The sequence below is a fragment of the Gymnodraco acuticeps genome, unplaced genomic scaffold (assembly GCF_902827175.1).
Source record: "Gymnodraco acuticeps unplaced genomic scaffold, fGymAcu1.1, whole genome shotgun sequence".
In the NCBI taxonomy this organism is placed as follows: domain Eukaryota; kingdom Metazoa; phylum Chordata; class Actinopteri; order Perciformes; family Bathydraconidae; genus Gymnodraco; species Gymnodraco acuticeps.
Window position 1 is genome coordinate 1,653,470 of NW_022992059.1, and position 128,873 is coordinate 1,782,342.

Here is a 128,873-nt window from a genome sequence, read left to right on the forward strand (position 1 = left end):
TCGATGACTCAAGGGGAATCCCAAATGGCCACACCCCGAAATAGAAAGAGGGATTTGTCAGAGCTACAGCGGGAACTGACGGAGAAAGAAATCGTTCGTGTGGAGGTGGAGACCGTCAAATTGAGAGCGTAACACGAAACAATTGAGCTGGAGAAGGAGAAATTGAGACTCTTCTTAATGCCCTTTCATTGTTAAACATGTAAACAAGACGCTCTGCCATCGTTAATATCATTCTTGCCTGTTTTACGTTACTATGGATACTAGTCTGTCTTTCCGATTTACACCTGCTCCATACTAGGCGTAAAAGTTACACCCGGGCGCAACGCATACAGGGCTTAAGTCTAAGTGGTGCACTCGTCATAACTTTAGTTTGGTCTTAACCTTCGGTTCTACGTCGGACGTAGAGTTACGCCCAGCTGGTGCACTCCACTCCAGAACCATAGATATATATATATAAACACTAGATGACTCACCCGCGCTGCTGGCCAATGGAGACCGACGTTGCCACATGGCCGCCATCTTGCTACAGGTAGTGCTCTCATTCATAACATTATGGTTTACTATTTAAATAACCATAGCTTGCTCAATTTTCAACCGGTTTGGTTTTTTATAAACATCAAAGATGTAGTTATGATACTGTATACTTATAGTCATGGACTTTCTTATGAAAATAACATTAAGCAGATAAAGCAATAGCTATACACTCGCATAAGGTATTTATATTAAATATTTGCCGGTGTATATATTTCCATTTATTTTTATTATATTGTTAATATTTAAAATAAATTATAAAATTAAAATATATTTATATTTTATATATAAAAATCGGTCTCATGTTACCACTCTGTAAGCCAAGAGTTGTTAATTTAGCAATGCCTTAGCTTGAAGAATAGGGACACAACTAGTGACAATAGCATATGGTGGTATATTATTTAGATATTCACACCTTTATCAGAAGAACCAAACCAACATAAAATGAGCTCACAGACAGGCCAGTTCTGTCTCATTTATCACAATTATACGAATATATAAATAATAGTAATATGGAAATTAATAAGTTACTTTTTTAACAATTCAATGTTCACTTATCAATACTGTGAGCCTGATTTTTTTTACATTCTCCAACAGAAAACACAACTCAGCGTACTTTTAAGAAATTGATCTTAATAGGCTTTTCCCCTTATAAAGGCAAAAATATGTTTTGAGGCTCTGGACAAAAATGGCTATTTTGATTGTAAAGGTTGCCAATCCCTGGGTGTTGTTTCAATGTTTGCACATGTTTATTCAAGTGTATGAGTGACATAGAGCAAGTGAGATGGCCAGTGGTTCTCAAACCTTTTACACAGAGTACCACCTCAAATTATATTGGGCTCTCCTAGTAACACCATCATAGACCTTCCTGGGTACCACAGAGATAAAGGATTTAATATGACAAGCCATATGATGCTCTCATTTGTTAGTGACATTCCACATGCAAATAAAACAAGATAAGATGGTACTTTATTGATCCCAATTTGGGAAAACATTTTTAGTTACAGCAGCATAAGGGACAAGGCATTTTACAATGAATTAGAAATAAGCAAGAAAAATAAAGAAAAGAAAAAAAGAGGAAAATATACATGTTGAGTTTGGCAGGATATTATATATATAATATACATAAATATAAGGCATATGGAATATTAATGTTAAATATTAAATAGATGATATATGTGTAAAATGTACAACGTGGTTATATTCAAGAGAAACTATGGAGCAGAGAGTTATCTTCCAGCCAGAGGTGATTTGTTGAGTTATGGCACTGCGGAGCTGCAGCAGTCTGTTGGAGAAGGAGCTCCGTTGACTGTCCAGCTGCAGGTGGAGAGGATGGGTGGGGTTATCCATGATGGACAACAGCCTGTTCAGTGTCCTCCTCTCCACCACAGCTTCAAAGGGGTCCAGCTTGATGCCGATGACAGACCCAGCTTTCCTAATCAGTTTATTGATCCTGCTGGTGTCACCGGCTCTGATGCTGCCCCCCCAGCAGACCGGAACAAAGAAGAGTGCACTGGCCACAACAGACTAGAAGATCTCCAGCATCTTACTGCACACGTGGAAGTATCTCAGCTTCCTCCGAAAATAGAGTCTGCTCATCCCCTTCTTGTGCACAGCATCAGTGTTGATCCTCCAGTTCAGTCCGTTGTCTAAGTGCACTCCCAGGTATTTGTAGTCCTCCACAACAGCCACATCCTCTCCCAGAATGCACAGGGGTAGAAGAGACGTCCTCACCCTCCTGAAATCAATGACCATCTCTCTGGTCTTGGCCACATTCAGAATACTCACAACATTAGGCTGAGGTTCATCTTCCGCTCTTCTTGAAGTGGTTGTGCTTCTTGTTGCTTCCGGCTAAAATAAACATAATTAAAGACATTTTGAGTGTTTAAAATGTGCTGTAATACACAACACATTATTTATTCCTAAACTTGCAGAAAGAAAAACTAAAGTGTGACATTTAATCACATATTTATCAATCAATCTTATACACCTTGAATTCTTGTTGGCCAATGATACACATACCCTTTGAAGATGAGCTGGGAAATTGAATACTGTTGGCACAACACCATCTTTAAGCCGGACAGTCTGCCCCGTCCCGTCAAAGTCCTCACTCCTGAAGTACTCACTGCAGAGCAGCGTCCTGCCAGAGGAAACAAAACCGTCCCTTCTTAGGGCAACTTCCCACTGCCTCCTCCTCTCTCCGGTTTTGGGAAACCTTAAAAACATGAGAAAGGTAGCCAGATATATAAATTATTGTCAACATTGTCCGCCCTTCTTTCCTTTAACATTAAGGGTAAGGACAAAAATACACACCGAAATTATCATATTTTTGGGGTAATTGTATGTATGTATGTATGTATGTATGTATGTAATGTATGTATGTATACTTTAAGAATAAGACAACCACACTAAGAGTAATAAAAAAGGTGTCCAAAAGAAACATTACATAATTGTGTAAAGAAATGGTAGCAACATATTCTAAAGAGGCTGGGTCAACATCAATCTTGCAATACTATTATCTCACATAGCCCCACTGATCCTGTGTAGCAGGACTTGTAATTAACTTGTAATTAACGATTATCCTAATTTTAGTCATAATATTGTCATATCTTACACGTGATTCCACGGGTTCTTGTTTGCAGACTGCGGTGATTAGAGCAGCCGTAGGCTGCACAAAAGTCAGGCATAGTCAGGTACTTCTGTAAACACAAAGCCAGCAATTTCCTGTATCATAATGTATCTAAAATGTAAGATGTTTTTAACAAGCCCAACCACTTGGAAGAAATCATGTGTAACTTAAATTATGTTGAAAAGAAAGAGAAGTTATGCCTCTCCCACTGGTGTAAAGTTGCTGGGTCAACTTTGTAATACTAGGTCTCACTCACAGCCTCTTGTTATTAGCCAGCTAATAAATACAACCACGTCATACACAAAGAAAAGCTGCAATTTCAACATGTCCAAGCATCCTGTATCATAGCCATGCTAATAATGTTTATAATAAACAAAACCGTTTGTAAATCAGTCAAGATTTCAGCGATTTAAGAGTATTTTTGTGCAGATCACTCACCTCACCTTACAACAGCTACCATAGTGCGTACCAAATCTCCCATGAGCCATCTAGTGTTTATATCAGGGGTGCCCAACCTTTTTTGAACCGAGAGCTACTTTTAAAGTTGCCAGTCTGCTGAGATCTACCAGTCCAAATAGAGAGGCGTAGCCATTACTGACAGCCTCCTACCAGGTAAATACACACTTCTACTTGAATAAAACTGACCTTTGTACGATTATTACTTCATAAAATACTGCAGATCCTTTATCTTACCTCTTTCTAATCTACACACATACAAGTATTTAACTGAAGTTACACAACAGTGTTGTTGATACAGAGTTGGAGTTTATTCACACGTCACATACTACAGTGGGCAATGTTTTCAAGAAACATTGAACAGTGCTGCCACATATGACACAGGAGAAAAAGAAAATACTCTGAATCCTTTCTTTGCCATGATATAAAAATAGTGTTGCTACAAAAGTATAAATTAGGCTTATTAATAAGACAACTCAGATCTGAAGCTACACAGGAATCTGCTGCCAAAGTGCAATAAAAAAGACAAAATTAATAGAATCAAACCTTTTTTTGTTGCATTTTAGTAGAGTATACAAATAAATGCCTTTAAAATAGGATGCAAGCAACACTAGTTTCTTAACCTGAATTGATAATAGACTATAATCAATTTAAGTTTGCATTCTTATACCATTTTGTACAATAATTATAATGAATGAGTTCAAACAAACAAAAACTTACAGCTGATTAATAATGGTATCTATTATATCAAAAACCTGAAATGCTGTTATTTTTACTGTCCCCCAAAAGCACGTCGGCAGCCTCCAGGAAAGCTTCTTTCACAACTTCGCCGTCTTTGAAAGACTTCATGTGTTTCGCAAGAACGTGACTGACACGATAAGATGCTATGGTAGCAGCCTTGCTCTTGTTGTTGGGCCTGATGAAAATGGACTGCTGTGCATTTAGCTGTCCTTTCAGGCCCCTCCCCTTTTGGGAGCGTAGGGCAGAATTAGGAGGGAATTCCGTCTCGTAGGGTTTGTGCACTGTTTTGAAATGCCGCTCCTAAATTACCCTTCTTCGATAAAGCCACGCTCGCATTGCAGATGAGACAGATGGACTTTGAATTGGAACAGATACAAAAATAATCATCCTCCCACTCGGAGTGAAAATTATATATTTTGGGGTTTTTTGCTTCTGCCATAATTGCGGTAGTGTGTGTGCACTGCGGACGGCCCCTACACACGGCGGCGTGCGTTACCGCTTGGCGGTGGGCGGTCTGAAGCTTGGGGATTTTTTACGAACAACGCGACCAACAACCAATCACATGAATGTCCCGCCCCGGACATACAAAGCAAAGCATTCACGCTACATCCATGCTGGCTAAATATACTGTCTATGCTTGCTAGCTGTCCATTCAAACGAAGTACACTGGATATAAACTCCCCAAACAGGCGAACACCTACCAGTTTCACCCACTGTCTCTGCCACCTCCCCCCATGCCTGGCTCCTCCGGTTTGTATCCCTGTATGTAAAGAGGGACTGGTCATATAGTACCGCCACGATCATTTTCTCCTCCATTTTTTGACATATGGGAAATAACTGCGGTCTGGCTCTCCCAACATACACGCGGTTTGATTGGCTAGCGCTTGTAATGTCAGATTTGCATACGCGGGATTTGATTGGCTGACGCCTCCGTCGAGGCGGCAAAAGTAGAACATTGCTCTACTTTTGCAGCGAGCACCGCGAGAGAAGCTACGCTTTGCTCCCACAATGCAGTTCGGCAAATCGTGACGTCACCCCATTCAAAGCGAATGGGCAGAAGCGTTGAAGCGGCAACGCACCCCGCCGTGTGTAGGCTCCGGTACTCCTGTTGACATGGACAACATCAGCGAAATAGTGCCCACTGCCCAACAGCCACGCCCAGACACATTGGGGTCACGCCGGCCAATCACAAAGCTTTGATGCGTTCAAGTACATTATTCTGGCACAGGAAGATTATGTTATAGGACATTAACGATAAAACAGAATATTGTTATTCTATTTTTAGACACATCTCGCGATCGACTGGGAATCTCCCCGCGATCGACCGGTCGATCGCGATCGACTGGTTGGGCACCCCTGGTTTATATATATATCTATGCCCCGAACACATCTGGTACTGACAGCGGCGCAGTTCCTCTCCACGAGCTGCAGAAGCGAAATGCTTGATGGGAAACGACTCGCTGGTATCTCGAGCTGAGCGCTCATTGGTGGTTTTTACCACGTGCTGCTGGTGATGAAACTCTCCCATTGGCTCGGCAAAAGTTTGTTGTTGTTTTGTGTCAGTTTTACGTCGCCACTTCCATTCACATTTTTCATCATTGTTCCACAATATTTATCATCATGAAATTAATATCTATATATTTTATACACTTGCACTGCTTACCGTTTTCATACTTTATATATCTTAGCATATTCATACACACTGTTCATACTGCTCACAGGCTGCTGTGTATATCTAGTGCAGTGGTTCCCAAACGGTGTGCCGCGGCACACTGGTGTGCCGTGAGGCAAGTCCGGGTGTGCCGTGGGATTTTGTGACAACCATACGTTATTATTGCAATATACAACTACACATAAATAATAATTTTTTTATTTACTATATCAGTACTTTGTAGGTTTATATATACGTAATCTGCGCGACTTGCGCGTCCACATCTCCACGTGCAGTGCTGCATAAACATGGCTGAGTCAGCGATAACTCTCGAGGGGTGGAGGTATGCCCATTATTTTGAGTTCGTCCGAAGAATAGACAGGAATGTGACGGTGAGGTGCAAACTGTGTCCAGGCCAGAAGCTGTTATCCACTGCTGGAAACACCACGTGGTCAAACCTCAACAAACACCTGCAAAGAACACATGCTAAGGTGAAGCTACCGCACAGCTATTTGTTGTTTGTTTATATCACGTCGTCTGTTCTTCTTCTCTGTCTTCCGGTTGTTGCCTGTTTTGAATGACAAATACACACTACCGCCGCCTGCTGGTAAGGAAAGTTATTGCCACTCAGGCATGCGCAAGTTCGTACGTGCTCGGCGAGTAAAGTAACGAGTTACTTTATGTAGATAGTAACGAAGTAGTGTAATATATTACTTATATGTAATATGTAATATATTAAAAACATTTAGTAACGACCCCATCTCTGGAGTTGGCGTTCTCTACTCTGATTTACATGAAGAACAACAGGAGGTCACGGGACTCACGGCTCTCTGTTGAACAGGACTTGCGAGTGGCCCTCTCCTCAGTGCCACCAAGGATTCAAAAATTCTGCGCTCCCCGACAGGCACATGTATCTCACTAATTTGTAAGTCGGCAAAAATATTTACAATAGCACATGTTTCAATGCTGATTGCTGACATTTTTATTTTGTGACCTGTCTGGTTTAAATGAGTGTGTTGCTGCTTTGATGAAACCTAATTTGATAAAGTTTCAAATACATTTCTGAAATATTTCGTTAATAAATATGTCATGAGTAATATAGTTGTCTTTGTCACATTTTATTTGGCATTAGTAAATAATTATGCACATTTACAGATATTTTACATGATATGAGTGATAACACGTGTTATAAGGGCTATTTTGCACAATAGGTGTGCCTTGAGATTTTTACTTGTCCTATGGTGTGCCTTGGGCACAACAAGTTTGGGAACCACTGATCTAGTGTATTCATACCCCTCACTGTTTATTCATCATTCAATATTTTATTCTGTAGATTGTGTACATTACTTTTCACTTTACTGCTTGTTGCACCTGGTTAGAAGCTAAACTGCATTTTGTTGTCTCAGTACCTGTAATATGTGCAATAACAATAAAGTTGAATCTAATCTTGAGCAGGAACAAATGTATTTACTTCGTACATATCTGACATTAACGATTAAACACATGTGTGCATGTCAAGTTGAATTGCACCAGCAAGGTTTATGTGAAATAGTTCTTTTTTTGAAATAATGGTGTTAGTGTGCAATTACAGGTTTTAATTTTGTATTAGTGTTAATTAAGCAAATAGTCCCTCCGTTGCCTTCTGCGAGAAACTTAGTGCGAGGTGGTTGCTATGCAACAACACTAACAGCTAGCGAACATATTAGACAGAGAGCGTTGATCCATTATTTGGCTATTTATTTACATTCATTTGTATGTTGCCGTTTATTGTGCACCCACTGAAAACCTGTCCAGCATCAGTAGAATGGTTTACATGCGGTTACTTGTATAGGTTGAGGTTGTTCTAGGCTGTTGCTGGGCGTGGTGAGAATATTGCTCCACTTTCTCCGGTCCCCGAGATTCGGCTTCCAGTAGCTCTAGATCTAGAGCTACTGATAGCAATTACCAGATAGCAATTACCTTTGGGCCGGATCCGCACGAAAGCCTTTAGATCCGTTTGTAGCTCACACACGTTTTTTGACTGTGGGCCAGATCCGCACCAGATAGAGCTTTCAGCCTAAACATTCCATTTGCAAGCAGTGCAGTATTTTTGCTGGTTTACAGATTTGGCCCAGATCCGTAATACGTATTTGAGCCGCAAGCGCCAGAAATCATTGGAATGGAACAAATCAAAAATAATATGGGGGTGTAACGTCTTCATATATTTCTTTGATTATTGAATTGAAACATTAAAATAAAATATAACATTGAAAACTAAAAACTTAACACAAAAATAGTCTCCTACAGTAATGTGGCATTGTACGATTGAATTAAATATTAAACGATAGATTAATATTTTTTCATTACACTAATGCCCACTATCCATAATCCAAGTAGCCTACTCTGAGCTTTCACAGCCAACGTTCGCAGGCGGCAAATTCACTCAAGAATGATCAACTCAAGTACGTATAGCCAACATTTTTGTTCTAATTTTGTATTTGTGGTTGGTATATATATGTATTATATGTGTATGTATGCGTCGATTGATACGCAAGTGACTCAAAATGCTGAAGTTTTTTGTCAAAACTCTGTTAGTTGATCATAGTTTAGATAAGCTAACGTTAGCGTTAGCCAGTGGATAGGATAGCCGAGCAAGTTACAGCCTTGAATAGTTCATATTAATTTAACGGTCAAGTAAAAAGCAGGATTAACGTATAACTTTAATATTGAACTTTTATTCTAATAGTGACGTTAATGTTAGTGGAGGCATTGTGCTTTTAAAGGCGGGCTCAGATGGCAGGAGAGTGGTTTGCTGAAGACTCAATTCGGCATTAAACTTGGTAACACACAAAAATAAGTTTAACTTGTAGTAAACTTAGACGTCGATATAAATGACTTATGCGAGTATGTTTCCATCCCCACATGTGTATTAAATCTTACGTTTCAATTTGTATATTTTATATTTCAAGTATTTGCTTTTTACTGATCTTGTTGGGCATAAGTTAGCCTGAATGATTCACAACATTACGTTAGTAAATCTTACTTCAAATGTATTTAATTAATTATGATAAATGAAATGAAATGTTAAGCCACTTATAGCGCTTCTTGATTCGTGTGTTGCTCGTTCACCAAAGTTAAATCTGTCCTGCCCTGTGAAGCCGCCTTTTCTGTGTCATGGAGTCATCGATTTACTTCAGCTTTAAGATTCGCTGTCATGTGTGTCCTTGTAATGTGCTATATGAATAAAAGACTGAACATTTGGAGGGTGTGCTTGTGCATGTGGGGGTTGGGTAATCGAGAAAGGGCATTTGTTCAACTGTCAATTTGTACGTATCCTATGGATTGGATTCAGCATTTCTTAATATTGTTTGTGCATCAAAACTTGAAAGTGGCACTAAATTTAGCAAACTTTCCAACATTGACCAAAAATGTGTGGCTTTATTTTAATTTTAGTTTAAAAAATGTGCTTAAATGTGTTTTTTTAATTAAACCATCACTTGTATTTATTTTCCAGATGCTGCACACATGATGTCTACTGTTCAAATTAAGGTATAACTTCTTACACACTTAAGATTCAACATTGCAACAATAAATACAAAAATAAATAAAAAATACATACTATATTTAACTACATAAATAAATAGTAATATTAATAAATACAGAGAGAGGGAGAGAGTGCGTGAGTAAGTGAGAGAGAAAGTGTGAAAGAGAGTCAACTTATTTAGTTAGTATAATTAATTGTTGTTAAAAAAAATGAACAGATGCAAAACACCCGTGTCTAATTCTGCACTGAGAAGGAGAGCCAGGGTAGAGCTGGGCAGAAGGCTGAGGGATATTGGTGAGGGTGTGCGTGCAGTCACACTACCTCCCAAAGAAACTGCACGATTGCCACCTGATGATGGTGCTTCTACTTGGTTACAACCTGAAGGTTCAGCAGTTATATTGGACCCCTTAGCAGCTATGGGCCCTGTATCAGAGGACAGGTGTCAAGGTGATTATGATGACACCAACAGTCTGGGAGCAATCTCTGACTGAGGAACCTGAGAACCTCAACAGTCGCCTATCCAACTGGGCCTTAAACTATGGGGTTTCCCATATTGCAATTACTGCTCTCTTGGCCATTTTAACAATTTATCACCCTGAGTTGCCAAGGGATGCAAGAACCCTGTTACGGACCAGAACAGTGTATACTGTGAAGGAGCTATGTAATGGTCTCTATCATTACTTTGGCATTGTGTCAGCCCTTAGTAAGACACTGTGTCAGTGGAAGGACAAATTGGTAGATGGTTGTTGTTTAAGACTTCAGGTTGGTATAGACGGTCTGCCACTCTTCAAGAGTTCAAATGTGCAGCTATGGCCAATTTTGGGTCTTCTAGTTGGTGATAACTGTCATGTTCTTTCATCAAACTAGATGACTTGAAGCAACACAAAAATTAAAGGAGTATTTGAATAATGGCACTGCTTCTCCAGTCTGAAGCGGAGGACCAGCCCCGAAAACGAAAACGGAGGGAAAAAAAGTATGCACACAATAGTTACAGTTATTGGTTATAATAGAACTATTGTTTCTTGTCACTCAAATATTACATGTGTTTTGACTAGATAACCAACCTACGAATCAGACACTGACTCTGAGCCGGTAGCCCAAAAAACGAGGGGTGTTATTCCTCAAAATGCGGCGACGTTACCCTTCATCCCACCACCGTGCTTCAGTAAGTCTAACTATGATGAGTCCACTATTGGTGGCACTCCAGTGTTTTTTTAAATTAGTTTTATTGCACACACACTCACGTTTCGTTTCTATATGTTGATATGTTTCTATATGTTCCATTAGCTGCCAATTCTCAGGACCACCAACGACCACCACCACAACAACCCTGCATCTGTAAGTTTACCTTTCATGGCTCCTTTAATGGTGGCCGCTCATGGCTCCACACACACTCACGTTTCGTTTCTATATGTTGATATGTTTCTATATGTTCCATTAGCTGCCAATTCTCATGACCAACACCACCTAAACGACATCAGCTGGAACACAAGGCGTCTGGGGTCTGTGGGTGAGACATTAACTGGTAAGAAGTTTCAGCCTAATGTAACAGGTTCATAAATGTATGTATAACATATATATAAAGATGTGTGTGTGTATGCACCCACACACACACTTATATGCCAGTTTATTAGGTACATCTAGGGAAAGCTAATGCAGTCTGTTACAACAGTCCTGCAATAAATACCCCTTCCTGATTTTTGTTGAAAGAGTTTAAGAGAGATGGCGATTCAACTGTATGTTATTGCTGTTGATGTATTTATCTTATACACTTATATGTGTTGATTACTTTGTGCTGTGCCACTGCAAGTCCTGTTCCTGCCTATTGCCAACAATGCCTCTCTTTTTCTTGCTTTCCGTTGCTGTCCACCATCTATTAGGCAATGGCATTTTCACAGTTACTCCACCTGAAAGACATCCACCATTTATGAGTCCAGATTTCAGTTACCCTGAATTGTCCACATTAAATGGTGAGTTTTTAGTGCAAATACATATCCTGAAGTGTACATGGAACTATTCTAATACATAATTCTCAATTTTAGGCCCACACACTACCAAAATCAATGGCATCATGAAGTATGTCGACCAGTATACAGTGGGGGAAAAAAGTATTTAATGCATAATTTTGATTCCGTAAACATATTTCCAATGCGGTTATTCATAGGACATTTTGACAAGACATTGGTATTTACTCAGGATTTCTTGAGTTAATACCAAAGTCTGGTCAACATTTTCTGTGAATAGCCATATTGGAAATACGTTTACTGACAAAAATGTTGATGCGTTGAATACTTATTTTCCCCACTGTATGTGCATATGCAAAGCTATACTGTAAGAATATTTTTTTTGTTGAACCTATAAATCCTTTAATTCAATGCTAGACAAATGATGTCGAATACAAAAACATATAAATACTGTATATTTCTTAAACCTGTCTTATAAGTATTAGTCTTTTAGTTTATATGTTTGTGTTGCCAATTTCTTTTCTTATTTATTTATAATCTGCTAATCACTATTGATTTGCCTTTTGCCAAATAGCCAGCGACGGTCGGGACCAAGGAGGCAGGGGTCATTTCACACAATGAATGGGGCCCACAACACCCAGAAATGAGCATGTCTTCAGGCCCACATTTAGGGTTGGGGGTGATAGTGGCCCGATTCCCTGCACAGGTAAGACAAATCGTGATAGTATTGTATCTTGAGTTACTCTGCGAATCCAACCCACACACATTTCCCCTATACTAGTATATTTTGAATGGTTAGGCTAAGTTTTTAATTTAGGAGTGATATCAAAATTCTATTAACTGACTAAGCATTATATGGTCTTGCCCTATCCAATATCTTTATTTTTCCACATTATTTCAGCTGCAAAGCTGCATGGCCTGTTGCTGCTATATTAAGCAGCAGGTCAACCAGTTAGCAGGAACTTTAGACATTTTGATGGCGAAAGTAGGATCAGGCCTGCATGCCCCAACCTACGAGATGCCCGAAGAGTTCCAATTCCCCCTCGACAGCGATGGGGAATTGGAGCGTTTCGAAGAGTGGCTCCGCAACCCTCTAAACGAAAGAATGAAGACAAATCTTATAAGTATTTTTATGGGACATGTTTTCATATGCTCAATACAAAATGTTAGCCTTGCTTGTCTTTGAGTTTGTTGCAGTAATGTTGACATGTATATTCAGTTCAGTTTCCATTCTCCACCTAGGCGACTTCGCTCTCCTCTGTTGGAGGGGTGGACACTAAGCGGGTTGTGTGGAATATTCTGGCGAGAATGATTACCTGCACCGTGGCACGCAGGATCAATTGGAAGGGAGTAAACGGCAAAAGGGCCTTCAATAAAATGGCCATGAAAATCGTTCTTTTCCGTAAGTGTCTTTCCAAATGTTTATTTCATCATAATGGTGTAAAAAGAATTAGATTGGCCTAGTTGAATTAGATTGCATTCACTCAATTTCCATCTTCTCATTTAACAGACACTTCTATCCTACAGGTAAAGTTTAAAGTGCCCATGAAGTGCATGTTTTTGCGCCAAAATGAAATGGCAGTTTCATTCTTACATATCATTGTGCCTGTTCATGGCTAAAATAATTTTTAATTATTAATTAATTAATTATTAATTTTAATAATATCGGCCGTCTAAGCCTACCGGAAGTTGCAGACGATAGCGGCTGTGACGTCACAAGATGGGCCTTGTTGTGATTGTAAACATGGCGGAGACTTTGGAAAGTGATACAAGTGCGAGAGAAATGATTGATTTTGACAGCTTTTCGGACAGGATAGATGAGGAAAGTGGCACAGAAGATGGAAGTGACGATGAGGAAGCGCAGGACATCATTGAACCCTACAGATTTGAGCCGTCAGGGACGTCAAGTGGGGAGGATGATGGCGACGACATGGACGATGGGGAAGACATTGACCGGCTACAGAACACTGAATGGTTAGCAGTGACTGCTGTCACTGTCGATTGGAAAATAGGGGGGGTGGGCGTGAAGACTGAAGGGTCCTTTGCCTTGTTTAAAATCTCTGCTTGGGCTCAGCCTCTGGGAAATAATTAGCTTATGTACATGTCATGTGCTAGAGTATTATTAAACTATTAAATTATTAAACCCACTGAGATAACTTAGGCTACAGTTTACAATCTAATCACTCAGAGTCCTTTACCTCCCTGAGCTGACATTATCTCTCTCAGTCCCACAGGAGAGGACTCTCCCTCTCCTTATTGTTGAAACAGCTAATCTCCGTTAGCTCTGAGCTAGCACCAGATGCTAACAACAACCCTGTAACTCTCTCAGTCTCTCTCTCTCGAATCGACCAGTGGCCTTTATTTGTCATGAACAATCAACGAATCTACGAAACAATGACACCAACCAGGCTCACCTTCATCTTTTGGGAACAGAAACATCGCCACTTCGGCAGACTTGACATTAATACGGCCAGCGGCAATGCATCGCTTCCCGTGTGTTTTTCCTCCCTTTTTCTTCACTGTCGCCTCCATTGTCAGGTTTTCTCGATTGGCAATCACTTCCAGTCGACTCCGACACACTTTCCAGTCAAATACTCGCTCAAAAACTTTGATACATTCGACTTTGAAACAGAGAAACAATAAACTGTGATGAATGTAAACACTTCGGCGGCGACCATCTCGTGACGTCACGCAGTAGATCGCAAGCCACGCCCACGAAGGCGGAGGTCAACTGCGGATTTCCCTGCGGCAAATTCAAAACTCGTCAAATTCGTTGCTATTCCAACATCTTTTGATATGGTTCCAATGGACAATTTTGGTCATTACTATACGTATTAGCATAACAGATCATGCACAGGCACACACTTCACGGGGTCTTTAAGCAACAGTTTGTTCTCTTGGAACTGAATCTATTACCTTAATCTTGTAAGCACTTTGTTTCACAACACTCCCTTAGCCTGTCAATCACTACCTTGTAAGTCTTTCACTTTCCATCTATGTGTTTGCATGTGCTGCAAAGTTTTTCTATTTGTTTTTACACTATGCCCATCATTGGCGGGCCAGGGGTTTTATAGTTAGGCCTTCAATGACGATTTATGTTTTATAGGACTACAAAACAATTGTATCGTTTTAGCATTTAAACGCACACTTTTCAAGCATTTTGACACAACATTTAAAACTCGGTAGCCTTACCAAGTTTAATCAAACACAAACCAAGTTTTACATTTTGCAACATGTTGCACATACAAATGTACGGAAGCCTGTTGCTGCCTAGCCAGAAAGAAACCCTGAACAGGATCACAATATTACATGGAAAGTGTATTGTTATAACAAGATGTTTATCATGTGATAACAATATATTTTTCACGTTATAAAGTTAAAATGTTAAAACGTGAAAAACATCACTTTGTATGTTATAACGTGATACTGATCTTTTTTTCTTCCTGGCATGGCAGCAATAAGCTTTAGTACAAATGCGCTGCTCGACAGAACGCTGCATGTATTCTTGTTTAATTTTGCCGTCGGGTGTTACTCAAATGAGGTGCTAATATGAATAATAATGTTGAATGTTCGTGTCGTAAATTATTTTGTAAGACATATCCTTTACCCATCCTGTAGCCTTCCTCCAGTTACGCTTCGATGCTAACTCTGCCTTGCAGGCCCTGGCCGTATTCTCCATGTGTGCGTGACAGTAAGGTAGCCAAGCCTTTCTGTTGTACAATTCGCGGTTGCTTGTGATTGACTGATTAACTGCTCGTGCCTTTTTGGCATCACATTAGATGATTAATTAATTTGTGCGTGTCATGTGTTGCAACGGTCAGCAATTGGCTGCTCTACTGCACTGACTGGGAAATGTTCTATCGCCCCAGAAGAGAGGGGACGAACAGGAAGCAAGGAAGGAAAACGAGGAAGGAAGGATAATGAGAAGGAAAACAGACATTTACAGTAAACTAACATATTATGTATGAATGCAATATTTTTCTTAATTTTGGCTTAGCAGGCCCCTGACTGTCCGCCACTGATGCCTACTCTGAATGCCACCTCTATGGTCTCTGTGCCCATTGCATGTGCAGCATGTCTTAACGTTACATTCACCCACTGGCTGTCACTGGTCTCTGTTGGCCATTGCTAAATCACCTTTCTTTGTAGATGGCACTACTGTCTAGCAGTATTAGAACAGTGTAAGAACTTATTTTGTGTGTTTGTTTTACAATAGGTGCAGTGCGCAAATGCGCTATAACGAGTGCAGCGATGGATGCAGACATATCCCAGCATACCATTCGCTGGTTTAACCAGGCAAGCGACAGGGAAGGGGGCCGACAGGAGAGGAGACGTCAAAGCCAGGATACACTGCCCGTCCCCGATCGACAATATTAATTATTTTATCGTTTTGTTTTTGTTTTTAAGTTTACAGTTCATGTTTTAATAAAGTTTCATGTTCACGTATACAGCAAACATCTCGACGTGTATATTGTTATTTTATGTTTCTGATACCTTGAGTAAAGTAAGTGTCTGAAGTAAATACCACCACCATGATAGTTAGTTTGTTTGCTATGGTCACAGCACATTACCTAATGCCAAACATAATCTGAGGATTTACTTGGTAAACTGCAGACGTGTTAAACACCATCACATGTTATTCATCATTTACACAGTTCCTCCTTAATTTCGCTTGCCTAGCTCTAAGCTATTGAAAAGTACTTAACGTTTATGAATGTACCTCCTTCTTTTGACTGGTCCAATAACTTTAGATGAAAAGTGAAATGGCGACACTTCCATGAAGACTTAAATATAGCCAATATTAGCAAGGTTTAATGTGTTTAAATGCCGAAGATAAGGCAAAAATTGAAGTTGGCAGTAGTCTGGTAAGCGGATCCGTATCGCATCTGGAACGCGGAGTACCATATTGAAACGGAGCTGGACCAGTGCTGGCCCATATCTGCCGTAGATCCGTTTTGCGGATCTGATCCAGTTTCGGGCCGATGTGCGTTTGGACAACGGACCGAGTCTGTTTGGCGGATCCGGGCCAGATCGTCTGCTAGGTGCGGCCCAGATCCGGCCCAGTGTCTCTTTGTTATCTGGGTAGAGAGCTTTCGCACCTGTGGCCACTAACGGTCATCATTTCTCTGCTTTGTTTCAAGACCCGCATCAGAAAGCTTTTGAATGGTGCTACTTTTCCAGTTGGTCTACTATGGGATTAGTTTTGTATCATAAAGATAAAGCAACACTTTCTCAGAATAAAGCAAAACTATGAGTTTAAAAGAAAAAAAAACGAAGTCAAGCAAAATAAAATAAATTTCAAAAATAAAACTATAAGTTGCAAACAAATCATTTGTGTAATCATGTAAACTATGAGTATTTTTTCTTTGTTTTAACATAGGTTTTTGTTTGCAGTTCTTGTTTCTTCTTTCTCAATGATCAGACTGTTGCTCTCGCTGCTGCTTTCTCTTTTGCGCTCCCTCATTTTTTGTTTGAGATTTTGACACAAACGTCCCAGGTGGGCGGGACTTTCAGGGGTGTGTCCATTGGCTACTCAGCTTTTGAGTGCACCACACCACAGATCATACAGTGCAACTCATGCAGCAAACTCCGGAGTCCACTCGGCCACGTTAGTGTCGGTGTCTCCAGGGGGGTTTTCATGAACATATCGGACTTAGCTTATGGATTGCTGTGCATTAGACTTGTGTTGTGTAGTTCATACTTTATTCCAACTTTAAATATTTTAATACCTGAACACACTGCTGCTGTTAAATAATTTCCCAATTTGGGATTGATAAAGTGTCCGTCTGTCTATTTATTTATTTTATAGATTAAAAAAACACATCTATGTATTTTCAAGCTAAAGGTGACGCACAATATAAACTGTATACTATTATTTTTCAGACATGTTACATTTCAAAAGCATATATTGCTATGTTTAGGACAAACAATTAAAGACTGCTTTAATTGAACAAATTCTGCAATTTAAAAGTGGCAGATTTGCTTTATTAAACAGACCAGACCTAGGCTGCATACCAACACAATTAGGAACATGCTCACATCTCACTATGTTGGTCTGAAGAGCTGAAGCATTCATACACAATGGATAACAACAGTGTTGTTTCATTCTATATCCTGTGAGAAAATGATATACATTTAGCATTAAAAATTCGACATACTATTCCTGAGGAAGATCTGAATAATCAACAGATTTGAATGGAATCTCTAACATTTTCATGTAGAATAAAGACAAGAGTGATTATACAAATTACATTACAAAACGGGATTGATTGATTGATTGATTGATTGATTGAAAAGTTTATTAACAGCTTGTATATTGGGTACAGTACAGTACAGCTCAAAACATACAATTGGTAAGGGGATGCAGACCAGAGAAAGACTTTCGTCTTGTTTACATCAGGGTCCCCCATTTCCAATTCATCATATCATTTAAGACATATAAGACATATAAGACATACAGATGGCTTATTTACAATTTACATACAGGTGGTTTTTTACATACAGATTGCTTATTTACAATTTTCATTTTAGATGTTGTTCTAATACATCCTAACCGGACATTTAAGACATACCAAGTCTACAGATATACAGTTAGTAACAGAGTCTAAAATGCGAGTATATACATAGATGGGGGGGGGGGGAAGCTGTCCATTGTACGACAGGTTGAGATTTGTACCATTACCGGGGCCAGTTTTGCAATGCTCTCCCCCGAAGGTGCTCTTTAAGAGAGGTTTTGAAGGTAAGTATAGTTTTACTTTCCTTTACAGTTGTGGGAAGAGCGTTCCACCTTGATGTGGCATAATTGCGAAACGTGTATTCCCCCTTTTTTGTGCCAAATCTGGGTTTCACATGAATTGTGGAGCTCCCTCTGGTGTTATGATCATGGTATTCCTTGACCTTTGGGAAGAATTTTGACATGTACATGGGTACCATAGAGGTGTAGTGGATCTTGTAGACCAGGCCCATTGCAAGTAGCTGTACTCTGTCGTCTACTCTAAGCCATCCTAGGTTGTCAAAGTGGGCAGAGGTGAGGTGGGTTCTAGATGAAAGGTCAAGCAGTAGTCTGACCAGTTTACTTTGCGATGTTTGAAGTTTTATTTTTAGCGCCTTGGAGGTGCTATGGTACCATGACGTGCAAGCATAGTCATAGTACCCTTGAATGAGTGCTCCTGCCAGAGTTTTCAGGGGGTTTTTGTTTACCAGAGAGGAGATCCGGTATAGGAATCTAGTTCTTTGATTGACTTCTTTTATTACATTGGATGCCATTTTGTCACAGGAGAGGTTTGCCTCAAGAATAGATCCTAGGTATGTAATTTCCTTCTTACTTGTGACAATAATGTCGCCCACTGCAACTGAGAAGTCGTCGGATTTGCTGAGATTATGTTTCGAACCGAAGAGAATGGACTCTGTTTTACCCAGGTGTAATGATAATTTATTATCGGCGAGCCAGGTGCAGATTCTGCCGAGCTCGGAGCTGAGGGTTTTTTCAACCTGCAACCTGTTCCTGTCAGAGACCAGCAGGGCTGAGTCGTCCGCAAACAGGAACAAGTTGCAGTCACATGCTGATGACATGTCATTTACATAAATTAGGAACAGTAACGGACCTAATATGCTTCCTTGTGGAACACCACAGCTCACTGGGAGGGGGGGGGACAGAGTACCGTTTACCTCCACCATCTGTTCTCTCCCCTCCAGGTAGGATTGCATCCAGCTCACCGATAGTTTATCAAAACCAATTGCTTTTAGCTTGTCAATCAGAATGGGGTGATTGACAGTGTCGAAAGCCTTTTGTAGGTCCAGCATCACCATGCCGCAGTACTTGCCCTGGTCCACCTGTTGTTTGATGTGGTCGCTCAAATAAAGCATGTGTCAGTGGAGTGGGATGTTCTAAAGCCAGATTGAAATTCATAGATTAGTTTCTTTTCCGCGAGGTACTTTTCGACCTGTTCATATACTATTTTTTCCATGACTTTCGAGATGGAGGTATGTATAGAAACAGGGCGGTAGATGCTTGGGTCCAATTTGCTGCCCTTTTTGTGCAGGGGGGTTACTCTTGCAATTTTGAAGTCTTTGGGTACTTTTCCCTGTTTTATAGAGAGGTTAATTATGTGAGCTATGACTGGTGAGATGGCGGTTGCTGAGTCTCTGAGGAATTTGGAGGGGATATTGTCGTGGCCAGTGGCCTTGTTAGGTTGGAGGGCGCTCAGTTTAATGAGTACCTCTGCTGTTGTTACCCTTGCTAGACTGAAATCATCTTTGCGTACCCCTAGGTTTTTGTAGTAGGTCATGATGTGATCTACTCCAAAAAGCCCTGAGTGGGAGGGTAATTTATTTACAAGAGTTGTGGCTATGTTTGTGAAAAAAATGTTCAAGTACTTGGCCACATCCAGTTTGTCTGTGATGAGCCTGTTATCTGTCTTTATGTTTAAGTTAGAAAATCTCGTTTTGAGTTTTTTACTGCAGCCAAGCTGGTTATTGAGTAATTTCCAAAGTTCACGGGGTTTATTTTTGTTTTCCTCAGTTTTGACATTGATGAAATTCTTTTTGGCAGTTTTGATCATGGAGCTTATGTCATTTCTTAGTCTGTTTCTTTGCAGTTTGAGTTCAGTCACGTGGGCCTGGAGTTCACTGCTCGTACTTTTGGAAAGCATTGACTGACTTTTATGAAACTCAGAGCATTTTTTGTCTCTGGTTTTCATGGCGGTCAGTATGCCGGAGTGCATCCACGGCTCAGCGCGATTTTTTACCCTGGTTGTTCTTAGGGGGGCCAAATCATTGAGTATTGCAGAGAATTTGTTTTTGAAACCAAGCCATGTTTCTTCAACTTGTGTACCACTGAGCTCATCCGACCAGTCCAGGCTCTCCAGTTCTAGGTTAAAGGCCTCGCTAGAGTAGTTTTTGAGGTCTCTAGATAGGACTGTTTTGTGACAGCTGGCCCTTTTTGCGGGTACAGAATATCATATAATGATCCCTTAACCCGCATGCTATAACCCCTTTACTGGAGATCCTGGACTTGTCAGAGGTCAGAATGAGATCAATGGTAGTTTGTGTTGTTTCACATACCCGGGTGGGTTGGGTGATTAGCTGTCCTACTGAAGGACTTGAAGACGGACGTGTCTTTACGTTGCATATCCGTGTTCCAGTCTCCAATAATAATTGTCTCTACATCTCCCACATCAGCCAAACACCCATCTAATGTATCATAAAAGTCACTCTGTTCCGGTGGTCGATAGATTGTCCCGACTATTACAGATTTAGCATTGTCAAAAATAATTTCAACCCACACAGATTCAATATTTTCATGATGCAGGTCAGTACGGTTTTTGAAATTGGTGTCTTTATGTATGTACATGCAGACACCACCTCCATTCACGTTCCTGTCCCTTCTCACTACAAGATAATCTTCAATTTCAATCTCTGAATCTGTAATGGAATTGTCCAATTTGGTCTCAGAAAAGCATAATATGCTTGCCTTACCGTTCATGAATAGCTGTCTGAGTTCAGCCAGTTTGTGTCTCAGGCTGTTAGTGTTCAGATGAAAAATATGTAATAATAATAATAATAATACATGGGACTTTTATAGCGCTTTTTATGAAACTCAAAGACGCTTTGACAGAGAGTTAAGAAAAATAAAGACAAGAGAAAAAAATAAAAAAAATAAAATAGATAACAAAGAAATACACAAAGAGATAAACAAAACAGAATATAGGGGGGAGGGGGGTGGTCAGTGGTTGAATGCAGTGTTGAACAGGTGGGTTTTGAGTGATGTTTTGAATGCTGTGAGGGAGAAAGAATCTCTGATGGATTGGGGTAGTGAGTTCCAGAGGGTAGTCAATTTTTGTTGCTTAAATGCACAATGTCGTCAGCTTGCAGATATTTGTCTTTGTCCGTTAAGATAAGACCTATGGACGCCACGCTGTCTCAATGATCCACACTGTTAATATGAGAGGAAAATAAATGTTTTAGGAAATGAAAAATATGAAGTTAACAAATAAAACACAGCTCAGGGCCATCATGGACGGTAGGTTTTCCTACAAAGGGCCCATTGCATGCTTTTCCGGTTATTACCCGTCTCCTTGTGTGTTATGAAGGTGTCCATGCATGTAAACAGTCTGCAAAGTCAAAACCCCTCAAAGTACACCCTGTAGGGAGTAAAACTCGAACACAGAAAAGACCTCCCCCAAAAGCCTCGTTGGAGATTTCTCAGTTTCCATTGTTTACTTCCTGCCCCGCGTGACGTAGCGGCACCGCGTGACGTAGCGGCACCGCGTGACGTCACTTCCTCTGCCAGCCGACCATATTAAGTGTCGTAAAACCTGCTTCTTTTCAAAGCTCTATCCAGTCATGTCGCGGAGGGTCTGTTGCGGAGAAATCCACAATGTTTGCAGTACTGAAGGCAGAACCACGACGAAGTCAGTGGTTGACATTCCTTTTTAACACTGTTCCAGCTGATTTACCAGCCGGTACTGTTGTGTGTGCGCGGCATTTCACGGACCAAAGCTTTAAAAACATAACAATGTTTAGCTTCGGACTTGCAAAGCTGATATTGGAGGACGATGCTGTTCCTACTTTGTTTGGACCAGCGGGAGATTCGGGTACACAACCTGTAAGTATTCATTGTGGTTTGTGTATTTATTCTGTTTAAAACAAACAATGTAACTACCACGACTGTGTAAATGCTATGCTATGCTAATGCTACCGAGGTAAACACGAGGGCTAACGAACATTCCCAGACCTCAACACCGATGTTAGCACATGGCCTTACATGTATCTCATAGCAGGAGATTGTCTGCAAACACACACGAAATACTCATATACCTCATTCATACCAACGGTGTTTCAGGGCCGGTTCGGAGCTGGAGCTTGAAAAGCACCGGGTTTTCCTCTTCACACTGCAGCGGAGCAGCCTCTTAGCTCCGGAATCCGGTTCGTTTCAAGCACCAAAAAATAGTCCGGCTGGAGCAAAAGCACTGCATACGTCACGCTTACGTCGAGGCGGGGGCAGAGACAGATCAACTCCTGAACAACAACAAAAAGCCCGCGTTTTAACCAGTTTGTACACAACGATGGAGAAACTTAACAAGAGTTTCAGTGTTTCTGCCATAGACTGTATAAGGTTTCTGCTCATGGTGAAGCAACGTGTCTGCGTGTTAAGGTGGAACCTGAGCATTCACGTTGATCACCTCTCATTATAACTCATTATAAATCTATAAAACTATAAATATTAAATGTGTTCATTTGAGAACAGCTGTTACATACCTGGGTGAAGGTTACAGTTCATTTAAATGAAAGATACAACGTTACTCCACACTCATGGTTCAGTCCACATTAAGAAATAAGACCGACCTCGGAAGCAGTTGTGTTTTAAAAAAACCTTTAGTTACACGAGTACACTTTTTTATAAGAATATAACTAAACCACAGAAATGACTCCGGAAAAGCTGCAGATAGAGCCATAAGAAATGAATGCAACTGATTTAATCCGCGCGGTTTGGCTTTATGAAGCAGGCACGCAAACGGTTACGTCATGACGCAAACGTTGACGCAACGACGCATTACCAGTCGGACTCTGGGCGGTGTGAAAAGAGCCAGAGCTAAACCGAAGAACTGGTTCTGAACCTGAAAAGCTCTAGCACGGAGCTTGAACCGGAGTTGCGTTGGTGTGAATGAGGTAATAGACAGTATACTCCGGGTGATTTAACCGTACGGTCAGTAATTACAGTTGCCGTTGTTCCGGATTAACTTGTTTCCCGATCAACTTGTTTCCCAATCAACTCGTTTCCGTGGGGTGCGTGGCTTTCGACTGAAATACACATTTCGATCGCTTTCTTCTGTCGTTTACATACATCTTTTGGTATATTTGGCTTCTTAGGAACACGTTGATGCACATCCAGTACCAGTGTGTGAGGTTGTGATTACGATGGCGATATCCGGATGCGAACAGCGAGGACTACAACAAGACAAACGAGTTGCTCGAATAAATCATTTAAACCAGCTATTGTTTCCAGACTTATTACGGAATATCGTTGTTAATGTCCAAGTCCATCTGTGTATACCTTCAGACAGCCTCCAAGTGAAGCACACAGTGTTTACTCACAGTTTGAAAGCAGCGTGGAGAAGTCTTCATCTGTGTTAAACTGTGATCCTCCCACGGAACTGGGACCCGCCCACGTTAAAATGTGACCCGCCCAGATTAAATTGTGTTACGATTTCTGTGGCTATCTACCAGCTATCATGTTTAATATGAAAGACTACCCACACATGTATCCCTTGTAAAAACGGTATTGTGCAGCACTCATCCAGATAAGATGTGACTGTTACTTCGTTTTGCAAAGATAGCAGCATAAATGTCATTGGGGATATTTAGACTTTAAAATGCTGCTTGGTCGTGAATGTTGGTGTCGGCAAACAATATTACGAATCCTCTATTCAAACATAATATTCAATGTGCATCGACATGAAAATAACAAAAAAGTTCATGCTGGACTCAAACCCGAGTCCCAACAGTAAAAATCAATCATGCCCTGCGCGTTATGAGTGCGCCACAAATCTTCACGTCCTAACAGACCACCACAGCTAATTTTATTACATTAATATTGTCAACAAGTTCTAGAAAAATGCAATCCGACGTCAGTCTGACAGGAGAGGACTCTCCTCCACCTTGGTGTAGAAACAGCTCTTTATATCCGTTAGCATAGCTAGCTAACCAGATGCTAACAACAACATTCCACGTTACCACTCGCGCACTCACAAAATGCGCTCGTGCCACACACACACAGAGCCGAGCTTGAATGAAACACAGAGACCCAGAAGTAGGCTACTTGTACTGTAGGCCTACTATATCATATTATTTCCGATGGCTTACTGTATAATCAGTGTAACAGATGAACAGATCGCCACTGGGCTTTCATCTAAACACACAGCCACGTAATGATAACAAAACAAAGGTCGGGGGTCATTGGTCAAGCAACACACCAATCAGAGAGCAGCAGTGAGCACACCTCAGGCTGTGTTTTATATTTGTATTCTTTATTTCTGATGTATTTCACACAAAAAACCTTTAGTGGAAACGTTTTCACTGATATGATTACAAAAAAAACCCCCGGCAAAGTGGCAAGGCTTGCCCACCCTGCTTTGGGGGGGCACAGTGACTCATTTGGGGGGGCATGGCCCGCGAATGACCCCCCATGACGCCGACCCTGTATATGTGTGATACTGTTGGTGTTTTCAGCTAGCTGCCGACATAATGTAACTAAGCTAGGCTACCTTTCTTATGCTATTGCAGCACACGTTTTCTCCGTCACTTGGCATCAAAGCGCAGTTTCCACAACGGCACCTAAATAACAACAGTTGTAGGTACATCTGATGACATCTGAAATGTAAGACATATACTAGATAAAAACGTACCACAATGACACTGTTTGGTCTGCTCTAGTGAACGGCGAGGCAAGACTCGCGATTTGGTCTATTCTAGGATCGAACGGAGGTTCGAAATTGTATGCTCCATACGCCATTGTATGCTATATGTAAGCTATCTATTTATCTATATAACTCTCTATCTATCTATCGATTCTGAAATCTAGTATTGCTATGTTGCTAAGTACCCGCTAAACCACTTTACGGCAGATGTCAACAGGGGCAGAGCCTCTCTGGTGGTTGACTAATCAGAACAGAGTGGCAGAGCTGACCAATCGGAGCACACTGGACGCACAGGAGGGTGGGGGCAGGAACTCCATCGAGCCGTTTAGCACAGGGAGTGAAAACTCATACTATACAGAGATAATGTATGAGAAACCAATCTGAGTTTGAAAAATTGCACAGTATTTTTCTATTGTAATATCCCTCAACAATGGTATTATGATCAGTAGAAAGGACCATGCAATGGGCCCTTTAAATCAGCCTCCATTGATTTTCATATCAAATTAGCGTGTTAATAAAATAAGCTATCATGGCTTATACTTGCATATCTAAACAGAATCATGAAAGCCTGTTGGTAGAGTCAGGCACACGAGTCCGTTTGAGTGTCTGAACCATGTCTGAACGCTCACTCACTGCTAGCTATGTAGCTAACTGTTAGGCTACTTAGCTGCATTGTTATGGATCTAAAGCAGGGGTGGGGAACCTCCGGCCCCCCGGGCCGCATACGGCCCGCGAGACCATTTGGTACGGCCCTCGAGGTAATTTATAAATACACGCAAAAAAGAAAAAAATGAAAGAAATCTAGACCGCAAAAAAATTAAACAAGCGAGTGCCTGTTTTTCCTGGCCAAGGTCAGGGTCCTTGAACACAACACGAGCCTAACGTGTCATCACGTGGTATGTCTCGTCTGACAGGTGTGTAGTGCTGACGGAGAGCACCAGAACACCGCTCCGGCACTTCCACAAATTGCATTAGCCTACCCATAAGGAGCCGTACACATGCCGCCGTTTTTGCGTGTCTGTGTCTTTAGTTGAAAGCCCAGTGGCGATCTGTTCATGACTGTCATACTGATCATACAGTCAATAACTTTGTTGTTATTAGCATCTGGTTAGCTAGCTATGCTAACGAATATAAGAAGCTTTTTCTCGAACCAGTGAGGTAAAGGCACATCTTTATATGATCATTATTATAAAAAAACAAGATAATAAAGTAAACGGGTATAAAATACTATATGACAGTAAAAAAAAGTTGTTATTAATAAACAAGAATACAGTTTGAAAGGGGAGTGATTTGTAAAATGTCCATAAAGAAAAAGTAAATCTGTTTACAGTTTTGTTTCATATGGGTGTTGAGAGATGTTTCCATAGATCTCTTCATGTTGCTCTCAAAGTGCACCAGATTGATGCTTTTAACTTCAACATTAAGAAAAAATAATGTTCCCGGGGGAGCATGCCTAGAGGATGTTAGGTCCCCCCCCCCCTCCACTTAAATCATGTTCAAATGGATAGGACACTAAATACATTTGCACACATCTTGTGTCCATATCTTTCTGTGTTGGTGGTCATGCCACAACCGTGCACGTGCATGCATGTGCGAGTCATAGTGAGTGTCTGCATTTTGGGGGGGGGGCGCCAGCTACAATCTTGCCTAGGGCAGTAAATGGGTCAGGGCCGGCCCTGTGTGTGTGTGTGTGTGTGGATGTGTGTGTGTGTGTGTGTGTGTGTGTGTAAGTGTACATTTACATGATCTGAAAGCAATGTATGTTTAGTTAACACAACGTGTGTGTGCCGGTATTTCTCAGCTTTATCTAATGTGAGTGCATGAGCAGCTGCATTGTGCTTCAGTTAAAACCAGGAAGTTGCATCCTATTCAAGCAGCCAGCCAATAGCAATAGTGTGCGTGGGGGGACGGCGTCAGATCCGTGTTATCAGGGCGGAGTGCAGCTGCTCAGTGTGAGTGTGAATAGGAGCGGCCTTTCACCCTGCCCTCTAGTTCAAATATTGATGCTGTGCTGGGACACAGTGACGGGGAGACGCAGTGAAAGCCAACACAGATGGAGCGGGGGGTTAGGACACCTCAGCACTAACTGCTCCCACATCCTGGTTACAGCTTACACCACAAGACTGTTATTTATTCAGGGCTCCGGGACGTTGGGTTTGTCAAACAATGCAATGAGTGTCAAACAAGAAAATGCTTGATACTTGAAAATGCTTTAAGAAACACAACAGCCTACATCACAGCTCTCCATAGGGTTTCATTTATTTTGTTAGCAGCTCATTCCTTAAAACAGAAGCCTCAGATTGCTTATAAGAAGAGGGAATATAAACGGTACAATTCAAGCTTGTTATGTAATTAAGTTATTGGGCTTTTTTTTATCAACTAAGATTTGTTTGAAAATGTTTCCAACTTTAATTGACTCAATTTATTTGAAAAGTGGGCTTATTAACACATGAATACTGTGTAATATATTTTAACATATATATTTCAGAAGTAGGATATATGACAAGCACAAGTTTCATTTGTGCACCATATTTTATTTTACTTTTTTAATTAGCTGGGGGCTGTTTCAAAATGGGCCGCGGACCGTGTTTTGCCCCTGGGCCGTAGTTTGGACACCCCTGATCTAGGCAATGACCAGTGTTGTGCTAATTACTGAAAACCAGTAACTAGTTACCATTACTAGTTACTGCATTTCAAAAGTAACTCAGTTACTTTACTAGTTACTTACACCCAAAAGTAATGCGTTACTGTGAAAAGTAACGTTTTAGTTACTTTGAAAAAGGCCTCCCATTAATGCCCTTATAGCCAGGGCTGCACATAACTGGTGCGCAGGTGCGCATGCGCACCTCCGCCAAAAAAAGAGCACCGGGTCATTTGAAAAAAGGCGCATTTGCGTACCAACATTGAGAGAGAGAGAGAGAGAGAGAGAGAGAGAGAGAGAGAGAGAGAGAGAGAGAGAGAGAGAGAGAGAGAGAGAGAGAGAGAGAGAGAGAAATAGAGAGAAGAGAGAGAAGGGAGAAGAGAGAAGAGAGGAGAGGAGAGAGAGAAAGATATTTGCGAGTTGCATATGAACTCAGGGCCGGCCCGTAGCACTGGCGTTATAGATGTTTGCCTCGGGCGCCAGATCTGTGGAGGCGCTGCGATGGCAGCTCTGGGAGGGAAAAAAACATTTTTGACCGTTGGTGCTCATCCTAATTTTCGGCCTTGATGTAACAATATTCATAATTAAGTAAATGTAACACCCTTTTCATCCCGGTTACACTTTTTATTTGCCCTGTACGATGGGCGCTGTAAGTGATGAAAATGGGGGATGTTGGCTTATCTGGCGCCCGCAGCTCACAGCCAAAGTGCGAGTGAGCGTGGGAGCGAGGGAGGGTGCACCGGTACCGGCGCAGTTGTTATTAGCATCTGGTGCTAGCTGCTCTAACGGATATAAGAAGAAGATGTGTCTACAATAATGTGGAGGGAGAGTCCTCTCCAGTCAGACTGAGGCTGATATCTACAGCTCAGTGAGGTAAAGGACTCTGAGTGTTTAGATAGTTCACTTTAGTCTAAGTTATCTCAGTGGGTCTCAAACGGTTTGATCACAATTTAGGTAAACACATATTTTTAAGGCACTCCTTTATAATTATTGGGATAAACAGGTTTTAAATCATTCCAATGTATACTATAGGACAGTAACCAAAAATATCCTTTAAAACTGGAGAGATAAAAAAAAATGCATAAATAAATGTTAAGGTAAAATAAGATATGAACAACAACAATAAAATAAGTTACATTCATTTGTTATTGGCTATGGTAGGTTATTGGTTATGTTCACATACTTATTTGAGTACATCCACTTGTCTAAGATGACAACAGAGACTTTCGACCCAAAACCAGCTGTTGACTTGTGGATGCAAGCAGCTAATCACAGACTCAACCAGAGAGGAAGAAGTAGGCCTACATCATCAGCTACCATGTCTGACAGAGAGGAAGACAGTGAGGAGAACAGTCAGGAGGGTAGTGATGACAGCTTGTAGGATTACTGGTCGTGCTAATGTTGTCTTGTGTTCACCTCTGCATGTGTGTTCTGTGTTCACCTCTGCATATGTGTGTTCAGTGCCGTGTGTCTGGCAAATAAAGTCAAGACCCCCTCAAAAGTTACGGTTTATTTCATTTTAAGGATGAGCACCAAGCAACATCTCCAGGTGCTCCTTTGAGAACCAGGGCAAAAAAGTTATGTGCACCCCTGCTTATAGCCTTCATTTAAGTACTGTTATTGCATTGGAGAATAATACAATCTGTTGATCAACTTCACATGCATTATATGCAATCTGGATTGCATCGATATTAGCTGGCTTTCCATTTTTGTATATTCTTTCTCCAGGTAGTTGGAAAAAGTTTTCCGTCCCATATGCCGCGTGCCGCCCGGACATGCTATCATGCTAACTAGCTCCCTGAAAGCGGGTGACTCCACTGTAGCAATAGCCTGCATGTGTTCTACAACATACCGTGCAATGGCTTTATCGACTTTTCCCTGGCTAGCAGTCCCTTGGTTAAAATCCAGCCGCTGTTGCTTAGGTGGAGGTGGAGTGGCGTCGGCTGAGTCTCTGTGGTCTTAGCTACTAGCTTCGTCCCAGCATGTTGTTTTTGCAGATGTTTTAAGAGATTTGAATGACTGGTTTGGGCAGTAGATAGGATATTTGACCCGCCAAGACACAACTTACATTTAACTAAAACGTTCTTTTCTTTGTGCTCGACAAAAGTGAAATAGTGAGAATATCTCCAGGTGGAGAAACTAGACTTGAGCTCCGCCGCCGCCATGATAGTCTTGTTAGTAAACAACACAAACACGCCCACAGCCCGTCTCCGCATGTGACACAGGAAGTATCTAAGTACATTTACTCAAGTACTGTACTTAAGTACAGTTCTCATCTCTGTTCGCCTGGCTGTTGAGTATATAACAAAAACTAACGCAGTAACGGAGTAACGCACCATGATAACTGATAACTGAGTTACTGAATTAAAAAAGTAATGCGTTAGAGTACTAGTTACTACCAAAAATAACGGCGTTACAGTAACGTGTTACTTTGTAACGTGTTAGTCCCAACACTGGCAATGACATAACACCATACTTTGTACAAAAGCAGGACACAGAGCAAATGTACAGTCGGCAGCATTTACATTTGACTGAATGGTGTATCCATAAGCAATATTTCCTATAGATTCATGAATATTGTTTCAGCCATATCTCGCAGTCAGTGGATGTAGTTTGAACATTTGTCATGCAGATGGTTCAGCTTGTCAACATGTTACCTAATTAGAGAACTTCAGTCATATGATAGGTGATTCTTTATGGGGGAGATGGTAACTTTACTTGGAAAATGTACCAATCGAACAAATAAAATATAAGTACGCTTCAAAACTTGACTATTGACTATATTGACTCATTGTCGTTGATATGTTACTATATGTTAAAACATTTGAATGATGTCAGCAGCATTTTAATGTTTTACCTGGTAAGGGAAAACTGTTATACTGTATACTCTTGGGTAGTTTATGTACAACATATAATATGATGATAGTAAAGATGTGTGTTTTAAGTGTTTATTTATTGATATTCTTGGCGACAGTAGCTGAGTTTGTAGGGACCTGGCCTTGGAACCGAACAGGCTTCGGTTCTAGTCCCGATCAGACCAAAACTAATATGGAGTGTGGGCTGGTAGCTGGAGAGGGGCCAGTTCACTTCCTGGGCCCTGCTGAGCAAGTAAGGAGTAACGTTTTTATACTGTAGATATGTACATAGACCTGCTCCTGTTTATTGTTTTAATTGTTATTTTAGTTCATTTAATTTGATTATGTTTATACTTTCTTCCACCTTTAAAGATTGCCTGTACACTTACTGCTGCAACAAAATAATTTCCCAATTTGGGAGGAAAAGATAAAGTGCCTATCTATCTTTCTATCTATCTACCTTTCTTTCTATCTATCTACCTATATTTCTATCTATCTATCTAACCTTGGTCAAAGTCAACATTTGTTTTATATATCATAATATCTCAAAATAAAAATGTGCCTCAGGGGTCTTTACAGTCTTAAAGTTTACAGCATAAGTCAACCTCTGTCCTTAGACCTTCCCAGTGAAGGAAACAATCCCAAATTAACAGCACATTTAATGGAAGGCAAAACTGTTAGAGCTATGGAGAGCAACAGAGGTGGCATGAACGGGTAGATGTCAACATTGAAATAAACAACATCAGATCAACAGATGCTCTCCGATTGATTTGACTGATTGTCAATGACCTTTGGAGTTCAGTTAGCGCCTCCACGTAACTGTAAAAAAGAAAATACATGTCCTTCGGAATCCACGGCCACTAACGAGTCGTGTCTGTATGGTTGTTTCCGCAAAATAGCAGGCCTGTCCCTGCTATCATGTTACAGCTGATAGACTAGTGTAAGTGATGACGTATTTTTGTAGGACGACCCGGAAGTTAGCATGGCAAGACTTCCTCAACATAAAGCAATTTGATTTTTCCATTGTATTTCGGTATATTGCAGCAAATAAGCTCTGTGTCGAACACACGTTATGGTACATTACATGTTTGTTCAGTAGGATAATCTCCACATAAATAACACAACTTTTAGATCAATCATCATATATAAAAAGCTAAACTAACTAACTTGAGGTCGCATGGATGCACATCACCCCCGCTAAGCGAAAGGCGGATTTGTGATGCTGTGATGATGTTTAGTAGTTTAGTTTAGCAACTGGCTTTTTTAAGCAGAGAAGCTTCAGACATTCACCAGTGGGGTATTTATTGATGTATTTAATGTCTTAGACAAAAAGAGAAAATCTTGTAAGCTTATGGTAACCACAGATCTTATTATGCTTCTAACCAAAAGCATGCTCCAAAAACCATTGACTTCAAGAAAAGGGAACCGAAAGTGGTAAAATGCCTAGTCTTTTCTGGTTTAAGGAATCATTCCTGCACCACTCTATAGAATTGTTAATGAAAACCATCAATCCATCCATACATTCATCCATATATACATTTACATTATAGCTGTATATTTTATTATAGCTTATTACAGGGCTTAGTTGAATACTCGATTCTGATTGGTCAATCTGGACATTTCAGAGGTTGTTAATACTCCATAACACACCGCTGCTAAGCAATATAATGACGGTTTCTAAGGAAGATCAAGGGAGAGAAGGAAAGAGGTAAAAAGACAGAGCGTTGGACTTCAGAGAAATCAACAGAAGAACAGACAGGAAGTAAACACTAAAGGGAACAACAGTGTCACTACCCGATCTGCCGCCTGCCCGTACTGCAGTGCGCATGTGCGAGATGGTCCGCCATATTGGACAACCCTGTACGGCAACCCAAGTAGGACACTTGATACAGTGGCTTTTGGCAAAGCTCAAAAAGAAAACTCGAGAGAGATGAGTTATTGTTATTACAACGTGACTTCACTATTATTTAACAACTATTTTTATTAGGTTCTTTTATTTGGGGTTAAGTACATTGTCAGAATAAGTGAGCAATGAATTTTACTTCTGTTAGACAGCCATCATACTGAATAAATATTTACTGAAAAATGTATGGCATATAGCTGTCTAACAGAATTTAAATCCATGTCTCACTTATTCTGACAATGTACTTAACCCCAAATAAAAGAACCCAATAAAAAGAGTTGTTAAATAATAGTGAAGTCACGTTGTAATAACAATAACTCATCTCTCTCGAGTTTTCTTTTTGAGCTTTGCCAAAAGCCACTGTGTCAAATGTCCTTCTTGGGTTGCCGTACGGAGTTCTCCAATATGGCGGACCATCTCGCACATGCGCACTGCAGATCGGGCAGGGGGACGGATCGGGTAGTGACAAACACTAAAGGGAACAACAGAAGAAGACAGACAGGAAGTAAACACTAACAGGAACACGGCATTGGCCCTGGCAGTGTTTAAAGACTGGTTAATGGAAAAGAAAATGTGAACAGATTTGGACAGTTACAGAAAACCTTGTTCAGTCCTGCCGTCATTTTAAATCACGTCGCAGTTCAAGCCGGTGGAACAGAGTCTTTTTCTTAGCGGATTAAATATGATCATTTTTAAGTCAATAAAATCATGTATAGACTTTTATACTAACTTGAAGCACATCTCTTACATAACCTCGTGGCCAAATGCCAACACATTTCTTTGAACAACAAAAACCCTTAAAGTAACTTCTTTTGTCTAGAGATGTTCTTTACCAAACTTTGTGCATATTTCTCAAAATTGATAAGATGAGTAACCAATTAAATAGATTTTGTTAAGTTTCCTGGGCCAACGATATTTGACAGTGCACGTCCCTGCTAATATGTTTGCTGAGTGTCAAGACAATCAGATGAACAAAGAGCAAAGAACCATTCTTGAGGTATGGGAAGAATATTCCTACAATCAGACATATAATTAGTTGGATACTTGAACTATCAGCTCTGACAAAACTCTTTTAATGAATTCAACTTTTTCACCAGCCAAAATGCTTAAAAATGCTTATTAATTGTTACACTCAATGAACGCATGCCAAAAAGTGTTGGTGAGCTTTACCAATATTACCAATATGTGTTCATCACTTTGTTATTTTTGTTGATAGTTGCCAAGGGTATGCAGTCCTTACCATTATTAATGATTAACAAAAATAAAAGTACGTTTCAAGCCTGCCGTGAGGGTTTCATGTCATCTGTTTTTCGTTATACCACCACAATGAACACACATAGTAAACTCATTAACATCAATAACAGAGATAAATAAAGTTCATTTACCGTCATTATTATTGTTGATAAATCAATATTCAACATCCCTGCACTTGTAAATATGAATCAGTGCTTGAACCCTCCATTCAAGGGGGTTTCCTGATGGATTAATAAACAACTAAAAAGCAGGTGGATGATTTTCTCACAACTGGCAACCCTAACGATTTTATATTAATGATTAATAAATAAAGGATTTAATAATAATTGTTAAAAGTCCAAAATAACATTATAAAAACAAAACAAAACATCTTAATTTCAACATAAAGGCAAGGCAAGGCAAGTTTATTTATATAGCACTTTTCAACACAAGGCAATTCAAAGTGCTTTACAAAAAATGAAAGACATTAAGAAAATGGCATTTAAAATCAGTCATTAAAAAGAAAAGCTAATAAAATAAACATTAAAAGAAAAAGTACATGGATAAAAGTTACAGTGCAGTCTAAGATGTGAATAGTTCAATTAAAAGCAGCGACAAAAAGAAAAGTCTTCAGCCTGGATTTAAAAGTAGTCAGAGTTGCAGCTGACCTGCAGGTCTCTGGGAGTTTGTTCCAGATGTTTGGAGCATAATAACTGAACGCTGCTTTACCATGTTTAGTTCTGACTCTGGGGACAGAAAGCTGACCAGTCCCTGAAGACCTGAGAGATCTGGATGGTTCATCATTTAGCAGGAGGTCAGAAATGTATTTTGGGCCTAAACCATTCAGTGCTTTATAAACCAGCAGCAGTATTTTGAAATCTATTCTTTGACACACAGGAAGCCAGTGTAAAGACTTCAGAACTGGAGTGATGTGATCCACTTTCTTAGTGTTAGTGAGGACTCGAGCAGCGGCGTTCTGAATCAGCTGCAGCTTCCTAATAGATTTTTTAGTGAGACCTGTGAAGACACCATTGCAGTAGTCGAGTCTACTGAAGATAAAAGCATGGACAAGTTTTTCCAAATCCTGCTGTGACATTAGTCTTTTAATCCTAGATATATTCTTTAGGTGATAGTAGGCTGATTTAGTAACTGTTTTAATGTGACTGTTGAAACTCAGGTCAGAGTCCATGACTACACCTAGATTTCTGGCTTTATCTGTTGTTTTGAACATTGCACACTGAAGCTCAGTGCTAACTTTTATACGTTCTGACTTGGCTCCAAAAACCATTACCTCAGTTTTATCTTTGTTTAATTGGAGAAAGTTCTGACACATCCAGTCATTGATTTGTTCAATGCACTTACTCAGTGTTAGAATTGGAGAATAGTCTCCTGGTGAAATTGTTACGTAAATGTGTGTGTCATCCGCATAGCTATGGTAACTTATTTTGTTGTTTTTCATTATCTGAGCCAGTGGTAGCATGTAGATGTTAAAGAGAAGAAGCCCCAAGATCGAGCCTTGAGGAACCCCACATGTCATATTTGTCAACTCAGATGTGTATTTACCAATAGAAACAAAGTTGTTTCTGTCCTTTAAGTAGGATTCAAACCAATTTAGAACTGTTTCCGAAAGTCCCACCCAGTTTTCCAGTCGGTCTAGTAATATGCTGTGGTCAACAGTGTCAAACGCAGCACTGAGATCTAATAATACTAACACTGAAGTTCTGCCACTGTCTGTGTTTAAGTGGATGTCATTGAAGACCTTTACAAGAGCACTCTCAGTGCTGTGGTTTGGACGAAAGCCTGACTGGAACACATCGAAACAGTTATTTAAATGCAAGAAGTTACTCAACTGTTGAAAAACAACTTTTTCAATGATTTTACCTAGAAATGGCAGGTTTGATATGGGCCTGTAATTGTTCATTACTGAAGCATCTAGATTATTCTTTTTTAAGAGCGGTTTAATGACTGCAGTTTTCAGGGCCTTTGGAAAAATACCTGAGTGAAGAGAAAAATTCTGTTGGAATAATATCAAGGCAGCAGGAGGAGGATTTCAGAAGTTGAATAATGTCCTCTAGGTTTTTATCATTAATCTGATGGAATTGTGTCATGGTGTTTGAATTGATATTAGGTGGACACAGGGACAAAACATTTGCTGTACCTGATACAGAGGCACTGACTGCTTGTCAGATCTTCTGAATTTTGTCAGTGAAGAAGGCAAAATCATTGCATGCCTTGGTGGATAGAAATTCAGAGGCTACTGACACTGGGGGGTTAGTTAGTCTGTCGACGGTCTGTTTTTGGTAATGAAAGACTGTCGGGCAAATTTCAATTCCAAATTATAAAGGCCAAGTCTCTCTTTATAGATTTCAAAGTGAACCTGGAGATTTGTTTTTCGCCACCTGCGTTCAGCTTTTCGACATTCTCTTTTTTCTGTTTTCAGGGTCATGGCCTTTCTCCATGGAGATATTTTCTTCCCAGTCACTTCCTTTACCTTAGTTGGAGCAATGGCATCTATAACATTTTTAAGTTTTGAATTAAAATGATCTACTAGCTCATTTACTGAGATGTTGGCAGGGGCAAGTGTGGAAGAGAAATTCTGAGTAAACATTTCCCTAGTGTTTTCAGTTAAATATCGCTTTGTGGTTACCTCTTTTTGAACAGTTTTGTGAACAGAAATAGAGCTCTCAAAGAAAACACAGGAATGGTCAGAGAGTGCAACATCAGTCACCACAACCTTAGAGATATTCAGACCCTTTGAGATAATTAAGTCCAGAGTGTGCCCCTTATTGTGCGTGGGCTCCGTCACATGCTGAGTCAATAGTTATCAAGAACACAAAACAGTTCTTTAGCCCCTCTGTCCTGGGGGTTGTCAACATGGATGTTAAAATCACCAACAATGACTAGACGGTCAAAGTCAATACACACTATAGACAGCAGTTCAGTAAAGTCATCACAAAAGCTTGCACAGTATTTGGGTGGTCTATAGATATTTAGGAACAGAGCTCGAGAGGAGCATTTCAGCCGGAGGGCCACATATTCAAAAGAATCAAAGTTTCCATACGATGTCTTCCTGCATTGAAGGGAATCATTGAACAGAATAGCAACTCCACCCCCTTTCTTATGCATTCTTTCCTGACTCATAAAACTAAAGTTGGGAGGGGTTGATTCGATAAGAACAGCTGCACTGTTATTTTGTTCAATCCATGTTTCCGTTAAAAACATACAATCGAGATTGTGCTCAGTGATAAAATCATTGATTAAAAATGTTTTTCCTGCCAAAGACCTGGCATTTAATAAAGCTAGTTTAAGTTTGTTAAACACACTATCAGTCAGGTTTTTTGTAACAAGCTGTGGCTGACATGGAATCACTTCTAAATTTGATAAACTCACACAAACGTTTGAGCGCTTCCTGTATCTAAGATGATTCACCGCTCTTAATCTATTACCTATCAACACAGATATCGGCAAAGCTAGAGGCAGGCAGGACCCCGGCATGTCCTTGAAAGAGTTGAGAGTGCCATACGCCCTTGAGCCTGGACCCAGCAGATATCAGTTTGCAGCGTTTTGTACACACACATCCCTATCAGGCTTTGAAGGGGAGGGAGGACCCACCACCCTGCTCCTCTCATCATAGGAGGGCAGGGTGAGGGCTACACTGTAGAAAGGGGGGTTTGGAAATCTGCTTCCATCTTCCTTGTATTGTTTTGGTTTGGATGATTGTGGTAGGCATGGTGATGAAGCCGGGGGAGATGGTGCGCGTCTCTGCTTCGGTGATTTTGGTGGGCGTCGTTGAGGGGCGGGGGTAAAGGACATGCTGCCAACCCTGCGTTTCGCCTTCATGCGGTCATCGAACTCCAGGGGGGTGGGCGAGGGTGAGGGTGAAAGGGTGAGCGGAGAGTAGAGAGTAGAGAGAGCTGGGGGATGAATGAAGAGTATCCTCAAAGGTGTTGACAGGGGGGGTGACGGGCAGTGGAGACTCCTCCATTTGTGTCATAGGTCTCCCATAATCAGAACATTCCTCAGGAGGGTGCAGTGATACTTCTTCAGGGTTTTCTGAGCGATGTGTTGTGTCTTTCTCCTGTTTTGATTCCTCTTGTTGCTTGTCCTTGGCAGAGGGAACAGATTGATGACGCAGGCAGTTGAATATGTTAGAGATAAACAATTTCACTCCTGACTTGTTCAGGCAAACTCCATTTGCCTTAAAAAGATGTCTGCGATCCCAGAAAAAGTTAAAGTTGTCAATAAAATGGACAGAATGGTCAGTACAGGCAGTTGAAAGCCAGGTGTTCAGTGCAAACAATCTGCTGAATCTCTCCACTCCTCTTCTGACTGGCGGTAGAGGGCCACTGATGAACACCTCTGCATTTAGAGAGCTGACAGTTTCCAACAGACATTTAAAGTCTTTTTTCAGCACTTCTGACTGTTGATTCACAACATCATTTGTTCCAATATGTAGTACCACATGTTTTACATTCTGATGTTCAGCCCCAATATGCAGGATCTTCTCAGCCAAGTCAGAGACCACATCCTTGGGAAAACAGAGTACTTTGGTGTTGTTCTTATTACACAGACCTTTTACATCTCTTACAGCAGAGTCACCCACAATCAGAGTTTCAGGCCCAGTCGTTAGCTTTCCCTCTAGCCTTTTACTTTTGGAGTAGCTATTGGTCCTTACCCTGCTGCGTGAAGAGGACAGGTTATCCAGGTCATCAGAAAGAGATCTCCGGTTCTCGGTCAGCGGAGCATATCTGTTCTGGATTGGCACACTTGGTGGTTTAGGAGGATTGTTTGTAGTTCTCCCTTTAGCAGCTGTCCTCGGCTGTTTCCTAGTAGGAACAGGGGTTGAAGAGGCGCTCTTCCTGGGTGATAACAATGCAGGCCAGCCGGTCGTATCACAGATTTCAGAGCGCTGGGCTCTGCCTGTTATTCGTCCTCCCAAATCCCATGGAAATGATTTACTCTTAGGCTTTGCACCCAGAGAGTTCCAGGGAGGACTACCACTTGTAGATTTATTACCCAGTACACAGCCCTCCTGTTCCTTGGAATCCTTGTACCTGCTAACTAGCTTTGAGTTAGCATACCCTTTTCCATTATTTTGCAACACTGGTAAAGTGGTGTCATTCTAACCTAGTCCATTCACTTCCACGTTAACTTCCAACCGTTGCATTTTCATTTCCAACACGGCTATCTTCTGTAGAAGTTTGTGGAAGTCATCTGTAGAGAACGAAGGCATTTTGCTACCAACTAGCTTAAGCTAAATAGCATGCAGTACCAGGCTTTAGCTGTTGCTAGGCCACGCTACTGTAAGACTGAGGTCGTCGTAAAAATATTGAAATATGGCTGAAACCCTCCGTCTATTTACGAAGAATAACTGTCCCAGTGATAAGTTAATGTTCAGGAGCCGCTGCTCGAAGTTTTCAGGGAATAAGAATAGGAAAATCAGCATAAAAAGTAAGCAGAGGCAAGAGCAAGCGGAAAGCGTCTGCACTGTAAACCCTTTTTACAGATGGCTTTACACAAGCAATACCATGTCTGAACACTTTCATCTTGAATTTGTTAACAATATTCATATATTAAAATCATCCACCTGCTTTTTCTTTAGTTGTTATGCAGGGGGTTATGAAACTTGGATGTCAAACTTTTTCATCCTTATGACTGAACCACTGTGTTGACTTTGCATTCAGTTGCACCTTTGTGTCTGAGCCAATCCCATGCAGCCTAATCATCACTAATGTGCTGACTGGTCCTTGGACCAAAGCCAAGCGTCCCTTCGCTCCAAAAGCTATCCCACAAAGATGAATTCAACTGATTATTAATTATCCAGCACAGTTTCCAAATTGCCTCAAAATGTATATAAAGCTGTATAAACCCAGACTGAGCCGCTCATTCATGTTTGCAGAAAACTGACTATTTGTTTCTGACAATTCCATTTAGAAATCTGATAATTTAAGAGTGTGCTGCAGATGTGAAAACATACATTAATGGTAGAACGGACAAAATGCAGGTTATAACTTGCTATACTGTTCTGATACATTCAACCACTTCAGAAACATTTCAATTTTAGTTAAAAATGTGTTTATAACTTGCATTTGGAGGAAGACAGACAACATAAAATGCCTTAAAGCTAAAGCTTATATTATGTACAATATGCCCTGCCTGTAATTAGGACTCATGCGGATTTCTTTATGTATTCTAACTTCAATATTTAATAGTGTGATCTTACACCAAGATGTAATGGCATGGAAACTTCAAATCACACATTTTCTCAATGGAGTTTGGTTGGCAAACAGAAATACAATTTAAATCAACGTAGTATTCCGGTTAGGGGATGGTAAGAGGGCGGGACCACAGGGGAGCAGGTGTTTAAATACCAGGCAGGTGAGAGTGGAGGAACAGCAGATCCTGGAGCTGTGGCTGACACACACAGACACACAAACACACACACCTGAGCCGTTGGAAACAGGTAAGAGGCAAACTCACTCTGCATATTGTTTTCACTTTCACGGCTGTGTAACTACAGCCAAGTCATTTGAATGTGTGTATATATCCAAGTCTGTGACTGTTACTCAAACCATAGGCTGTAACTACTTTGTGATGACTTTTAATAACTTTATTTGGATGAATAGGCAAAGTGCAGGTTGGCATACTGCATCAGTGAATGCAGATGGAAAATAGCTAATAGCAAATTCTGGCATAAATCATCTCTTCCCTTTTGATGTATTTTCATGCATGGTCTCAGGTCAATCAAAACTAGTTTTGGGACAACTTCCACGGTTAGAGTCTGATAGTCATACTTTTTTCGATGTTTCCTGTCCGTTACATATTTCAACAAAATCATCTTTTATAATAGTGATTTTTCTTTCTCACCACTTTTTATATCAAGGGAAGGAAGATAAAGTTTATGCCTTTCCTGACAAAATGTCTCTTTATACTGTTCCTTAACACAGTTTGACCTTTTACTCTTTCCATTTTCTTCCAGTAAGTCTATAAAGATGATCAAAGCTTTGTTGTCAGCACTCTTGGTCCTGGTGGCCGTGTCCTCCGCCTTTGGGAAATACATCCCCAAAACTGGGAAGAGGATCCCTCAGACTCTCTCCAGAGGTGCGTAGCATCATCTGAGCAAGTGAGACTGAAAGAGAGTTTTATAAATGTTGAGTCGGTCACTTATCCATAATGTATCCATGTTGCCAGGTTGGGGTGATCAGCTGATCTGGGCGCAGACTTACGAAGAGGGTCTCTACTGGTCGAGGTCACAGTAAGAAAATAACAGTTATTAAAATGCTTTTCCTTTGAATCTTTGAATCTGATGATTAATGGTGTGACATGTTTCAGGAACAAGCCTCTGATGATCATCTTTCACCTGGCGGACTGCCCACACAGCGCGGGTAAGTCTGACCCCGGATGTAGCACTTATTAATCTTATTAATCACAGAAAGAGAGCCCAACCTGTTTGAACAGCCAGCCGTCATGTGTTTGCTCAAGTGTGACGTCACATCCTGGTTGTACTTCAGGGTTGTGGAGTTGTAACTGTAACACAATGTGTTCCTCCTGCAGCACTGAAGAAGGTCATCACTGAAGACAACGACATCCAGAAAAGGCTGGATGAGGACTTCATCATCCTCAATCTCATGGTAGGTTACATCAGACATCACTGCTTTAAAGGCGCATTCCACTGAATGTGCAAGTTTCCAAATCTTTTTCAAAAAACAATGTCAGACTCTGAGAACTTATAGGTTTTTATTCACTTTACTGTAAACTTGGTGTTTATCTAGTATATTTGATATGCATCACTAAACTAGCTACAATTAGCTTGAAACTTTTGTTTAGTTATTGTTTGTTCAATAATTATCCAAAGTGAACAACCAACCTTTCATCACTTTGAAATGTAAATGTGTCTACATTTGGATTGTTGCACATATGTTAATGTGACGTGAACTTTTTTAAACAGCCAGTGAGAATAACTCAGACGGAAATACAGAAATATCACATAATAACTAACACTTCTCAACCATTGTTCCTGTGGCTCATAGTCATTTGTTGACACCTCTGTTTGATGATGTGTTTCTTTTTCTCTCCGACAGTATGAAACCACAGACAAACATCTCTCTCCTGATGGACAGTATGTTCCCAGAATCATGTTTGTCGGTAAGAGCTGTCTTCCTATTAGCCTGTTAGCCTGTTATCCCGTTAGCATGTTAAGGTTGTGGATGAGGTTACTCAGCTTTTTCTGGTATAACTAAATCATTAAAGTCAAGGCAGTAAGTCATTCGGTTCTGACACGAAGCTGCTTTTGACCAACTTTGTCAGTTTAGTTAACTGTAAGTAGGTTTTTAGTATGCTAATAATGTTTGATTTATTAAAGCTAAGATTGCTTTGTACAGTAATAGCATCCAGCAGCGAAAGACATATTCTGATCCGTTACTCAAGAAAAGTTAGCAATGTATGACTTAAAGACTTAATTCAAATGAAAGTCCAATAATGTCTTTACAGACCCTTCAATGACGGTGAGGGCGGACATCAACGGACGCTACAGGAACCGCCTGTATGCCTACGAACCAGCTGACCTCACACTCCGTAAGTGCTAAGCTAACACACTGAGCTTCGTCTGTGTCCATGAATCATAAATATAATGTTTCCCGCCTCTCCCACAGTGAAGACCAACATGGATGCAGCTAAGAAGCTCCTGAAGTCTGAGCTGTGAGCCCGAGGAGTCATACGCGGTCCCTTCAGTTTACACGTGGAAAACTATGCACTGCAAAATTCCTTCTCTTCAACTTCACTTGTTTCCGCCTTAAATTCCCTTTCTGATCCTTCCCTTTATTAATATTATTGCTGTACATCCAGAATGTCTTTTAAATAAATAAGGAACTGTTCATACATACAATATGTGTAATTATTTTTCATTTGCCAACACATTGCAGGGAATTATAACACTCAAGAGTAAATATGAATAATTAACTAAAGAATAATGCTAACTTAATGTGCTAATGCTGCTACTACTACTAGTTAACCGGATATAGATATATAATATAATATGAAATATAGTTATAGATATATAATTCATGCACTGTTGTGCTAATACATCAATGAAATGTAATACTACAGATACTTATGCAGCAACTAAAATCCTGGTTATGTTTATAACTTATTTGCCATATCATTGAATCCAGGCTATGATATAAGGGAAATATGAATGTAAAAGTCCCATCCTATATGGTGGTGCAGGGATCAGTCCTAAACTGGAAAATTAGTTTATTTCAGCACTTCCGAACTCCCTTGTTGCGAAATCAATGTTTTTTTTAACGTGGTTCGGTTTGATGCCTGAGATTTTCACGCTTTGTTCTACAACATAAAAAACGACAGTAAACCCTAACTGATGAGTTTCTGAAATGTATATGTGCCTGACACTGTGTTAGCTAACAAGTGGCTAAATGACACTTATACTGTAAACGTCATCACTTCAAACATTAGCCGCCTTTAGCTTAGCGGTGTTGTCGCCGGAGCTTATTTTCTGCAGTATTCCTAAATCAAATGAAAAAAATCCCATTGGCCTTGTCTTGGGAGGCTAACTTCCAGATTGACCTACAAAAAAAAGTCATCACTGCACACTATGAAATATTTGTTAAGCCTCAAAGCTAGTTTGCAGTAAGTGGTGGAGAGTTTAAGGATCTATATTCCATCAGTAAGGCCTGCAGGGAACATTAGTGTCTACAAGGTTACCTGAGGGCAGTGGACACGATATTTCCAGCAGATTCAGAGCATCCTTCATTTGGGGTCGAGTGGAGTGAGCTGCTGAACCCTCCACAATGTTTCCCAGTGAGTCTCTAACAGTGGGTGTTTAGACTATATACACCTGATTAATAAATCCATTGCTAATATACAGCTATATAAACACATCGATTAGTACAGCTTTAAAGGAATCTTTAAATGTTCAGACTAAAAAAGAAACATAAGAAAAGTTCAATTTTTCATTGGCCCAGGAGTTCCCAATGGTACAGTAAGCCCACCAATTTCTGCAGGACGTATTCCAGACATGGCTTGAGCAAAAGCAAAGCAATCTGGGAAGTATGCCAAATAATTAACAATATAGTTGTTGTTCATTTGTTAAGCAGTATTATCAGTATAGTGAACTCCAACAACAATCCACAGCTCATGGTTATCATTTTAACTTTGATATGACCAACATAGTATATATTTAAGTGAGTTAAGCAGTGAAAATGCTTTGGCAAGGAATTTGTTCATAGAGCACATTGTGTTCAGTGTGTGTGTGTGTGTGTGTGTGTGTTCCACATCCTGGATGGGCGGGTTTACACTGTCAGCACTGAAGGCTTGTTCCTGTTGCTAGGTTACTGAGGCTCCACGCAGACTGTTATTCTGTGTCCTGAGCTGCTTAGAGCAGGAGAACGTGGCACGAGGTGGTTGATCAGGACTTCAACTAACATCCTCTGAACCTGAACATAGGACAGAGATTCAGGAAAGGAAAACCAATGTCAAGTCAGCTTTTCTGTGTAGATATATCTGTAACATACTTATCCTTTCACGTTTTCACAGAGCTGATATCGTTTGAATGACAGTAAGTGAATGCATCAATATTCATGGCCCTACTCCTCATATTCAGTTTAAAGCCACTTTATTTTTTTTAGTTATTTGATTATGTTTCTGTGGTTTTGACTTCAAATTAACTATATGTTAGATTTTGCTTGACATTCCACCCAAAAACTAGATCGCAATCCCAAAACTATGAAGTGTAACAATTATTAAATCTAATGTAGCTCTCAGTCTTCTTTTATGTATGTTAAGATACTGACTGTTAAGATACTGAATACTGACTTGGTATTTAAAACAACGAAAAATGAACTTATTGTGCTGAGCAACTTGTGCTTTGTATTTACAGAAAATCTGACCTTTAAGATTGAATAATACACAATAATGTTCCCTATTGTTTTGAATTGAAACCATTTTACAGAGTAGAAACAGAAGACAAGAAGCCAGAGAAATCAGTGTTTTATTCAGATTTACAGTAAAAACGCCCAGACAGGTGCAGCTCTCATACAGGAGCTAATATCTGCAGAAGAATCATGAGAAGACACACAACCACACACACACAACCACACATACAACCACACACACACACACACACACACACACACACACACACACACACACACACACACACACACCACACACACACACACACACACACACACACACACACACACACACACACACACACACACACACACACACACACACAACCACACACACACACACACACACACACACACACACACTCAAAATAATGTCATCATACCAATGTGAAGAGCAGCATTGCGTTCAGTGGGGCAGACAAACAATGAACAACAAAGGAGATGAACAGTGTTATATGAGGCAGGGTGCATAAATACTTTATAATACACAGCAGACTGCTGTACACAATAGGGTCAGTGAACCAACTGTAAATGTTTCTGATGCAGAGCTGTCACACTGGAGGCAACGTGTGTGCTGTTCCTTCACACACAAACACTTCAGAACACACTCCACTCCAAACATAATAACAGCATGTTGCAGCCCTCAGTGGAAACACAACGATCAGTGTTTTATTTACAAAGTCCATAAAAGGAGGGCAGAGGTGGAGGTGACGGAGCAGCCGGAGCTCACTCACAGGAAAGCACTGGGGTTAGCTCGAGGGTCTTTCTGGTTCCTGTAGTGGTACGTCAGCCACACTCCCAGAATCTGAAACAGGACGAAGAAACAGTGAGACTGAGAGCAAAACAATAGCCTCTGTGAGATAGAGAATAACACTCAGTGTTTTCTTTTGATCATGAGGAGACCCACACCCACAGTGAATGTATCTGCTAAGTAAGCTTTTTACATGGACACACATTATATAAACCACCGACTCGACATTGATATCAAGGAATTTTTTGGATTAGAGAAATTATCGTATTGCTTCTGTTAAGAAAACATTTTCCTTTCTATGGCGTTTTCCATTAACCAGTCTTCAAACACTGACAGAGCCCGTTAGTGTTTACTTCCTGTCTGTCTTCTTCTGCTGTTCCCTTTAGTGTTTACTTCCTTTCTTCTTCTGCTGTTCCCGTTAGTGTTGACTTCCTTTCTTCTTCTGCTGTTCCCGTTAGTGTTTACTTCCTGTCTTCTTCTGCTGTTCCCTTTAGTGTTTACTTCCTGTCTGTCTTCTTCTGCTGTTCCCTTTAGTGTTTACTTCATGTCTGTCTTCTTCTGCTGTTCCCTTTAGTGTTTACTTCCTGTCTGTCTTCTTCTGCTGTTCCCTTTAGTGTTTACTTCCTGTCTGTCTTCTTCTACTGTTCCCTTTAGTGTTTACTTCCTGTCTGTCTTCTTCTGCTGTTCCCTTTAGTGTTTACTTCCTTTCTTCTTCTGCTGTTCCCTTTAGTGTTTACTTCCTGTCTGTCTTCTTCTGCTGTTCCCTTTAGTGTTTACTTCCTGTCTTCTTCTGCTGTTCCCTTTAGTGTTTACTTCCTGTCTGTCTTCTTCTGCTGTTCCCTTTAGTGTTTACTTCCTGTCTGTCTTCTTCTGCTGTTCCCTTTAGTGTTTACTTCCTTTCTTCTTCTGCTGTTCCCTTTAGTGTTTACTTCCTGTCTTCTTCTGCTGTTCCCTTTAGTGTTTACTTCCTGTCTGTCTTCTTCTGCTGTTCCCTTTAGTGTTCAGTTCCTGTCTGTCTGTCTTCTTCTGCTGTTCCCTTTAGTGTTTACTTCCTGTCTGTCTTCTTCTGCTGTTCCCTTTAGTGTTTACTTCCTGTCTGTCTGTCTTCTTCTGCTGTTCCCTTTAGTGTTTACTTCCTGTCTGTCTTCTTCTGCTGTTCCCTTTAGTGTTTTACTTCCTGTCTGTCTTCTTCTACTGTTCCCTTTAGTGTTTACTTCCTGTCTGTCTTCTTCTGCTGTTCCCTTTAGTGTTTACTTCCTTTCTTCTTCTGCAGTTCCCTTTAGTGTTTACTTCCTGTCTGTCTTCTTCTGCTGTTCCCTTTAGTGTTTACTTCCTTTCTTCTTCTGCTGTTCCCTTTAGTGTTTACTTCCTTTCTTCTTCTGCAGTTCCCTTTAGTGTTTACTTCCTGTCTGTCTTCTTCTGCTGTTCCCTTTAGTGTTTACTTCCTTTCTTCTTCTGCTGTTCCCTTTAGTGTTTACTTCCTGTCTGTCTTCTTCTGCTGTTCCCTTTATTGTTGACTTCCTTTCTTCTTCTGCTGTTCCCTTTAGTGTTTACTTCCTTTCTTCTTCTGCTGTTCCCTTTAGTGTTTACTTCCTGTCTGTCTTCTTCTGCTGTTCCCTTTATTGTTGACTTCCTTTCTTCTTCTGCTGTTCCCTTTAGTGTTTACTTCCTTTCTTCTTCTGCTGTTCCCTTTAGTGTTTACTTTCCTGTCTTCTTCTGCTGTTCCCTTTAGTGTTTACTTCCTGTCTGTCTTCTTCTACTGTTCCCTTTAGTGTTTACTTCCTGTCTGTCTTCTTCTGCTGTTCCCTTTAGTGTTCACTTCCTGTCTGTCTGTCTTCTTCTGCTGTTCCCTTTAGTGTTTACTTCCTTTCTTCTTCTGCTGTTCCCGTTAGTGTTTACTTCCTTTCTTCTTCTGCTGTTCCCGTTAGTGTTTACTTCCTGTCTTCTTCTGCTGTTCCCTTTAGTGTTTACTTCCTGTCTGTCTTCTTCTGCTGTTCCCTTTAGTGTTTACTTCATGTCTGTCTTCTTCTGCTGTTCCCTTTAGTGTTTACTTCCTGTCTGTCTTCTTCTGCTGTTCCCTTTAGTGTTTACTTCCTGTCCTGTCTTCTTCTACTGTTCCCTTAGTGTTTACTTCCTGTCTGTCTTCTTCTGCTGTTCCCTTTAGTGTTTACTTCCTGTCTTCTTCTTCTTCTGCTGTTCCCTTTAGTGTTTACTTCCTGTCTTCTTCTGCTGTTCCCTTTAGTGTTTACTTCCTGTCTGTCTTCTTCTGCTGTTCCCTTTAGTGTTTACTTCCTGTCTGTCTTCTTCTGCTGTTCCCTTTAGTGTTTACTTCCTTTCTTCTTCTGCTGTTCCCTTTAGTGTTTACTTCCTTTCTTCTTCTGCTGTTCCCTTTAGTGTTTACTTCCTGTCTTCTTCTGCTGTTCCCTTTAGTGTTTACTTCCTGTCTGTCTTCTTCTGCTGTTCCCTTTAGTGTTTACTTCCTGTCTGTCTTCTTCTGCTGTTCCCTTTAGTGTTCACTTCCTGTCTGTCTTCTTCTGCTGTTCCCTTTAGTGTTCTTCCTGTCTGTCTTCTTCTTCTGCTGTTCCCTTTAGTGTTTACTTCCTGTCTGTCTTCTTCTTCTGCTGTTCCCTTTAGTGTTTACTTCCTTCTTCTTCTCTTCTTCTTCTGCTGTTCCCTTTAGTGTTTACTTCTGTCTTCTTCTGCTGTTCCCTTTAGTGTTTACTTCCTGTCTGTCTTCTTCTGCTGTTCCCTTTAGTGTTTACTTCCTGTCTGTCTTCTTCTGCTGTTCCCTTTAGTGTTCACTTCCTTTCTGTCTGTCTTCTTCTGCTGTTCCCTTTAGTGTTTACTTCCTGTCTGTCTTCTTCTGCTGTTCCCTTTAGTGTTTACTTCCTATCTGTCTTCTTCTGCTGTTCCCTTTAGTGTTTACTTCCTATCTGTCTTCTTCTGCTGTTCCCTTTAGTGTTTTACTTCATGTCTTGTTCTCTTCTACTAGTCTTCTCTTCTCTGTCCCTTAGTGTTTACTTCCTGTCTGTCTTCTTCTGCTGTTCCCTTTAGTGTTTACTTCCTTTCTTCTTCTGCTGTTCCCTTTAGTGTTTACTTCCTTTCTTCTTCTGCTGTTCCCTTTAGTGTTTACTTCCTGTCTGTCTTCTTCTGCTGTTCCCTTTAGTGTTTACTTCCTGTCTGTCTTCTTCTGCTGTTCCCTTTAGTGTTTACTTCCTGTCTGTCTTCTTCTGCTGTTCCCTTTAGTGTTTACTTCCTTTCTTCTTCTGCTGTTCCCTTTAGTGTTTACTTCCTTTCTTCTTCTGCTGTTCCCTTTAGTGTTTACTTCCTGTCTGTCTTCTTCTGCTGTTCCCTTTAGTGTTTACTTCCTGTCTGTCTTCTTCTGCTGTTCCCTTTAGTGTTTACTTCCTGTCTTCTTCTGTTGATTTCTCTAACGTCCAGCGCTCCGTCTTTTAACCTCTGTCCTGCTCTTGTTTTTTTTGCTCTCCATTGAAGCATTTCGATAAATATAGATGGATAAATAAATAAAGCTACTAGGACAAAGTAGTTCAAACTATTTTGAAAGTAGTTGTAATGGGATTACGGTATCAGGATAAAAAAAAAGAACATCTTTTTGATATTTATTTTCTTGTGTATTTATTTGCATTTCATTTGATATTGAGGTCATCCAAAAGTAACAGAAAGTAATTAGGTTAAATTACTTTGATATTTGATACTCAGATTCGGTTACCGATTAGGTTTTTTGAACATGAAACTAGTAATTGTAACGGAAAACATTCTTAAAGTTACCCTCCCAACCCTGCCAGTATGCTTTCCTACCTACTCTAACTACTGCTTCTTCTTACATCTGCCTTTTCTACTACGGTTCCAAATGCTTCTAATAGCACCGCTGCTAATGCTCATTTAGTTTGACTGAGCACAGCATGGAGTAACTCCTTAGTGTTGTAGTTGTGATGGCTCACCTCAGTAAAGCTGAAAAAGAGTCCGATGCCTCCCACGAAGCGGAGCACCTCTCCTGCATGCTCCTGGATCTTCTCTGCACAGGGCATACACGAGTGGTTGGGGAAACACGCCTGCAGGACGACAACACACACAGCGAAGCAATGACTCAGGCTGCAGGGAGAGGGGATATTATGATCTTATATCAGTTTAACCCTCTGAACCGGTCCAGGATCAGACTCACAGCATCACAGGTGCGGTTGGGCTCCAGCTGTCTGAAGCCACAGCAGTTGAGGCTCTTCTCCACGTCCCTCTGAGTGCTGCGGGAGTTATTCCAGCCCACCTCCAGCAGCTGGTCCTGCAGCACGCACGCACGCACGCACACACACAGCACTCTTCATAAAGCACTGAATCCAGTATTATGCAAAAGTGGATGCATACTCAGATATTAGTGAAACTAGTACACTGTAATACCACAGTGTAGAAACATTCATTTAAGTACTTAAAAAAACAAACATAAAGTACCAAAACTAAAAGTATACTTTATGGAGAATGGCCATTTTTGTAGTTTTCATATTATTACATAAGAATACATTTGTTCATTTATACTATGTTCTAATAATATAAGATTTAAAATGAACTAGTAACCAATGTTGTAGCATAAAGTGGAAATGCTCCAGTATTGAAAAAAAATGTCTTAAGCAGGGTACTGAAGAAAATTAAAAGCAATATGTGTGTGTGTGTGCGCGTGTGTGTTTGTGTAATGCAAATTCATAGATTCTGGACTTTTCAAAAATGGCTGAAACGTGTAGATAATGTGAATTCCAGATTCTTTTTAAAGAGGCTTTTTTGGGGGGGGGAAATATGTCATACATTAATTAATAATCAAAGCAGAAGCTTTTTCATATGTCCCAAACATATTTGGATCAATACAAGATATGGGCTGTGAGTAGTTTTGAATGTAAATGGCAGAATAAGTATGTGTGATCCTCTCAGTCTCACAGCAGTTGAGGTCCTTATTGTAGAGCCTTCTGTCTAATAGCTGCTGGCTGCACACGGACCTTTAAATAAGGATCAACTATCCGTCTGATCTAATGGTTTAGATGTTAGCAGCATCAGAAAAGGCTTTAAACAGTGACCACAAATCACTTCCACTTCATTACTGACACCACAGATACAAGGAGAGCCACTTCTTGTGAAGGGAAGATGATCTTCACCACTGCCAGCAATCTGTGCTGATGGTAGTGATGGATGATATCAACATGTTTTCCTGCTGACCGCTGCAGCTCTGTTCCTCTGAGACAGGAAGCCCGTATTAAAGAGCATCCGTGTTTAATCACTTCTGGAATGAACCCCCTTCCTGTCGATCTGCCTTGTCCTCTTCTACTTCTCTTAGTCATTTCCTACATGACACACAATGCCTTTCAACAACTACAGGAAAACAGTTCAATAATCATGCTGCTAACAATCACAAGTTACATTAGGGCCTCAGCAGACTTCGAGAGTAACACATTACTTGCAACTGGATTATGTAACCTAGATTTAAAAAAAAGTAACTGTATTACACTAACGTAAAAAATATTTAATCAGATTACCTTAAAATTGGAGATTAGCAGGAAAACAATGTTAGAAAAACTAAACAGAGCATATATAAATTAAGCTGTACTGTTCTGTAGGCTAACACTTTAAGAGTGAGTCTATACTTCTACTGCCTGAATCTGCTTCATGGTTTTCACTTTCTTTGCTTCATTTGTTCTGTTTTTAATTCAGCAGGTGAACCTGTATGTTCATAAAATAGTGTGTGTGAGCTTAACTGTGTGTATTAAACTAAAACGGAGCATTTCCTGTCAGCTCAGGTTTGATTCCTGCTTTTTGAAACTGTAGGATGTGCTCATGTGTTTCATTGTTGGTGTACAGGCTGCTGTCTGAATCTGAATCTGAGTGAAAGGCAGGTCTTCCTATCAATAAGATCATTTCTGATCCTAAATATCCTGGCTTCTTCTTTCCTAAGGTCACATTGTTCTGTTGTCTTACATAATACAAGAGTAAAGAAGTATCAATACGATGTTTAACTTCAGTTAAACATCGTATTGATTCTTCTTTACTCTTGTAATTGTTACACACTAAAATGAAGTTGAATTGAACATTATTAGCCACTATTAGTATTGTCACTTGAGGTCATTGCACGTCATCATTCACACACATTCATACAGAGCAGGGCTGCCATGCAAGGTAACATCAGCCACAGTCGCTCTGTGGGACCACCATCCATACCATACTATCCATTTCAAAGAAAGGGTATCATAAATACAACACGAAACGATGAGCCAGAGCCATAACCCTGCAAACAGTGGAACACCAATAATAAACCATCATAATGAAATAGTCCAATTACTTTTAAAGAATTGTATGTACTTGTTTTAAACCAGGGAAATAATTGTCAAAAAGATAAGAAGGAATCATTTACACAATATAATCAATAAAACAAATTAAAACATTTAACAGTGATGTCAGAATCACTTTTTTTCACTATAGATCATTTCAGGGGAAGCGCTGAACAAATGGAAGGAATGAAGAACACATTTCAGGTGACAGGGTTCAAATGTTTCCTCCTTCCCGTGGCTTTATGAGTTGAGACACACATTAAGCTGCTGCAGGGGTACACGATTTGATTTCTAGTACAGTGCACCCAGCTGAATGGGATTTCTCTACATGAAGCTGCTGCCTATCGTACCTGTTGCTCTCTGTTGATGGCCAAGCAGGCGCTGGAAACAGAGAACTGCACGATGAACACCATGAACAGGACGATCATGTACTGAGCTTCACTGTCAAGGAGCAACACACACACATGTTCAGCAGAAACAACAACCCTGCTCACACACACTGTAACTCCAGGCCTGATTTAAAGCTGAGCGTCAGTTAGAGCCTGGCTGTGCACGGTGTGTAACACGAGGCCGTCTGGGTCTTATTGCACTGCATACATGAATAGATTTTCCAAATCACTGAGGGGAAGAGAGGGCACTGTCCAACATTACAAAACATTCACAGATCCATAACATACGTACAGTGCTCATATACATATCTACATATTTTGTAAGGGAAGTGGTAAGTCATGTTTGGTATAAAAACAGGAAACAGCTGGTCTGGCTCTGTCACCTAGCAACACCTGTGGCGCTCACCAATGATATACTGTATATATCACATAACATTACAATACTGTATTCTATTCTGTTTGATCCAAAAACACAAAGCTCTGAAATAGTCATGTTATGATGATGTGCATTTTGCATACATATGTGATATTTAATATTTATATATACATATGACATTATAAGAGTAGCATTTTACTGTACACAATAAAAGATCTGATTCACAGCTTTTTTCTTCAACAGAAAATGGTTCCTGTGAGTATTGTCCACAGTACTGATGTATTACATGTCTAATATATGTCATATATTGTAATGTAAAGCGCTTTGAGCCCTTGGAAAAGTGCTGAAATCAATTATCATCATTATTATTATTATCTCAAACTGTTATTCCACTGGTTTAATCTTTAGAGATCCATCGTGTTAAACCAATGTTTAATCTTCATCTGAAGAGCAACTAAAGATTTAAAATAAAATATAGTAGAGTTACATCCATTATATCCCTATTAAATGTAGTGGAGTAGAAGTATAAAGTAGCATTACATGGAAATATGAATTTAAAGGGGACCTATCATGCAAAATGCACTTTTGTACGTCTTTTATACATGAATATGTGTCCCCGGTGTTCCAGGGAACTCACCAAGTGTCAGCAAACACAACCCTCTCTATTTTCCTCCATACCCAAATCTCTAAAAACGGGCTACAACGGATCTGATACATATTTTAATTTTTCTGACGTCAGGAACGAGGAACTCCGCCTCTATGGGCAACTCTCCACCTATCAGGGGAATGGGGGGTTGGGCCACGGCCATTGCTGCTCGAAAAAGCTGGAGACGCTGTAGCACATATGCCAGGCCTGTAGGTGGCGCTGTGTCTGCCACAAAAGCAGCGAAGAAGACTTCTCACAGAATCAGCCCTTGCAAAAACAGGGCTGGAAAAGAGCAAATAGAGCGAAATGAGGCATGGCTAAAATGCATGATCTGTTTGGTATTTTGAATAAAACTTCACAGACATGTTTTGTATAGGTATGGCCCTACAATATATGTTTCAAATATAGCATGATAGGTCCACTTTAAAGTAACTTAAAATGTTACTTAAGTACAGTACTTTAGTAAGTGTAGGTAGTTACTGTCCACCACTGGTCTTTATGCTAAGCTAGGCTAACCCTGTCCTGACTGCAGCTCTGTAATGAACTCTGTAAAAGCTGACATTTTGAAAAAATAACTTGTAATTCATTTGACTGATATTGCAATGTGATTTACGATATCGGAGGAGTTGATCATTTGTGTGTAATTTTCTAAAAAGGTACCAAACTATGAAGGTAGATATGGTGCAAAATGGGAGAGCGTGTAAAACCTGATGTGAGCACTTGCAGAAAAAAAATCTGAGCTTGTGTGCATACATTTACACTTGTATAAAATATCCACGTAACTGTGAACCAAATTTGAAGTCACAGAAGAAAAAAAAAAGTTTTGTCGCTTTGTAGAAAAAAAATGAACTTAGTGATGAAATGTTCACTTGCAGAAAAATACATATTTTTAAAATATATTTTCCATTACAACTGCAACTTGGTTATTACAACCTCTCAAATCAGTCATTACAATTTGACGAATCTGCTCTGTAGCAGTATAAATCGACGAATCTGCGGTCTTGACTTTTGCAACACAACATTTTCACCTATAGATGTGGGGGGAGGGAGGGGGGTTGGAGCGAAGGGGCGGAGCTATCAGAACGACGCAGCCCCTTTCAAACCAACGCAGCTCCCGTTCTAGCTCCGTGCTTCGCACACAACAACAACAATGGGGGACTGCGCGGGTCGATTTTAATCATACGAAGCCAGATTAAATTAAATAACTACTTCTCCAATCTTGTACTTTTCCGTGCCGTGGTTCATTGTTTATTAATGTGTTACAGCGGCATTTACCGACCGCTCCAACCCCCCTCCCTCCCCCCACATCTACAGGTGAAAATTACTTTTGCGACACATTTATCGCAAGAAGTGTAGCAAAAGTCAAGACCGCAGATTCGTCGATTTATACTGCCACAGAGCAGATTCGTCAAGTTGTAATGACTGATTTGAGAGGTTGTAATAACCAAGTTGCAGTTGTAATGGAAAATATATTTTAAAAATATGTATTTTTCTGCAAGTGAACATTTCATCACTAAGCTACAACACTTTTTTTTTCTTCTGTGATTTCAAATTTGGTTCACAGTTACGTGGATATTTTATACAAGTGTACATTTGGTTCACAGTTACGTGGATATTTTATACAAGTGTAAATGTATGCACACAAGCTCAGATTTTTTTTCTGCAAGTACTCAGATCAGGTTTTACACGCTCTCGTATTTTGCACCATATCTACCTTCATACAAACAAAGACATTGTGTTTAGTCCGTAGAATATGACTCTCCAGAGGGAACACTATGAAGCACAACAATCCCTAATTCGGAATAATATTCAAACATATTTTTCCGGTACAAATATTGCGTTTCTGATAAATTGTGTAGCCCTTGAAAAAGAAAGTAGTGAAAAAGAAAGTAGTCATTGTGCAGATTGTTCCATTTCAGAATAATATATATGATATGTTTTATAATGATTGATCATGAAAGTGTTCTCAAAGCTGGTGAAGGTGCAGCTAGTTTGAATGACTTTGTATACTGCAGGGCAGCTGGTGGATTTACTCCAGGTGGAACTAAAGTCTGATTTAACACTTGATTATATTTCACATCATTCATCCAGATCTGTAAAGTAACTAAAGGGATTAAATACATGTAGTGGAGTCAACGTACACCATTTACCTCTGAACTGCTGTGGAGTAGAAGTACAAAGTAGGACAACATTGAAATACTCCAGTAAAGTACAATTTCCTGTTAATTGTACATAAGAACATTACTTGATTAAATGTACTTAGTTACTTGTTTACACCACTATCGGTGAGCAGTAGTCTGAGCGGTGAGAAGGATACGAAGAAGAGCAGGACCTGGTGATGCTTCATGGCTCCGATCAGGCCGGCCCCGGCCACGAAGAAGAGGAAGACCCCCACGGCGATGATGCCCCCCACCACCTGGAAACTGGAGACCAGGCCGAACCACTTCCCCCACGCCGCGATGCCGATCATCAGCAGGCTCACCATCTGCACCGCACACATGTCAAAAATGTCACATATGATTGGTACAGTATTTTATCCCTACATTTAAAGTGAATTCCAATATTAAATACAAATATTAAGTGCATCTTCAATCAGAAGAGGAATAAAAACATCTGGATTATGTTCATGTAACCTTTGTCCCGGTTTATTCAAAACCAGAATCAGAAATCAAAAATAATATAGTAGTATACCAACATATTACACGTCAATAGTAAAACAAAAAGTAAGCTAAGTACACATACTGTATAATATTCTGGAAGACATATCTGCTATCTGCTACCGTTGCAGTGCAGTAGGGAAATGTATTCAGATTCAGTTGACCTAATACAAGTACTATATTTAAAGGGAAAATCACAATAACCAGTAAAGGTTGTGCATTTAACAGAACAGCAGGGAGATATGCTGACATTTTAAAAGCAAACATGCTAATTGTTTATTATTTTCTACTGTCTGAGTGATAGCTTTCTGATAGATTCAGTGGAGTAATAGTATATAAGTATATTATATATCATAGCAGTATGGATAAAAACCCTTTTATAAATGTACAGGTTGAAATGTTCAGTGATTATGTCCAGCATACTAACACATTAGGACCCACAGTGCCCTGTGAACCAGAGAGCTGTGAAGGTTGTAGAAGAGACAGTAATAATAACTAGAGAGGAAATTGAGCAAACTTAATCGGTCAAAAATTATAATTTAGTTGCTGCAAATAAAGTCCAACAGTGCCAGGGTCCCAAGCAAGCTTAAACGCTAGGGATGTAACGATAGACTCAACTCACGATTCGTTATGATTCACGATTTTAAGTTCACAAAACTATTTTAATTTTTTCTGCGGACAAATTATGACTGAAAAATATTTCTGTATTTATATAAACTGTACAAAACAACGTACATGTTCTCATCAAAAGTGAACTGAAACTGTAAACTGTGCAGCTGTATTTTATCTTAAATAACAAAAATATACATAATTGGATTTTGAAAACAATCCCTTCAAATAAATAAAAAAACAACTCTGTTTTCTTTTCCATATTTTACTGCACTCAGTGTATATTATATTTTGTGTATTATTATTTTGAATAGCTTTTATAATTATACTATTTTCTATTTTTGGTTATGTATTCTCCTTTCTGTGTCTCTGTATGCACCAGAAAAGCTAATTCTCAGTATGTGTAAACCTACTTGGTAAATAAAACTAATTCTGATACGATACCTCTATATTCATATTAAGTGAGTTGAATAACACATGCACAGGAGTTTACTATTTATTTAGTATTAAACTTCCAAGAAGATGGTACAGATATATAAATTCAGAATGGTCAATGATATCAGTTAATTTACTCTCAAATCCCCAATCTCACACCCAGTGGCGTTTTTACAAATGTGTACAAAAGTGGTGGGGCACAAAAAACTTAGATGTCTATATATAAGCTTCTGCAGTGAGGTTCATGGCTGGTGAGGCACTGGCACTGACTCTTCAGGTTTACAAATATTATATTTTGACTAGGGCCGGGACTCGATTAAAAAAATTAATCTAATTAATTAGAGGCTTTGTAATTAATTAATCGAAATTAATCGCATTTTTAATCACATATAAATATTTGACCTGAGAACAGTGAGAAGCAATTTTTTTCACATGGATTTTAGTATACCATTAGGCGCATTCCCACCGCAGTACTTTTCCCACAAAGGTTCATGAGAACTTAGTTCATGAGAACTCTTTGAACCTGGGGGTGGATTAGGCAAATGAAGCCGCTGACGTCACTTCTTCTTCTTCTGCTTTGGGTTTACTGGCAGGCCGCAAACCACTTCACGGCGTATACTGCCGCCCAAAGTCCCCGGCCGGAAGTCCCCGGAGTTGGGGACTGGCTTCAGTAGAAGCTGCTGGGAGTCCCAGCAGCTTCTACTGAAGCCTTCCGAGTAAATCGCCAGAACGCCGACACCTCCTCATCTCCACCTCTCCCATGTTTTATTTTGTGTTGCCATAAGTTAGTCTCTCTGCGTTTCTGCGCTGGGCTAATGCTAATAATGCTAATGCGAGGATATGGCGACAATGGCGGCTTCACAAAACTTTTTGGGAGTTTTACGGGGCGTGGTTTGCAATCCGCCCAGCCAATCAGACATATAGCTCTCTTCTCACAATAGAGCCGTACGAAAGTCCCTGCTCTCTAGCAGGGACTTTCGTGGGGTGAACTAATTTTAGTACCGGCTCTTTTTGGTGTGAACGCGATAAAAGAGGCTAACGTCCACGCTAGCTTCCACGCTAGCTGCTATATGTTTTGCATTGAGGTGATACTTGAGGCTTGATGTGCTGCGGTGATATGCGAATTCCTTTTTGCATAATTTGCACACAACCGTGCTCTTATCAACGCTTCCATCCGTCCGTTTTTTAAAACAACATTTCCCACTGTTGTTCACTGTGGTTTGTTGTTGTCTGAAGTCATGAACGTTAGTTGGTGCTCCAGTATAATCGGTACGCCTGAAACTCATCCAGTGAGAAACGTTCCGCGGTGCAAAAATAAGTGCGATTAAAATGCGTTAATTTTTTTAACGCGTTAATTTTTGTGTAATTAATTAATCTTAATTAACGCGTTAAAGTCCCGGCCCTAATTTTGACCTAAATCAAAATATAATATTATTTTCAAAAGCTTTTTTTGTCTGATGCTTCGATTAATTTTAAACAACAGAAAGATACCCAAAAAATGTAATTTTATCATTTAAATATTGAATTGTTCTCTCTTAGTAAGATCCCATTTTCAATAAAATGGTGGTCTTACCTTGACTTGAAGATGAAGTCCATTTGCCTATCCTTCTGGACAAAAATCTCTATTACTTTTTTGTAAAAGTCCTCCTTATCTTCTTGTAGTTTCAAAAGTCTATCATGAAACTAATCGATAGATTTATGATTCGAAAATGATAAAAGTAGGGTAGACATGTGGATATTATCCGGCTGAACAAAACGTGCATTTATCTAATCGCTACGTTTCCCACAGATCTTATTTTGAGCTATTTTCTAAAATTCTATGGAGAAATCTCATTGCTTTTTTGTGGAGGGAAGCCATGCGCAGCTTACTTCCGGGTTTTAGGACATCTCTCTCCTCCTCTTCACCTGCTCTTCACAAACCACACTTTTCGCGGCACACGTACTTACAGCCAATCAGCTCTGAATGATGTGAGATGACGTATGGTGGGGATGGCAGCTCTTTGTCCCTATGGTCATTATTTTTTGCCACACACATTAAATAGGACAATACTCTGAGCATGCGCAGTGTAGTTTTTACAGTCACCGTTCACTTAGACAGAGAGAGGGAGGGGCAGGATCGGGTTTTGTCCCACATGGCTCTAAACAGCTCAATAGGCACACACTGTAGACACTAATTAAAAGAACACAGACTAAAACAGCAATGTACAGACGAATCAGATGATTAAACATGATTTTATATATATTTTATATATATTTTAATTTATTTTTGCATTTTGTTGTAATTATTATTTGTAATACTTTCTGCTGACACTAGGTGGGGCTGTGCCCCTAATGACCAGTCGCCACTGCTCACACCAACATAAACCACATAGCTGTTTCCTAATGTTTAAAATGGGTGGGGTGGCCCTTTAAAATGATTGAACATCAGACCTTTTGGACCTTCAGGTGACACACACGCACGCACGCGCGCACACACACACACACACACACACACACACACACACACACACACACACACACACACACACACACACACACACACACACACACACACACACACACTGTGATAAGAGCTATCAGAGGTTGCAAGCAGAGACTCTGTAATTCCATAACATGTGATGGCAGGATTCAAAGCCTTCAGAGCTGGGCTTATTAATAATGCATTAAAAGAAAGCTACGAGGCTATTTTTTGAAGATGTATTTTCTCATGCACTGATCCCACAGTGAATATCTGATTAAGTCTGCCCTCATCACTGGGATGATGGTGAATAATGGCAGCAGGCTGATGATCCATATCTCAGCCTTCTCATATACTCACAACATAGAGGATGTTGAGCGCACACAGGCAGTGTTTGGAACAGGTGAATCCCGAGCAGCCCATCTTGATCAAAACATAAATAAATAAGCAAATATAATTAATCCTCAAAGGGTTTCAAAAGGTATTCCGGCTCCAGGGGAAATGCAGAACAAAGGCCCGCAGGAATAAACGGTCGCTCGGCAGCAGGTCCAACCTGGAAAGAACGGGGCTTTATGCGTCAAAAAAAAAAAACACACCCGGTGCAGACCGGAAGTTATGTAACACGCCTTCAAAATAAAAGCAAGTCATTTGTCGTTGAATTGCAATTCCTATGTTACCTTCAATTTAGGTAAGCTAACAATGCAGACAGTGACTAACACTGAGCATACTTTGTCAATACCCTGGGCTTAAATCATTCAGCAGCCTGGCCGTACACATTAATACTCGATAACTCTAGATTTGAGTAGGCTACTTTGTTGACAAAGATATGCCCAAATGAATTCATTAATTAATCAGTTTTGGTCTACAATAATTGTAATAATGGAGGCAAAGACTTTTCAAACAGCTGACCCTCAGTGTGGGGAAATAAAAAGCGGCTTATGCTTTATTTTTCCAGTTGTAAGATCATTTTTTGGTCCTTTTCCTGATAAGAACCGTTTCAGCTAGTGCTGATTATTTAAATTCACACAGAGCTTGTCGTATTACAGTAGGCTACATCTCTTTATAAAAAACAAGAGGGTATGTTGTTGTGACAAGAAACCTTGATGTTGTAACTGCAGGTGAAGGACGAAGTTACAGCCTTCAGAACAGATGTTGTCGCCTGAAACCATCAGCTTGTGTTTCATTTCCTGCTGAAGATGAGCCATGATGGCTGCAGGCCTACAGATACATGAATCCTCTCACCCTAGCATCATGCTATCACCTCAGCTAGGGTCAGCTGAAAATCTCATAATAATATTGTAAAGTATTGATAACAATTATTTACAACAGAGAGTTTATGACACATTATCACCTCAGTAGCGTTACATATGATTCACCTCAGCTGAAATGCAGTTCTTTATCTTAAGTTAATCATACTGCGATACATCTGTGTGTGTGTGTGTGTGTGTGTGTGTGTGTGTGTGTGTGTGTGTGTGTGTGTGTGTGTGTATACAGTATATCTGAGTTTATCTCGGCAACCCTTGGACTTAATTTCCTTAAGCCTGCCGTGTGTGTTACTGAGGAGCAACCCAGTCTCACGGCATTTTGTGTTACATTTAATCTATTGATTCGTGTTCACCAACACGATTTTCCCCTTTTTTTCGTGTAAAACAGAACGATTTTAAAAGCAATGTATTTCTATTGGTAGTATGTTTCGTACCTGCAACACGTCTTTCTGTCCGTTCGGTCTTGGAAGACCGGAAGCTGTGGGGTTCATAAAAACATGTTCTTACTCAATATCAAGCCACGATCATTGTTTTTATTTTAAATCGTATAATGCCAGTCTCTACTGAACGTTTTCGTTTGTCCCACAATTAGAAGTTGCCAGTATTAAACACATTGGTGTTATCAAATGTAAAACATATAATTAATAAATGGGTGAAAATTGCTTGTGTCCATAATGCGCAGCATTAATATATACCCACATGACAGCTCATTGTTACTTTGTAATTCTACTCCACTACAATTCAGAGGTTAACCTGGTATTTTTACTCCACTGCATTTATTTGAGTTACTTTGCAGATTCTGATTAATGATGTGAAATATAAACAACCCTTAAATCAGACTTTAGTTACACCTGAGTAAAATTCAGGGAAGGTGATTGTCAAGTGCCAACAATCAGGAGAGATATTTGATAGTTGGTGCTTGAGAAGACTACACATTTATCTGCAGATCTCTATAAAGTATATTCATTACTCGTTATTCTCTACTAATAGTTCATTAAAGACTGTATATAATGACTATTTTGCACATCCCTTTCAAGATTTCAAGATTTTCAAAGGTGTATTGACATATCATATACACAACTACGGTGTAGTTATGCAATGAATGAAACACTTGGGTCACAGGTTCCTCAACAGTGCATTACAAGACATCTATCAATATGTGTGCATACCTCCACCATTAAACTGTCATACTCTGCACATTTCTTATACTATCTACATACATAAGAGTATAATTAATGTGTATAATATCAGTTAAAATAAGTGCTTCAACATAGTTAACATTGCAGGAAAGCAATATATTAGACGTTAAGTACTTTGTCAGGCTTAATATTTATCTGTAGATAGATACCCCCAAAGCTTTTTTCTTATTTGAAAGAAGACCTTAACCCACTAAACTGTTTTATTGTAGAGATCACTTACAGTATCTTCTTGATTTTTCATATTCTATATTTCTATCATTGACCTTCTACTTTCCCCCTATTTTGTATTTTTTATTTTGTTAGACCTATATCATGTCTCGGGTCTGGGGCCTCATTTATAAAGGGATATATATATATTATCAAAAAATGGCGTACGCCAGTTTCTACGCAATGTTTGCGATTTATAAAATACTAACTTGACGGGAAAACGTGCGGTCCTCCACGCAAACTCTAACCCATGCGTACGCACTAAGCACAAACACGGAAGAGACGAGAAACTGCGACACCGTTGGCAGAAGGAAGAATGGAGAGAAATATGTGGAAATAATACCATAAATAAAATTGTACCTCTCATTTATCATATGAAGAATTCATTTTCAAACATTGATTAAAGCCAATCTTAAAATGATTAAACAAACGCCTGTTTGAGACTCCTCAGTGCACACAAAAACATAACTTGGAGAAATGGGGGGGGGGGGGGGGGTGTCTCCTGTCCCCGGTACAAACACACTGCCTGAGGAAGGCTATGTGTATTTATTTTGTCATTAACCTTTTTCGGACCACTTATTTATTTATTTTGGTGACGATCCGACCTCCATGCTGCTACTCTGGTTCAAACTGCATCCACCAAACAATATGATTTATCTCCACCTCCCCAAAATAACCAGAATCTGACACGGTGTGAGATGTCTTTTTTAGCTGTTCTGTCGTCATTTCCTGCGATCTTCTTCATAAAGTCAGTCAGAATGAATGAATGAATGAATGGGCGTTTCTTTGACTATTTATAGGCAAATATGGGCGTTACGTGAAGCCCGCAAAAGCTGCACCGCATTTCGAGTCGGTTGTGATTTATAAAGGGAAACCGGCGTAGGAAGTGCCATACGCACTTTCCTCGCCGGTACGCAATGTTTGGTGAATCGGAAAATGTCGGAAAATGTGTGTACCTATTTTTTGGATTTCTACTACGTAAGCAACCTTCCCACGTGAATCCTACGCACGGCGTTATAAATGAGGCCCCTGATCTTGACCAAAACAGTACCAAATGGGTGCAAATTGTGAACATAATACAAGGGTTAAAGTTTGATTTCTGCTGTGTCACTTCTTCACTGTGCCGCTCCATGTTATTGGCTCCTTCCAGGGTCAAATCTGAGTCCAGCTGGTTCAGCTTGTTCGCCAGTCAAACAACAAGCTTGTCTCAAAAGAGTATGCCATGTAGCACAGTGTAGCTGCAATGCTTGGCTGGGACTAGGGCTGTGACATCAACACATTCTCACTCCCAACTCGTACTATCGTGACGTTATGTCAGGATCCCTTGGCGTCACTATCAAATGCAGTGGGCCCTATAGCGTCGATTTTCAACTATCAGGGGGTCCCATTGACTTGCATAGAGCTCCCTGAACGTTGGTAATAGACGAGTTGGGATCGCGGGGAAATGCTCTCCGCAGATCCATTCTCACAGCGTTTATCTACCACACTTATTGTTTTTACTTCTTTATTTTAATTGTATAATGTCAGACTTTTGTTGTGGTCAGTTATGGGGAGAGTAGGGGCTCAGAATACTGAAATCTGTATTGTTTCATCGTTTTTTTCCTTCTAATTTTGTATTCTTTTCTAAAACACACACTGTTATTACTCAACAATAAGACACAATTATCCTTGTGTTTATTTATTTGTTTTATTATATAATATCGGACTTTTGGAGTCCGTCAGGACCGAGGGTCAGAGCAGCTCATAGTAGTTGCTTTAGAGAATTTTACACCCGGAAGTAAGTGTTCTCTCCACTTTGCTTGACAAACCTCGTGATTAGTCCTCAAGCTCTGTGATTGGTACCCACATGATAGCTAAGGTCAGAAGAGTTTTAACAGCTGGTCTTATGTTTGTGACCCCTCCTGTTGTTCATTGATAAGCCTGAAACAAGCACTTGTCAAGGTTCAGAGGCACATTTTGCAAATATGGCAGTAGCCATCGATCAGCTTAAGATAAGATATACTTTATTGATCCCAAGTTGGAAACATTTGCGTTACATCAGCATGTGTAACAGTTGTAAATATGCAGTGGTGTTTATTTGTAAATCATTTAGTATAATCACACAAATTCTGTGTTTTATATTTAACAATTCTGTGTTCTTTATTTATTGATTGTTCAATACCTGACAAGGCCGGAGATTAAAAAGTTCGGAGATTAAAAACTTTAATTTCGTTCTCTTTAATGTGTTAAAGCCTAGTTAGTTTGTCTGTTTTGCACATCCTCCTATTAATATATTTGGACATCTAAAGAGATCACTTACAGTATCTTCTTGATATTTTCTATTCTATATTTCTATAATTGACCTTCTACTTTCCCCCTATTTTATATGTAGGCCTACTCTTAATATTTGTATGTTTTCATCAAATATAACATATTCAACCAAAACATTCAATAACGTGCTTTAACCACTAGGTAGTGCAGGTTAAAAAACGGTCAAGTGTACAGTGTTAACACAATACAATATACTGCTGTTTCCAGTTTAGTTTATGATTGATGTATTTTCTTATCCACACATATATTGTTTTGATATTTGTAACACCAACCCGACAGAAAAGATGGTCTTGACATGACCCAGTGGTCTAGTTAAATATATTATCAAACATAATAAAAAAACTCTTATTTTGAAAATACAGCTTCCTTTGTTCGAATGAGCTGCTCTGACCCTCGGTCCTGACGGACTCCAAAAGTCCGACATTATACAATCAAACAAATAAATAAACACAAGTAAAATTGTGTCTCATTGTTGAGTAAATAACAGTGTGTGTTTTAGAAATGAATACAAAATTAGAAGGAAAAAACGATGAAACAATACAGATTTCAGTATTCTGAGCCCTATACTCTCCCCAGGCCCGGTTCTACGGGGTGCATAAGGTGCATTGCACCCTCAGTTGAGTCGCTATGCACCCTCATTTGAAAAATGTAAAGTGAAAAAATAAATTAAATTAAAAGTAACACTAATAATAATAAGAAGAAGAAGAAGAAGAAGAAGAAGAAGAAGAAGAAGAAGAAGAAGAAGAAGAAGAAGAAGAAGAAGAAGAAGAAGAAGAAGAAGAAGAAGAAGAAGAAGAAGAAGAAGAAGAAGAAGAAGAAGAAGAAGAAGAAGAAGAAGAAGAAGAAGAAGAAGAAGAAGAAGAAGAATATATTTGAAATAAAATATATTGTAATCGTGGTTAAATAACATTGTCTGCTGCATTCATACTTGTCAACCCTCCCGATTTTCGCGGGAGACTCCCGATTTCATAGCCCTCTCCTGGTTTCCTCCCGAGGTCATATTTCTCCCGCATTTCTCCCGATTTCTGACAAAATCAGATTTACTCAGGACTGTTTCCACTCTGACTTTAATACAGCTACACCATTGTTTGGTTTCCATGGTAGCGCGTCTCTTTAGTAGCGTGCAACTGAAAGTCTGAGAGGGTGAGGAAGATAGTCACAGAAAACAGAACAAGAATCAACAACTCTACCATCTGCTCACTCCTTTCCATATGCTCCATCAAGGATGGTGCTACAGGCCGTAAGGCAGTGCACTTACAACTACAATAAGCATGTTAATGTTAATCTTACAGTATTGGCGATTCACTAGCACCCCCCCGCCCCCACGGTGGTTTTGAAATGCTCCCGATTTCTGAGGTCTCAAGGTTGGCAAGTATGGCTGCATTTATTAGGTCAATTTAAACGGTAAGTAACGTTATTAAGTCAGGTGCGCGTGACCTGTGCCTGTCAATGATGGACATCAGAAAATGGTTGAAACAACCAGCCCTAATCGCCAGCAGTAACACTGCATACTGCAGGTAATAACAGTTCAGATCATGGGGACATTACGTTACCCGCGGCCACTGTCGTGGACACTAGCGTCCTCCCGCCCGACTCTCCGGCTTTGCCCGCCTCGCCCACGGAGGCGGAGCAGCCGTCTTCATTGCCCCAAACACCGCCACCCCTCAGCGGCCCGCAAGTGCCAGAGGACCTCGGCAAAACAGAGCCTGCCCAGGTATATTTAAAAAAGTACCCAACTCGCCTGTACAGTGGGGTGAGGTGCTCATTTTGCAGCTCATGGTTTCAAAACAGAGATTGGCTGGAATATTCATGTGAAAAAGATGCTATCTTCTGCTATGCATGTAGACATTTCGGTTCAAGTAAGTCTGATGCCTTCAACACAACTGGCTACAACAACTGGCGCCATGCTCTTGTACGTGATAAGGGACTGGGAAGGCATGAATCAAGCAAAGAGCACATGAAGTCAGTAGCTTTGTGGAAGGAGAGGTTCTGAAACAGTTCTGTTTCATATGGGTGTTGAGATGTATCCATAGATCTCTTAATTTTGCTGTCAAAGTGCACCAGATTGATGCTTTTAATTTAAATATTTAAAAAATAGTTGAAAATGTACGCTAAAGGCCCCCCACTGCCTTTGATAGTGACGCCAAGGGATCCTGACATAACGTCTCTATAGTACGAATTGGGAGTGAGAATGTGTTGGTGACATCGAGTCCTAAACACAGTTTAACCTCTGTCTGAGCAGTGTGCATGGTATACTTTAACCACTTGTCCTAACAAAGAAGAAACCTTGAAACCATCAGATTATGCTTTTGGGGGGTTTCCCTCTATTGTAGTGTATTATATAGGTTTTAATGCATATAAATGGTATGCAAAGGCTAAAAACCCTGTGTTCCCTCCAGAGGGAGTTTCTCCCCCCCCCCCCCCCCCCCCCCGCCTGAAACACCTCCAATGAACTCCTTTGTTTGCCGCAATAACAAAATGACATCACTATGTAACACTCGCTCTTCTATTGGCTAGTGCTCCACCACATTCTAAGTGATAAGGCTTGGGACATCTCTAAAATCCGCGAACCAATCAGAGCAGACTGGGCTCTGGTTTCAGACAGAGGGCGAAAAGAGGTGCTGCAGCTCCGACAGTATGAGACAAATACAGAGCTTTTTGAACATTAAAGCATGGAGACATGTCACAGTAGAGACACTACATACTAATATGAACCTGAACATTAATTTAATAGCGCTTGAAAAAGTGTAAGGACTCCTTATTGGTTATCAGTGGCAGCGCCAGGATATGGCTGGGGTAGGCTACAGCCATGCCAAGAAATGGCTTAGCCCCACCTTAGCCCCACCGTGAAAAATGATGTTAAAGTAAGCAAAATAAAGTCCGCCAACTCGCGCGGAGTAAATTGCACAGACAGCAGTTAGTAAGATTGATTTCAGTAGCCACTTGTCTGGAAATACTGAAACGGTTTTGAAAACGTTTGTCACGTAGTGATCGTCTTCTCAATAGAACATCTTTGATAATGTATTCTGGCCAATCAGAATCAGGATAACGGTGTGGTGTTGTTGCAGGAAGTCCCGACGGAGAATACTTTTGCTTTAGTACCTCTCTATATACATCGATACAACATTACAGGTTGATAGAAATCAATCACATAATGAAATAAGACCCCACGGTTTGATGATTGATAGTTGTGTGGGCTGTCTTTCATTTTGACACACAGAACAATGGGAGCTATTCACCCTTATCCACAATGTAAAGTAATTCACAGCCTCTTCCCTCTTCTCTCTGTGAGGAGCAGCAGGTTCAGCTTTCAGAACAAAGTAACAAAAAACTAAAATGGCATTCATTTTTTTAAATATGTCGTGTAGTAATAGATTTATTTATTTTTCTTCTCAAGAGAGTACCAGAATGTGTATTTTATGTTAGTATTTCAAAAAATCTTCTGGGGGAGAATCCCCCCAGACCCCCCTGCAGGGGTTGGGTATTCAGCATGTCAACTCTTTCACCTGTGGGGAAATTGCAGAATTGGCTCCAGGTCGCCCTTTTTATTTACTACAAGACAAATGTGCCTTTTTATTTCATACAGTTCAATTTGGATTGAGACGCGTGGCGTTTCACTGTCAAGGGGAGCGTGTATGTAATTACATTGCAAATACTGACTTGAACCCCACCACTGTATGGGTTAGCCCTACCATAGTTTACCCAACAAAAATACTCTGGCGCCGCCACTGTTGGTTACCTTACAGTAATACACAACACATGACAGTACAGTAACATATATAGAATCAGAATCAGAAACGGGTTTATTGCAAGCGGCAAACTCTGGGGAAGAGCCGGGACGCTAATACGGAAGTGCCTCAAACTGCAGTTCATCTAGTGGCCAGTAGGAGCAGTCTGCAGAAGGGAGCAATTTCCATAGACCCCCATGTTAAAATGCCCAACTTTACAGCAGAAATAAACATGTTTACATCGTGGTTCAAAAAACCATATTCTCTGTATAGTTAGATCCCCCCTTCATGAATATGGATTGGGGGGGTGCATTTTTTCTCAACTCATCTGTTTAATTAATATTAAGCCTTAAAGTTATGCATATATTAGGGCGTGGTCACATTGAGTGACAGCTCTGTCAAGTGACTGCTGCTGTTAGATTCTTGTCTCTCTGCTAGCTGCTCCGTGAAGCTACTGGGACTTTGCCTGCTCAGTTCATCCAGGGAACACAACTTGACCCCGGCCGTGTTTGTTTGTTCTTCATGATTATATATCGGACTATTGTGACTCGCTCTGCGGTTGAAACAGACGGTGCATGAATGCGGTTTTGCGGTAAGTGAAATTGGAGTACTTATTTATGTGTTAATGATTTTAATCAGCTACGTAATGAATGTTAAGGCTTGGGTTAGCGTGTAAGCGAGTGGTAGCTACATCGGTACTAACGATGCTAATAGTAGCCTCCAAGTTAAAATCATAGACTGTATATATAAAGGTTAAAACGAAATAGACAAGTGTTATATATATATATATATATATATATATATATTAGGGCTGTCAAGTTAACGCGTTAATAACGCGTTAACGCAAAAAAAAATTAACGCCACTAATTATTTTAACGCGATTAACGCATGTGTATTTTTTTTTCCCGGCCGCCCTGTAGTTTCAGAGCGCATCGAGTTTAAAATAACATCTACAAGCTGATGCTGACAGCCCCGCTCCTGCCGCCCACTTGCAGCAGACCACACTTCCACGCTCACCGGCAGGCACCGACTGGCTATTGGGAGGACCGGGAGGGTGTGTGTATGTGTGGCCCGAGCGAGCGAGAGAGAGACCTTACGTGTATTGTTGTTGTTAGCATCTGGTGTTAGCTAGCTGCGCTAACAGATATAAGGAGCTGTTTAAATAAAAACCGAGGAGCGACATTTCGTCACAACTGCGCCGAGCACTTGACTTTATGCAGGAAGCCAGACAGTGGGACATTGCACGAGAAGTCAGCACACTCAGGATAGTGCGCGCAACATGATTGCAGCGTCCAGGCAGCTCCGGTTCGAGCATATGAGTTGCACATAGCTCCAACGATCACACACACACACACACACACACACACGCACACGCACACGCACACGCACACACACACACACACACACACACACACACACACACACACACACACACACACACACACACACACACACACACACACACACACACACACACACACACACACACACACACACACACACGCTGTATTGTATTATTGTATGAGAGAGGTTCCAGGTTGAATTGAGGCGAATATTTGTAATGTTCAGAGGTTGTTCTGTTTAATATTCATGAGAATATTTGTCATTGTTCAAATGATAATAAACATTAGCATAAAGCATATTTGTCCACTCATATGCTGATAAGAGTATCAAAAACTTGAAAAATATTCCTCTAAGGTACATTTAGAACAGATCAAAAATGTGCGATTAATTTGTGATTATTCGCGATTAACTATTTTAATCGACTGACAGCCCTAATATATATATATATATGGTTGTGGCACCCAAGGCGCTGCTCCAGAAGGTTGGTGACTTCATCCTCGAGGTTGACGGCTGCTCCATCTCCCCATCTCCTGAAGCCCGCAACCTGGGTGTCATCCTCGACTCCACCCTCTCCTTCCACTCCCACGTCAAGTCTGTGACCAAATTGGCCTTTTTCCATCTAAGGAACATTGCAAGACTCGGTTGCCGAAACCCTAGTCCATGCTTTCGTCACCTCCCACTTGGACTACTGCAATGGTGTCCTGTTTGGGGTTCCCAACAAAACCCTGGACAGGCTCCAGTATGTTCAAAACTGTCCTGCTAGGGTACTCACACATACAAAGTCGTGGCAGCACATCACTCCCACCTCCACTGGTTGCCGGTCAGGTCCCATGAAAGGCGCTATATAAATCTAAGCTATTATTATTATTATTATTAAGCGTTAAGCGGTATAATACTGTAGAACAAACGGCTTCTGTTTGAGGTTATAAAATAAGGTCATCCTTGTAACTTAGAGAGATATTTTATTATGTAGGTAGGAACTGTATGCATCGCTAAGGTTCATTTAAATTGGCTATGCTCAAGTATGTAGACAAGCTAACGTCGAAGTAGTGTATGTGAAATCAACCTCACAATAAGATGTGTGTATATTACAAATAATAATGTCATATTTCAAGATGATTACTTAGATATTACAATATGGTTGGTTGAGCTGGAGTTCATTATTGAGCTTACACGTTAACGTCACAGTCATCTGAAGAATGAACCCAAACCTTGTTGTTTTTATTAATTGCATTACCAAATGGGTATCAAATAAACAGTAAGCATTGGTAACACAACTTCCAAAGTTACAGTAAAATAAAAAGGACCCTGACTCGGACAATACACAATGCAACATGTTCAACAGAAGAGAATCAGTTATATTGTTTGTACACATGGTACTTTACATATATATGTTTGTTTAAGGTGTCCAGGTGATGCAGACAGGCTGGACCAGAGAGTGAGAGACAGAACTGGACTCCTCACAGCAGTGAACTTTTTTACAACGAATTTTTTCATACTGTACAACGAATCAAGAAAGATATTGGTTTAAATAAGACATACGCTGTAGTACATATGCCAGGCCTGTAATATGCCAGCCCTGGTCCTCCTCGCAAAGGAAAGATCCCTCAGTCCTCTCCAAACCAACAGACAGGACGTCCATCACACAGAGGTTTCTCCCTGAAGTCTCTGCAGCTCTCTGGACGCCACACTGTCTCAATCCGTCCACACTAGGGGTGTAATGGTGCACAGAAGTCACGGTTCGGTTCGTACCTCGGTTTGGAGGTCACGGTTCGGTACGGTACGGTACAACAAGAAAAAGCAAAAAAAAGTCCCAAATGCATAATTCCAGGTTTGTTGTTATTTATGTTTGAACAGTAGTGCAAGTTTCAGATTAAAAATAAAGAACTCTGACATTTTGAATAATTAACTGTATTAAACAGTTAAAAACAAACCACAAACAGTACCACACACACTCAGATGGCCAGATTATCTATAATGGCTGAATGTCAAACAAAAAGGTTTCATCAAGCTGTAAAACTAAAAAGAATGTCTTGAAAATATTACATCATAAATAATAAGAAAGTGTTTCAAGAGCGCATAGTCGTTGAAAAACATTATGCCAAAAGCTTCCGTTATTTATTTTGGTCTCTCGGCTCTCATTTCTATTGGTTTCTTAAAAACAGCGGGGATCAGCTGCTGAACTGCTGCTGTCTTTTGCCGGGCTCCGGCAAATCTGGGTGATACCTTCTGATGTGATTTAGCATGTTTGGCGTGTGTTTCTATTAGCATACCGCACCACTGTAGAACAACGGCGACACACCGTCCTCGTCCGATCCACCACTCGCACTCCACCGTTATTGTAGTCCACAGGGAACCCGAAATGTTCCCACACAGCTGATTTAAAAGAAGCAGGTGGGTTCTAGCTCCTGTGTGTTATCTGAAATCGCCATACTAACTTTTCTTCTTGTATTTTGTTCGTTTTGTTGTTGTGTTTTTCTTGTTCTTCATTTGTTGTTTAAGGGCGGCTGGCAAACAGCTTTTAGGCGCAATACCGCCCCCTGGATTATATATAGTGTAATGGATACTGCCCTGAATGACAGACTTTTTCCCCACCCGTAAAAAAAAGCGTATTCGTCGTGTGACTGCGTGTGCCGAACCGTGACGTCTGAACCGTGACGGTACGGGACGAATACGGATACCGTTACACCCCTAGTCCACACTGAATATGAGAGGGGGAAAATGGAAATAATAAATTCTTTAGACAATAAGAAATATAAAGTTAACTGTTGAGTTGCTCAGTTTTTTTTAGATTGTCAATACTATTACTGTATAACTAATATCTCAGGTTAAGAGGCACCTTCAAATAAAGATTGGTCTTTAAATACATTTTGTCTTTTGAATTGTTTGTCTAAAGTCAAGGATCTAGAACTGGTACTTAGTTTTAATGATACAGTCTGGTTATTATGCTGTTTGGAGGAGGCCTCACATGTAAGAGCACTAACTAGCTACCATCACATGTACCTTAGCTTGACTTAAATGTATTAAACGTAGGGTTGGATATCGTTTGAATTTCCACGATTCTGATTCCGTTTCCGATTCTACTTTTCGATTCCGGGTCTTAACGGTTCTCAATTCCGATTCTTTGAGGGGCAGGGTAAAAAAATGATACATGCTTCTTCCACCAAAACAATTACATTTATTCGAGAAACTTTTACACAGGTTAGTTTACAGTAATATTCACATGAATCAGTCTGTTTATATTCACTGCTATGTAACTGTAACCTGAGAACCACTGAAGCTACAACAGTACAACAGCCCAACTTTTAAAGAACAGTTCTTGTTGAGAAAAACAAGCATATCTGCCTTCTCAGGCATACCGGGAAGAAATGTTTGAACATTTAAAAGTAAAATGCTTCAATCTGGTGCACTTTAAGCAGAATTACTAGAGACTAGATCTAGGGGGTACAACTCTAAACACCCATATGAAAAAGATTGGTTTACATTTGAATAATTAAATAAGTATGTGAACATAACCAATAACCTACCATAGCCAATAACAAATACATGTAACGTATTTTATTTTTGTTGTTCATTCATATCTTATTTTACTATTTTATTTATGCATATTTTTTTATCTCTCCAGTTTAAAACGATATGTCTGGTTTACTGTCCTATAGTATACATTGGAATGATTTCAAACCTGTTTTATCCCAATAATTATAAAGGAGTGCCTTGGAAATATGTGTTTACATAAATTGTGATCAAAACGTTTGAGACCCACTGAGATAACTTAGACTAAAGTGAACTATCTAAACACTCAGAGTCCTTTACCTCACTGAGCTGTAGTTCTCAGCCTCTCAGTCTGACTGGAGAGGACTCTCCCTCCACATCATTGTAGAAACATCTTCTTCTAATATCCGTTAGAGCAGCTAGCACCAGATGCTAATAACAACAGCGCGTACCGGTCCCTCTCTCCCTCGCTCGCTCGCGCAGCGCCTCCACAGATCTGGCGCCCTAGGCGAACATCTATAACGCCAGTGCGACGGGCCGGCCCTGGTCTCAGGTTACGCTGTAGGAAGTGTAGGTACAACCATAGGGTACAACCATAGATATATATAAACCTATGATATAAACACGTGTTTATATCATGGTTTATATATATATCTATGGGTACAACGCTATATTTCCCACCCCGCCGCAGTCATAGAGTAGGCTACGGAGAGCGGCGAGAAACATTTCCTCAGGCATCAAAAAGCGGAACTGAAATTCACATGTCTAAATGATGCAGTTGGAATCGAAATGTTCTCGGTACCCTACCCTAATTAAACGTATAGTTAAGTGATATCAAAATATAAATAACTAATGTCATGCAAACAGGGGCGGACTGGCACTACAAATCAGCCCGGGACTCTCGACCGGCCCACTTCGGTCCCGCCGCCCCACCTCGGTACCGCAAGTAATTACCGCTAGTAAATTGTCAACGGGGGGGTGGAGTGCTAGTGACTTCTCCGACCGGCCCACTTCAGTACCGGCCCATCGGGATTCGTCCCGATGGCCAGTCCGCCCCTGCATGCAAACATATTAATATTTGCTTGATTCCATTTCCAGTGTTGAATTTAGCACAATTGCATACAAACGTTAAGGGATTTTAAGATTCTGAAGTATTATGCTAAAAACTCAATAACTTAGATTATTATTTATAGTTTTGCTGAATAGTTTCTTGTCCGCTTACCTTAGAAACGTAAAATGCGACGGCAGTGTGCAGATGGGGAGCATGTTAGCTTAGCTTGGTAGCTTCAGCTAGCTCTGGAACTTCCAGCTCGGTGGCAGCAGGTCCCGCTTCGGCTCCGCCTCTTTGCCCTTATTTGGAGCAGGCTAGAGCAGGCGGGAGTTGAACTCTGACTTCACTGTCGAGCCGTTAGTGTCCGACTCCTCCTAGGGCTTCTCGGCAACTCTGCAGAATCCTATGGGTGACGTCACGGACCCTACGTCCATTTATATGGGTACCAAGTACGTCATTTCCGGAATGCCATCAAACGCCATCTTTGTGACCGACTCTCACAGTTTGTTTACACTCGTCATGGCAGCAAACACAGCGTATTTAAATACAATCTATGATTTAAACGGGAAAGAGAGAGAGAGATATTTGGTAAAGACGGCGATTATTGGATGCGATCCCTATTTGTTACCCCCAACTGTATTTTGTTTATTGAATTCGGCTAAGTGTCTTCCCCAACTAACTTTTCCCGACATATATATTTAAACTTGTCTTGTTCACAATCCATCTCCATTCACCGGAGAGAGCCTGAAGGCTTTTAAGAGCACAGATGCATATCAATACGCCGTTGCCGGGTGGGTGAACAACACCAAGATATGGCATGTGGAGAAGACACACCTACATATGATCACAGCGAAGGTAAGTCATTTGACAACAATCATAAAACGTGTTATTATATTTATATATACATATATTTATTTTACATATATTTATGTCTAAAGTGATGATGTTAGCTTGCTAGCCAGTTGCTAGCATATGGTATTTCTAGCTAACATCATAACTCCAGCTGGCAGCTAGCTATATATATTGTTTTAAAGCAACATACTCTTCTTTCAATGACAAATTAATTCTTATTTTTTTCTACATAAGCAAGAGGTCCATGTTTATTTCACGAATCTCTGTCACTTGCACTATTGCAGGGTTGCCAACTCTCACGCATCTGGCGTGTGACACACGCTTCCACTCTCAATCTCACGCTCTCACGCTGCCCAAACTATTCTCAAGCCAAAACAAGAATACCGAAGACGAGAAACGGTTTTGAAAACTTTTGTCACGTAGTGATCATCTTCTCAATAGAACATCTTTGATAATGTCTTCTGGCCAATCAGAATCAAGATAACGGCGTGGTGTTGTTGCAGGAAGTCCCGACGGAGAATACTTTTGCTGTAGTACATCTCTATACATCGATACAACATTACGTCGTGTTGATAGAACACGACGGTTTGATGATTGATAGGTGTGTGGGCTGTCTTTCATTTTGACACACAGAACAATGGGGGCTATCCACCCTTACCCACAATGTAAAGTAATTCACACAGCCTCTTCCCTCTTCTCTCTGTGAGGAGCAGCAGGTTCAGCTTTCAGAACAAAGTAACAAAAAACTAAAATGGCATTCATTTTTTTTTTTAAATATGTCGTGTAGTAATAGATGTATTAATTTTTCTTCTCAAGAGAGTACTAGAATGTGTATTTTATGTTAGTATTTAAAAAAATCTCCCCCAGACCCCCCTGCAGGGGTTGGGTTTTCAGCATGTCAACTCTTTCACTTGTGGGGAAATTGCAGGATTGGCTCCAGGTCGCCCTTTTTATTTACTACAAGACAAATGTGCCTTTTTATTTCATACAGTTCAATTTGGATTGACTGTCAAGGGGAGCGTGTATGTAATTACATTGCAAATACTGACTTGAGCCCCACCACTGTACGGGTTAGCCCTACCATAGATTACCCAACAAAAATACTCCGGAGCCGCCACTGCCGACCCGTATTGCGCATGCGCAGATCTAAGATCCAGTAGAAATTATCAAAAGTAAAAGTCTGCTGCTTATTGTTCTACTAGGCCAAAATAGAGTCAAAGAGTATATGAGAGTGAGAGTGTGTTAATTAATATATTTGACAGTTTGGAGTGAGTCTGTAGATTTGTTTGTGTGTGTGTTTCATGTATAGGCCTCTCACGATAATTAATTTTGTTGGATACATTTTCCCGGAAATTATTGCGATAAACGATAATATTGTCGGCACCGTTGTATGACCATTTTAGACATGATGATAATATATAATAAGTAGGCTACATCCTTTCAAACTGCTAGTCACATCCTCATGTAAATGGCAATTTATCGAGTCCATTTTTATTTATCATACGATGATTGAATTAATTGCTTATCGCAACAGGCACACAATAAAACAGTGGAAATAAACATGTGTTTGACTTTCATTAGTGAATGAAACTGTGTGCCCTTTATAGTCTGTGTCCAATATTGTGTATTTGTATATATTGTATATATATCCTATATATATGCTATGGTCCCGCTGCTGACACGATAGCAGTCATTTCGTGCGCATATGTGTAATCAAACCCATGATATCAAAATTTCACTCCAGCCAGGTGCCCAAAGTTGGCAACCCTGACTATTGTTATATTTCGCGTTGCTCTATCTTGACTTGTTTTTTTATGTCTTCAGGATATTGTATGTTGTAGCCTACTTTTGGAGCAGCCTGGGACTTCAGATATTAAATGCCAATCTGCGCTGTAGCTATTGTATTTGACAATAAACCTTTGAATCTTACATTTGTACAAGCTCACGAGAGTTTAGCTTTTGTATGACAAAATTAATGTACTGCATTTTTCACTTAACAGGTCAATCATTCACAGGCTTTGAACAGCAAACCAACATCTCCATGGATTGTGGTGCAGGAGGACGGGACAGTGGTGATGGCGCATTGTACATGCATGGCAGGGTTAGGAGAGGTTTGTTCCCACGCAGCAGCACTTATGTTTACAGTTTTGGCTGCTGTTGAGAAGAGAGAAAACCAGACATGCAGAGAGAAGCCATACACATGGACACAGCCTAGCACTAAAATGGTGAAGTACGATGAGGTGTCTAACATCTTCGCCATCAAAGAACAAGTTTAAACCGAAGACCTGTTTCAGCATATGCTGATGATTTCAAGTTATTCTGTGAACAACTCCACCAAAGTGAAGAACAAGAGACAAAGCCCAAGAAAAGTGCTATCCTGTCGGTCATTGAAGGCTATTCCCACAGATATCTCAATCTCAATCTTTATTTATTTATATAGCACATTTAAAACAACCTTCAGTTGACCAAAGTGCTGTACAGGCAGTAACTACAATATTAAATAACACAATGGGAGTACAATAATAAAACAATAATTAAAAACATAATAAAAAGCACAATAACTAGAAACATATACAAAATAAATAAATAAAAAACACATACAAATATAAAAATGTAATGTTCAACTAGTATTAAAAGCCAGTGCAAAGAGGTGAGTTTTTAGCTGAGATTTAAAAAGTTCAATAGACTCAGCAGTCCGGATATGTGCTGGGAGGCTGTTCCACAGTCTGGGAGCTGCAGCACTGAAGGCCCTGTCACCTCTGGTTTTTTTCCTGCTCCGAGGAACCACCAACATATTCTGCTGAGCTGAGCGCAATGCTCTAGCTGGAGCATGGCGGTGCAACAACTCAGACAGGTAATGTGGTGCCAGTCCATGCAATGATTTAAAAACAACAAGTAAGTACTTGAACTGGATCCTGTAACTGACAGGAAGCCAATGAAGGTCTGCCAAAACGGGTGTGATGTGGTCATAACGTCTCTTCCCAGTAAGAAGGCGTGCAGCCGCATTTTGGACCAGCTGCAGGCGACGGATCAAACACTTGTCAACACCAATATAGAGGGAGTTACAATAGTCTAAACGAGACGTTATAAATAAGTGGATTAGCTGTTCAAATTCCTTACTAGGAAGATAGGCTTTTACCTTCCCCAGAAGCCGCAGCTGGAAGAAGCTTGTCTTGACAACTGAGCTTATCTGTTTATCAAATTTAAAACAGTTGTCAAAGATGACTCCAAGATTTCTGACAGAGGGACGGCTGTAGGAGGCTAAGGGGCCGAGTACACTATTAAAGCCATCCAGGAGTTCAGACTGTCCAAATATTATAATCTCTGTCTTGTTTTCGTTGAGAGTCAAGAAGTTGATTTCCATCCATGATTTAATGTCTTTCAGACAGCTAAGCAAGGCAATCCTAGATTCCTTATTTGCTTTTATAGGCAGGTATACCTGCAGATCATCTGCAAAGCAATGGTAAGAAATGTTATGTTTTTTAAAAATTGACCCCAGAGGTAGTCAATACAGACTGAACAACATGGGGCCTAGGATAGAGCCTTGTGGGACCCCATATGCTAGTGGGGCTGCAGCTGAAGAATACTGGCCAAGATGCACAGAAAAGGTCCTTTCTGACAGATAGGATTGAAACCATTTTAGGACGTTACCTTTAATACCAACACACAGTTCAAGGCGTGATAAAATAATTTGGTGGTCAATGGTGTCAAAAGCAGCAGACAAATCTAAATCATTCTTCATCACCATAACCCTGACCTAAATACGGTGCTTTTCTACAGATTACTTTATTACTGCACTGGTAAGGTAAAATTAGGCCGATTAATAAGATGTGAAGTACATTGTAACTTCGACCCGCTTGACTGAATACACAACAAACAATGAAGAAAGAGTTTTATTTGGGCTGTTTCGCTGCCAGCTGCTCTCCCGGGACCCGAAAGTGGCGTATAGCCTGCACTTCAACATCAACGAAAGTGCTCGATATATGCTATATTGAACCAATAACACAAACTAACTGTATCACTATAACATGATGATGATGGTGATGGTGATGAAGAATGCATCCAACGTTCCGCTGTTCATTATAATACAAAAACAGAGCATTAAACAAACCATCATGCTCTTACTTTGAAATCATGCTGAAATGTCGTCATCAGCAGGCCATCACGTGGTTTCCGAAAATAACCGAGTGACACGAGTAGATTTTAGCCGAGACCGGCGGAAAATATGTCTCAAAATTCCGTGTGTGTAAAAAGACAATCCGCGAACAGAGATTTGAGATCCGTGAGCAGAGATTTGAGATCCGCAAGCGCATTTTTGGTCCACAAATACAAAATGGATTCACAAATGCCTGATCGAAAGGTGTAAATGTTAAAGAGATATTCACAGATCTTTTTTTAATTTGTGAACATATTTAGCGTATTTGCAGATCCGTTTTACACTTGCAAATGTATTTGTGAGTTTGCAAATCTTTTAAATGCATTTGTGGATGTTGTTTTACATTTACAAATCACATATTTACACACAAATTATTTTTATGTTCACACAAATAATTATGAGACATATCTATGCCCATACACAAGCACACTTTTATTTCCATGCAACTCTCTGATTGGTCTGGTGTCTTGCCTCTGTTGCATTCACTGAACACAGGAAATTACAGTCCTGCCGTCCTCTCGAGTGTCATGATGAGGTTCACGTAAAGCACGGTTAATGTATTATATTATTGAGGTAGAATTGTCCGGTGCTACAGAAAAAACATTCGGGGCAGGCCAAAATATTATTTTACCAACAATGTGGAATTTATTGGCCACATATTACACAGATTATGCACAGCGGGAGCAGCAATAACCGTCAAATAATAATTCAGACAGGGGAGCTCCGCACCCCCTGCCTGCCGCTAGGGGGTGCTGCAGCGCCCTTAGCACCCCCCTTCCCGCGCCCATGCACGTCTCCGTCAGAAACATAAAGTCCAAATCCCGGAATTTAAAAAAGTCATTAAGCAGGAAAGCAGATACACGCCAAAGACTGTACAACTGGATCTGCCAACACCCCTTACCAGTCTGTATCAAAGCAGCAGACTTGTACTGGATTTGCCTGCACTGCTAGAGGAGGGTGCCAAAGTCTTTGAGGAGCTGAATCTCACACCAGAGCAGGTAAGAAATAGAAATGGCTTACGGTAAAATAAAAGCGTGTCACAATGCTAAATCCTAAACATCACTAAATTCATTAAGAATAACTTCACTGCTTTCTGATAATTACAGCTCTTTTGATAGTCCAATTCTTTTTGAGTGTTTGTTAGTTGAGGAGAAGACCAGGAAACAGAGTAGGTCGAGGGTCTGGTTTGAGCAGAGAGCAGGGAGAGTTACTGCGTCATCCTTCCATGAGGCAGCCAAGACAGAGAGCTCTTCGTCTTTGATTAAAAGAGTTTGCTATCCTCGCTCCTCTCAGTTTTCCACTGAAGCGACCAGGTATATATATATTTAGGCAGCAAGACTAAATCATACATTCTTTCCACTACTTCATGATGAATAAATACAATAATTGAGTAACTAGATATTATGAGGGTAAAACAAGATATTAACATTCTAATAACAGTATTTTAGGAATTTTTTTAAGTGATGAGTTTTTTTCCAAAATGTTCAAAATAACATGTTCTTTTCCTCAGATGGGGTTTACAAAACGAGGACACTGCCAAAAAGTCTTACCTGGTGGCTATGCAAGATCACCATGAAGACATCAATGTTGCAGCATCAGGGCTCATCCTCAACCCAGAGCTGCCATGGATTGGTGCATCCCCAGATGGTGTCGTGACCTGTGCTTGCCATGAGCCTGGCATTTTAGAAATTAAGTGTCCTTTCAGCGCTAAAGACTGCAGTCTACTTGAATGCACCAAAGACTTGCGGTTCTGCCTGACCGTCCCTGAGGGAGGTGTGATGAGCCTAAAGCTGAATCACAGCTATATGTGCAAGTGCAGGCACAAATGCGTGTCGCAGAGGTAATGTTCTGTGATTTTGTTGTGTGGACACCTCAAGAACGTTTTAAACAGCGCATCATGTTTGATGGCGCATTTTTGATGTTGCACATTCAAAGGTGGTAAACTTCATTAGAACGGGGATACTACCAGAGTTGTTGGGTAAATGGTTTACCGTGCCACGCTTCTCCCCCACTGCAACCTCTGACAAAACATCTGAGGGACATTAAGAAGCTGACAATAAATAAGCTCACTGGTCTTTTTCTTTTGTCTTCATGGTCAGGTTTTTGTTTACCCATTAAGCTTACATATTCATATACTGTAGATTGTGCAATAAATAACTGTATCTAATACTTGCAGATGCATTGTAGTATAAGTAGAAGTATTTAAAAAACCTCAAAGAACAAATACTTGGAAAAAGAGATGTTTATTAGTTCAAAACTGGACATTTTAATGTATTAATTGTAAAGATAATAGAGAGAAGATCCATCATACATAGAAAAGGGAATACACAATAAGCATTTTGTTTCATTTAGCTGACGCTTTTATCAAAAGCGACTTACAAATAGTATCTATCTATTCTGTGGGTACCACAGATGGGCAGACATTATAAAGAGCACAGCAAACTGCTACCATCTTGTCAAGGGAAGTAGGTTGTCCTTGAGTGGCTGCTTGGCAAAGAGACAGCGGGATGGTGCTCTGAAGGATGGTGGATTTGTTCCTGACCAGGCCAATGACTCTTTCCACATGGATCCTGACGGCAGCGAGTCCCCTTGTGGATTCAAGTTCCAGTGGATGCAGCTGCTGCTTGCCTTTGGTGAATGCTGGTATTTTCAACTGTGCATTATACAGTCCCACCGTGTCTTTCACATTGAAGCCTCTATCAGCAAGAACAACATCTCCTGGTGATCATTTCTCAAGATATGAGCAGTTTTCTGTAATGTACTTGTCGCTTGTGCGTCAAGCCCTTTGACACCCTGTGGTGTTATAGAAATGAGATATTTGACAGTGTTGTGGTGCTTGTAACAGGAGTATGTTTGTGCACGTGCCCTTACATTCTTTGGCTTCTCTACACACATTTCAAAACAGTCAATGCTGGAAGTGCAGTTGCTAAAATTATCCCTGAAACACATGGGCAGACTAACCTGAATTTGATCTTTTGAGGGCCAAAATATAAGTGGTGACAGTCTGACATACATGACATCTAAAGTATTGTTGAACATTCTGACAACACTGCTCTTAGACATATGAAAAAGATAAACAAAAAAATATAAAGGTAAGTTAAGCCTCATTCTCATCAATGTTAATATAAAGCTATGAAAGGGAGTCAGTCTTGGACCGGCTTTCACAAACCCAGACAGGAAGCCAAAAACAACCATCATTTTAGCATAGCTTGGTAGGCCTGTTAGTTCATTATTTCCTTTGAAGGCTTCTTCATTGAAAGACAGCACATTAACTTTGTCCTTAAGGCAATTAACCTCAGCTCTTAATAGTGCACACTCGTTTGTCAATGCCTTGACTGTAGCTTGGCAGGCTGCATTTGAGCATGGCTCCACAATACCTGAGCTAAGAATGGCTTGAGAGTAACTGTGGTCATCTTTCACACATTCTACCTGTTCAACTAAGGTGATGTCAAGCCCAGTGGCATCACTGGTGCTGGAAGGTGCCACAGTCTCATGGTCACTATCAGGAACCAAAGTCTCAGTCCGTTTCCTTTTCATCTGCTGAGTATGCTCAAATCTGCTGGTGGCATAGATGCTTCTCTGCAGCTGTCCAGCTGACGTGTGCGCAAACAGGCTGGGGATGTAGTCAGGGCTCATGGGGTTGTCATTTTTTCTTCCTAAGCAGACAGAGGCAAACATGGTAGAATATTAATGTGTGTATAGGCCTCCTAATAAGATAATGACAAGAAGTATTACGATCCTTAACTTAAGTAAAAGTAGCAATAATACATGTAATATAAATACACAAGTAATTTAAGGCATGCATTCAATAATATTGAGAACGGCAATTTCTTTCTCAGTTTTCTCCCAGAAATGTGTCTTTTATTCAAATGCAGTCGGTTTCAAGCGTAAAGGAACACAGAGCAAAACTAATGCAGTCCTTTCAAAACTGGGAATATTTTACTCGTGCTATGTTACCAACATTACCGTTATGTTGCTAACGGTAATTATTATTCGGCAACTAAATTATCTATGTTGAAGTATTTTGAAAACGTATTTCTGACAAAAAGATAACAATAAGTGAAGAGCTTACCGGAAACCAAGTGTTGACTGCACAATCTGGAGTTAGATGTCGGCTGCCAGTGGTCCCTTCTGGTGGCAGCCATCTATTTATTACGACGGTCTAACCCCCAAAACACACCAGGAGCGTCTGCGTCGTGTTACGGCCGCGGCGGTCGTAAGGATCGCGGCCACTCTAGTCAATGGGTGCTATTACACCACACGCGCCGCGGTACGGCTCAGACGCGTCCCAGAAGCGGCTCGGCGCAGCGCTTCTCTAAAATTAGGATGAATCCTATTTTTGCCGCGGCGCAGCCGTAAGGTAAAGTTGGGCAGGCAGCCCCCCCCTCGCAGGAAGTGGAAAGGTGAGCATCCGGGCCAGGCCCATCCCCCACATATACTAATTTAGCAGACCCCACAACACCTCCACTACGAAACGCACCATGGACGACGAGGTGTTCATAATGGAAGTGGAGAAACACACAATTTTATATGATGTAACCAATGCTTTTTACAAGGACAACATCAGAAAGGACAAGCCCTGGTTTTTAGTCGCTGCAGTTTGTGGAGTGGAAGGTAACAACTACATATTAAAGTTAAAGTTTTCAAGTAGGAGAATACATGCCAGCGTTCTCCTCCGGTTTACAGGCACTGTAAATGATATATATATATATATAGAATAATTATGATGATGAATGCATATTTTTTTACCACTAAAATACAGCAACACATCTTTGATTCATGTCGTTTATAACTGGAATATTACAATTATATATATATATAGCCATTTGGCGTTGTGTACAGGACGGTCCTGTATATAGCCACTCCCGTCTACAACACAACAAAATAGGAAATAACAACAATAATCACGATTTAAACAGACACAAACTAAACCATTTAACTACGTATAGCCTACTTACTTGTAGAAGTACAAATGTCCAGGAAATATTCTAAAATCAACAACAACTGCGAGGCTGCACACACGACGCTCCGCTTCCGCAACGTTTTGAAACGCGTCTGGTGTGTGTTGTCGCAGGAGGAGGTCGCAGCGTGGCGCAGCCGCAACGTAACACGGCGCAGACGCTCCTGGTGTGTTTTGGGGGTAAGTCTTTGGGGATCGATACAAATTGTAGTCCGGGGTTTCTCTGGCGACTATTGTCACAGCCCACATCACAACAAATCCCAGGCATATCCACAAACTTTATTATTCACGATGTGTCTTTCTCTGTTGCTTCCTCCGTGTTCTCTGTTGTTGTAATGACTTGCTGTGACCGGACACCAAAATGGCGGCGCTAGAATACAGTGACGTCACGTGGTACCCAAGATTATCTTTCGATCCCGTTTGAATTGTGCCACGAATTACCAGTGGTGAACCGTCAGGGCCTTCAAGGTATTCAGAGAATACCCTGGAACACTCAGATAAAACAAACAAAAATGAATAAATGAGAATCATATCTGTGTTGTTGATCTGTAATATCACAGTGTTACGTTGATTTGTTTGTCCTTCTCAGACCATGCACTACGCATTTCAGTGGTTTTGTGTTAGAAAAGAAAGCAACCAGTGGCGAAGTCCCTCCCCTTCCGGTGGACCTCCATGGGACCTTATTTCGGAAAAGATCATTTAAAAGATAATTTTGCAAGTCAAAAAAAAAAAAGTGTCGTAAAACTGTGAAGTAACACATTTGTTTGTGTGAAACTCTCAATGAACTACATCTCCGGTCTAGCACAACAACACACGTCACCAAGATGGCCGCCACTACTGTCTTGTCAACAGAAGGATTGACTACCCTCACTATCACTACAATGAAACACGTCCAGAAGAATGTCATGCAAAGCTGCCTGCTTGCCTTCCTTTGATTCTCTCTAAACTGCCTGGTCTTTTTCATGTTTAATGTCAACCATTTGTGCAGATAGCATGAAGTAGAAAAGATCGCAGATGCTAATGTAGCGTTAGCATTTCTCCCCCGGGCTTAAATTGTGTATTATAGAATGATCACACCGGTGTGACAGTACTCTTCAAAGGGTTCACGAAATATGACTACCACTCTTACTGTTTAACATGTTGGGTTACTTGATGTTACTTGATGTTAAGGCTAATAAAAATGACAAGGCTGTAATGCTAACTAACGTGCTAGCTACTAGCTAGGTAGCTAACTTGATCCAGCCACTCCTGGTCCTTTCATCAGACGGGAAGCGAAAGAACGAGCAAGACCCATTGCTGGTATGATAACAACCTGGTACTAAGCACACAGGCATCTTGTTAAAGTTATCTTATCTTAGCCAGCGCCATATAGATAGATTCTATCTATATGGCGCTGATCTTAGCTATCTCTTAGTGGAGGAAAACAATTGTGACATCACTTAGGCGACTGGGATTTGTAGTCTTTCTAGTTGCGTATTTTTCATAGTCTTATATTTCAACAGTTTTACGACAAACTGTGACTTTTTTGACATGGAAATTATTTTTTAAGATTGACAAACATCATATGTGTAATTCATGGCACAATTCAAACGGGATCGAAAGATACGTTTTCTCTCTTCATTGACTTCAATGCATCATTTTTCCGAAATAAGGTCAATCTTAAAAAATCATTTCCATGTAAAAAAAGTCACAGTTTGTCTTAAAGGCATGGAGGCATGGAGGTCGTGGAGGGATGGCAGATTGCAGCCGATCACCCTCTCTGCAGAGCGGATGACACGCTGCAGCCTGCCCTTATCCTTGGCTGTGGCTGCAGCGTACCAGATGGTGATGGAGGAGTTGAGGATGGACTCCATGATGGAGGTGTAGAAGTTCACCATCATCGTCTTTGGCAGGTTGAATTTCTTCAGCTGCCTCAGGAAGAACATCCTCTGCTGGGCTTTTTTGGTGAGGGAGCCGATGTTCTGCTCCCATTTGAGGTCCTGGGCGATGATGGTGCCCAGGAAGCACACAGAGTGGTGGGGGTGGGTGGGGCTGCGTTCTTCCTAATGTCCACGACCATCTCCACTGTCTTGAGAGCGTTGAGCTCCAGGTGGTTTTCCCCACACCAGGTCACCAGATGGTCCATCTCCCACCTGTAGGCAGACTCGTCCCCACCAGAGATGAGTCCGATGAGCATGGTGTCGTCTGCACTTCAGGAGCTTGACAGACTGGTGACTGGAGGTGCAGCTGTTGGTGTACAGGGAGAAGAGCAGAGGGGAAAGAACGCAGCCTTGAGGGGAACCGGTGCTGATGGTCCGGGGGTCAGAGACGTGTTTCCCCAGCCTCACGTGCTGCTTCCTGTCAGACAGGAAGTCTGTGATCCACCTGCAGGTGGAGTCGGGCACGTAGGGGGTATAGGGGGTACATATTAGCGGCAATAGCGTGAAAGCTTAAAGGTCCAAACGCTTTAGGGCTTTCAAAGCAGGCGTGTTAAAATGGTACTTCCACATATTAATGTGAACACCGAACTACACATTTTGGTGCAATCTGTGTTTCACATCAGGGGGTCATTAAATATAGCCAAAAATATTTTGTTCCTTCTTAGTTGTTCTATATAAATAAAACATTATTTAAACTACAGTCAGACCTGGACAGCAAAACCTTTATCTTTTAAGTTATAAATTATCTAAATTGAATCATCAGAAACTTACAATATCTTTACTACTATGCATTTTGTATCCAGCAGACCACAGTGGTCTCCCCCTTTGCTTGGTACAGTGGTATGTTCCAGGGATGTTGGTTGAGTCCATGCAGTGACTCAGCCTACATGCAGACTGTGACTGTCAGCAGGACAGAGACACAGATCACTCAGAGATCACAGCTGATCACAGAGGATGGCGGCCCAGCAGAAAGGAGATCTATCATCAGCAGAGAGGAAGATCCTGCAGGTCATCGCTGCAGGTGAGTACTGGTTGCTTTTATTACACTTTAAGCTTCATTCACTGTGTTTCACACAAGCTTATATAACTTCCAATTAATTTGGTTAGGACCAAGTTGTTCATGACAAACCCACTCACTTAAAGTATTTTTGTAGCAAGAAATTGTCCAAACTTTTACGTCATTTTTGAATATTTAAAAAAAGTTTTCTGGATACAGTTTGTTTAATATACAAACAGCTAACGTATTACAATATGACTTATAAAGTGTTCAGTGTACATATGAAAAATCGAATCTATAATAATAAATAAAAAAAGAATTAATATTCAATTTACCTATTTTTATAGAAAGATATTGATTTCCGTGTATTGGTACCGGATTATATATATATTTCCAGGAAACATAAAAGGGTTATTACTCAGAAATGTCAAAGCCATAAAATAAACGCTTAACCAAAATTCTTTATAACAACATTATATATTTGGTGTAGGAATTGTGTTGATGGCGCTGGTGCAATCTCCCTGCAGTTCTGAGTTTTCTCACTTAATGTCCACAGGTTCATGTTTACTATAGAAACTTCTGTTGTACAGGTGACGTACAGGAAGCTGCCCAGCTGCTGGCCAGTGAAGAAGTACGAGTCAACTGTTTGGATGAGGTATGAAAGCAATTTTTATACGTTTTTAGTTGAAGTATTTTACAAACAGTATTTATTTTGTTGCCAAATGTTCTTAAGCTTTCAAAGCTAAGAAAACAGCTAGTGTTTAACATCAAACAACCCGGTCAAAGTCAAAAAATAACTTTCAGGTTCCACTAAATAATATATTGAAGTAAATAAAGTATATACCTAGAAATGTTTCCATAAGGACCAGTCCACCGAAAGCATCAAAAGTGCAGATTTTTCATAACCTTTCCTAACTGTGACTTTAGACACTAAAAAGTCCTTCCTGCTAGCACGTGTTGTCTTGTACCACTGTGATATGTATTTTGATGAAGTACATTTTTTCAATCAATTGACCCAAGGTTGAGAAACTCTTCCACAACCTTTAAAAAAAAACAATATATACTTAATATATCCTTCCTCCATCCACAATGCAACAGTTATGTCACTGTAACATATGTTATCCATTGTGATTGGGACATATGGAGGTGACTATTGAGAGGCAGACCCTTGAAGGTGTTTGATAAAGCTTCACGCCACTACAAGTAGCTCACAGACCCTTTGTACTGCCTGTCTGTCAGAAGCAGGTGTTCACACACTCCCCCACACACACTCCCCTCACACACAAACACAGGCACCAAAGTGTTCCTGGGTGTGATGTAAGGCATATGTTTTTGATTAAATCTTAAAATGTGCACTTCTGCCTGCAGGATTATCTTATCAAGGACCTGTTGCATATCAGGGTCCTGCATTCTGACAAGTCAAATTAAATAATTAAATTCAACATTTTGTGGTTGTAAAATAAAAATAATCATTATTTGTATCTTAAATAATAGACAATTGAATATGTTGGGGTTTTGCAGGGCCTGGTATTTAATTCATATTTATTTGTAACCTTATACTATCCATTTTTTATTTCAAATATTTCCATCATTGGTATGTTTAACAAACTTAAAGGGGACCTATCATGCAAAATGCACTTTTGTACGTCTTTTATACATGAATATGTGTCCCCGGTGTTCCAGAGAACTCACCAAGTGTCAGAAAACACAACCCTTCTCTATTTTCCTCCTTACCCAAATCACTAAAAACGGATCTGATAAAAACTGATCCAGATTTGAACACGGTCCTGACGTCAGGACGGTGGCGCTACGGCTATTGGGCCAACTCTCCACCTATCAGGGAAATGTGGGGTTAGGCCACGGCCGGCCATTGCCGCTCGAAAGCGCTGGAGACGCTGTAGTACATATGCCAGGCCTGTAAGTGGCGCTGTAGTCTGCCACAAAAGTAGCGAAGAAGACTTCCCGCGCATGGTTGCCATGGTTGCCCTTCTGTTTATTCTCCGCTGTGGCTCTTTTTCTCCCTCCCAGAGGCAAGCGTTTGCTCCCGCTGCTGTGCAATCCCTCCCCGTCGAGGCAAGCACTGTAATTCTCTCCGGTTAGTCCACCAGCAGATGACAAACACCCACCTCTCCGCCTCTTCCAAGGAACGAGGGACCGTACGGCAGAGTTTCAGTTTCTTTCGCCGGTCAAGATGTCCGTTAAAGTTTAAATCTTCCGAATTTAGAAAAGTGCCGGTCAAAGGTCTTTTTTGTTATTTATTGAGCTTTAAAACAAATGAATAATGACTCTATATAATAATATTATAAAATACGGAGGACGGAGATCTATTTTTCTCCCCGTCTTCTGACTTCAGAGTTACGCTCCCCTCTCCTGCAGGGGGGCGTGGTCAGCTGCAGCTCACAGAATCAGCCTCCTGCAAAAAACAGGGCTGGAGAACAGCAATAGAGCGAAAAGAGGCATGGCTAAAATGCATGATCTGTTTGGTATTTTGAAAACAGAAACGTATAAATATACCTTATATAGGTATGGCCCTACAATATATCATTTTTAGATTAGATTAGATTAGATTAGATTACTTTATTGTCATTACAAAAATGCAAGCACAGTGTAACGACATTTAAGGAAGGTCTAACCAGAGTGCAAAACAGTCAGGTACATACACAATTATCAGAAGTATGTACAAAATAAATGATACAAAAATAAAGGTAAATAGATGGGAAATGTATAAATAGGAATAAATACACAGATAATAATAAATACAGTGAATACAAAATTGCGCTTCAGCACAGCACACGACAACAACTATGGCAGTATGGGACAGCGTGGGATTCATTGTCAGCAGTCTGACTGCTGAAGGGAAGAAGCTGTGCGTGGTCCTGTTTGTTCTACCCGAGAGGCTGCGGTAGCGTGTCCCAGAGCGGGTGCCACGTAGGGGGATAAACAGTGGTTGGGGTGGGAAGAGTCTCTGATGATGTTTCGTGCCTTTTGCAGGCACCGCTTTTCATAGACTGAGGCTATGGAGGGGAGTGGCATCTTGATGATGCGTTGTGCGATCTTCACCACCCTCTGCAGTGATTTATTGTCCTTGACCGTGCAGTTACCGTACCATACTGATATGCAGGTGGAGAGGATGCTCTCGATGGTGCAACGGTAGAAGTTCATTAGCACCTGGGAGGATAGGCGGAGTTTTGCCAATTTCCTCAGGATTGAAATATAGCATGATAGGTGTCCTTTAAGATAAATAAAGTAGATGCTTAAAGTGTCTGGAATAAAACATGTGGGAGTGATATTTATTGTGTTGTATTAACAAACCACACTTAAACTTGGTGTATTAAGTCTATTATAATACTCTATAATATTAGGGTTTTCTTAAATCTGGCTACGTCCATTACTTTATACTGGGGGATTCTGCAAAGAGGGGGTCACCAGCTGCATTATACTGAATCAGATAATAATGAATAAATTACAATAATTACATTTTTCAAAAAATTAAATTCAAACATGACCATCTGCCTAGCTAACAATAAAATACTCCTTACATGTTAATGCATCCGTTATCAGTTAATTAATAATAATAATAATAATAATAATGATGTTAATAGAATTCTTATAATTTTTTATTAACTAACTGATAACTGAATTTAGCAGCCATATCTTTCAGACGGTGGAGACCAAATCAAAGCTAAAAGACAAAGATATTTATCATGTGGACACAAACACAAAGACTCCAAATGAATTATGTTGTTCTGTGAAGGCTGAATGTGTAAGTCAACAAATGCTTCTGAACATGTTAACCATATGAACTTTATATATATGTAATCAGTGGCGTAACAAGGTTGTGATTGGCCCCGGTGCAAATATTGTTTTTGGCCAAACATTTAGGGTTTTTCCTTAATCTACCAGGCGCTACAGTGGAATTTTCTACTGCAACACTCCCCACACGCACATACACAATACATATGTGATCCGCTCTATCGAAATCAGTCGGAAGTCGCAATGGCTCATTTCAAAATAAACGAGGATTTGTGTAAACAAATAGTTTTTCGGGGTTCGGGTGTTTTGTTTGATTTTAAATAAACAAAGTCTTGGCTTTCACAATATGAAACTTTTATTTATAAAATCACACGATAAATACTGTACATGTTTGAAGCTTGTAAAGGGAAGATGACAGCTCGCCACTCTGCTGTTCCGCAGCGCTGCTTCCCCTCCCTCCGGCTGAAATTATGAATGTAAGGCGTATAGTAATCATAGCAGCGGCGCCGGATTCATTTCAGAAGTGGGGGGGGCAAAAAGTGTATGTGACATACTTGCCAACCCTCCCGATTTTCGCGGGAGACTCCCGTTTTCCTCCCGGGGTCATATTTATCCCGCATTTCTCCCGATTTCTGACTAAATCTGATTTGTTTCATTCTAACATAACGCACCAAATGTTACTGTTTCCACTCGGACTTCAATACAGCTACACCATTGTTTGGTTTCCATGGTAACGCGTCTCTTTAGTAGCGCACGCAACTGAGAGTCTGAGAGGGTCTTCAGGAGGAAGATAGTCAGAGAAAACAGAACAAGAATGGACAACTCAACCCTCTGCTCACTCCTTTCCTGTACATTCAACTATACAGACCAGCCCACACATATGACAGCGCAGTTGCTCATGCCATCTCTTCTTTTTTCCTGCTACGCTCTTGTTTGACAAGCTGAATGTTGACTGGTGTTTGACTGAAGTAAGCTCTGTGAAAAGTTCCAGTTATTAACTCGGTATTTACAAAGCTGTCATCTCCACATTTGGAGAAAGTTACAAGCCGTTTGACAGCAGCACATCTGCATATTTCACAGAAGGCTCGTTTAGTGGTTTTGCAAATAAATAACCACTCTCTGTTTTTGTACCATTCTGCATTGAAGTACCTTCTCTTTGCCCAAATAAGCTTTTATTTGCCCGTCACAATGTCCCGACAACAAACCTCCATGCAGTCGGAACCAGCCTGTTTCGGTTCAACGATGCCGGCGGCGGCGGTTTTGACAGCCTCTGCGGCCGCAGAGCTGCTGCTGGGGTTCATCTGGCTGCGCTGGTTCTATGGTTGAAGGACCAGGCTCCGGAGTTGTGGATGTCAGGGATGTGACATTCAAGTTGTTGAATTTCAGCTTAGTTTGACTGTATTTTGTTTTCTTATGCGCCGGTTCTTCTGACATGTTTGCAAGTTTATCTATCTAGGTTAACGGCTGACACACACTGAACAACGTAACACATAACGTAATAAATAACGTAAACAACGTAACAAATAAACAAATAAACAAATCTAAGCTTTTTTTATTGGTTGTAATTTACATGGATACATTTGAATGGTGTGACTATGTGATTGGATTACAATGTACATATTCTTCCTGTTATGTCTGCCTGCTGTATTTTACCTAATGCAAAGTGACCTTTTTTCGGGGCGGTCACACTTTCTTCAGAATTATTATCCTGAGATGTTTGCATTGTCGTGTACATTTTACGCTGGACATGTTTTGGAAAACTGGTGCCGTACGGCGAACCTGTGTAATCTTGTAAAAGGAGTGGCGGAGTGCGAGGAGTGGGGGTCAATAGCGGACTGCCATGTGAAACATTCCCCTCCTCCGCTGCTGCACTCTGCTCGGCGTGTGCCGATTCTAATTTTCTATATTGTTCTGTCTGATATCTCAACCCATTTTTATTCATGATAGCTGCAGCTGTCATTAACAGATCATCATCGGAGTTTCTCGCAACGGGATTTGAGAGTTCTGTCGCGGGAATTATTTTCGTACAGAGAGATACAGCCTGCTTTCCGTCCAACAGCCCTGCGTCTGTCAAAATACAAATGAGCTGAGATGGGGTTGGAGTTTTACCTTGTCGTTTAATCCAATCATAAAATACTGATTTTGCAATGTCTGGAACATTCTCACCGTGTCTTTCCCTGAATCTGGACATGTTTTCTGATCTTACATCAAAAGCAGCCTCTAGGCTAAGCAAATGACAACTTTTTGCACATTGAGAAACTTTATCAAAAAGCGCCTTGAGCTCAATGGAGCCTCGCTCGCTGCCAACAGATTTAGCATTCTTCCGCTCCTCATAACCTCTTTTTTCTGCCATAGTCATCCAGGCTTTCACACATTCTGTCATGTATTTCTGATCCCATGAACAATTTGAATTATCTTCCACCAGTTTAAATGCTTGCCACAACACGGCCATATCAAAACTACCTGTCAGAGGCCAATCAAATTGAATCAATCCTTTCTGATTAATCTGTTGTGAGTGTTCGCAAAGTAACGATGTAAACGGCATAACTTTAGACCAATCCAAAGTTCTTCCGACAATTCCAGACGGCATGTTTGGAGAAAACAAATGCGTGTAGTGGTTTCCTGCAATTGGGTTTTTTTTAAGTGTCTTTGTGCGTGAAATGGTTTTCCTCTTACCAACTGAATCGTTTGTGGAGGCAGTATTACCCATGTTTAACGGTTAGTACAATAAAACAAACACTGCAATTAGACAAACAAACATGTACTCGCAACAAAATCAGCGCCCTGGCCAAAAAATCATCCAGTTTAATTTAGTCCGAAATTACGGAAACGTCAACGGGAGCACTGAAATATCTGTTTAATATGGGCTCTTCTCAGCCATATTCAATCTGTTGATGAGCAATAAACTACCTTATTCTCAATCAAAACCACTATGCAAATGTAGTGGTAAAATTGCTCAACCGACCGAGAGCAGAGATTTTTAAATTAATTCAGTACTTATTTTTTTTAATTAATTTTTTTTTTAAACAACATCCAATTCAATAATCCGTTAGTTTATTAAACACAGTGTGAATGTAATATTCTGCCACCACCCTTCCCATTTAATAGCTCAATTTAGTTCTTGAGCTTATGGTGTGATTAACAGAAAATACAAGTCTGTGTTCTTAAACATTCCTCGTGTGCCGTTCACCACAGGGGGGAGGGGAATTCGCCCTCCCTCGTGCAGGTTTGAGCAGACACCCGAAAACGGATTGGTCTGATTTAAACCCGTTGAAATCTCCAGAATTCGGCAATTTGTTTCAATTACAAATCCTCACATTGCTTTTTGAAACAGAGGTTCCACCCTGCTGATGCTTTCCTTAAGGTCTCTCCGAATATTTGCAGTGTGTGATTGTCCAGTAATTTAATTCTAGAAAACACACACAGCGGAAATCGTTAAAAGTCGATGTTCCGAGGTTATTTATTAGCCCCAAATATTCTTATTGTTTTATACATGAGCTGTGCTTGCTTTTGTTGGCACTTGCCCCAGCAGCAATCACAGGAAAAACCGGCCAGGATAGAATCCCCCTCAGACACCGATTCCTCAGGTTATGATTAAGCCTTCAAATGTACAGTGGAGAGACCAAAACAAATTGCACTCGCGCAGTTTCACAAGTAATTTTGATACCGTCAATCACAGAGTCTGGTAAGGCAGTTGTTCAAATAGATTTGAAAAAAAGCACTTACCAGTCTTCTGAAGAAATCTCGGTATCCTGTTCAGTGACGCCAAATTGTGAAGGTAAACTTCTGTTGTTGCAATGTTGAGGTAGAATGAAGGAGTCTGGAACGTCGATTAGCCAAAGCACTGAGAGTTTATTGATCACAGTACATTAATTACATACGGCCGGGAGATCATCTTAGTTTCCCACCGTCCCGTGGTCCACCTTGCTTATCTCTGCCCCCAAAGCCACAAACATCGCTGCTACACGAGGAGAGGCCGGCTCACAGAAAGCCCGGGTTTACCTAATCAATAGCCGATGGAAGACAATGAACTACTTGTCTCAAAGAGATCCAGACAAGCCTCAACCCTCCCCACGGATATAGGAGAAGCGTTTGACCTGTGACCTCAACTTACAGAGGAGTCCTTGAGTGACTACAAGCAGATGTTTGCAGTATCACAGATTCTAAGAAACAATAAGAAGCTCTATAAACAGATCAGATTAAAATATTCTCTTACACTTAGCAAACTTGACCCCAACAAACCTGCAGGTCTTGATGGGCTAGACCCCTTCTTTTTTAAAGTTGCAGCCCCGATTATTGCAGAAGCTATCTCCCACCTTTGTAATCTGTCCATACAGACATCAGTGATACCTTCTGCCTGGAAGGCAGCCTTAGTGCAACCTTTGTTTAAAGGGGGAAACCATGCTGACCCCAACTGCTATCGTCCAATATCCATTCTACCCTGTATAGCGAAAGTGTTCGAAAAGTTAGTTTGCAAACAGCTAACATGGTTTCTGAAGACTTACAACATACTATCTGACATGCAGTCTGGGTTCCGTGCAGGACATGGGTGTGAGACGGCGACTCTCAAAGTCCTAAATGATATCATCAATGCCCTTGACTCCAGACAGTACTGTGCTACCCTTTTCATCGATCTTGCCAAAGCCTTCGACACTGTAGATCACCAACTGCTTCTGGGAAAGCTTAGATGCATTGGTGTCACTAACCAATCGATAGCCTGGTTTGAAAACTACCTGTCCATGCGCACCAGTGTGTAAAATTGGAAAATCTGATGACACAGCCCCTATCCATCTCTAAGGGAGTACCACAAGGCTCTATTCTAGCACCCATCCTATTCTCAATATATATAAATGGCATGGAGAAATCAGTGGGCAACTCCTCTATCCACCTATATGCTGATGACACGATTCTGTACACTGCTGGCCCTTCCCCGGATACTGTCCTGAAAACTCTTCAGGATAGTTTTCAGAGAATCCAGTCCCATCTCTCTGCCCTTGGCCTGGTCCTGAACACTACTAAAACCAAGATCATGTGGTTTGGCCGCAGTGGTGCCTCCCAAACTGGCACTATTGTGACCGCCGATGGCCGGGACCTCGAAATAGTTCTACCTTATAAAAACTTGGATTTTGGATTGACAGTAATCTGTCATTCTCAGAACATCTCTCCAAAATTCAGACCAAGGTTAAAGCTAGACTCAGCTTTCTGTATAGGAATCGCTCCTCATTCACTTCATCTGCTAAACTCTCTCTGGACCAGATGACTGTCCTTCCTCTGTTCGACTACGGTGATACCATCTACCGCTCGGCGTGTAAAGGAGCTCTCGATCATTTAGACGTTCTGTATCACTCCGCCATCTGCTTCGCCACCAATGCCCCCTACAGGACACACCATTGTGACCTGTACTCTCTGGCTAACTGGCCCTCTCTTGAGACCAGACGCAACATCCACTGGCTGATGTTTGTTTACAAAACACTCCTAGGCCTCACCCCCTTCTACCTCACACAATTACTGCAAATCCGCCCACCCCTGACGCACAACACCCGGTCAGCTACAAGCATCCTGTTAAAGATCCCCAAAGCCCATACATCCTTTGGCCGCTCCGCCTTTCAATTTGCAGCAGCAGATAGCTGGAATGTCTTTCAAAAAACGTTGAAAATGAAAACCTTTGTCTTCCCCCGCACCTTCAATGTCACTATTATTGACACCCTGGTACACACATGTAGCTGCTTTGCCTGATGCTGATTTTAATGACTGATTGAACCACAGCAATATTGTTTTAGAGTTTTTATATGTTTAACTGCTATGCCTGTCATCTTTGCTCTATGTGTTTGTGTTGTCTCCTGGGTTCTGTAGTGCCCGGAGTCTGTCTTTTTATTTTTTTCCTCCCAAACCCCATCCCCTCAGGAAGCCTTTGCCTCCTGTCAGTTCATCATTGTAAATAAGAATTTGTTCTTAATTGATTTTCCTGGATAAATAAAGGTTCTACTACTACTAGAGGGGAATTATTGAAACGGGATGTGTACAGTGTTCCGCGGCATCTGCTGCTGCGAAAATGTGGAGCAGGGCTGTAAAGTGGGGGGGCCAATGCTTCCGGCGCCCTTGAATCATAGATAACACGGCAGGGTCCGTTACAGTTTGTTTTCATCTGATTTCAATTAAACAAATGGTTAGGGTTAGTTAGTTACTATGGGCCCCGGTGCGTTGCACCGGCTGCACCATCGATAGTTACGCCACTGTATGTAATTCAATCAGGAGAGACAAGTTTTCTTTTGATACAACGATATAAATGTATTGCCGGGAATACACAGATGCATACAGGTGTTTGGCGATTAGACCCCGCTGGAATATCATTCGGGAGGGGGAAAATCGAACCGATGAAACCCCCCCTGGGGTCTAGACACTTGTGGTGGTGGAGGCATGAAGGGATTGATGGAGGTTGGTCTGAAGAGGAGTAGTTTAAGCTTGACCCTGGATTTGGAAGAAAGGAAGGTGGAAGTGGGGGAGGAGGGCTGCATTGAGTCAGCTGAAATGACAACTGTGAGGAAGGGAATAGAGGCGAAGTGGTTTAGCTGTTGATCACTGATTGAGAGGAGAGAGAGTAGTAAACTGGGAATATGTGAATGAATGAGTAAAGATGGTCTTCCTGGTTGAACTTGCGCTAAGCTTCATATGTTGTTTTTTCAGCTTGTGGCCATCAAATCAATTCATGCTGCTTTAAGTTAATACCTGACATGTTTGGTTTTCCATTATACATAAAAACATCTCCTCATGTAATGTTGTGTCTCTGCTTGGTTTCCTAAGTATGGCATGACTCCCCTGATGCATGCAGCCTATAAGGGCAAGGCGGACATGTGTCGTCTGCTGCTGCAGCATGGGGCCAACGTCAACTGCAACCAGCACGAATACGGATACACTGCTCTCATGTTTGCTGGCCTGTCAGGTAAAACTGTGAAGTCAGGTTTTCAGCTTACATTGGATGTTCTTTTGTAGGCCTATTATTACATCTGATTTAACTAGGAAAGCAGTAGGCAACCCACGGCCCTTGAGCTACATGTGGCCCTTCATCCGCTCTGCCTTGGCTCAATGTGGCTTTCACAAAGTAGTACATAGTAATGAATAAAAGCTAAAGCTCCTCTTTTTTTTGCACAGTGGACAAACTTTACTTGATGGCAGGGGAAAATGGCTCTTTTGATTGTAAAGGTTGCTGACCCCTGAACTAGACTGTCATTAACGTTTCAGGGAGGACAGATATCACCTCCATGATGCTGGATGCAGGCGCAGAGACAAACCAAGTGAACTCTGTGGGTCGCACTGCGGCTCAGATGGCAGCGTTTGTTGGTGAGACTAGCTGAGATTGTCTGTCAGGTGACTGTGGGGGGGTTCATGTTAACCTGTGCTCTCTCCTCACAGGCCAGCACGACTGTGTCACAGTGATCAATAACTTCTTCTCGCTCGCAAAGCTGGAGTTCTACACCAGGCCACATGGGCTGGAGAGGGAGCCCAGGCTGCCCCCCACACTGGCGGGCCCCCTGCACAGGATCATCATGACCACCAACCTCAACCCGGTCAAGGTGAGGCTTCCTCACAGGTCTACTGAGGATGGCAGCACTAATGGGGAAGTTAAGTGCAAAGTCATTAGGTTTCAAGCTCTGGAAATGCTGAACATGCATCCCACATGAAATGGCTATCCATCCAAACGATGGGAGCAGCACTACATCACTGCACCTCAAAAGACGGCCCCGCCTACTTTTCGGTGAAAACAAAGAATTGGCGCGAAGCGTTAAAATGTAGTTTCATAATGTCATTACAACAAAAATGATCCAAAACGTAGGTTTTTGGGAAACACTTCCTCACGGCTACATAATGATGCTAATGAGGCTAATGTCAATCACCACAGTTAACATTGGTGTTTAAAGTCAAGGTAATGAACCACTGACAATCAAAGGAAAATGCCAGATTAAGAGTTATCCACTGTTAGATAGAAATGTAAAATATCAATCCACTATAGCTTTAATTTCACCATATTATATTGATTGCCTGACTGACCATCATATTTGGGCTTCGTGTAGATACAACATTTATGGTTAATTTTTTGATAAAAAATAATTAATTAATTAATTGATATTTCAATTTTTTTTATTTGATTGGCAAAGACCTTCAAATCTATATTTAGAGCCGGTAAAAAGACACCAGATATTTTTCACCCAAAAAGATGTGAGGCCATGACAAAGAGGGAAAGCACCCAGATGGGTTGCTCTCATACCTTGGCTGTACCTGCCAAGAAATTAAGAAAATACATTATTATTGAGTATAAAGAGTTTTTTTTAACGCTTATTACATTTTTCCAAAATACTTAAAGCTGCTCTGCACTCAGCTTCAATGTAACATAACATCATTCATAATTATGGTGTTCAGTTGCATTTCTATCCTATTGAATAATTCACATATTATTGGTGCCCAGAGGATGAACCATATCTTTAGTGATCTGCTGACCTACTACACTTTCCCCTCCGCCTGTCCCAGATAGTGTTGCTGGTGAAGGAGAACCCTGTGCTGGTGAACGTGGCAGCTCTGGAGAAGTGTCACCAGGTGATGGACTTGCTGTGTGAGCAGTGTGTGAAGCAGCAGGACATGAATGAGGTCCTGGCGATGAAGATGCACTACATCAGCTGTGTGCTCCAGAAATGCCTGGCCTTCCTGCAGAAACGAGATGACAAGCTGGACGCACTTGTCAAGAGGTGAGGCTTCTGAGTGGAATGAGTCTATAGAGGCAGCAGCACTCCCATTATTTCCCCAACCCTTTGCCTTAGGATCATTTGTTAACAACGTTCTAAAATGTTGTGCACAAAGAATTGTACACTTTGAGAAAGCTTTATTTGCACAAGCAAGAGAACATGTCGAATCTGGAGGATTGTTCTCACTTGTTGGGTGTATTTCTGGTAACACAAGTGGTGTAGTTTGGACCTGCGACACGCCTAATATTATATATAATTGAATGGAGAATAGAAAAGCAATTGTTGCTCCTGCTTTGCTGCAGTGTAGCTTACTGCACTAGTTGTCAAAAAAAGTATTGTAAGTATGTATTGTTTGCGAGGGGTGTTTAAAGGTCCCATGTCATGCTTTTCCGGTTATAGAGAACCGCAGTGACACATCCTGTTAGAGCCATTTTACCTTTTGTTATTATTGTCTGAATGTTGGGCTTAATAATAATATAAATTAGATTATACTGTAAATTATCGGCTATTTTTGTGAGTCACATTATGGTTTAAAATGCATTAATTTAAGGCTCACTTATTATTTGTTATATGTGCGTCAGTATCACGTGCATGGCTATGCCTATATATGGTAGGTTGATAGGACACAGCTGAGGGTGATAGACGGGGAAATGGAAAAGTCTTTTGACCGTGTTCTTTTTGTTACTTTGGAAAATGATACACTTTTGAGTTACTATGAAGCGAAGAAATGTGTCCTCCTGTATGCACCGTGTGGATCAGTGAATAAAGCTCATCTGATTCAACTACGATCTCCGCTGAATTGTTTGGAAACAAAGAGAGGCGCGTCAAAACCCACAACCCCGATAGAGGTGGCTATTAAATGGTAGACAAGGATTAAAACGCCACCACAATAGTCAAAAGACTCCGTAAACTGTGGATAAAGACTTCGAAGGACAAGCACAGGATTCGTGTGGATTTCAGCTCTGCTTTGGAAACAGCGAACGGACGTTCTAAAGTGCCGAGGAGGAGGCCGTGAGTAAACCACGCCGGCCCGGAATTTATGAAAGAGACGCTGTTTACAACGGGATCGCTTCGTCAAACAATGCAAGTACTGATGTGTGCATAGTTACGGATGTTTGACAAAACGAAACGGGAAATCCATCCAGTGATATCCTGATGCTTACTGAAGATAATCCGCAATTGCTGTTGGAATGCTTAAACAATGAAATGCATTAACGAACTATCACGCAGCCAGGAAGCGGACGTTAAAGGAATATTTGGCACAAAAACAGGATTCGCGAAGAGCTGTTCTTGGAAATATTAATGACTTTATTTCATGTGGATTAAGTGAAGAAAAACTCAAATAAACAATGGATCCTGATATACCTCCAGCTGATGTTGCCGCGGCAGAGGAGAGATATAAAACTCTCAGCCAATCGCGAAGAGGAAAACTTGGAGCATGCACCCGCAGAATGGATGAAATTAACCCATTACTGGTGCGAGGTGGAAATATGGGAAAGGTGGATGAAGCTGTTGCAACGTTCAAGATGTTACTCAATGAATTTATGGAATGTCATGGAATTGTTCAAATGCTTTTATCTGAGGAAATAAGGGAAACTGAGAGAATAGATTGGTATGAACCAAAAATGTTCCTTAAGGATGTGGAAACGTGGAAAAGCTCTCAAATGGATCCTCAGATACTGATTGAACCCCATGACAGTGTTTCCAATGCATCAACCAGGAGGAGCTCAAAAGCAGGATCAGCAACTTCTTCTGCTTCTTCAATCCACCTCAAAATGGCCACAGAAAGAGCTGCCCTCCTTGCCCGTGCAGCAGGATTAAAGGAAAAGCATGCACTTGAAATGGAAAAGGCTCAACTGCAAGCTAGATCCGAACGGATAGAAATGGAAGTCAGCCTAGCTGAATCTGATGCAAAAATGAAAGTCCTGGAGCACTTTGAGACTGGTTCACAAAATCCAACACAAGGAAGATATGATGGCATGAATGACTATTTAAAGGACTACAGATTAAATGACATTGTTAATTTACTTGTACTTCAACAAAAACAAGCATCACTGCCCACTAGGGAAATCCCAGTCTTTGATGGCAATCCCCTGAATTATCAAATATTTGTGAGGGCATTTCAACATAGCATTGAGGAGAAAACCACCAGTAACCAGGATCGATTATATTACCTGGAACAATATACTTCGGGATCCTGCAGGGAACTGGTGAGAAGCTGCCTTCACATGGATGCTAATAGTGGCTTTGCTGAAGCTAAGAGACTGCTAAAAGTGCATTTTGGAGATGAGCTCAAGATAGCAAGCGCATATATGGGAAAAGCTCTCAACTGGAACACTATAAAGGCAGAGGATGGAAAGTCACTGCACTGTTATGCACTTTTTCTGAGAGGCTGCTGTAATGCAATGAGGGATCTGCAGAACATGGAGGAGCTGGACCTGCCATCCAACCTACGGCTCATTCTTTCAAAGCTACCTTACAAACTAAGGGAGAAGTGGAGAACAGCAGCTTGTGATATTCTGGAGCGGAGCCATGAAAGAGCAAGATTACCTGACCTTGTTGTATTTATTGAAAGACAAGCTAGAATACTTCAAGACCCTCTCTTTGGTGACATTCCCGATCAACTTAACAGTACAAAGGCGGCTTTCAAGACCAAGACTTTGATGGACTTGATCCATATCGAAATAAGAGCAAAGGGAGCAGTTTTGCAACCACAGTGGCTATAGTGTCAGACAGGCGTGCAGAGAAACTCAAAGAAGACAAATATCCTGTTAAAAGCTACATTTCCTCCACTAACAATGACACCTCATGTACTTTTTGTACAAGTAAACATCCTTTAGCTGAATGCCATAAAATACATTCAGTATCTCATGAAGCTAAAATTGAGTTTCTGAAAGAGAAGGGACTATGCTTTGGCTGCCTGAAGGTGGGGCACTTGAGCAGGAACTGTAACAGGAGAATGACCTGTCAAATCTGTCATGCTAAGCACCCAACTATTCTGCACATTAAAAGATCTTCAAAGCCTGAAACTGAGAACTTTAAACATGGTAAGGCAGAGCAGCAGAGTGGGGGAGCAAGGCCTGATGAGACATCCATCAGCAGTGCTCTTGTTTCAGTAGGAGAAGGTGAAGGAATCGGGGCTGGTAAAGACAGCATACTTGCCATAGTGCCAGTGAAGGTGAAACTCTGCCATGGAAATAAAAGCATACTGACCTATGCATTCCTGGACCCTGGTAGTACCGACACATTTTGCACAGAAGGGCTCATGAGGCGGCTTGGTGCTAGAGGACGGAGAACTGAAGTCCTTCTTCAAACGATGGGAACAGAGAAAACAGTCAGGAGTTTTGAGGTAACGGGTCTAGAAGTGGGACATATGGAAGATGGCACATATATAAACTTGCCCAAGGTTTACACTCAGAACAAAATCCCTGTTACCAAAAGAAACATTCTCACCCAGGCGGACCTCAAGAAATGGCCTTATCTGCAGGACATCCAAATAAAAGAAATAGATGCTGACGTGGGACTTCTTATTGGAGTAAATACTCCAAAGGCTATGGAACCATGGAGAGTTATAAATAGCCAAGGAAATGGCCCATATGCAGTGAAAACACTGTTAGGATGGGTCGTTAATGGTCCACTTAATGCTTCCACAGATCTGGATGATGAAACCCCCGTGGCATTAGTGAACAGGATCTCAATTGTTCACCTTGAGAAGCTAATTGAAAGACAATATATTAACGACTTTCCAGAGAAAGAGTATGAAGAGGAAAGACAAATGTCAGCTGATGACCGAAAGTTCATGCAGATTGTATCAAGCTCGGTTTCTCTTAAAGATGGCCACTACAATTTACCTCTTCCTCTAGATAATCCAAACATTATCATGCCAAACAACCGCCAAATGGCAGAGCAACGAGCAATGACACTAAAAAGGAAATTCCAGAAGGATCAGACCTATGCAGCTGAGTATCAAGGCTTTATGAGTGACATTATCAAAAAAGGATATGCAGAGAAAGTACCATCGGACGATCTACATGTGGAAAACGGCAAAGTGTGGTATATACCCCATCATGGTGTCTATCATAAACGTAAAAAAACGATCCGTGTGGTCTTTTATTGTGCATCATCCTATAAAGGCAAATCCCTCAACAGTGTACTCCTTCAGGGCCCTGACTTGGCAAACTCATCGATTGGTGTTCTACTCAGGTTCCGTCAAGAGCCCATCGCCATTATGGCAGATATTGAGGGGATGTTTCACCAAGTGCGTGTAAACGAGGAGAACATAAACTTGCTGAGATTCCTGTGGTGGCCTGAAGGAGAAACCAGCACAAATCTGGAGGAATACCGGATGAGGGTCCATCTCTTCGGAGCTGTTTCCTCTCCAAGCTGCGCAAACTTTGCATTGCGAAGAACAGCTGAGGACAACTGTGGCAAATTTGATGGAGAAGTGGCAGAAACAATCAAATCAAATTTCTATGTGGATGATTGCCTCAAGTCGCTAGCAAGAGAAAATCAAGCTATAAGCCTTATTAGGTCTCTCAGAGAAATGTGTTCCCTTGGTGGATTCAAACTGACGAAATGGATAAGTAATAGTCGAGTGGTGCTAGCATCCATCCCTGATGAAGACAAGGCTAAACAGGTGAAAAACTTGGATCTGGATAAGCTGCCACATGAAAGAGCACTAGGGATGTACTGGGACATTGAAAATGATATATTCAGTTTCCGTGTGACTGTGAACAACAAAACCCTTACAAGAAGGAGTATACTTTCCACTGTCAGCTCTGTGTACGATCCTCTTGGTCTTCTCGCCCCTTTCATATTGAAGGCAAAGCAAATACTTCGATTACTCTGTAAAGCCCAATATGGATGGGATGAAGAAATTCAGGTGGAACTCTCAAAACCATGGCAGAAATGGCTCAAGGATTTAGACCAGCTGGCAAGATTCCAAATTGACAGGTGTGTAAAACCCAAGAACTTTGGAAGAGTGAAAACTGCACAGCTACACACCTTTTGTGATGCAAGTGAAGAAGGATACGGTACCGCAAGTTACCTGAGATTCACCAATGACATGGAGGAGGTACACGTAGCCTTTGTGATGGGAAAATCAAGAGTTACCCCACTAAAAGTCATGACAATTCCAAGGTTGGAACTCACTGCTGCTACATTGGCTGCACGGATGGACAAAATGCTCCGATCAGAGCTACAAGGAGAGCTTTTGGAATCAGTATTGTGGACTGACAGCCAGTCAGTACTGAAATATATTCGAAACAGGACTAAGAGGTTCCACACTTTCGTGGCAAACCGGATTGCTGTTATTCATAACCTCACAAAAGTGAACCAGTGGCGGTTTGTAGACACCAAAAACAACCCCGCTGATGACGCTTCAAGAGGACTGAGCATTGAATCCTTTTACAGTTCAAAAGGATGGCTTCAGGGTCCAGAATTCTTGAAGAAATCTGAAGCACAGTGGCCAAGTATTCCAAAAGAACTTGGTTCTCTCCTTCCAGATGACCCTGAAGTACGCAAAGAAGCGATTGTCACCAGCATTGTCGCATGTAAGATGGAAAAAACTCCAACAAGTAAGCTCTTGGACTATTATTCTTCATGGAATGACCTAAAAAGAGCTGTTGCATGGATAATGAAATTTAAGACAATCCTCCTGCAGATGAGAGAAAAAAGAAAATATGACTCCACTGATCTTGGAGCAAGGCAGGATAAAGGAAAGAGACTGAAGGATCAGATGCTTCTGCTCAATATGCCTACAGCTAATGCACTAAGACTTTCAGTAGAGGACACAGAAAATGCTGAAAAAGCCATTATTTTCCACGAGCAGAGACAGCATTTCAAAGAGGAAATTGCCTTGCTGGAAAAAGGAAAACAGTGCAATAGAGGAAGCTCCCTATACAAGCTGGACCCTATCATTGATGCCGGGCTTCTGAGAGTTGGAGGAAGAACTAGAAAGATGGCTATGCCAACTGAGGTCAAACATCCAATGATTCTACCGAAACATTCTAATATCTCCAAGTTGATATTAAGCCACATCCATAATCAAGTTGGTCACTCAGGAAGAGGTCACATGCTCTCCAAACTCCATCAACGTTACTGGCTATCCGCTGCTAACTCTTCAGCAAGGAGGATCATAAAGAACTGTGTGTTTTGCAGACGCCTACAGGCTAGAGCTGGAGAGCAGAAAATGGCCGATCTCCCACTTGATCGAATAACACCTGATCTTCCACCTTTCACTCATGTAGGCATAGACTATTTTGGACCCATCGAGGTGAAACGTGGCCGAGCTCATGTCAAAAGATGGGGAGTAATCTTTACCTGCCTGGTAAGCCGTGCTGTCCACCTGGAAGTTGCCAGTCATTTGGATACAGCTGCATGCATAAACGCTCTTCGTCGATTCATCTGTCGTCGTGGCACAATAAAGAGCATCAGAACAGATCGAGGCACCAACTTCATCGGCACACAAAAGGAACTGGAGGAGTCTGTAAAACAACTGGATAACAACAAAATCAAGCAAACACTACTCAAAGAAGGAATTGATTGGACATTCAATCCCCCCTCCGGAGCTCACCATGGCGGAGTGTGGGAAAGGCTAATACGACTGGTTAAAAAGATCCTCCATTCTGTCCTGAAGGAACAAACATTGGATGATGATGCTCTGCACACAGCCTTGTGTGAGGTTGAGGCAATAATGAACGATAGGCCAATCACAACAGTGACAAACGACCCAAACGACCTTGAACCCCTCACACCTAATCACCTACTTCAGTTAAGAACAAATCCAATCTTGCCCCCAGGACTCTTTCAGAGAGAGGATCTGTACTCACAGAGAAGATGGAAACAGGTGCAGTACCTTGCTGACCTGTTTTGGAAGCGCTGGACCAGGGAATATCTTCCTTTGATGCAAGAACGGCACAAATGGAATACTATCAAAAGAAACTTCACACCCGGAGACCTGGTCGTCATCATTGATGAGAACGCACCGAGGAACACTTGGCTCCTGGGACGCGTAGTTAAGACCCTTCTTGGTTCAAAAGGACTTGTTAGGAGTGTCCTGGTTAAAACCAAGACAAGTATGATCGAAAGACCCATAACTAAGTTATGTCTGCTCCTGGAGGCGACAGACTGAGCCTACTAAGCCTTAGCCTTTCAGTCACGTGCACCTCTGACTGTTAGACCAAAGGACTAGACTCTTGGTCTCCTACCCCCCTCCCCATCAAAGGCTGCCTTTTGAACGCAGACCATTACAGACAATTAGTACTAGACCTACACACTCCAGTACTAGTCTTACATGGACTTGAAAGTATACAATATACATGGACTTGAAAGTATACAATATACATGGACTTGAAAGTATACAATATACTATGGACTTAAGTATACAAATATGCTACGGATGGACGTTATGTTTTGTTAAAATGACTCTGTTGATGTATTATTATTGGTAATTGCTATGTAATAAGCAATTAGGGGCTGGTATGTTAGAGCCATTTTACCTTTTGTTATTATTGTCTGAATGTTGGGCTTAATAATAATATAAATTAGATTATACTGTAAATTATCGGCTATTTTTGTGAGTCACATTATGGTTTAAAATGCATTAATTTAAGGCTCACTTATTATTTGTTATATGTGCGTCAGTATCACGTGCATGGCTATGCCTATATATGGTAGGTTGATAGGACACAGCTGAGGGTGATAGACGGGGAAATGGAAAAGTCTTTTGACCGTGTTCTTTTTGTTACTTTGGAAAATGATACACTTTTGAGTTACTATGAAGCGAAGAAATGTGTCCTCCTGTATGCACCGTGTGGATCAGTGAATAAAGCTCATCTGATTCAACTACGATCTCCGCTGAATTGTTTGGAAACAAAGAGAGGCGCGTCAAAACCCACAACCCCGATAGAGGTGGCTATTAAATGGTAGACAAGGATTAAAACGCCACCACACATCCTAAAACCCGGATGTAAACTCCTTCCGATTCCTTGGTCAAAAAGCAATGCAAATTCTCCATAGGATTTTGGAAAATAGCTCGAAATAAGGTCTGTGGTTGACACATTTAAGAGAGGGGTCACGTTTTGTTCAAGCCGGATAATATCCACATGTCAACACTACTTTTATAATTTTTGAATCATAAATCTAGTCGCCAGAAGCAAAATGCTAACGTTATGCTATAAAGGAACTACAAGCTAGTACAGCAGCATGGTCGCACGACTTCAACGTCACGCCAACTTAAGATCGTTTCAACTGACTTGCACTGAAACTGCACTTTGAACACTTTAAATATATTTTAAATAATAAAACAATCCCACCACCACAGGTATCTACAGGAGAAGAGGGAATTCTCTCCACAAAATGTGAATGCCCACGTGGAGAATGGAAATGCAGTCATGCGGCTGCATTAGCCATCTTTGCCATCCACAATTTCAGCTGCACTGACACCCCCTGTCAGTGGAAGAAGCCAAAGGCAGCTAAACGTACGCATTCAGTGGAGGAGCTATTTCCTCCAACCAATAACTCATTCAACCCGCTGACAAGAGAGCCCACCTCCGAAGATCGTGACTGGCTGAGGGACAGACTCGGGGGCAGGTTCTCAGGAATGTCTTGGCTTCCCTCCCCCGAGCCAGAAGAGGAACACTACAGCTTGGAAACACTTACTGTTCCTGAAATTATCAAATCTGTTGGGCATCAGGGACCTGAGGCAATTGTGGCAAGCATGGCATTGTCTGAGGAGCAACAGAGGGCAATTCAGGTGGCTACCACTGGTCAGCGAACCAACCTAAACTGGCATTTGTTCAGGAAAGGAAGGTTGACTGCCAGCAACTTTGGAGCTGTCCTGAGGTCAAAGCGTGTGACTGCTTCCCTTATTGCCAGGGTGCTAGGGCAACAACAGGCCCTTGATGGTGTTTTGTCTGTACAGTGGGGGACTATGAATGAATGTGAGGGCGTCAGGGCATTCACCACTGCAAACCAGATGCAGGTCCATGAGTCAGGTTTGTGGCTCTCCCAATCAGGAGTGTTGGGAGCATCTCCAGATGGTCTGGTAGGGTCTTCCGCTGTACTGGAGGTAAAGTGTCCCTACGGAGCCAGGGAAATGACAATTAGTGAAGCATTGCAAATCAAAGGCTTCTGTGTCAGTAAAGAGGGAGAAACATTCAGCCTGCGTGAGGAGCATCCTTACTGGCACCAAGTGCAAGGTCAGCTTCACCTCACTGCAAGAAAGAAGAAGAAATTAAGAAATTGTGAATCGTTATTAATTTACATTTACTCGCCTTTGCAATGTTGTGGTTGTTAGAGTGTTAGGCTTCCTGTCAGCTCGTCTGTTGGGAAGATATACAATATTAGTTTCATGGAAGTCACACCGTCACATATAAGAGCATTAAGACATACAGTACATAGGCTAAAACAAAACATCTAAAGATATAACCTTGCACTTTGTCTCGTGAACATTTTCACTATTTTGACATTTTTATAGATGAAAATTGAACTAAAGAAATAAATGGTAGATTAATCCATATTGAAAATAGGTGTCAGCTGCTACACTAATTATAATAGTTATATTTCTTAATTAATTAAGGTAAGATATTACTGTATTGATCCCAATTTGGGAAATGTTTGTGTTGCAGCAGCATAACAAGAAAAACAACATATAAGTTATTATATATACAAAAGTATGTGAGGGATGGAATATTAAATTGAATATAAATGTAAAATGTACATGTGATGTTACGTCCAAGAGAAGCTATGGAGCAGAGAGTTCTCTGCCAGCCAGAGGTGATTTGTTATTAGTTCAATATGTCAAACTGATTTCCCTGACTACAATCTTTAGTTACATGGTGCAACGTTATGCTGCTTGTACTAATTAGACTTATCATATAAGTAGGGTTGGGAACCGAAACTCGGTTCCAGATGAGAACCGATAAGAAAATGCCGGGTACCGGGTACCCATACAAAATACACAATTTTGGTTCTGCTTAACGGTTCCTAAACGCGGTAGACCCTGTATTCCAGCGGGTCCGTCTGCACCGCGGTGCTGCGGTGACCCGGTGGAATACAGGGCGGACCTGGAGAATCACAGAACGGCCGGTCGTCAGCGGGCCGTTGACGGCCGGCTCGGTACGCTGACGGCCGGCACCGCCCTTCATTTTTTTAAACGGCATCATATAAATTGCGCTGACAGGCGACAGAGGTCCACAGTTGCCCCGCAGCGATGCTCCCCCGCCCTCCCGTAGACAGTTCACGAGCTCAGTCACTTCATAACACCAAAGATAGGTCGCGGTAAACACTCTGAAGTGAGGCTCCACTACACTAAAAAAGAAAAAGAAAAGGCAAAGTGTAATGCCTGTTAATAGCTTTCCACAGGCATAGCTCAGTTAAAATAAAGCACAGCTATTGTGCAATACATTTGTATTGCATGTATATTTTTTAGTAACAATTTCAGTTAAAGCTTTTAAGAATAAATATATTTTTGTTATCTAAACGTTTGACCTCTTTATTTTACAATTTTGGAATCGAAACGGGGAATCGATAAGAACCGGAATCGATAAGCAGAACCGGAATCGAAATCGGAATCGATAAATTTCAAACGATACCCATCCCTACATATAAGCCACACCAGTAGCGTGGGGTGGGGAAAAATGTAGGGGAAGCCAATGTTTTTGGGTCGGGGGGGGGGGGGGTCAATAACGTAACCAGATGAGTGATTACAGCGCCCGGTAACATTTTACACACATTTGTATCATACAGATGCAGGACTTGTACACGCCTGTTATCTAAGCGACAGGTCCGCATGCACTCTCCAGCTGAAACTCTCTCGTCTTATTAATTTAAGCATTTTCTTATTAATTTAAGCATTTTCTTATTAATTTATGCCAACCTCCCCCCACCTATGCAATACCAGCCGCTCAATGCGCAGTGCAGATTCGGTAATTAATAAATAAGAAGCATTCATTCACAAACTAAATCAGGAGACCTTTAAAGTTTTACGTTCACATCAAAGTATCAGTATGCGTTGTGTTGATAATGGACGAGACCCGCCGAGTTAGCGTAAAGTTGAGACGATCTCTGTTTAATGTCTGAATCTGATAACAGATAAAATGATCAGTTTTACATACATTTCCCTCAGTGACTCCTCTCATTGCTTGGAACGTTTACAAAAAGGGAAGAGGAAACGTGAGGGACACAATATATACAAAAAGTAAAATCACAAAGAAAGGAAATTAAAGTCCTCACAACAATAAACTCCTGAGCACAGCTCTCCGACCTTGCCAGGTATTTAACATTCAATAAAATGAAGAACACAGAATACAATAATATAAAACACAGAATGTGTGTGATTATACAAAATTAAATTAAATAAACCCCACTGCATATTTACATCTGTTACACTAACACACACTGCAAGTGCAGCAACAGTCCTCGTCTCTGTAATTAGTTCAGTCCGTAGTCCAAAAGTAACACAAAAATATAAACAATCTCATCTATTCAGGTGATCGGGCCCTATATGGCATGCTATCTGCGGTGCTGATTTTCGGATAGCAGCACCCTGTGCTAATTAAACAACTGCAATAAAACAACTACTTCAGACTGAACACCTGCAGCTAAATCCAGGCAAGCAATGCACAATAACCAACAGAACCACATCAGAAATTGCACACATAGCTACACGGGCAGTTCAGGCAACAGGTATGCACAGAGAGAAAGGGGTGTGCATTTCACTCACCCTATTTGAAGAGGAAGGCCATTCTCCTGTCTTTCATGGTAGCGAAGTGGTCAATAACAATGTCATAGAACTTCCCAGCGGCCTTTAGGTCCTCCACAACAACAGAGTCAATGGATATTGTGGCTAGGTTGACAAGTCTGTCCTGTCCACACGTGTTCCTCAGATACGTTTTGATCCTTTTTAGACAGGAAAAGGAGCGCTCTGCTGATGTGCTGGTGGCTGGTATCGTGAGCATGAGCTGGAGCAGCTTGTAGACCTCGGAGAGTGTGCCCTGTAGGTCATCCTCAATAAGAAGCTGTATCAGCTCTCCTGGTGGCTTGTGAAACAACCTGTTGTTGTACAGCGTGTGCAGCTCATTCCTTAACTTCTGCTCATCAAAGAATGGATACGTGTTGATCAGCTGAGCCAGCTCACTGCTGGGAAATGCATCAGGGTTGCAGAACGATGTGAATGATGTGTGTTCCAGTATCCGAAAAAAAGTGCAGGTGCTCCATATCTGCAAATCTTTGGGTCATGTGCAACACTATGCCGTCAACAATCTGGAAGTAAAGACGCCGGAAAGACACAACCGTTTCCTCGTCTCCTTCTTGGTGCTGGTTAAACCCTTGCTCCAGGTCGTCCCAGCCGCGGCGACGTCGTTTACGTCGGGGCACAGGATCGCCGACTGCTTTGACCGTGTCATCGTAAATGCGACTGAATGTCTCATCTGTTCTTGTGGCTTTGAGAGCGCTGAGAGTGCTCATGATCCGATCCTGGCATTTTTTGATGTCCGCCGTCTTGCTTTGCAGAACCTGGAAGAGTGGTTCTGTGAGGCCGAAAATGGACTGAAAGACCCCGAGCAGGAAGGTGAAGTCAAAATCCTCAAGTTTTTGCTTCAAGGAAGCACTCTGTGCAATGGTCTCTTTGTCCCATCCCGGCTCTGTCATTATCCTGTCAAAAGCGATACAGAGCGACCCGCGTCCTTCATGGATGGCGTTTAAAATTCCACCTCACAGCAGAACCACCTGGTACACGCACAGCTCGATCAACTTCAGACAGTAGTGCTGATCTCTTACATGAACGTGAGAAAAAATTGTGGAAGGCATCGAGATTGGCAAAAAACAGTTTGGCTGCTTGGATGTTGTTTGTGCCTTGTGCTAAAACCAAATTTAATTTGTGAGCATAGCAGTGGATGAATAGCGCATTGGGGCAGTGTGCTTTCACTAAAGCCTGAACGCCACCGTGCTGTCCACTCATGCAGCTTGCTCCGTCATAAGTCTGACAAATCAGTTTGTTTGTTGGGCTGTAGTTCCCGATGGCTCTCATGACAACTGATGTTACAGCTTTTGCATCTCTTTCTAAGCTGACATCAAAAAAGCCGAGGAAACGTTCACACACACTGCCTTTTTCATTCACATATCTGATTATGATAGTGAGTTGGCACTTATTGGAGATGTCTGATGTGTCATCCACTTGTACAGCAATGAAAGGAGAAATGTGTATTTCTTTATCAGTCTCATCCTGGATACAACGAGCTATGCTCTCAATTATGTCATTTTGTATGGTGTTTGACATACCACTGAAGACTGTTGACGATCCCAAGTGCTCCGCGAGTGCAGTGTCAAACTCTGCAAATGCACGTACCAGCTCTACAAAATTGCCCCTGTTAGAGCTGCCAGCGGCCTCATTGTGTCCCCTGAATGCTTGCTCTTGACGTGCAAGGTACAGGGCAGCAATGATGAGTTTCCTCAGAATATCCCGGTTCTTTTTTACTTGTTCGTTGTGCTTCTTTGTGCTAATGGTTCTTGCTACATCCAGAGCCTCGTCAATCCTGACGCGTCCAAAAAGCTTTAATTTCACAGCACAATCTATATGATTTTTAGATTTACCGTGCCTCTCAATTGCCCGTGACAGGTTGGCAAGGTCGATGAATCCTGAAGTTGCCCAAGGATTGTTCAGGGAGCACGAACCCTTGTCAAAAAGAAGACATGGCCAGCAAAATAGACGCTGAAGTTTAGCGCTTCCAGTTAGCCACTCCGTGCGGACATAATTGTCCTCATTGAACGTCCGATTAGATCCCTTATTCCTCTGTGTACACAGCTCGAGTGTGGGCGTTGTCCTGCCATCTGCTTTAATTTTTAGTTGCTGCTGTAGCGGAAGTTTAGTGAAGTTATGCTTAATTAAGTACGCCAAATCTCCTCCCTCCATAATGCTTCATTTGCTTGATCATTTCTAACGGCGGTGATGACAGTTACAGTATTCAAATTGATGTTGATGTGATTGGATGGCAGTGTCCAATCAAATCGCCAGCCGCCAGCCGCCCCTGAAGGGAAGCTAGAGGCGGCTGGCTTCCCCTGGCATGGCCCTGACCAATCACAGGTTGGCAGGGGCATCACGTGGGCCTCATCTGATTGGTTAATCCCTCAATTTTTTTTCACCAAGGGAAGCTAGATTCTGCTGGCCTCCTCTCGCAACAGTGAATGCAATCTACTGTTTCACCATGACATCTAGAGGGGCGCTGTTTCACTCTTTGTAAAATACTCAATGAGAATGGGGGAGAGACGGAGAGACGGTCCGGCAGGAACACACAGGAAAGTAGAATTACAGAAACAAAACAAAGTGTTTTTATTTATTTATTTAAGTTATAACTACAATCCGAAAAAACAGGGGAAGCCTGGCTTCCCTTGGCCTCCGGGAGAAAACGCCACTGAGCCACACAGGTTTTAATAGGATGTATTCATTATCTTTACTTATGTTGCGGTCTTTTCAGCAGCGCCATCTCTAAAACGGCGATACACTCACTACCCATCATTTACATTTCACCGTGACATGGACAAAAATGTAACGTCAGCTTACCTCATGGCACAAATCCAGACTCTCCTTTGGAAAACATTGGCCAGGAAACGATAGAACGAGCACGTTTCATGCAAAGACCTGTGGCTGCAACCCGGAGCAAAGCAACAAACCATTGCGTAGCTAACTAGTAGCGCTAGCTTTAGCTAGCTTTAGCTAACGTTAGCTAACGTTAGCTAACGAAACAAACTGCCGAGTAAAATTGGAAAACACTGGTAATTAATTATTCTATAATTTGTAAAACTACGGTGTTAAAAACGACAATTTCAAAAATACAGATTCTAATGGTCAGATATAGATATACAGATACTAAAGATAGGCAGGTACTTGCTTTCAAGCAGAACACAGGGGAAAACAAACTTAGCGGGAGTGTTTACGTGTTCAGCGTAATGACGTACAACGGCCTCGACAATTTCTGTAGTCCTATTCAGCCACTCGGTAACAACCATCGTTTTTCAGACACGTCAACTCTTCAAAAATCACCAGTGGGGTCACTGCTGATGTATTTAATGTCGTAGAATAAAACGTGATTTATCTCTTAAATTTGTGTCAACCACAGACCTTATTTCGAGCTATTTTCCAAAACCCTATGGAGAAAATGCATTGCTTTTTGACGAAGGAACCGGAAGTGCTAAAAATGCTAACTTACTTCCGGGTTTTAGAACGCGTCACTGTGGTTCTCTATTACCTGTCCTAAAGAGTGTTATGAAGGTTTTTATGCATGTAAACGGTCTGCAGAGTAAAAAAACCTCACAGTACACCCTGTAGGGAGTAAAACTCTAACACACAAAATGCCTCGTTGGAGATTTCTCATTTTCTTCCTGGGTACTATGACGTGGGGATACCCAGAGGCCACACCCTCTGCCAGCCTTTCACGAAACAAAGCTTCCCAAACCTTTCAGGATTAATGCCGGATATGTACAGCGTAGGGCACTGAAGAACGATGCTGTTCCTACTTTGTTTGGACCAGCGGGAGATTCGGGTACACAACCTGTCAGTATTCATTGTTGTTTGTGTATTTATGATGTTTAAAACAAACAAGGTATCTACCACGACTGTTTAAATGGGTAAACGTTTCTCGGGCTACTAAGTTGGGATCGTGGAGAAATGCTCTCCGCAGACCCATTCTCACAGCGTTATAAACCTTTTTCTTACTCAATATCAAGCCACACTCATTGTTTTTACTTCGGCTGTGAGTGTTTGTGTGCTCAGGATGAGTTTCGCTTGTTCTCGCTGTATCGCCGAGAGGCTCGTTGCTGCGATCTGCTGCGAGGAGCGGACAGGCTTCCGCTCCTCGCAGCCGATCGCAGCAACGAGCCTCTCAACGTCCCGACCAATCAGAGCACACTGGGCTCACAGGGAGGGGGGGCAGGAGCTCCAACAAGCCGTTTAGGACAGAGAGTGAATACCGGTGAATACACATACTTTACAGAGATGCTGTATGAGAAACCAATGTGAGTTTGGAAAATTGCACAGTATACATCTATTCTAGTAGACCTCAACAATGGAATTATGATCAGTAGAAATGGCCATGACATGGGACCTTTAATGCATTAATGGTTTTTTTTATTTGAAAAAAGGGTCCCCACCACTAACTAAGTGGTGGGGACCATGGTTAGATCAATATATAGACGCAAGGCCTAATCCTTCTCTTCTGCACCATTTAAAATGCTGTATTATAAAATGTTTGTGTTTTTGATTAACATTTCACATTAGAAGATATGCATACTGACCAAATTGCTAGCTGTGTTGTACATGAACCATATTTTGTCATTTGAAATTTGGTTAAATAATTTGGCCCCATGCTGTGTTAAGGTGATCGGTAAACTGCTAAGAGATGAGTTGGAAATGTCCCGCCCCTTAGCCTATCAAGCACAATGTGTTGGAGCGCTACTCAAAAGAAATGTGAGTCTAACATAGTAATGTCATAATGTTACAGAAGTAAACAAATAAGTCCAATGGAGGCGAGGGGGGGGGAGAGAAACTCACTCTGGAGGGAACACAGGGATTTTAGCCTTTGCAGACCATTTACATGCACTTAAACCTATACAACATACAGAAGATGGAAAACCACAAAAAGCAGAATGCCTCTTTGAATAATCTTCAAACTAATCTACAAGGTTGTACCTACATCTGATGTGTAAATTAAACCTATGGAGAGTAACATTGGGATAAATATAATTTTCCATTTCTCTTTTTCATTGTCCTTCACCTGCCTGAATGCTGCTCGGCCCCAGCTTGTTGAAGGGGAGAGACAGCGATGGCTTCCCTCAGTACCAGGAGAAGTTCATTCGGGACTGTATCAGGAAGTTTCCTTATTGTGAGGCCACACTGCTTCAGGAGCTGGTGAGGAGCATAGCACCGGTAGAGATTGTAAGTGAAGAACATATCAGAGAATTTAAGTGTAATATGCAGTATATCATTTTTAACAGAATACCATGGTAAGCATAAATGAGGGAGAATGATGTTAGAACAGTTGTTAAATGAGTGGTGCAGGAATGAGTCCTCAAACCCAACATTGAGTTAGCATTTTATTACATCTGGTTTCCTTGTTTTTTTTGTTGTTGACTGAAATAAGGTACGTGGTTAACAAAGGCTTCATATATTTTTAGTTAACATATTCATTAAAGACATACAATGAATCATTAAATACCCTCTCATAGATATCTAAAGCTTCTATGTGTCTTAGGAACAACAGTAGCTAACACGTAACTAAATGAGACTCTCAAACGTCATCCCGCCAAACATTAGCCATCTTTAGCTTAGCGGTGGTGATGTGCAGCCATGAGACTGTGATGTAGTTCATTTATAGCCTAACTTCTGCTTTTTACTTCTGGGGATCATATTTTACGCTTTACACAGAGGTGGTGTTAATACGACAAGATGGTCCTTCTTAACAAAACTTGGGAATACCATGAACCTGTGTTTGCCACAGATCTTATTTACTCCAATATTCCGAATTCCTTTTAGTCGGGGCAGCCCTTACAATGCTAACTTCAAGGTCGGGCTACAAATTCGACATCACTGCATCACTCTATAGAAGTTGATGATAAAAGGTTACTAAGTAATCCTTTTTCTTTTGTATTGGTTTGTCTAATAACTTGACCTAATAACTAATAACCCCATCATCTTATTTCCAGGGAAACGACCCCACTGCGTTCTCGGTGTTGAACCAGGCCATCACTGGTCAGATGGCGTTTGTAGATGCTAACTACTGTGCTACGTGTGGGGAGAGGGGAGCAGACAAGAGATGCTCCCTTTGTAAAGCAGTGAGTGAATGCCCCCATCTCTAGTATAATGCAATGGTGTCAACTCTCAGGAAGGAACTACCCCCAGGTCACGTTTTATTTCATTTGTCTTTAAGGTGACTTACTGTAGCTTATCGTGCCAAAAGCTCCACTGGTTCGCCCATAAAAATATGTGCAGGTGTCTACAGGAGCAGGATGCTGACCTGGAGAAGGATTCTCCAAAGCTCAAAGAACTGAAAGGTGTGTAGAAGAATCTTCTTTTAAGAAAAAATCACTCTGATTCCATATGAAGAGAATAATCTTCTACAACGATGATTATGATGAGCTTGAGGCTGTGTATCAGAGAGAGAATTCACAGCACTCACTAAATCTCATCTGCTGTTCAACATTTAGAGCCAACTAGGGCAGATTGAAACAACAGGTTGAGGGCGGGGCCTAATCAAAGGGTCTGAGTGAGTGAAATCCCAAACATGCAACATGTTTGAAAGTTAGCTCCTTGTGCCTTATTTTTTGACCAGATGATGCGCTGTTCAGCTAGCAAAAGTGGAGTTGGACAAGCCTTGAATTACTTGCATTATGTGCTTTGAACCATGCGCTTTTGGTCATTCAATAATGACCCTTAATGTGGGCCCTGATGTGATATATGTTTGTAGTATAGTTACATTTTTGCTTAAAATGTTGTGTTTTGAATTTGAGCTATTTAGTTGGGATGCATGACACATTTTCGGATATATTCTGATAAACAAGTCAAATCAAATCAAGTAAAAAAAAAAAAAGGTATATTGTTGGAGATGGATTTAAGTTTTGATCCACTTCAGAATTACTATAATTTATGGTTAAACCCAATATCCTGTTTTATAAATGTAATTTATAGCAGCAACACACTGAAGTCTTAAACTAGTGCTGCACATCAGGCTGCTGTGTTATTGACAGTCTAGTGTGCCCTCTTGTGGTAAATATACCACAGTCATAATTAAAGGTACAGGCAGTGGTGGACAGGCCCTCACACATCCATACCATCAGGGTTAGTACCAGGACTCCTGTGGCCGCAGCAGTGAATTGGCGTGAGCGTTGCAGTCGTAATGAACATTACTTACTGAATGGAGTGTGATGCTCTAGAAATGACATTGTGAATCTTGCAGCACCTCTGGTGTCCACTATGTGGCGCTAAGGAATATGTGCTAATTCCATTAGCAGGCTGCATGTCATTTCCATGTCAATTGACTGATGTTTGTCACATAAACCTGACTAAACATTCCCACAACCCAATGTTGACCTGTAAAAGTCTTTGGGTCGCCTGCATAATCTGCCTGGAGGAGGACGTTAAAGGGCCAAATGCTATGTGGCGCTATGTCAATGAGTGTATATTGGCATGCAAATATCTTCAGGATTGGTCTCTGATCTTCCATAAGAAATCTGAAGCATATTTGAGAATAAATGCTTGAGTTACAGCAACTTCCTTTTTTACAGCCAATGGCGCTTTTTCTACACCACGTCATGGCGTGGCTGTTTAATGTAGACTAAAGCTTTTAATAACTTTTTAACCTCGTGGTCTTAAGACTTACTGACTTAATTTGAAGTTGTTTGGATGAAAACCGTCGGAGGAGTTGGTGAAAAAAAGAAGCTTTTTTGTGCGTCTCACCAAGCTACATATACCTACCAAATCTCTAAGTGAACCTGAGCGGGGGGCTGCCTTTTGGCAACTTTGCAGGGAGCGTATAGAGCTTTTTACAGAGCTTTTTACCGACACCCCGAGAACGAGCCCTCTAAATTATTAACATTTTCACCAGTCCTGATTATCCTGCCAACTTACATGTTGGGTAAACTTTTAGGTCCTCAAAAATGTGATTCATTTTTGCTACAAAGAGAATCAATCTTGAGGGATTTCAAAAGGTCCTCTGCTCTGACTCGCTGCTCGGGCCCTTATCACTCGGTGTGTTTCTGCTTTAGATGATGAGAGCGACCTGGTGATGGAGACAGCCAACTTCCTGCAGGAGCTGTGTCTGCGGGCGGAGGAGCAGGTGGCTGCTGCTGGAGGCTGCCCTGCAGAGCTCCGTGCCTTCCCCCCCCCTCTACTGAGGGACCTTCATTCACCCAAGACTGAGGCAACAGCCCAACAGGGGCCCTGAAGGAGGCCTGTGAATTTTCACAAAAGTTATAAATGGCTGAACATAAACCATCTTAGCAATAACATGCTCCAGTGGCAGCTGCAATAAGTAGAGGTATTTTCAAAATGTATAATAAGAAATATAATAAATTCATGCTAAATCTGATCAGGGAATATGAGAAGCATAAAGTATAATGTTGCTATTTCAAGCATTTTCTGGGTGGAACAGTTCAGTACTGTAAGGAGTCCATTTGGATTCATATTAATAACCTCAACAATTGTATCAAAACATCTTTAAAATGGTGACTTCTTTCTCCTGTTTTTCGTTCTGTAATGTTATGATATTATCATTTTCTTAGCAAGAAGCCTCAGAACAGACTAAATGTGCATGTAGACCGAAAGGTCCGTCATATCAATAAGGACATCAGAAGAATAATGTCCTCCATTTTTGTCCCAATTAAGGTGTTGAACAGCTGGCTTTTTCGGTTTTATGATAAGGTAGAGTTGTTAAAATAAAAACTAGAACCTGGTCCTCCTGTTCCTTCCAACCTTTAACAGCAGGGGGAACCGCTCAGTTCGTGTTGGGCCGAGGACCTTTGTTCCACATTTCTCTCTCTCTCTTCACTTCCTGTATCTCTTTACTGTCACTACCTAATAATGGCCTAACATGGCAATACATAAGGAACTCTTCAGAACCTAACATTATTTGACCATTAGCTTGCCTTGGTGGTAGAGCATTCTCTATACTGGTAAGAATGAATGATGACAGACTGTTGGTTACCATGTGATTGAGTGAGCCCAGGGCATTAGAGACCATCGAGATATTAATGTGCATCATTTGCAATACAACACATAATAATGTGTCAGTTAATAACATAAAAGGTTCAAAATGCCATAGAGTGTGCTATGTGCAAAATATAAATAATCAGGTTGTGAACCGCACAGTGGTGTAATGTGACAAAGTACATTTACTCGAGTACTGTACTGAAGTATTATTTTGAAATGATAATTTCCTTTTTATTTGACCTCTACTCCACTTCAGAGTAAAGATTGTACTTATTATTATAGTTACCAGTTATATTCTACATAGAGAAACGTGCTTTCATGATACAATGCAGTACTATACTACTTATCTATCTTTTAATATATCAAATCAAACAAATTGGCTCAATTTTGACAAACTACAAGATTAAAAAGCTTGTACAGCTCATTCGGCTGACAATACTCCTGTACTTGTATTTTTAACTTTAACTTAAGTAAAATGTTGAATTCAGGATTTCCCCTTGTAATGGAGTATTTTGAGTAAAGGACAGGATCTGATTACTTTATCCTCTGAAACTGCAGTGTACACAGTTGTCTTTAGACATAAGCCATTGCATATATATACATATATATAAAGTATGGTAAAGTAGGAAAACACGTTGTTTATTTCTGTGTTTAGGATACGACACAGCTTTGTAAAAATAGTCCTTCAGTCACAGCTACACTGTGTTCTGTGTGTCATCTTGGAAATGCTGGTATTTTTTGAAGTAATGTGCATTATATATTTTGTGGTTTATGTTTTTTGTTGTTAAAGTATCCACGATCATTGTAGTAAAATTGTAGAATTGAAGAATGTAATATTGCTTTTCTAATGATGAATGACGTTTGCCTTCATCCCAAGGACTGTTCCTGCTCAGTGTCAGGTTATTGGGGTCAAGTCTGCCACAGAGAACACACATCTTATCAATGTAATAATCCAATACACAAAGTGACTAAATGATGCTGATCTTATTCTGTATCTGTTGGGAGGGTTATTACAAATGTATTCCGTTCAAATTAGAAGTTAGCTGTAAGAAAAATATAAATATAAAGGTAATGTAACCTGATGCCTTTCTGATCTTTTTGGATTACCTCCATATTAATGCAATGAAAATAAATAAAAGAGAAAATAAATATCAATAAGATGTTTTTTACTTAAAGGTGGGGTAGGTAAGTTTGAGAAACCGGCTCGAGATACACTTTGTGTTATACTCCATGGAATGCTCTTAACATCCCGATAGCCGGCCCGGCTAAAGTAACTGGATGGCCTACCTGCCTGTCAGCCTTCCATCTGTGCACAAAATTATCTTGTGCCCTCATTGGTCATGTGCGCGTTAGTGTGTGTTGGAGGAGGGGCTCTGTAAGGAAGTGGCAGATTTTTTCCGGCTGTGTATTTTCAAATTCTAGCGATCTCGAGCTGGTTTCTCCAAAATTACCTACCCCACCTTTGATTGTGTTTATGTAATGTTACTTAGAAAAGAACAAACCAAGATATTTAGGATGAAAATGTATTTTATTTATAGATAAAAGCATATTCAGGCAGTAGCCTACACACCAACACATGAAGATAGATAGAATAGGGAGGGATGAAACCCTCTTTAATGGTCACACATGCAGAGCACACAGCACACAGTGAAATGAGTTCTCTGCTTTTAACCCACCCTAGTACCAGGAGTCTAGTACTAGGAGCAGTGGGCAGCTATTGTACAGCGCCTGGGGAGCAATGGGAGTGTGGGGGGAAGGGGGTGTCCGGTGCCTTGCTCAAGGGCACCACGGCAGGGCCCAGGAGGTGAACTGGGACCTCTCCAAGTAGCAGTCCACACTCCATATTTAGGTCTGGTCAGGGACTTGAACCAGCGACCCTACGGCTCACAGTCCAAGCCCCTACTGACTGAGCACATCCTACAGTTTCAAAAAGCAGGAATCAAACCTGAGCTGACAGGAAATGCTCCGTTTTAGTTTAATACACACAGTTAAGCTCACACACACTATTTTATGAACATACAGGTTCACCTGCTGAATTAAAAACAGAACAAATGAAGCAAAGAAAGTGAAAACCATGAAGCAGATTCAGGCAGTAGAAGTATAGACTCACTCTTAAAGTGTTAGCCTACAGAACAGTACAGCTTACAGAGAAGAGAGAACATCTGATCCTTTACAACAAACACTAGATGCTCTTTTTAGGTATTAATAACTGTAATCCTGATTGTAGTCTAACTATTTTTAGAAATGTAACTGTAATCTTAGTGCATCTTTTGTTAAGTAACTGTGAGGGAATACAGTTACTTTTTTAAAATCCTGATTGCATAATCCCAATCTAAGTAGCCTGTTACTCCCCAAGCCTGTCTGTTGGATATGTCATTAGAAAACAGAAAAAGATGAAATATCGCTGATATAAAACCGCTATGGTCCATGTCTCTTAGACAGTTTGTTTATTGGATTTAAAATAGCTTTTCTAAATAACTGGTAACTGTACATCCGGATTGTATTGGTCAGTAACAGTGGTGAAATGCTGCCCCCTATTTGAAGCAGGTGGCTTGGTAGTACACATTGCACCTTTTAAAGGGGAAAACACAGTGAACAATCAGAGTGCTAGGTTGTTTTGGAGTAACTCTGATTGTAAATGGTCTGCAAAGGCTAAAATCCCTGTGTATCCTCCAGAGGGAGTTTCTGTCCCATTCACGCTATAAATGTCATGATTAGTATGTGAGTCATTCTACATATTAGTAGCATGTTAGTTACATTTAGCATAGGCTATTTCGGGCACATTTGGTGATTTTTGTATTACTTGTATGCAGTGGGGGTTCTACGGGGTGGCAGCTAGGGTGGCAGCTGCCACCTCAGAAAAATGCCTTGCCACCCCAGCTGCCACCCTAGTTGGCAGCTTTGTTTTGAAAGAAAAGTTGTGGCTCATCGGACATTTATGAGAGAAAATCTCTAATGTCCGAGTGCAAGTGAATGCAGCACAAGACTTACGTCTTGTAACCCCTCCCCCGGCCCTGGCGCGAGCGTGGAAATATGATTGGCGGCGATTTCATTTGAACGGGGGGACGGCGCAAAACGAGAAGCATTTCGGATCCAAGTAGCCTACTGAAGGAATGAGGTATTTGCGGTCTACAATGACACAGAAGAGACTGTCAAGTTTGGCTGTACTCAGCATTGAATCAAAACGCACCATAGCTTTAAATCTTAATCAGTTTGTGAGGCCTTTTGCTGAACAAGATGGTAATCGCCGCATTCAGCTGTTATAGCCAACTTGATGCTCTGCTCACGGATGACTCGATGAGAATAACAAACTGTTAAGATGATGACCTTGTGTGTGTGTAAATATATTTTTTTCTTTGTGGGGGTCTGCCCCCAAAAAACAGTTTCAAGTCCTGAGAAAGTCAAATAAGACGGTGAGTAAAACTACACTGCCCAGCCAAAAGAAAGTAACCACTTTGATTGAACTAGGCCAGTAGGTAAGGACTTTCCACTGGATAATAACTGCAGCGATGTTTATGTTTTAGCTGAATACACGTTTTTTAACCCTAACTGATGCAGTTAGTCACTTCTTTAGTGTTTGTTCTTTCTGATGTAAAGTCAAGGTTGTAACTGTTTGCAATGAAGTCGTGGGGCACTGAACTGTTCTTTTGGATCTTTTGATATATGATAGTAATTTGTCTTTAACATTTGAAGGAGGGTGAGCAAGCATCTTGAGGAACATTCATCATTAACTCCTCCAAAAAATATAGTTTATTTAATAATAACACTGAATATGTGAATCATAACAGTGATTGACAGCTGATAGGAATGATATGATTGTTAATAGTATCATATTAATTTAGACAAACATCGATGAGACAGTTAATGCATGTACTTATTGCAGCAGTCTGCATAGATTTGGTTCCCCTGCTGGTCTAAGAGTGAAACAAACTCATTCAGTTATTGTTCAGTTACAATTCATTAAATTAAGTCTGCCACCTCATATATTTATATGTAAGGTTTTACTGATGTGCCACAATAATGTCACCTAATGTTATTCAGTTAAAATATCAATTTGTGGCTTTCCAACATAACATTAATTGATATGACTGCAATTAAATCAGCATATACTTCTGCCAGGGGATGCCACCCCTGAAATTATCCTGCCACCCTCTTGCCACCCCATGAATATTTTTCTAGATCCGCCCCTGGTTGTATGTAACATTTTATCAAACGTATGACTATACATCTACTATTTCCAGATAAATAATTCAATGCATATTTCTGTTTATTCCAGCTTTACTCCTTCGCTGTATCATCACAATCGACAAGTCTACAGTAAAGCTGGAGCTTTAAATCAATTTCCTGTCTGTTGTTTGATTATTTGGGATGGACTATTTGGAGGACAGTAAAATGTCCCTTAGTGGGATTTGGAGATGGCTCCTGATTAGAGATTTGTTTTAAACATTCATTCAAGAAATGTGTTTTAAACATTCATTAATTTCCCATAACCTTTAACTTTGATGTATTGACTAAACCGACAATCTAGATATTAATTTTATGACCGTTTGAAGACGTAATGACAAGATAAAAAAATGGCTCCTCCTCAGCTTTGTATTTTCACACGTGAAGAACATCCTTCGGCGATGCTTTGGGTTTCTGTGGAGCTTTGCCTTCACTCTGACTGCATTGTTCCTCATTTTACACAGCTCTGCTCCCACGGGAGCACACTGACCTGTCACTACGTTCCTAGGCATTAGCATCAAGCATGGCTACTGTCACACTGATTGTTAATGGGGTCACAACTGTAGCCCCATCCTCCTGTTTTCACCCTATTATTCCCTCTTCCCTTATCTGGGTGTCACACTCACTCTGGACCGTAACCAAGCACAAAAGATTGATCTCAAATTTCCGGTTCCTGAGATGTAAAAATTAGCAAACGCTCCGTCCGATCAAATAACGTCTTTGAAGCCCCCAAGGTTCTTTTTTTTCTCAGCTGCTACTCATCCATATCTCCACCTCGATGATGTGATGTGACAAACACAGCTTTTTTAGGGTAATAGGAGATCATTTTGAGAGCAAATGGGGGAGAAGTGGCAACAAAGAGGAGACAAGGAAAGTTGGAGGAAAGTCATTGTCAGAGGGCCCTGGGAAAGGCTTGTAAGAGGACACCTTTGGTCCAGGGGCCAACACTCGGCAGGATAAAGGTGGAGCGGAGGCTTTGTCTGGCTACTGTATGATTTGGATAATGGACATACGAATACATCATGATGATGAGCTCATGCACTCATACTTGGCTGGATGAGGCTAAGTGAAGAACTCCAATATCAACAGAGAATTAAATGATCCAGAGAATTACTGTACATTGGAATTACTCACCCCTCAACTATGCTATCAGCAAAATCCACACTAAGGACATTGCATCCCATCAGAGTCAAAGTCTGTCTTTGTGAAACCATACAAAGTTGCTCTGAATCATGATACAGCCTGAAATGAGGATTTACTGTAAGTTTTGGAATACATGTCTTAATTCAGTATCTGATTCTGATTGGTCCATTTGGACATTGAACAGTCTGCTGTTTTTGTTAGCAGACTGTTGCTGAGGACGCTCTGATCAATGTGGAGTCATATCAGTCCACAGAAAGAAGTCTGGTCAACTTAAGGCAACCCTGTCTCCTAAAAATTCTGTTCCCACAGAACTAAACTGCATTCTCAATTACATTTAGCTAGAAAAATATTTTCTCCCACATTACGTTTGTTATGAACATATCTTAAATACGTTTATTTTCTACATATATTTGCCATTTTTAACCGGAAGTAGGTCACTTCACTTTGTCTTCTTCGTCCCTTTTACGTTCCAGACAATGCATGGCTCAGCGTAACAGACTGAACAGCGACCCCAGGTGTGTCTACATTAGAATTACATCTTCATTACTGAAGGAAAAATACTTTACCTAGTGTTTGTTAACTGGGTTTTTAATGCAGTTGGCTTTTCTTAATGGTTACAATATTGCTATGAGTTATATCTGAAGCAAATTATGTTTCTGAAGATGTGTACCACCCTTCAATGTAGCATAAATGTGAACTCTCATTACAGGAACAATACCGGAAACAGACGTAGGAAAGATCCTCAGCTCGGTGATTGGATGTTTTAGTCGCAATGCACATTGGGAAGCCTGTGTTTATGCGATGTGAAATCCGAAAACATTTTTAAATAATACTTAATTCCGAGTGCTCTTGCTTTTCTCTTTGAAAGTCATCACATAACGGCATTGTAATACACGGTTCGGCTGCATTAAATATTACATATCTGCCGTAGTTCTTTATTTATAGAGCCCTGATGAGAAGACTGGACAAACAGGAGAACTGCCGCCAAAACTGAATACTTGACGTGGATCATAAATATATCAACAATTAAACAACATCTTACATTTCTCTTCACAATATACGTCTCCTTGCAGTATCAATAGTAACTCGGCTGACTTTTACATTTGATCCAATTGGTAGATAGGCTGTATTTACACCATAACGGTGCAGAGCTGATAGAAAAGGACTTGTAGTTTTTAAAGATATTACTGATTTTCTTTGAATATAAGAATGTAAACACTGAGTTGAGAGAATAGTCAGGGGTTTTGGGTGATGGGAAACACATCTATGGAATCACAATTTTAATAGCTTACCATTAAATGACGGATATACCTTTCGGTCTGTGATGTTTTACAAATCAGATATTAATGTGTAGAAGTAAAACATGAGAAATAGTATAGCAATATCCTGTAAAAACATGAATAAAACTACACATCTTCAGATGTTATACATAAGTGTCCTACACTAATAATACAAAGTTATTATGGCTGTGTGTACCTTGTGTGCACCGCCTAGTGGTTAAAGCACGTTATTGAATTATTTTTGTTGAATAATGTTATTTTTGTTGAATAATGTTATTTGATGAAAACAATATTAAGAGTATATACTTTCATAGGGGGAAAGTAGAAGGGCAATGATAGAAATATAGAATATAAAAAATCAAGAAGATACTGTAAGTGATTTCTACAATAAAACAGTTTAGTGCACAATGTAAAAAGATATTAATATGAGGATGTGCAAAACAGACAAACTAATTAACCTTTATTAACACATTAAAGAATACTTTAGGTTAAGGTCTTCTTTCAAATAAGAAAAAAGCTTTGGGGGTATCTATCTACAGATAAATATTAAGCCTGACAAAGTACTTAAGGTCTAATATATTGCTTCCTGCAATGTTAACTATGTTGAAGCACTTATTTTAACTGATACACATTAATTATACTCTTATGTATGTAAGAGTATAATTACATTAAGAAATGTGCAGAATATGACAGTTTAATGGTGGTATACACACATATTGATAGATGTCTTGTAATGCACTGTTGAGGAACCTGTGACCCAAGTGTTTCATTCATAACTACACCGTAGTTGTGTATATGATATGTCAATAAACCTTAGAAAATCTTGAAAGGGATGTGCAAAATAGCCATTATGTACAGTCTTTAATTAACTATTAGTAGAGAATAACGATTAATGAATATACTTTATAGGGATCTGCAGATAAATGTTTAGTCTTCTCAAGCACCAACTATCAAATATCTCTCCTGATTGTTGGCACTTGACAATCACCTTCCCTGAATTTTACTCAGGTGTAACTAAAGTCTGATTTAAGGGTTGTTTATATTTCACATCATTAATCAGAATCTGCAAAGTAACTCAAATAAATGCAGTGGAGTAAAAATACCAGGTTAACCTCTGAATTGTAGTGGAGTAGAATTACAAAGTAACAATGAGCTGTCATGTGGGTATATATTCATGCTGCCCATTATGGACACAAGCGATTTTCACCCATTTATTAATTACATGTTTTAAATTTGTACACACCAATTTGTTTCCTATCGCCTAAACCTCAAGGGCTGTACACAGTTTAATACTGTCAACTTCTAATTTTGGGAAAAACGAAAATGTCTTTTAAAACTACAATTCCCAATAGAGACGTGCCATAGAGAACATGTTGCGAAACACAATAGCCAGCATGTGCATTTCTGGGGGGAAGTTCGAGTCCAGTTTTGAATAGTCTGCCGTGGTTTCGTTCCATTTCAAAGAGCTTGACGCTCGGCATAACCTTGGCGCACTGCAGTGGCGGTTCTAGAACATTTTACATGGGGGGGGCAAAGGGGGGGCAAGAGGTCATGCCAGGGTGGCATGGGTGGGCGGACAGTACGTAGTATTTTATACTGTATATAACCTATTTATTGTTAATTCATGCCCTAACACAAGTGTTCTTAATGCACAAGAGAAACAAGGTGTTCAGACAAACAATCGGGTGCCCTTTGAGTCCCCCAAGCTTACCTCAACCATTTTAAATGAAAGGAAACTACAAAATGTATTTTAAAGCAATGAATTAACGGAACAGGTTTTTTTTGCATTACAATGTCAAACTAAATATATATTTAGTTTAAAAAAAATTGGTTTTCTTAGTATTAGACAGACATATTTGCATGTCCTCACTAAGCATTATTACATATTAATTTAATATCAAACAAATCAAAATGGCCAATTATCCCAAAATGTTGCTGCTAATATAATCATATGCTTGTCAACTTTAACTGATCAAAAATAAATTCTGAAAAAATACTTGAATTTACATCACAAAAGTGTCAGTTTCTTCTCTTACCTATATTTCAGTTTTTGTATTTTCAGATTAAGATTGACAAGCTCAACATTTCAATTTATAATTAAGTACACAAATGACATCACCCATCTCTTCAGAGAGCTACAGGTGACATGTGCAGCAACACATTTCAATCAATATTTGTCAATACTAAGAGCTGCTAGATTGTGCTGCTGTAATGGAATATGTAAGGAGAATAAGAACATACCATGTGGTCCAGCTGGAGTTTCATCTGCCTCCTGATCCCTGCCTCTGGCCGTCTTTCTGACACTTCATCTTTATTCCTCACATACATTTCTTCTTCTTCACTAATGTCTTCATCTCCTCCTCCTGCTCTGACCCTCCTGGTCTCTTCATCTCCTCCTCTTCCTCCTGCTCTGACCCTCCTGGTCTCTTCATCTCCTCCTCTT

At 40.8% G+C, this 128,873-nt stretch overlaps 5 protein-coding genes across 8 annotated transcripts; 2 read left to right on the plus strand and 3 right to left on the minus strand.

Moving 5' to 3' along the window:
* Positions 1–2,014: 2,014 nt before the first annotated feature.
* Positions 2,015–3,641, minus strand: si:ch73-130a3.4 (uncharacterized protein LOC664763 homolog). Its single transcript, XM_034202240.1, has 4 exons — positions 3,630–3,641; positions 3,146–3,174; positions 2,554–2,746; positions 2,015–2,382 (listed from the first exon to the last, which is right to left on the minus strand). Exons 1-4 carry the CDS (start codon positions 3,639–3,641, stop codon positions 2,059–2,061), a joined length of 558 nt encoding a protein of 185 aa, XP_034058131.1. The 3' UTR covers positions 2,015–2,058.
* Positions 3,642–39,912: 36,271 nt separating this feature from the next.
* Positions 39,913–42,429, plus strand: agr2 (anterior gradient 2). The gene is made up of 8 exons (XM_034202235.1): positions 39,913–40,008; positions 40,525–40,646; positions 40,737–40,800; positions 40,878–40,930; positions 41,100–41,176; positions 41,627–41,690; positions 42,036–42,119; positions 42,197–42,429. The coding sequence occupies exons 2-8, from the start codon at positions 40,538–40,540 to the stop codon at positions 42,244–42,246; spliced, it is 501 nt and encodes a 166-aa protein (XP_034058126.1). The 5' UTR covers positions 39,913–40,008; positions 40,525–40,537; the 3' UTR covers positions 42,247–42,429.
* Positions 42,430–44,532: 2,103 nt separating this feature from the next.
* tspan13b (tetraspanin 13b) lies at positions 44,533–59,676 on the minus strand. 2 transcript variants are annotated; one of them, XM_034202166.1, is made up of 6 exons: positions 59,478–59,676; positions 55,276–55,443; positions 51,898–51,978; positions 49,408–49,521; positions 49,187–49,297; positions 44,533–45,278 (listed from the first exon to the last, which is right to left on the minus strand). In XM_034202166.1, exons 1-6 carry the CDS (start codon positions 59,538–59,540, stop codon positions 45,204–45,206), a joined length of 612 nt encoding a protein of 203 aa, XP_034058057.1. In that variant the 5' UTR covers positions 59,541–59,676; the 3' UTR covers positions 44,533–45,203. The 2 variants fall into 2 exon arrangements, with proteins under 2 accessions (XP_034058057.1, XP_034058058.1); XM_034202167.1 differs by lacking the exons at positions 44,533–45,278; positions 49,187–49,297; positions 49,408–49,521 and adding an exon at positions 49,533–50,566.
* Positions 59,677–81,031: 21,355 nt separating this feature from the next.
* Positions 81,032–82,985, minus strand: LOC117537049. The gene is made up of 2 exons (XM_034202224.1): positions 82,794–82,985; positions 81,032–82,377 (listed from the first exon to the last, which is right to left on the minus strand). The coding sequence occupies exons 1-2, from the start codon at positions 82,864–82,866 to the stop codon at positions 81,404–81,406; spliced, it is 1,047 nt and encodes a 348-aa protein (XP_034058115.1). The 5' UTR covers positions 82,867–82,985; the 3' UTR covers positions 81,032–81,403.
* Positions 82,986–83,800: 815 nt separating this feature from the next.
* On the plus strand, positions 83,801–120,788 carry LOC117537048 (ankyrin repeat and MYND domain-containing protein 2-like). 3 transcript variants are annotated; one of them, XM_034202222.1, is made up of 11 exons: positions 83,801–83,861; positions 86,404–86,621; positions 87,188–87,252; positions 97,152–97,290; positions 97,590–97,688; positions 97,761–97,921; positions 98,874–99,088; positions 115,880–116,015; positions 116,783–116,911; positions 117,007–117,130; positions 118,841–120,788. In XM_034202222.1, the coding sequence occupies exons 2-11, from the start codon at positions 86,555–86,557 to the stop codon at positions 119,017–119,019; spliced, it is 1,314 nt and encodes a 437-aa protein (XP_034058113.1). In that variant the 5' UTR covers positions 83,801–83,861; positions 86,404–86,554; the 3' UTR covers positions 119,020–120,788. The 3 variants fall into 3 exon arrangements, with proteins under 3 accessions (XP_034058113.1, XP_034058112.1, XP_034058114.1); XM_034202221.1 differs by lacking the exon at positions 83,801–83,861 and having other exon boundaries at positions 86,288–86,621; XM_034202223.1 differs by lacking the exon at positions 83,801–83,861 and having other exon boundaries at positions 86,288–86,621; positions 115,880–115,988.
* The last annotated feature ends 8,085 nt before the right edge of the window (positions 120,789–128,873 follow it).

Bases quoted from the DNA above. Each gene is read 5' to 3' on its own strand.
- LOC117537048 (XM_034202222.1), top strand. From the start codon at position 86,555: ATGGCGGCCCAGCAGAAAGGAGATCTATCATCAGCAGAGAGGAAGATC. The intron at 86,622-87,187 runs GTGAGTACTGGT...TCTGTTGTACAG, and splicing joins CCTGCAGGTCATCGCTGCAG to GTGACGTACAGGAAGCTGCC. The intron at 116,912-117,006 runs GTGAGTGAATGC...TTTGTCTTTAAG, and splicing joins GATGCTCCCTTTGTAAAGCA to GTGACTTACTGTAGCTTATC.
- LOC117537049 (XM_034202224.1), bottom strand. From the start codon at position 82,866: ATGGCTGCCACCAGAAGGGACCACTGGCAGCCGACATCTAACTCCAGA. The intron at 82,378-82,793 runs GTAAGCTCTTCA...CTGTCTGCTTAG, and splicing joins CAGTCAACACTTGGTTTCCG to GAAGAAAAAATGACAACCCC.
- si:ch73-130a3.4 (XM_034202240.1), bottom strand. The intron at 2,747-3,145 runs GTAAGATATGAC...CATGTTTTTAAG, and splicing joins AAGAACCCGTGGAATCACGT to GTTTCCCAAAACCGGAGAGA. The intron at 2,383-2,553 runs GTATGTGTATCA...TGTTTATTTTAG, and splicing joins TCCCAGCTCATCTTCAAAGG to CCGGAAGCAACAAGAAGCAC.
- agr2 (XM_034202235.1), top strand. From the start codon at position 40,538: ATGATCAAAGCTTTGTTGTCAGCACTCTTGGTCCTGGTGGCCGTGTCC. The intron at 40,801-40,877 runs GTAAGAAAATAA...GACATGTTTCAG, and splicing joins CTCTACTGGTCGAGGTCACA to GAACAAGCCTCTGATGATCA. The intron at 42,120-42,196 runs GTAAGTGCTAAG...CCTCTCCCACAG, and splicing joins ACCAGCTGACCTCACACTCC to TGAAGACCAACATGGATGCA.
- tspan13b (XM_034202166.1), bottom strand. From the start codon at position 59,540: ATGGGCTGCTCGGGATTCACCTGTTCCAAACACTGCCTGTGTGCGCTC. The intron at 55,444-59,477 runs GTGAGTATATGA...TGTGCGGTGCAG, and splicing joins CGCTCAACATCCTCTATGTT to ATGGTGAGCCTGCTGATGAT. The intron at 51,979-55,275 runs GTATCCTTCTCA...AGTGAAGCTCAG, and splicing joins ACCAGGTCCTGCTCTTCTTC to TACATGATCGTCCTGTTCAT.